The sequence below is a fragment of the Ipomoea triloba genome, chromosome 6, assembly GCF_003576645.1.
Source record: "Ipomoea triloba cultivar NCNSP0323 chromosome 6, ASM357664v1".
NCBI lineage: Eukaryota > Viridiplantae > Streptophyta > Magnoliopsida > Solanales > Convolvulaceae > Ipomoea > Ipomoea triloba.
In genome coordinates, this window is record NC_044921.1 from 17326895 (window position 1) to 17443517 (window position 116623).

Sequence of the window (116623 nt, forward strand, 5' to 3'; positions counted from 1 at the left end):
CCAAAAAAAAAAAAAAGTTACATCAGACAGCTTTTCTGCCATTTAGCAAGCTTGTTACAGCAGCAAGCTTGCTAATCTATGTGGCAAAATCAACAATAAACAAATATTTTTTTCTTTAGCCACCTCACCTAGCAAGTGGTTCACTTGCTGGGTTGAGGCCAGCCTTACATTGTAATAGTGAATCTTGCAGGACAAAATATCAAAATACTAGATAAAATAAATAAATAATAAAAAAAAATTGGTTGGACGAACCAATAATATAACATTCTTAGTATTTTGAATTATGGCATTGTGCCATGCAACAATTATATTATTTTTGAAAAAGATTGCCATAATTAATTGTTTAAAAAAAAAAAGCGGCCAGCTCCAAAATTACCTTTGGTAAAAGGAAGAGCTCCGGGGGCGCCACCACTAATGCCAAAGTTGAATTCAGAAGTTGGGTCCCCGACACACAACCATATTTCCAGAGGGGATACCGCCGCCTGGCCTGCATATGTGTTAAATGGCGTGGCATTTCCGTGCACTGCCATAAGCTGATGATGAGCTTTCTGCTGAATTTCTTTCATCAGATTTTCTATCCCACTTTTCAGAGTTACAAGCTAAGCTGCTTAAAGCTGAGATCATCGTAAGAACCTCTCATCCATCCATGACCTTCACGATTCGCCTCCACAACTTCATCAATATAATGGCCTTGCCCCTCTTCTTCTCAAGCTCAAATATGGCCTCCATGCGCGTCAGCTCCATGTTGAGCTCCTGGACCCTTGCATTCCGGTGAGCCTCAATAATCTGCTCCGTCGCCAACGCCCTGCCGCCAGTCTCATTTACCGGTGCTGGGTTGTTTTCCGTTGAGAAGCTTGTGCCATGCCCATACTATCACATTTTGATGATAAATACGTCTTTGGGCCAATTGTGAAAGTTATATGTGGCCTGTGCATATTTTTCACCTCGGTTCAATCTTGAAAAATCCTTTGAATTAATTGTTTGTGTGAGTCAATTAAGAAGTTGGGTCCCTTGGAAACCATATTTAATTTCCAATGGGGAAAACGCCACCTGCATATGTAGTGTTAAGTGGCGTGCCATTTCCGTGCACCGCCATAAACTGATTATGAGCTTTCTGCTCAATTTCATTCATCAAATTTTCCATGTCAGTTTTCAGAGTTATAAGCTGTTGAAAGCTACTTTATATTATGGTCTCCTAGGCTTATAACATAAACATATTTATAGGATTATTAAGCTGGTTTTGAGAATTACTATTTACTCTATTTCTTAACATATAAAATGGCTTGGAACAATCAACCTATATATTCCATAATGGTTTTGGACTATCCTTAATAATTTACTTTATTTGTTTTCTATATTGCTAGCTTTATGCGACGGTCAAAGATAAGACCACATTAAAAACTGTCACGTGGATGGTAAATAATATATATTAAAAAATAAAAATGAATTGAAGTATAACTGCACAAGGTTTAAACCCTGTCACCCGATCCTCGATCCCTAATACGTGATTCAACCTTATTGATTATATAATTAACTTAATTAATAAATATAAAAAGATAATGCTTGATATGGATTTAAACACTTAATTTGTATATAATTTTTAAGACTTATTTACGACTTATCATTTGGTCTTTCCAACCTACATAAAAAAGTAATAACATCATTCGGTGACTACACTATTTGTACAATGCATATGCTAAGTATCATCCTAAACTTGAACATGTTTTCTATTAGAAAAAATAATATTAACAACGGTATTTGTACTCGAGTTGAAGCATTAATGTTTTTTTTTTTTTTTTTTTTTGAGGTACATACATATATAACGTAAAATGTGCTATACGTACATACATACATAAGTAATCCAACCATTTTTAAAAGGGTCACACTTGTGTGAGACGGGTCGTGTCGGATTGAATCAACATGCAAATGTCATATTTATATGCGCAAATGTTATACTTATATGGTCAAATATAATACTAATTAGGAATAAAAAAAATTTCACTTATAAGAAAAAATGTAATACTTTTGAAGAAAAATGTATAATAATAATTTTGCATTTTGATGTAAAAGTATTATATTTTGCATGAAAAGTATTACATTTTCCATAATAAGTAATGTTCCTCTTACTTATAAGGAAAAATATAATACTTTTGAGGAAAAAATGTAATACTTTTAAATCGAAATGTAAAAGTATAACATTTTCCCTTAAAAGTATTACATTTACAGTAACAAAAGTTTTATTTCTGATTAGTATTACATTTGAACATATAAGTATGACATTTGTGCATATAAGTATCACATTTTCACATTAACCCGACTTGACTCGACCCGTCTCATGGTGAGACCGTCTCACACATGTTTTTGCCTTTGTAAAGGGTATGTATAATATGCTTATGGTTGAAGTGGAGGAGAATATATATGATAACAACTTAAATGCCCATTGCACTTAGAAGATTTGTATGATAATGAGTATGAGGTGAATGAAAGAAGAGTATTTTACATTAATTTTGACAAACTTATGGATTCAACTATGAGCAGAGGTATAAAGAGTTGCAATTGCAATTAGTTGATCAAATTAGGAATAGATTGTGAACAAAAAATTAGATTTTAAAGTTTTTAATTTTTTATGATGGTAAAAATGTAAATATAGAGGATGATAAAAAAATTTACATTAATTTTGGCAAACTTATGGATTCAACTATAAGGTGACGTATAAAGGTTTAATTGACGGTATCAGAGTGATCAAAATGATGATTAAAAAAAAAACTAAGGACTACATTAACAGTTGAGAAATAAGGGTTTAATTGACGGTTAAAATTTCGTCAAAGTTATCAAAATGATGATTTTTGGTTAATTAAACCCTTTAAAGTGATCAAAATGATGATTTAGCTCAAATCCACAACCTCTTAGGGCAACTTATGTCACTAAACCACAAAGTCCCTGCAAAATTCTTTCTTAGGGTGTGTTTGGTTCGCACATGGGAATCGGAATCGGAATGGGTATCAAATAATTGGTAATGGTAATGGGTTTTGGTGCATGTTTGGTAGTTGGGTGGAATGAGAATGATTATTAATAGTTGAGGAAGAAAGGAGGAAGGAGATGAAACCCTTATATAATAAGGGTATGAGTTTTCTCATTAATGGGGTATTCCAAACTCATAGTAGCATTCACAAAACCTATCAACCAAACACAAGCAATCGCTTTCATACCCATTCCTTATGCCTAAACCCACCAACCAAACACACCCTTATTTAATATGCTATCTTGAAGAAAGTATATATTCATAATTACTTAATTAAAAATTAAATATCAAACATATTGACAATAATATAAACTTTTGAACATAAATAAACAATCTAATTTAGATTGTACGTAATAAGATGAACTTCATTTAAAATTTTTATAATACCTTACATTGTAATAGTGAATCGAAGTAGGACAAAATATCAAAATACTAGATAAAATAAGTAAATAATATAAAAAGATATTGGTTGGAGGAACCAATAATATAACATTCTTAGTATTTTGAATTATGGCATTGTAACATGCAACAATTATTTTTGAAAAAGATTGCCATAATTAAATGCATGTTTAAAAAAATGGGCGCCCAGCTCCAAATTAAAATTACCACATGCATCACTAGTGGTGCCTGCAGCCCATGGAGAGACTGCATTATTGCCACCTGCCATTGAACTAGAACCAGGGAAAGCTGAAGTGGTGGCGCTTCCACCACTAGTAGAGGGATGAGCTCCAGGGACACCACTAGTAAAAGGAAAAGCTCCGGGGGCGCCACCACTAGTGCCAAAGTTGAATTCAGAAGTTGGGTCCCCCGAAACTATATTTCCACCTGCATATGGGTTAAATTGCGTGCCATTTCCGTGCACCGTACCGCCATAAGCTGATGATAAGCTTTCTGCTGAATTTCTTTCAACAGATTTTCCATCCCACTTTTCAGAGTTACAAGCTGCTCAAAGCTGAGATCATCGTAAGAACCTCTCATCCATCCATGAGCTTCACGATTCGCCTCCACAAATCCATCAATGGCCTCACCCCTCTTCTTCTCAAGCTCAAATATGGCCTCCAGGCGCGTCAGCTCCATGTTCAGCTCCTGGACCCTGGAAAATCAACATAGTCGGATGACCATTGCTGGAATTAACTCTATAAACAATAATGATATTTATACTTACGTTGAATTAGTAATGTTTTTTTTGGGTACATACATATATGAACGTAAAATGTCAATCTTGTGAAGAATGTAATAGTGTAAATGTATTTTGTTTACAAATAAATATCACAATGCATTTTACAAATAAAGATCTCACTATCGTAATATTCTACACGTATTACATATTAAAGTACACGTATTAGGAGAGTAGGTAGCTAGTGATACATATCATAATAAACATGAACGAATGTAAAATTTTGATTCGTCAACTTGACTATAAGGTTATATATGTTAGTTATAATTGATTATTCTCTCAGCGATTTCAAAATTATTTAAATTTAATTCAATTATTATGCTAGTATTAATTTTAGTTACCCTATTGTGCTACATTTTCTATCACACGACTTTATAAAAGTTCAATTTTAATATCTCAATTGTGATTTAATAGTATTTTTTTAAAAAAAATTATTTATTGTCTTTAAAATTATATTGTAATAAAGAGATGGTACGGTTGGTACTAAATTATCTTCTTACCATATTTTGTCATGTTTATTATGCCCATATGAAGTGAGTGGATAAAATGGTTTGTAGCAAATTTTCCACATTAGTATTACCTAATGCATACCAAAGAAATTGATTGTTTTACATGACTACGATTTCTATGAAATATAATTGTTGAATTTTGATATGTCTAACAAATAAAGAAAAAACTCAAATTATGATATTTGGTAATTGTCCATATTTTCAGCGACTTTCAATGGGGTGATCGAAAATAATGATTTTTTTTTAAGTTTTCAAAGTTATCGGTACAATCATTTCTATCCAAAAGCTCTAGCTTTCCAATCACCTCCAAAAAATATAATGCAAGAATTTGAGTTGTGACTTTATATTACAATGCAAAAGCCTTTACATTATTTTGTTCAGACTTACAATACGAGAGAGAAAGACGAAGAAGTTAATTGAAAGTAGAAGTTGATAAAAATGAATCTAGAAATGAGAAATATTTATACTAATAATAAGAATAACCATGTCTACATATTGTTGGGAATAGCATCCACCATGCAGAAGACATTAATTTAACACTAACAAAAATGTTAATAAGAAATTAGACATCATACCAAAATAGGATAATCGAACAACTACAAATTTGTATAAATTATTTTTGTGGTAAGAAATGATAGATACCATCCAAAAAGTATTTTTCTAATAATAAAAACTAATTTGGTATGTTACAAAAAATATTTTCACAGCACGCACGCGTGCAAACCAAACGATCGACATTAATTAGCATGCACAAGATTTTTGTTTTTCTCCATCTTCCTCTCTATAAAGCTTCACAACCGACCACTTGAAAATGCTTTCATGTAAAACTTAAAAAAAAAAAAAAAAAAAAAAAAAAAAAAAAAAAGATAACGATCCAATATAGGAGAAAGCGTGAAAGAAAAGCTTTTGATGTATAGATTTTGCATTATTGAAATTGCAAATTGATTCGACGAACTAGCTAGTGACATAATATTCTTTTATCGTATTTTCCATATCGTTTTTCACAACAAAAAAAAAAAAAAAAAAACAATTTTATCAATCGCTTCGCTCCTCTTTTTCTTCGACTCATCAATTATTGCCTCCATGTGTGTCACACCAATGGACTTGTAATTAAAACTATCAAACATTACTACGCTCTTATAACTCATGAACTTACACTACAAAAAAACAAATATTTTGTATCTGGTTCATAACTACTTTCTGAATGAAGCACAAGAGTCAATTTGCCCCCAACCTATTGCAGCACCCCATATTACCCCCACTGAGACTCGAACCCACCACCTCCCATATAAAGGGAAGGGTTTGATGCCACTGGACTACAAGGTCCTTGGCACCGTCACCAAATATAAGTGGCTAACATCCTTTTTGTAAAATTTTCCATATATGATGTATATATCACCCGTTCTCCTATACTAAATCAGTAAAAATTTATTAATTTAGTAATAAAAAATTTCTAACCCTAGTTCATAGCCGATCGTCTCCGGAATCTCTGCCTCTGCCGGTCTCTCCAGCCTCTCCGTCGTCTTCGACCTTCCGGTCTCCGCTTCTCCACTCATCTCTCGGCTCTCATAGTCACCGCCTCACGCCCTCCGCCCTCCGCCCGGTAATATAGTTGAAAGGAGCACAGTACTGGAAGAGGTTGATTTTTCAGTAATTTCTCCCTTTTCTTTTTCTTTTCCACTTTCAGCTTTTCCTTTTTCTGTGCGAATCAAATTTGCTATCTAAGTTCATCATGGCTTGCTATTTCTCTTCCTCCTTGGACCGCCGCTTCCTAGTTGAACGCCAAAATGTGTGTTTTTAAAGGTTCTTTTCATTTTCAATTTGGATCTTTGCCCTACTTTTAGGTATTCCTTGCTTGAATTTTGTTAATTAATTTGGAATTTTAGTTCTCTATTCATTTACCGCTGATAATTCTGTAATGTTCTACTGCCTTTACATTTAACGCTCATTTTTAAAAGAATATATATTTTTGGATTAATTTTTGAACAATGTGGTTTAAAAATTTGTGTTTTCATAATAGATACTGTAGATTTCTATGTGATTAGGTATACTTGTTCAATTATTGAATTTTCCAGGGTAGAAGAAATGCATAATCTTTAACCAGCAAATTGTCATCATATTTCTATACAGGAGTGTGCAACTAAGAGAACTGTTAAAGCATGTGTATTGAAGATCACATTGTTACATGCCTTCAGACTAGTCTTTACCTGATGACACTGTTAAAGAACTGTTAATTTCTTTCTTTTAATGTTGTTAACAAGCCCAAATTGTATAATACTTTTTGCTGTAAATTTGTTATTCTTACCTGTTTTGTTAGTCCTTTCATATTCTTATGCAGAGTTTGTGACACTACGATACTTATCTTTGTTGTTTATTCAGCCAAATAGGATTACCTTTAACTTGACACCGAAGATCATTCTTCAGGTATATTGTTTCCTTTTTTACTTTTCTAAACATGACATTGTACACATTTAATTATCAGAAAAAGCTTAAAATAAGAATTATCAGGTATTGTCATAAATTTGGTCCAATAAGATATTTTTAGCATTTTTGTTATGATTTGATCTAGAATTGTTAATCCATTCATGTGGCAGGGGATGCAACAAGATTCTTAGATAAACAAATTGAACATTGATTTGCAGGGGTGAGTATGGCTTTTGGACAGCATTCTTGGCACTGCTTATTCGCATTTTCTTCTTCTTTTCTGGTAAGTTTAATGGCAGTTTCTATGCTTTGTTATATTGGTCACTCTTTTTAAGTGTATGCCCAATCGACCTTATTTGAAACATGGAGTTAACTATTTTAGCAATCTTAGAAATGTAAGATAGAAATTCTAGGTTTTTTTTTCCTGCTTGTTAACTTAAGACGATGAAATGAACACGAGGGACGTCACCCATACTGAGCCTAATATTGAATCTCTTGTTTTCTGCTTTGGCATTCTACTTGGTACATTTCCTTTTCATTGCTTTAAGATAATCTCATTTTCCCTTTTTGTAATTCTTTTTCAAGCTGCCGCTACTCATTCGCCATAGTGAGGAACCAATTTTGATAAAATAATCGCAATGTTGAACCAAGAAGAATTGCTCTCACTCTCACTTTGTTTGGAAAACGGGTTTAACTAATGCAGAATGATCTAGTAATCAATGAAATCTCAGAAGATGATGCTAATGATTTCAGTGATCAGATTCGGTATGCTGAGGTATTTCATTTGTCTTACGAAAGCTTGTTTTCTATAACCATTTGAAAAAACTGAGTTTATGATATTGTTTGTTGGTTATCCAGGCTGAAGGTTGCGAAACATAATGTTATATGAGCTATTCAGAGGAAAGCAAAAATGAAGAAATTAGCTCTGGCGGTACATGGTAGCATTTCAATCAATACATACCACTAGTGTCATGCTCTCCAAGCTCTTGAGTTGTTTGGTCATCGAAGATTCAAAATACCACAAGGAAAAGTCATGACTATCAATTCTCATTGAGAGTGAAAATGATATTCTATCGTCTAGTGATGATGTAAATAGGCAATTTCCTTTTGCATGAAACCTTCATATTGAATAAACTACTATGTTGCTTTATTTTTCATGTAAAAATACTTTTCAATTCTGTATGCAGTTCAATTAATATGTAGATGGTTGTACATGGATATTTTTTGATATTATTTGGCAAATAATATTTGTTACAATTGATTTTCTTTTCAGTCGAATGTATATATAAAGTTTGTTTATGGTTGCAATGCAAACTTGAATGTAGAGATTTACGATATAAAAACATAATTTAATGGGATCATAAAAATAAAAAGTAAAATACAATGAAAATTTTTAATGGCAATTCAAAAATGTCACTGCAATTAAATAAGAAATAATTGTTTTCAAAAAAAAGAAGAAATAATTTAAAAATTATAGCATAATTTAGAGGCGGTTTTATAACCGCCGCTAATATTTAAAGTAAAAATAGATATCATATTTAGTGGCGGTTAGGTAAGTGTAGCTAAACGCTAAACAAAAATAATTAATTATTAGAGGCGGTTGCAAAACCGCCGCTAAATACATTAAAAACCGCCGCGGAATAAGTTTTTCATTAATTCCCACACTTGTCTAAAACCGCCTCTAAATCCTTCGCGACACACTATTTAGACACGGTTGGGGAACCGCCTCTAAACAATTTAGTGGCGGTTTTGAACCGCCTCTAAATAAAAAATTAACCGCCACTAAATAACCTTTTTGGTGTAGTGTTATGCAATATAATAGCTTCCATGATAATTGACAATAATGAAAATTTTGGAGTTTTCTTTGAACATTATTTTAAGATTGTATTTTGAAAAGACAACATCACATTTAAAAAAAAAAAAACCTTATCGGCCATTAAATACTGTCAGAAAAATAAAACAAATAAAATATATATTATTTTCTAAGTCGATTTTGTCAAGAAACCGACGTAGCATATATTAATTAAAAAATATTTTATATAAACGTCGTTGGCTAATCTAATAACAAATATATATATATATATATATATATATATATATAGTCTTTATTAAATAATAATAATAAAATAATATATCGATTTATGTAGAACCGACGTATATATAGTATATAATTTTAAAAATAAATAAATAAATACTATATTTATCAGTTTATATAGAACCGATGTATATAATATTTATTAAAAATACTACTATACATCAATTTTATTTAAAAACACTAGTACAAAAATGAACAAAGGAGACTCACTTTTGACAATCTTTCTAAAAAAGAAGGGTGGTGTATCCAAAAAAAAAAAAAAAAAAAAAAAAAAAAAAAAACTCGCACGTGGCAAAATTGTAAATATTTGAATAAGAATCCGCGACTGTGGCTAACTAAATAAGAATCCATAATTACTTAATTAAAAATTAAATATCAAACTTATGGACAATAATATAAACTTCACATAAATAAACAATCTAAATTAGATTGTAGGTAATAAATTGAACTTCATTTAAAATTTTTAGAATACCTTACATTGTATACTAGATAAAATAAGTAAATAATATCAAAAAAAAAAATATTGGTTGGACGAACCAATAATATAACATTCTTAGTATTTTGAATTATGGCATTTGCCATGAACAGTACAATTATTTTTGAAAAAGAATGGCATAATTAAATGTTTAGAAAAATGCATGGCTAGCTCCAAGATTACCACCTGCAGAGTTAGATACATCACTGGTGCTTGCAACCCATGGAGAATCTGCATTATACCCACTTGCCGCCATGGAAGTAGAACCAGGGGAAAGCTGAAGTGGTGGCGGCGGCGCCACCACTAGTGAAGGGATGAGCTCCAGGGACACCACTAGTAAAAGGAAGAGCTCTGGGGGCGCCACCACTAGTGCCAAAGTTGAATTCAGAAGTTGGGTCCCCGGAAACCATATTTCCACTTGCATATGTGTTAAATAGCGTGCCATTTCCGTGCACCGCCATAAGCTGATGATGAGCTTTCTGCTGAATTTCTTTCATCAGATTTTCCATTCCACTTTTCAGAGTTAAGAGCTGCTGGAAGCTAAGATCATCGTAAGAGCCTCTCATCCATCCGTGAGCTTCACGATTCGCCTCCACAAATCCATCAATGGCCTCACCCCTCTTCTTCTCAAGCTCAAATATGGCCTCCAGGCGCGTCAGCTCCATGTTCAGCTCCTGGACCCTTGCATTCCGGTGAGCCTCAATAATCTGCTCCGTCGCCAATGCCCCGCCGCCGGTCTCATTAACCGGCGATGGGTTGTTCTCGCCGAGAAACCTCTCCAGCACCGCCTCCACAGTGGGGTGGCCGAAGGAGAAAACCTTGTTCCCCGCCGGCGAGAAAACAATAATAGCAACATCTGCGCCGCACAGGGTGGAAAGCACACTTGCCTTCTTGAAAAGTCCGGAGCGCCGCTTCGAGAACGTGACTTCAAGACTGCTCTTCTTCTGTATCTTCACCATCTCAATCCTTTGCCTGCCCCTACTTGTTCTTGCCGCCATACCTAACCTTCTCAACTTTCAAAAAAAAAAAAAAAAACCTTCTCAAGGATATGAAATGAAAACTTAAATTTTGCTACTTTATGTTTTCCTAAGGGCAGCTTATAACATAAGCATATTTATAGGATTATTAAGCTGGCTTTCAGAATTACTATTTACTTTTTTTATTTTGAAAAAGAATTACTATTTACTTTATTTCTTAATATATAAAATGACTTGGGACAATCAACCTATACTTTATTTTGGTTTTAGTCCATCCTTAATGATTTACTTTATTTGTTTTGTATACTGACAGCTTTATATGATTGTTAAAAATAAAATCGTATTAAAAAATTTTACGTGGACCATAAATAATATACTTTAATAAAAATAAATTGGAGTACAAGGTTTAAAGTCTTTGACCCAATCCCGCTAATATATGATGCAACATTATTTAATTAATTTATAATGTGATTAATTACTCAATATTTACAACTAATTTAATTAATGAGTATAAAATGATAACGTTTGATACGAATTTAAACACTTAATTTGTATACGTTACAGCGTACTTGTCATTTAGTATGTCCGATGTTCATAAGAAAGTAATAATAACATTAGGTCCATCCTTAATAATTTACTTTATTTCTTAATATATATAATGGCTTGGGACAATCAACCTATACTCCATTATGGTTTTGGTCAATCCTTAATATAATTTACTTTATTTGTTTTGTATACTGCCAGCTTTATGGTAGGGTCAAAAGATAAGATCGTATTTAAAACTATTACGTGGACCATAAATAATACGGAGTATTTATTAAGAAATAAAAATGAATTGAAGTACAACTGTACAAAGATTAAACCTTGTGACCCGATCCCTGATCCCGTTAATATGTGATTCAACGTGGATAAGAAACTTGAACACTATTCGTACAATGCATATGCTAAATATCATCCTAATAAACTTGAACATGTTTTCTATTAGAAAATATAATATTAACAATGGTATTTGTACTTGAGTTGAAGCATTAATGCTTTTTTTTTGGGGGGCGGGTACATACATATATAACGTAAAATGTCCAATCTTGTGAAGAATGTAACAACGTAAATGTATTTTTGTTTACAAATAATTATCACATTGCACTTTACAAATAAAAATCTTACTATCGTAATATAATTAATGTCCTACAATCTTATATTACATATTAAATTACATGTATTTAGAGAGTAGGTGATACATACAATAATAAACATAATTTGGATCCCTCAACTTGATTATAAGGTGATGCTAGCTATTTATAATTGATCATTCCCTCAGCCATTTCAAAATTATTCAATTTAATTCAACTATTATGTTAATATTAATTATAGTTATTGTGCTACATTATATTTTCTATCACTCAACTATATAAAAGTTCAATTTTAATATCTCGATTATTGTGATTTCTTCTTCTTCTTTTTTTTTTTTTTTTTTTTTTGTGAGAGGGAGGGACCCAAAGGGTCCAGATTAATGCTGCCGACTAGAAGAAAATCCCAGCGCAACGGGCAAGAAGACCACTCAAACCATCAGGAGGGTGGTTCAACACTGTCGTACCCTATGCCGAGTTTTGTCCCATATTTGCAAGGAAGTCGGCACATTGATTACCTTCGCGGAACACATGCATGATCTTGATCTCTTAGAAATGTCTTATCAGCGATTTACCGTCCGAGATTAAGGTGGAGTCGTAGGAGCTAACATTCTAGTCTTTAACCAGCACTTGAACCATGGCTTCAGAATCGGTTTCAGCAATGACGTGGTTGAATCCACGATTTTTTGCAATGACAAGCCCTTCACGAAAACCCCATAATTCCGCCAAGAAGCTATTTGTGTTACCAATATTAGCGTGAACCCAACAATCCATCTCCCTCTATGGTCACGAATAAGGCCTCCTGCACTTGCCAACCCCGAACTAGCTTAGCTTTCTTCGCACCATCCAAGTTAATTTTGACAAATCCAGCTGTGGAGACCATGAGACCCAAAGTTGTCTCGCAACCAAAGGACCATTTCGCCAAAGGAGAAGCCGTTAGGCCTCTATTGCCTCTAGTTCTGCTCTTTTCACGATATCGTTAGCCGGGAGGAAGGTGTTATTAAAGACTAAATTGTTCCGGGCTTTCCAGGCCAAATGTTCCATAGTTATATAAGGGAATATAATCTTCCAGTTGATCCCTAGCCCACACCTCTGATTATTCGAGCAAGCCTTCTCTGTCCAGATAGAAATAGGGAGATGATAAGTTGATTCGAACCCTGCCGGAGGGGAAGCAACAGCCCAGCAGTCTGTTGCAATGTTACATTCTCTGAAAAGGTGATCCAAGGATTCTTTACAGCATTTGTCGGCAGAATGTTGTTCAGAGCTGGAATATCCCAGTTCCTTTGGCCGTTGATGAAAGTACTCACTTTGGTAGCCTCATTGTCAATCATAGTCCTATCATTGAAAGTGGAAGAAAGAGGGCCCTCACCGGTCCACCAATCGTGTCAAAAATTGATGGATTTTTCATTACCAACTTTTCACTTGAGCCCTTTTGCTAAAATATTTCTACCTTTCAGGATACTTTTCCAGCCCCATGATCCGTTCGCACAAGCCGGAATTTGGAGAAAATCGGACTCCTTGACATATTTGTCCCAGAGAACTTTGACCCAGAGCTTATTTTGGTTAGTGAAGAGTTGCCATGCCATCTTTGTAAGAAACTCCAGGTTGAAATCGCGGGCTTTTCTAAGCCCCAAGCCACCCATATCACGGGGCTTGACCGTGTGGACTTTTCTTGAATTATCAGCGTAACCACACAGAAAGTTCTTACAAACTCTTGTCAATATCGTTACAAATACTTACAGGGATTGACAAGGACTGCATGGTATAGGTTGGGACCGAAGTATGAGAGGATTGACATAATTAAATGTTTAGAAAAATGCATGGCTAGCTCCAAGATTACCACCTGACTTTTTTTTTCGGAGTACTATTGACCCTATTACATATAATATCTGTCCATATATACTTTCTCAATCTACAGAAGCCCAATGACCGCAACGAGTCAATATCGCTCTCACTGAAGGCTCGAACCCATGATCTCCCATTTGGGATATGCATCACTGGTGCTTGCAAGTTGCAACCCATGGAGAAACTGCATTATAGCCACTTGCCATGGAACTAGAACCAGGGAAAGCTGAAGTGGCGGCGGCGATGCCACCAGTGGAGGGATGAGCTCCAGGGACACCACTAGTGAAAGGAAGAGTACCGGCGGCGCCACCACTAGTGCCAAAGTTAAATGCAGAAGTTGGGTCCCCAGTAACCATATTACCAGAGGGAAAACGCCACCTGCTTATGTGTTAATAATTAAATGGCGTGCCATTTCCGTGCACCGCCATAAGCTGATGATGAGCTTTCTGCAAAATTTCTTTCAACAAATTTTCCATGCCAATTATCAGAGTTACAAGCTGCTGGAAGCTAAGATCATCGTAAGAACCTCTCATCCTCTCATCTATCCATGACCTTCACGATTATAACATAAGCATATTCATAGGATTATTAAGCTGGCTTTCAGAATTACTATTTACTTTATTTCTTAATGTATAAAATGGCTTGGGACAATCAACCTATACTCTATTATGGTTTTAGTCCATAATTTACTTTATTTGTTTTGTATACGTACCGTCAGCTTTATACCATGGTTAAAGATAAAACCTTATTAAAGAATTTTATGTGGACCATAAATAATATATATTAGAAAATAAAAATGAATTGAAGTACAGACTTTAAATCCTTTGACCCCATCCCGCTAATATGTGATGCAACTTTATTTGATTAATTTATAATACAATGTGATTGCTCATCAATATTAAGAAATTTAACTAGCTGTTGGAGTTACAAGTTGCTGGAGTTAACCACTCATGCTTCTTTAACTTTCAAAATTTAACCAGCTGTAATCCTCCTGGAATGACCATGAATGGTTAAAATTTAATAGTTGAAGGACCATTGATGGCCGGTTAACTTGGACCACAGATGGTAACAATTTGAAAGTCTAAGGTGATTGATTTAAAAGTTTAGAACTAAACGTGGAAAAATCAATATACTCAAAAGACCCTGGTTGGTATTAACTCAATAAATATCACATTGCATTTTACAAATAAAAAACAAACTATCGTAATATCTACACGTATTACATATTAAAGTGTATGCATGTATTAGGAGAGTAGGCGATACATATAATAATAAACATCAACGAATGTAGAATTTTGATCCCTCAACTTGACTATAAGATTTTGTTAGTTATATATAATTAATCATTCTAATTTCAAAATTTTTCAATTTTAATTCAACTATTATGATAATATTAATTTCAATTACGTAATTGTGCTACATTTTCTATCACTCGACTTTATAATAGTTCAATAATTTTAATATCTCAATCGTGATTTAATAGTATTTTTAAAAAAATAAATTAGTTCATGTCTTTAATTAAAAATTAATTATATAGTAATAAATCGAACAATTATATAAAACAATCAATTTCTTTGGTATGTGTTAGGTGATACTAACGTGGAAAATTTGCTACAAATCATTTTATCCACTCACTTCATATAGGCATAATAAACCGGACAAAATATAGTAAGAAGATAATTTAATACCAACCGTCTAACAAATAAAGAAAAAAACTAAAATTATGATATTTGGGGATTCTCGATGTTTTCAACGATTTTCAATGGGTTGATTAGAAATAATAGAAAATAATTTTTTAAAATTCTCAAAGTTGTCGTTACGATCATTTATGCTCAAAAACTCTAATTTTCCAATCACATTCAAAAAATGCGAGAATTTCTGTTGTGATTCTAACACAACTAATTGCAATTTTAATTTGTGTATCGTACCCAAAAAATACAATGCAAAAGCCTTTACATTATTTAGACTTAGAATATGAGAGAGAAAGAGACAAAGAAGTTGAAAGTTGAAGTTGCTAAAAATAAGAGATAATAATTAAAATGGTCCCTTGACTATAGCGAAAGTACCAATTTGGTCTCCGACTATCATTTTTACTCAATTAAGTCCTCAACTATGAAAATCTTACTCAATTTAATCTTCCATTAAATCTCCATCCATAGGTTGTTAAATTCAAGGGCAAAAAAGTAATTTCACTTGCTTCTTTTCTTCTTCACCCCTCTCCAAACTCCTTGGTACTGATATCTCCATGTTCAAAGGAATTGAAAGAGAAATAATATAAATGAAGCTTAGGGAATAGAAACAGAAAATGCATCACTACTTGAAATCTGCAGCAGTTCTGGGCATTTCTTCCACGGCCAATCGCTAATAACACAAATTATCTGACTAAAAATAAAGTTTGATGATTGGTTTGTATGTGATGATGCCCTTCTTGTTGTTCAAAAAATTAATAAATTCTACTTTGGGTCAGTAAATTAACTCTCACCAGAAGGTTTTTCTTAACGCCGGAAAACCCCCCAGCTTCATTACTTTGCCCAAATTCCTTTCGAGTGAGACGAGAGCCCCTCTCTCCATCCATATTTCCAAAGAAAAATTACTGGAGCATCGCACGAACCTCACAGACCCAGAAAATTAACGGATGAGCTCTACTCCAACATCACCGGAAAACTCTTTGACTCCATGACATCATTTAGAGACCAAAAACACCCATTAAAGGTATGCCCATTTGAAGCAACACTAACCAGTACACTATACTTACCTGGGTTATAGTCGTGCTAATACCATGCAAGGAAGAGTAGTCGCCGGAAAACCACCAACAGCCGCCGATTTAATTCACAAGGATATATTCACCATGAATCATATAACATCGCCAGAATTTAGAAAGCAAAAGAAGGGCGAGAATTTGAATTCCAGTCCATACGACGTAGTTTGGTGCTGCTAAATGTGAAGGAGGTAAAAAGTTTATAAAATTACAGTTTTGCCCTTAATTTTGACGGTCAACAGAGAAATTAACGGAGGACTAAATTGAATAAGATTTTCATAGTTGAGGACTTAATTGAGTAAGAATGATAGTCGGGGACCAAATTGATAATTTCGTTATAGTTAAGGGACCATTTTGGTTATTAACTCTAATGAATCTAGAAATGGGAAATATTTATACTAATTATGAGAATAATTATGTCAACTTCAAGTTTTACACCACTGGACTTGTAATTAAAACTATATATCGAACACTACTACTGAGGTCTTATAACTCATGAATTTATTCAACATGTCTTCGAAGCCTAAAAGAGACCGAAAATAAACCTCATCAACCATACCCATCAAAATGTTTTGATAGATATTTCAAAATATGATTCATTAACCATACGTCCATACTTAAGGAAATTGAGAAAATAAATAAATAATCAAGAGTCTAAAAACAAACTTTAAAAGAAAAGTGTGTTAAGATTATGTTAAAAGAAAATGGAATTAACTCTTTTTTTATGTCTAAGTATCAAAAAATTAAAATATTTCTTTTTAAAAAAATTATTTTTTTAAAATCAATTTTAAAAAAACATTTTCTAATGTTTTTCATGTATGTGTCTAAACAGAAACTAAAGTTAAATTAACTTTAATTTGAAGTTAAAAGACAAATGGGACAACATGCATGACCAAATTAAGCATTTCCAGAACTGTCATATATCCTCCGTCCAGAGCTTGAAGAATTAGTGTGTCCAATGCAAGATCAAGAAACCTACCTATATCCAATTTGCAACTTTATTTCGTAGAGTATAATTGTTCTCTCTGTTCTACTCTTTTATAATTATTACCAAATGCGATTAAAGATACTAAAAAAAATTTAAAAAAAAAAGTAGAAGATCAGAAATTTAAAATTTTAATATTATAATTATTACGAGCTGAAAAACCAAAATTAGGAACCCCATCCACTTATTTGCAACAGAGACATAAAAGAACAAACTAGCTAGCTAAGCAGAGCATTTTGTAATTAATACATACTTATCAAGAAACTAGGCTAGGCTGCTAGCTAACATAATTAATTAAAATAACTCTTTCCAGAACACAATATGCATATATGCCATCCTTAACCGTTAACAATCGTTCCACCTGCAAACCCAAAAACCACCAAAACATCAAATTTCTTTAATTTGAAATGGAAACACAATAAATTTTGGGCTAAAACACACAAAATTGTTATTATTCTCACCATTGGGGTGGAGGATTTGGCCGGTGATGTAGGAGGATTCGGGGCAAGATGCGAGGAAGACATACGACGGAGCCACCTCAATGGTCTGACCAGCCCTCTGCATTGGCACTTCTTTCCCAAACTTGGCACACTCGTCTTCGCTAAAGGAGGCGGGGATCAATGGCGTCCAGATGGGGCCGGGCGCCACCTGAAAGGTTTTGTCTAATAAGGAGATGAAAGGTTTTGTCCAATAAAAGTCCAAACCTGTCATTTTCATTTGGGAGACAAACCATTTGTGGTACAAACAACTGTAGGAAGACATTTGTGATTTCTGCTGCATTGATGGTCTGCAGCTATTTAAGGACCTCAACCTCTCACTGCTCAAACATTCAGTCTCATACACCATCCAGAGAGTATAGAGTAAAAGTGAGGGAAAAATACAGTTCACTCAAGCAAAGGCAGCACTCAACACAGTTCATTCAGGCAACAACAAACACCAACTATGGCTGGAGGTTAGATCCTATATTATTCAGTTTTAATCTTACACCACCCCGTTAACGCGTATCCCTCTGTCCACAAGCTGCAGAGCAAGTCCTCGGGTGAACGCCACAATCGCACCTTTGGTGGCTGAATAATCAAGCAGCTTTGGACTTCCTTTGTACGCAGTCACTGAGGTTGTGTTGATTATTGAACTCCCTTCCTTCATATGCTTCAAAGCATACCTGCAAAAACCAACATTTTCAATGCTTTAGGGCTGTTAGGTAAAATAGTTAATTTTTCAGCCAATTTTACTGTCTGTTTGGATTGGTTAAGATATACTCCGTACTAAAATTATATTAAAAAACTGTTACTTTAAAAAAAAAGTAAACAAATTATACAAAACAGCTATCAGCTAATTTACCAAACACCTTTCTACAATCCTATTATTTTCAAACAAATCATATCCATTAACCCAATCAGTTACCAGCTATCCTAACTGCAAATATGACATGTAAAATAGGATAGAAGTAGTAAATGATTTGATTACTTGACGAGGAAGAATTGGGAGAAGATATTAGTCCTGAACACCCTCTCAAGCCTAGCTTCATCAATGTCATCAATGGACCAAGTCTTATGCTGCTCTGCAGCGTTGTTCACCAGAATATCAATCCTCCCGTAAGAATTCACCACTGATTCCACAACTTTCCTGCAATTCTCTTCGAACCCCAAGTCCGCAGGTATCGCCATCGGCTCTTTTGCACCCTCCACTTTGGCTTTTTTCAAGATTTCAAGGGTGTCCCGTGCATCCTTGTCCTCATGGGATTTCACGTAGGTGAACGCCACCGTTGCACCCTCCAGCGCGAAGCAGTGGCAAACAGCTCGCCCAATGCCCGAATCCCCTCCCGTCACCAGAGCTACCTTACCCTGCAAAATTCACCATCACCTTCTTTAACAATATATGTGTGTGTGCATTGCAATTATTACACGAATGCACAGCAATTAATCATTACACGAATGCACCGCAATCAGGCATGGGTGAAGGACCTTGTTATGCATTCATCTAGTAATTGCATACTATTCCTTCAGTAATTTGCAGGTTCACACATTAAAATCGATTCATAAGATCACATTCAGGTGCAAACCGAGCTTAATTACAAACCCATGAACTACTAAATTTTTCATGAAGAATTGCACTCTACATGAATGCACTGCACCGGACGTAAATGCACCACAAAATCCTTCAAAAAGGTCTAAGAACAGTTGTGGTGCATTAATATAGTAATTACGGTGCAATCATTCGGTAATTTGAAAGTTGGCAGGTTAAAGCTGGTTCATATTTGAACATGTATATATATATATATGAAGAAAGGAAAGAGAGAGAAATTAAAAGAATTAATACTTGAAGCTTGTTGGAGGGCTTATAATGTTGAGAAGAATACTGAGGAGTGGGATCCATGGCATGTTCTTTTCCAGGTTGGGAATCCTGCTTTTGTGGAGGGAATTGATTGCCGTCGGAAGCCATTGATCTCACAAACACCAACGATGGCCTTACACTCTTTGTTTTGACCGGAAATGTTGAGAACGGCGAGTGGGCGGTGGTGGGCGGCGGAGGAGGGAGGTGGCGTAGAGTGGCAACTAAAGCTCTTGAGGAATTGTAAGTAAAACAACGAGAGAACATGTAGTAGAAGAAGAGGTAATGGCAATGGAGAAATTGAAGGGGATATATATATATACACACATATAGGTGGGGCCGGGTTGAAGCTAGCGGCGGAGCGGTGGTGGGGGCGGTGGGAAGTACACGTGGCAGGAGGAGGGAGCGTAGGTGTGTTGTGAGGCCGCATGCAGCGTCCACGTCACTATAATATGGCGTCATTAGCCTCTAAACCTTCATGATAATTGATAAAAGGATATGTATAGTAGCATATATATTACGTACAATTTATCTAAAAATAGTTAGTCGTAGTCGTCTATCTTCTTGCTAACTAAATATATACATGAATTCATTGTTGTTTAACAAATGTAAATAAATTTTGTGCACTATATAATGAAATACCATATTTAATTGTCCCAGCATGAAATTTAATTTATTGAGCATAATTAACTCTGCCATCAACATCACTATATTATTGGCCTTCTCCAATACTTAGAAATTTGGTGTAGTTTTTGAGGAGATTTTGTAAGTGTGATTAGAAAAAAGAAAATGAAGTGAAAAAAAAAAAAACAAAAAAGAAATATTTTAAAAAATAGTGTTACGCACCCAGGCGGGCGCATGGACGCGATCTGCGCCCCACACACATGGGGCGCAGATATGCTCTCCAAAGGTGGGCCCCATTTTGAGCTGACAAAATCCTTTCCTTGCAGGAGAAAGAACTTGCCTTGTTTATCCCATCTCATTTGTTAATAAAATTATTTGCAAGATTTTATTTCTTAAATTTTGTGCCAAGACCCACTATTGGGGAGGGTCTTAGGAATTTCGAGTGGGTCTAGCCAAGCTCCTAGCTTTGCCAACTGTCCTCTTTAACTTGTATTTGTCCATGATGCTTTTGTCAAGCTCTTGCTAAGTCAACAGATGTCAGTGGTAATTATCCGATACTTATATTATCATGTCAAATAATGATTAAAGATTATGGTGAAATTTTTTTTATGCTTATAGCATAATTCATATTAAAATTTATCTAGCTAGTTGTTTATACTTTATACTCAGGCTTGGTTTTTGTTGGGATAACAAGTTTTAATTTAGAGCCAAATTAAAAATTTATTACATCTTTCTTGTTTTTATTGTCAAAATTAAAGTTACAAATGTCACCAATAACTTCAATTCGTCCCTATCCTTGAAAGCATGAAATGAATTCAGCCTTGCTAATGCTAATTAAACTAGTGAAGGTTGCCTAATTACTTCTCTGATGCCAATGATCCTCGCAAGAAAGCAAGGTTCAGAGCAGGAATAAGATTCATCTGGACTTACTTTTCTCGCATCTCTTCCGGTCGGGCATAAAGCACCCTTATGCAATCCCCAAAGTCGAAAAGTATAAGACTCCCATGCTGGGTTCCTGCTTTATTTAATTTTCTTGGATTTGAGAGACCCGTATACATAGCACGCAAGGGATCCTCTTATAAGTACACTAGTATTATACCCGTGCGTTGCACGGATGAGATTAATGCTATTATGTAATAGAATTTTTTGGAATCAGTTGTAATGCAATAAATGATACAAAAACTTTATTAATAAATTTATTATTTAAGTTTAGAAATTTACAAATTATTAAAAACTTCATGGTACACCACATTGGTAGTATAATTACTACTCTCTCCACCATCGTTCGGTATTAAAATTCTTAACCCTTTAGGATTGCTAATCCTTGAAGCAACAACATATAGTTGACCATGAACAAAGACTGGTTTCCTTAGTAGTAACCCAACATGCTTTAACGGTTGGCCCTGACTTTTATTGATGGTCATTGCGTATGACAGCACTAAAAGAAATTGTCTTCTTTGAAATTTAAACGGCAACCTTGTATTAGTGGGGGCCATTGACAACTTTAATTCGTCCTTTTAAGTACATAACAAATCTAACGAATTTTAATTTGTTACAACTTTTACCCTCAACGTTAAAATCAAAGAAAATTATGTGAAGTTCTCTTCTTCTATATTATAATTTCATGTTTAATCATGCATCATTCATTTATACCAGTTTTACTCTCGATCTCATCCTTACTTTCTTCCATGTGAGACTACAAGTGTCATTTCCAATTAAATTGGAGACACAAAACCCAATTGGTTTCTTAATTCTACTAACCATTATACTCCACTTTGATTTTTCAAATTTAATTTTTAGTGCAATTAGGGATTTAATTGGGATGTGTCTGATCTTAGGTAAAATAATGCCTTCTGTCTTAATAAGCCATGCATAATGTATAAATTTTACAAAATGGTTTTTCGTTTTAGTGCCCTAGTTACACTACCTATGTGTACGTATGTAATTATCTAAGGTACCAAGATTGCAACAATTTTATAAAATTGAGGTCGACAATTATGAGTTTTAACAATAGATGTCTGAAACAATCTAACGCAAATAATTAGAGCGAAATCGCATTATTTCTTTTTCGTAATTCACCCTTGACTGTACATAAATTTATCTAATAGCTAGGTATATCAATGCCAACTCACCCCTGTTAAAATATATAATTTAATTGTGTGGATATTAATTAGCAGTGTTGAATTAAAAGTGCATATACAAACTAATTATTAAAAAAGGGAAAGGAAGGAAGGCTAAGGAAAGGATCGACAAAGAAATAGAAAAAAGGTGCATTGATCTGATGCGTCACCTGCATTGCATTGCATGGGTGCAACGTGTTGTATACATAGAGTAGCACCTCCCTATGCCTATTCCTATACCTATTATCCCCCATTTTTCTCATTTCTTTTCTCCTTAATTACTTCATAATTCCATCAGTTCCCATTTCTCTCCATTATCTATCCATGGCGCCCTCCTCGTCTCTTCGAGTTTCTGCAGCAATTTGTGTTTTTCTCCTCGCATCGCTCTCCGTGCGCTGTGATGGTTAGTATCTATTTAAAATACGCTAGCTAAGCTACGTTACTTCATTTCATTTCTTTACTGCATGTATATATAGATTCTCTTTTAAGATTACTGTATGTTTCATATAATTTAATTTGCGGGCAGACGATGAAGATCATCTTCTTCAAGGTATCAACAGTTACAGGCAATCCAAAAGCTTGCCGGCCCTGGCGAAGCACGACAAGGCAAACTGCTTGGCGGGCGAGATAGCCGACGAGATAGAGGACGAGCCGTGTCCGAGGCCGGGCGCTCCGAGCAGCCCACCGAGAGTGGCCAACTTGCAGAAGCACCTGGACAAGTGCGGCATAGATGGCAACAGCACCAAGGACGGTATGGTGCTGCCGGTGTGCGTTCGGAAACGAGTCCCCACGCTCGTGCTCACCAATTACACTCAGTCCCAGAACGCAAAGTACCTGAACGATTCCAAGTACACCGGGGCCGGAATCGGGACGGAGGACGACTGGACGGTGTTGGTGCTCACCACCAACACTCAAACGGGGATGTTCGCCGCCGCGGCAGCGACAAGTGTAACGAATCCTTTGTTTTGTTTGTTGCTGGGGGTGTCCCTTTTCCTACTGCGCCAGAATTGAAGTATTATATTCCCTTGTCGTGTGGTGTGGTGTTTATGTTAATTAGTATGAGATGTTTGTAGTGGTGTTTTCCGTATGTACCTAGTACTAGTAAAAGGAGCAATATCTAATTATCTATCTCCAATCTTTGTGTGTGCTTGTGGGGGGAAATCAGACTTTCATTATCAACTCACTAATTAATCCACTGGCTTAAATTCTGAATCTGGTAAAATAGCAAATCCAGTATGCATGTTTTTTTGTAACAGTCTGAGATTCAGCCTATTACAAAACCCCAAATAATATTAATGCAATCTTAAGACCAAATAGAAAGGACATGGCAAACAAACAAATTTGGAAAATAAAAAATAAAAATTCTTCATAAGTTCTTGATATTAATCCACATGAAACATATTATTAGATTTGGTGGTTTCAAATAGAAGAATTAAATATTTGGGGGTGAAAAACACAAGGGTAGGAGTTTAGCACAAACAGGAGCTACTGTCAAGATAGCATGGAGAAGAAGCTATAGTAACACCATATATAATATTCTAGACTGGATGTGGCGTACCAAGTCTTGAGATCAGATGTAAGGTAAATTGAAGCGTCGATCAGCATATGTATCATGAGGAAGATCCAGTGGAGGTTTATGAGGAAGATCCAGTGAAAGAAACCTCCACGCCATTTCCACCAATTCCAGCAATTAGACACTGGAACCCACATGTCTCTAACTCAGCTATCACCTTATCAACAACTGTTCCTGATAGCACTGAATATTGTCAAGGAAACACAATAGATTATCTAATCAAATCTGGCCTTCCTTTATAAGGAGTGTGTTACTATAATCACAAGATGATGCATTTTCACGATTTCATTCACATATTATTACAATGGGATAAAATGATACAAGTGTGATCCCTAGTTACCACCATTATTCAAATTTAATTATTAACAGCACTTTCCTTGTTGCTGTTTTCTACCCTTTTTGAGTCCTAAAAGAAAGGGTGCACACACACACAAAACCAACAACAACAAATCGAAAGGAATATTTTAAAAGAACATAACCATTAAAACAGTGAAATAAAGCTTTAATTTTGTTGAGATGGAGGCAAATATTTAATAGAAGTTAAACTAAAATTTTGTTTAAAAATGCCAATAGTTGTGACCATCTCTACTAGACTAGTAATTCAATCAACTTTTAATTCCAGATCATAATATGGTTTTGTGATCTTAGCTTTTAGGTTCATATGATTTACACTAACAGAATACAAGCTTAAGCAATCTAAGAAAGATACATCATTCATCAACTAGATAAGCTGAAGCTTAACTTCCAGTGATCTAATAAAGATATACACTGTAACACTGATCATTAGATAAGCTACACTATCTTTTCCTAATTACTAAGTTCCTTTCATTGGTGCAATTATCTATCTTTCCCAATAATATTTCATGTGTGTGCATCTATCTTTTCCAATAATATTTCATGTGTGCCTGTGCAACTACACTATCTTTTCCTAATTACTGGCTTGCCTAAAAATTGATAGGGGTATTAGTACACTGCTGAACTTCTAATAGGCCCCAGATCAATCACGGTAAATAATACGGAGTTAAAGTTTGGTTGGAATTGCAAATAAACCGATAATGAATTTAGAGTGAAAAGGAAAGGCATGCATAACATGAATGAGCAGATAACAGAAAGGATACAAGTTGGTAGCAGTGTCAAAACGCAACCTCCACCACCAGCTCCAATTAATTTGGAGCATAATTTGTACTTCTCTGTTGTTCGAAGCACAGTTTCTATTGAGGAATGACTTACACCCATGCACTGTAGCAACCCTTGGTTCATCTCCATCAACTCTCCCAATTTTTCTTCCTTCTCAGTTATTGCAAGATCATCACCAACAGGTGACTGGATAATAGTAGCTACTTCATTGCTTATGGAATCTACAGCATCAAAGACAGAAGCCATGGCACTAGGATGCCTCAGTGCCCTCTCTGAGACACTAGCAACTAATGCCTTTGTATTTCTGCCAACTCTTGTATTAGTGATTAGCATTTTCATTGGCATGTTAGTCTTGAGGCGTGTCAAATCACCAGACTTAAATTTGATCAAGTTCCCTGTCACATGAAGTCCATTAGTTGCATAGGTATGATGATTCTAGAGTTGAAGCATTTGGTACTCATTAGGGAAAAACAATATATCAATGAGCAAAAGAGTAACTAATTTCTTCACCAGAAGAGTTGCAATCACATACCATATGTGCTTACAGTATTGTCAACCCCAGATGGCTTCCCATGGATTATCTTTTCGCCCTCAAAAGCCCACTTGTTTATCAATTGCAGTTCAGTGTCTCTAAATACTTGCCAAGCTTGGTGGCTGAAATCCATACTAACAGAATCTGACAAAGAGAGCATGGCAGCTGAGAATGCAACACAGAGGGCAGCAGATGATCCCAGACCTGCTCCCATTGGGAGCTCAGAATGGACAACTGCTTTTGCTGGTTTGCATCTGATATTGCAAATAAGGAAGAACAAGATTCAGATATCATAAATGAATTTGCTAAACAATGAGAAGAACAAGGTTTCACAAGGCAAGAAAAGTTACACACCCATGAATAGAGGTATACAACCAGAGGAAAGCTGAGACACCAGACACAAGTCCGATATTGGCCTCAGGAATTTTCTGTTCTTCCACCAAAGAAGCAATTGATTTAAGTGTCTCCAATGAGCATGATGAAGGAGAGGTAGCAACACTACTATCAAGATTTGGAAAAGCATCTCTAATTCTTGCAACTGGCCAAGAAAATTCTAAGGACACATCCTTAAGTTGGAGTTTCAGTGTTTCATCATTTTCTGGTCCCAAAGCATCCAATGCAATAAGTAGAACAAAAAGACTCAGTTTCTTCAGTTAAGTATCATGAAATTGAATTTAAAATTTTAAAAATAATAATAATAATAATAAATAGCCATAAAAGCTATCTGGGAGTATTGCAATTCCATAACCTTCAATTTATGAAATTCATTCCCATCTTAATCAAAGCAATTGGGTTTATGTTTCCATTTTCAAAAGAAAAATTCTATTTGCACCAAAAGTTTGCATTATTTTGCATGACTTGTGAGAAGTCTTTTAGCCCTTCATATTTATTAGTCACATGTAGATTGGTCAACCCTAACACAAACTAATCACATGAAGCAATTTCAGATGGGCCAATTTTGGAATAAGTGGTTTATCCTTTTCAAAAGTTAGAAAAGGACGATTTTTTCATCAACAAGAAATGAAGGTCAAATTCAAACCTTCCAAAGTTATGCTTAATAATGAAATTACTTCAGTTAAATGACCTAATTACCAGTAATTAAGTTTCAATTTAGGGTAACATAATAATGAAGTAGCAATAGTGAAGAAGCGGAGAATTAATCAATTCAGAAATCAGTGATTAAAAAATCAGTTTCTCTAAGAATTGAATTCAATTGTAAACACTACAGAGTTCGAAGTTACACATCTATGACATACGTTATGATGGTTTAGTGATTACCAGAGGGAATAGGGAAGCTTAAAGAGACATAGGTATACAGATCGATGGCGGCTGCCACAGCAGTGGATCCATGCACCACCGCATGTTCTCCGGCCAGTATGATTTTTGCTGGCGCTCTTGCTCTTACCTCCATCCTCTATCTCTCTCGCCTGCTTTGTAGAACTACTCAGCTATTCGATTATGGTATTTTGAGATGCGTGTATCTATATGTGTCTGCGAATAAATATGTACATATATAGATACCAATTATAACTACACGCGTTGCATGATTATGTCAATGCGGCAATGCTCAATGAAATATATATATATATAAACTATATAAACCTTATATAAATTTTATCCATGTTATATCATGCAAAAATTTTCTTAAAGCAATACTATTTCTAGGGAAATTAAACCATCTTAATGAGGGCATACTCTTCTTTTGGTACTATTCAATTCATTATGATAACAAGAGGTTTGCATAACAAATTAGCTGAGAGTATATCTTTAGACCTTTTATTTATCTATTTCATTATTAATTTAACTATAATATATACCAGTAAATTGGTAAAAGGAAATAACCCCTAAAATATACTCCGTATTTGGTTTTCCAGCTCTCCAATTACCAGAAGATCTATATAGATATTTTCTCAGTTGCTTTGCTTTGATTTACCACTTATATAGATTTGTCTGAGATAATGTAATGATAATGATAAACACAAGTGTATGTATACACACATGTGCTCGCGCAATATACTTAAGATTCTAAACACCCTACCACAAAAATAATTATGCAGATACTCTTCAAAATCTAAAACAATCCCATTATTGACCTTTCATCAAAGGTTTTATTAGCTGCAAAGTTTATTATGATGTCAAGATCCTCTGCAATCAATTCAGTTGTACGTTCATCTATTTCAAAGATTCACAAACATTTTCCACATAAACAAGAGAACATGAAAGAAAACAAAATGTATTTGAAAAAACGAGTGATATTTTAAGCCAAATCCTTAACAAAACGAAGGCAGTTTCTACAACTTGGGAAAAAAAATAGTTGGCTTAGCAAATTGTTAGAGGAATGTTAACAATTTGGGCATGTAACCACCAGGAAAGCATAAAGGGAAAGTGATGCACAGCTAAGGGTCAAAAATGAAAAATAAGTTGTTTTTTTCCATGGGTTGATGCAAGAAAGAAATTTGTAGTCATCACCACAAGGTAATTGACCATACTAGAACTCCACTATTAATGTCTTCATTGTGCACCTAAAATATCTTGCACAGAATCTTAAACTGAAGGATTAATAACAACACCCCGCATTTTCACCTTGTATAACAAAAAGCTTAATACTTTTCCTCCCAATGAACATAAATACTGACATAAATATAGCCTGAAAACTAGTCTTGAAACAATTGAAAAATTCCAAGGCATTCAAAGTCAGTGAGCAGTAAACTTTCAACATTTCATCTGATTAATTATATTGGCCTTCCTTGGTGAAACATAATAACCAAGACAAAGAATTCAACTTTACCAGAATCTAAGGTTTTTAAAGTGAAAAGTGCAGCAGAGCGACCAGGCACTTCCTCGCTTTAAAGCGCAAGGCGAAGCGCCTCTTTTGTTCAAAAAGGGACACAAAGAGGCAAACATCACATGTAATGTTTCTAAAGGATATATAAATGCTTTGTATGAAAATTGAAGCTAAAGTTGTTTTACTTTAGCTGAAATTATAATAAAACAAACACATATCTCCGATCCAATACTCAAGAAGTGAAGAAACATCAATTCCAGTTAACACCACTACAAGCAATGCGATCCTAATACAATATAGTTTACTGCCTAATTTAAATTCATTGCATTGATTAGAGCTAATTTAAAATTAAAACTACACATTTCATAAACTACTTCCTAAATTAAGCAAACAATACTATCGTTTTTAAATTGGATAGTTAATAAATTTACTGCCTAATTTAGCGAATACTCGTCTACTCCTGAGTTCCTAACTGCAAAAGCTTAAAAAAAAAAAAAAAAAAAAAAAAAAGGGAAGTTATATACCGCTGCTCTTCGCCGGAAGCTATGGATACTCTTGCGTAGCTCAGAGGAGATTGTTACATAGCATATTACAGAAGAAGCAAGGATTTAGCGATCTATAAAGAGCGAGTGAGGAGGCGATGGATCCCAGACAATCGGCGTGCGGGAAGGTGAGCGAGAAGCCAGAGTAGTGTCCTTGGCGGCCATGAGGGTCAAGTCAGAGTGATAAAGAAATCCAACGAGTCAAATATTTTAAAGCAGAATTGTACAGTCCGCCCTCCAATTCAACTTTCAACAGCTTACAATAAATTTTTTTTTTGAAAGCGGATAACCAATTTGATTAAACCAAAAGAGCAGAAACGGAATCAGGAGGGACAGAATCCCAATAGTAGTGAGATTTTGAGGAGATTTTGCAAGTGTGATTAGCAAGAAAATGAGAGTAAAAAAAAAAAAAAAAAAAAAAAAAAAAAAAAAAAAAAAAAAAAAAAAAAAAAAAAAAACAAAACAAAAAACTGAAAAAAAAAAAAAAAATTGCAGTGGGCTGAAGTGTTGCGCCTCACGCAACTCTTTTGTAAAATGGGCCCCACATTTTTCTGAAAATATCTTGCATTTTCTCTCTCTATACTATCTCTCTTCCACCTCATCTTCCTTTTTCTTAAACTTTGTGTAAAACCCACTAATGGTGAGAGCCATACAATAGACCATTTTCATATTTCGTTCCTGAATATTAAAATTTCCAGAATTAATTCCACCACTTTTAAATCCCTGCTGCATATGGTCCTCTCGATCAAAATTCCAGTCACAGAAGACTATTTTTCCGAAGAGTGATTTAACTTAAGGGCAAAATTATCATTTTCTTTTTATTTATTTAAAAAAAAAAAAATCAACCTTCCCCTGTACCGCTTCCAAGCTCAAATTAATTTAAGAATTGGGGTAAAAGCTTAGAACCTAAAGTTGAATCAATCTGCTAATTTGCAGAAGAGCAGTAGAAGGACAGAGTCTGAGTCACAAAACCCCCCATAAGTGAATCAATAAGAAGTATCAAAAAATCCAAATTTCATGCCGAGAAAATAGCAATTAGAGCCACTCAAGCACACAAATTTGCTAAATTACTCCGTAATTTCCATATGTATGTCTAAATACCTCGCTCATCCATACGTGTCTGTACCGACATATTCACACACATCGCAGCTAAACCTATAATACGCGAAAACAGTATACGCAAATGTACATATATATATGGCATCCTCACCGGAAATATCGAGATAGGAGTGTCTCCGTCGTCCGTGCGGAATCGAGAGAAGCTGACGTAACCAAGCAGGACGGCGTCTCCGATCGGCGGTCGACGAAAAAGAGGCAACGAGCGGAGGGCAGAGCGGGTTGGAAGCGAATGATAAATTTCAGTTACAGTATTTCTTAGCGAATGATAAATTTCATTACGAGTCAGTGGCTTTGAGATCGGAAATACATATACTATTAGTTTGAAATAAAATAGTGTTTCCGTCCAATATACGGACACACAGCGGCATCCTCGTGAGTTAAGACTACTTAAAATAATGGAAGCTGTCCAGTGATGACTCTTGACCACATAGAATTTGCAGTCAATAAAAGCATGTTGGAAGCCCACCAAGACTCAACACACTAAATTGGAATCTGCTGCCCATCAAAACAGATAAAAATAATATCTAGTATGCCACACTCATTGCTGAAAATTTGTCTAATTCAACCTATAAAATTGTTAAAAGTAACCAATTAGTGTATAAGAATATTTTCAATATTGTCCATATCTCTTGGCAAATTATGCTATGGACCCGGGTCCACCTTGCAATGTGTCAAGGTAGACCTAAGTCCATGTTCACAATTTAAAAACTCTATGTTTATAATTTTAGAATTCTATATTCACAATTTTAAATCTCTATAGACAAAATTATATTACTCAATATTTACAATTTTTGAACTCTATATTCACAATTTTGTTATATAGATTCAAAAATTGTGTTATACTATTGAATATAAAATTCTGAAATTGTGAACATAGGATTCTGAAATTGTGAACATAAAATTCTGAAATTGTGAACATAAAGTTCTGTAATTATGAATATAGAATTCAAAAATTATGAATATATAGAACTCAAAAATTGTGAACATAGAGTTCAAAAATTATGAAAGTTTTAAAATTACGAACGTAAAATACTAAAATTGTGAACATGTACCTGGGTCCACCTGGTTGCGAGGTGGACCCAGGTCCATGGCATAACAACCAAATCTCTTTTGTACATTTTTTTTTTATCAAAACAAAAGAGAAAACTTAGGAAAGAAGGAACGAATAAAATCCGGGAGAATATGTTCCCAAGTTTTAGCGTCAGACTAAGAGCCAACCACCTTGGCTAATAAGGTATGAGCAATCTGGTTCGCTGACCTACTGATAAAAGTAAACGAGATAGAGTCAAAACTCTTCGCTAGACACTTACACTCATGGATTGCGTAGCCTAGATGGGTTCTGTGTGTGGTTAAGCTTACTAGCGCATTGATCTTTTGTACATATATAGGGTGTCTTTGGTTCGCACATGGAAATCAGAATCGGTATGTGTATAAAATACTTGGTAATGGTAATGAGTTTTGGTGAAAGTGTTTTGCATGTTTGATAGTAGGGGGAATGAGATTATGAGAATGATTATTAATAGTTGGGGAAGAAATGAAGAAGGGAAATGAAACTCTTATTTCATTAGGGTATGGGTTTTCCAATTAATGGGGTATTCCGATCCAAACCCATAGTAGTATTCAAAAAACCTATCAACCAAACAATAACAATCATTTTGATACCCAAACCTTATGCCTAAACCCACCGACCAAACACACCCTTAATCATATTCTTTCTATGTTATTAGCATTCTACTTTAGATATATACTTTTTCTATTTCTTTTTACGGTTAAAATCTCTTGTTAAACCATTTAGGTTTCTTTGTTTAAACCATCAAATATCAATATATTATATTAGGCTAGCACTTTGCTCCTTAATTGAGTCGCCCAGATGCAAACGGAGAATAATCTGAGTATTGTACAGATTTAAATATGCCTCCTTTACTTAATATTGCTCAGGACACTTCGTGGTCTAACTCAAAAAATATCAACATATTATATTCTGCATTCTCAATCTCTCCATATTATTTAATGGTATAGGTATAACAGATGAGTTTTTTCCTTCTCTATTAATTTTTATTCATCTTCATGCCATCATATCTTCCTGCACAAACCTCACAGCATGAACACAGAACACTCCAGATCCTTCACAACAACCAACTAATCCTGTCACCACCATTGATAAAAATCCAATCTTGCCTTGATGGATACTTTTTGCCTCTCATTGGCCCCAACAAAAATCTTTATTCTAGTCATCCAACATAGCCACACAGTATATAATGGGAAGTGGGGGTGGGGGGTTGGAAATTATGCAAGAAATAAACTTAGCTTAAAACGAAAATGGCAAAAATTTCAATTTAATCATATTATATATATTTTTGAAATATAATCATATTATATTTTAATAATTTAACTTAATTTCTTTTTATTTAGTGAATCTCTTAACAAGTAGTATGAAAAATTTCAATCTATTTAATTTAATCATGCTCCTAAAAGTCATCATTTATTTTTTAGTCAAAATTGAAACAAATCAACTATTAACACATCATCAATATAATATTAAAAAAATTTAAAACCTTTTTTTCCTCTCCTAAATTTACATTTTGACATTATAATAAAACTATTTATAGGTTGCTCAAAAATTGACTAATCCAATCACGACTTTAAAAAAAATCACTTAATAATCAAATACAAACAAAATCAAATAAAATAATGTTACATAGTGTGTGAATAGTAGATGGTAAAAATTAGGGGAGAAGTGTAGTGCTATACTGCTATTCTAAACATTATAATACTGTAAATAACTAATGGTTTTAAAATAAAATGGGAAAATTAAATAAAAAAATGTGGCTGAGTTATTGAATTTTTTTATTAAAAATGAAAAAATTGAAAAAAAAAATGTATAAACATAGTAGTTAAGACTTTTGCCGAAGAGCAAATTCCACTTTTAGTTTTTTTCTATTGTGGTATTGTCACATTTAGTCTTATTCTTTTAATTTTGTCATATTATATCATTAACTTTTATTTGATTGTCATGATTAGTCATCCGTAGTTTAATTTTTTGTTATTTTAATGTTTAATAAAAGGGCTATAATGTAAATTTTATTATTCAAACATCTTGCTCCAACATATAATTTAGAGTTAATTCCAGCAATGGTCCTTCGACTATATTGATTTTCTAAAATTAGTTCATGACTTTTAATTTGGACAATTTAGGTCCCTTGACTTTCAAATTCTTTCCAATGTTGGTCCTTTCATCAAATTTTGGTTAAATTGAGGTCAAATGAAGTGGTAAAATTGTTCGTTCACATGTTTAGTGTATTATTATTCGTATTTCTCTTGCCCTATATGCTGTATATATGAATATAATCTCAGTGGAAGTCTTAATCGAAGCCATATAATCTCAATCAAAGTCTCTTTTTTTTGTTGGAGGGAAATTGAAATTTTGCAGAATTAAAATTCCCCCATTTTTATAGAATTAAAATCTCATATCCCACAGGTATTTCAATTCAATAGATTTTAAGAAGAAAAATAAAAACTTTGAAACAAAATTGACCTTCTTTTTTAAACCTAAAATTAATGTTTGACCACTCTCATTTGATTATAGTGTGTCTTCTTCTACTCTCAACCCAGAACGCCAATTAGTAGGCTAATCTCAATCAAATATGTTTTCTCAAAATTTCCTTATCTATTTTATTGCATTCGTTATGCAATTCTAAGATTTATTTACAACATATTACATAAATTTTCAGAAGTAAAAATTGAATTCCGCCATTTAGAATTGGGAAAATTTATAATAATAATAATAACAATAATAATAGACATTTTAAACATTATACTACTTATTTTCATTCTATTCTCATATACACCAAATACTACTTATTTGGTGTCGAATGAAAAATTGCCACAGAACGCATGTGTGAGAGAGTGAAGGTAGAAAGGGACAGAATGGTGCGAAACGCTTGTGGTTGAGACTTGAGAGGGAGAGGGAGAGACAATAAAATGATTAAAATCTGGTAGAAACAGAAAGAGAAGGTGAAAAGGAGAATGGCGATGGTGTCCAACTCTTCTTCCTCATTTCGAAAGGTTTATTAATTCCATTCCCTTCTTACAATTGGATCTGAACCCGCAAATTCATGGTTTGGTTTTGGTTGCAGACTCAGATGCCCCAATCCCAAATACTATGCCGGAAGAAAGAGAAGGACAAAGGGGGCCAAAACCACCAGCCCTATAAAGTCATCGAAATCACTCCTCCGCCCAAGAATCTTGGCATTCGCTGCTTCCCCTCTGTAAGCACCTACCATTACTTCAATTTCAGACCCAATGCTCTTCCTGAGGAGAAATTATTTGTTTTTGCTTGCTTGCCTGCCTTCAACCCAAGTTGATTTAGTGGTCTTACTTACATTAGGAGCATAATTTCTTCTACTTCTCATAGGAATTTGAAATATGACTGCACTATATACATACATACATACATACATATGTGTATGTGTGTGTATTGGTGAAAATAATGTCTGACTTGTGTTAGAGTTGTGTTTAATTTAGGAGAATTATATAGTGCCTTACCACATTAAGCTGTGGGGCTGTGAGACCGTCAATCCATGAGACGAGTCGAATCTAATAAAAATAGGTTATAACAGAATTGCAACATAATCAATACTTTTAAGTGAGTTTAAGCCTTATATATATATTACTTAATAGAATAGATGTAGTATTGTATAGGAAACTATAAAAGGCAATTTGCAGGAAATAAAGAGTATTTTATAGCAGAATTGCATATATAATCAATATTTTTAAGTGTTATATATAATACTTTATAGCAAAACTGTAATAGAGAGTTTGTAGGAAATAATATTACTACGCTAATATACCATAAGATCCAAATTCTCATGACTCGACTTGTCTCATGGATTGAGACCCGTCGTCTCAGAGGAGAATTTGCCTAAGATGTGTTCACAAAAAGGGAAGTCCATGCTTAGGTATTTGGATGGCCAAATCAAAGATGCAACAATCGAAAGCTAGGAAGTTGTCTATTTGAAAATCATAGAAGTTCCCATTTAATTTACTCTCAGAATTTTTTTGTGGCAATGTTATCAATCTTATCACACTTTGTGTATTGGTATGGTGTGTGGTGTAATCTTTACATTGCTGTTGGAAATAGGCTCATTTTGTGTTTAGGGAATGAGGCCTGGCTAGTGAACCCGCTTTAAACATTGGGGACTATATATATGTGTATGTGTGTGTGTGTTTTTTTGATAGATGTGTCATTTTAAGATCAGAATTTCACTGTTAAGGCTTTGTGATGTTTGTTAATTTAATGGTGAGTGGAAAAAACATGCTTTTGTTAGTTGTTTATTGTACTTGCAACTATCAATCACCGAAAAGGTTTTGTAAATTGATAATCCTCCTTCATAGTAGTTTTCATATTGTTTCAGCTATTTATTTCATTTTAGAAAGTACTCGGTAATATAATAAGTGTAACTGTCCACCAATCTTTCACTAGTCACTTCGAAGGATATGAATAAATGGCCTTCTTTGGTCCCTTAGAGCATCCGCAATAGGGGGATTTTGGATGGTTTTTGCAACTTTTACATCCATGTGGAAGAGAGAATGTTGAGTTCCTCCTGCAAGACTTGGTTTTTTGTGGGACCACTGTCCCACAAAAAACAATGATTTTCACATTAGTTGCGCGTAACGCGCAACTGATTCGCCATAGGCGCGTTAGTTCTATTACTTTTTCATTTTTCATTTTTTTTCCTCCTTTACCTTCTCTCTCTCATATTCTCTTTCCTAATCACCTCTGGAAAAACCAACTAAAATTCCATCTATTGAGGTTGCTCTTAGACATGTTAGGTGCTTTGTCATTATGGAATCACTTGTCTCTTTGCTAATGTATGTTTGTGTGTGACGATAAGGTTCAAAAAAGTTGCAATACAAACATTGCTGCATTGAATATTTGAATTGAGATATTTGTGGGGCATATAAAGAAAGAAAGGAGTTTTCTGAAAAATGAAGGAGAAACAAAGGCTGGATAAGAGTGGTGTGATCTAATAATGGTGTTGTGATTTGTTTGGTGTGTGGCATGCAGAACTTGCAGTGTGGAGAAAGCGTAACAATTGAAGGGCGAGCTTACACGATATCCTCTGTAACTCATCGCTACCAGCTCCGGAAAGGGAAGTATGAACCTAGTGAGAAGAGGCTTGATGTGTTATCAACTGGAAGATACATCTTAAATTTGTATTTGGAAAATTTGCTACAGCAATCTTGAGTTACATTTTATTAGAAGACTAGTTTTATACGCGCATTGCGCGTATGGGTTAATGCCCAATGTTTATATTTAAATAAATATTTGAAAGTATATCAATGCAAGATTATATATGAGAAATTTATACATGGGTAATTGAATGTCGAATTTTTTTAATTTAAATATCTAACTCAAAGTATATGAATCCAAGATAATATAGAAAATTCATTATAATTATTACTAAAATAAATGTTTGCAACCTTGTAAAATCGATAGTCTAAATATTTGGTCTAAAAATGATAGTCTAAATAAATACTACTTTTCATTTGAATTTTTCTAAGTGTTCTTAATTCTCTTTTGAATAACATTGTCATTGTCTTCATCTTTACTATTTGTTCTCTTCCTTTTTGTTGGTAGTGTGTTATTTGCAATTCGGTTATTGTTGGTAGCATAGATGACAACGTCATACAATGAGATTATGATATAGGAGCTATGGACTTTCCTTTAAGTGTTCTGCTTGGGGTTCATTTGGTTCAACCATTATTGTTGAATGAGTTATTGTGGATAAAGAAATCCCTAATTTAAGAAAAAAGATTAAATAAATTAATAAAAATTTGAAAATTTAAAATATTATATATTCCGAAGATATTATCATATTAAAATGTAGTTTCTCGCTTCAATTTGCTGGGTAATGGATTATTTAAGTACTTTCATTGTCAACAAATCCCCCAAGTAGTTAATATGATTGGTTTCAAACTATTCTTTTTTATTTTTTTCATTGTATTAAAGAAATACATATGTATCATTTTTTGGTGTAACTACTATTTTATTTTTTTATTTTTTTTGAAATAACTACTAATTTATTTAATTCAATAAGAGTAAAATAGAGCGATTCCGCTTCAATTTGTTGAGTTATTTGATGACTCTCTTTGTCAATCAATCCTCAAGTAGTTAATATAATTAGCTTCAAATTACATAGTATTAATAAAATACTTGGTAAATAAATATATAACATTATTTTGTACTATAACTTTGATATGTAATTACAAGATATTGTAAAAATAATATAATGGATAATGTAATGAATATCAATTGATAAATTTGAATGTTAAGAATCTTTGCACGAGAGAAAAATAAAGACAATATAACTAATGAAATTATTTCTCTTATTTAATTTAATTTTTTGATAATGAATAATATTTTCAAATAAAGGTATTGTAGACATATAATTCTAAATTACAAAAATACATATGTATCATTTTTTTGTTGTAGCTACTAATTTATTTAATTTAATAAGAGTAAATAGAGTGAGAAACTTAATTATGTCAAATTTGATTGAGATGAGGTTCGAACCTAAGATCTTTCTTATAGAAATTAATGGGTAAGTTAAAAGTTAACGGAATATTAACGGAGAAGAGAATATTTAACGGAAAACTTAACGGATAATTATAAAGGTAAGGTTAAATTAGGTAATCTCTATTAATAATATTAATCTAAATTATCTTAACCATCTATTTGATTAAATAATTCATCTGAACCATCCATTTGATTAAATAATTTGACCGCCATTTTTTCTACCCATTTTAGGCCTAACTCTTTTTGGCTCTTATTAGTATAGTAGATATGAATAGATCATAGATTAGATGTTTCATTGTGGTGTAAGTAATACTACTCTGCAATTGGCAAACACTATTGTATTAGTGTTGGGTCAATGTTTATTCACACTTTTTTCTTTTGAACCGAGTTAGATTAAACTTGTCCAATATTTTCTCACTTTCAAAAATAAATCTTACTTTTATATTATCAAATTTACAATTTATTCACTATTTTCTCTAGATGATTATAATTTTAACTCACTGTCAAATGTGAGTCCCACTTGTGTATAACATTAAAAAATTATTTTTCTTAACAATTATTCTTTTATATTAATATATAAATTACATTCAAATATTAAAAATAACATAAATAAAATTTTAAAATACATAAAATTATTATTTTAAAATAAAAAATAATTTGTATTACGTATATAATCAAAAAAGAAATTATATTACGTTAAAATTTGAAACGGATAGCAATATTATAAATTATAATGATTATTTAAATTATTATAAAATGATATTAAAAAATAAAAATAAAAAAGTACCAAAAAAGTTTCTCTATCCATTCAAAACATTATATTTAACAGGCATGAAAGATTGACACAACTCTAATTTGCAGAAAAATGGTTCACCAATCTGAATAAATAAACTCTCAAAATCCCTAATTATATTAAATCTAATCAAGTTGAAATTCCAAATTTTCCTACAAAATTCTCCAATCAAAATTTCATATCATTCGTTCTCCAATGTAACCCCAGAAGGTAGCTCAAATCTGTTTCTATTACTATCATCATCAGCAATGACAGTGTTGTTCTCACTTACATCCATTGCTGAGCTGCTCTTGCTTTTCACATAATCTACCTTGAAATCATAATCATCATCGCCGTCTTCCATCATCGACGATGACGGCTCCTTCTCTTTTTTCCTCCTCCTTTTCTCGGCTTTTCTCATTTTGGTATTAAGCATACCCTCCTCACTGTATAACCTCTCGTTTTGTTTGCTGCTGCCAGTTTTGGTTCTCGTGGCACCTGAATCCTCTTCTCCCAAACCCATCGATTCATCTCCATTATCGACAAGTTGATGATCTTCTTCACCGTTAGTCGGTGGTGGTTGAGGATTGTTCTGTTAGGAATCAATAATAACAATTAGCGTGAATTTTTTAAGAGGAAAGGAATTTCTATCTATTATTCCTTTGACAGAAATTTATATTATAAATTTTAAACAATTGAGGAATTGAAGCAACAAATCAAATATGCTCTCGGGAGTAAATGGTATTAGAATTTAGAAAGGCGTTGTATACATACCTCAACCATGTTCTCGTCAAAACTAAGTGGACAGTTAGATGGAACCTCAACTGGGTTGAATTCATTAACAGACTTGAGGCTGCCAATGAATGAACATTCACTGCCATAAACTTCATCCACATTGAATTCTTTCCCCAATTCTGAAACAACCTTTACCTCTGAATGCTGTACCTCGTCCCGCTTTGGAGGCATTGTATAGTAAGGAATTTTACCTGGAATACACCAAATTATTATTTAACACATACCACTATATATATATATATATATATATATATATATATAGAGGATCATATGAGAACCATGCCTTAGGTGAAAACGTGAGAACTGCATGAGTGCACACAATCTACTACATGAATGCAGACACAAATACTCCAGGGTCTCCACCGTCATCCAAGCATGCCTGGGAGTAGATTGTGTGCATTGAGTAGTAGGTTGTCTGCACTCATACAGTAGTTGGCAGGTTCTCACCCAAGGCATGGTTCTCATATGAACGCAAGCCTATATATATATATATATATATATATATATATATGCGCTCTATAGACCTTTACTTTTCCATCTACTGTTTCCTGAGGAAAAAAAATTCACACCCTAACAACACTTACCCTCATTCCAGTCATGTAGAACTATTCTAGCTGCTGCATCAATGTCAACAATGCCACCCTTTTTAAGCCTACCCCTTATAGTGGCAACCTTCTGAAGAAAATCATCTGCCGTTTCGAAGTTAGGAACCTTGTACAGAGTCACCAGTGTTGCAGCAGGACAGAGTTTGAGAATCTCCTTCACTGCACAATCCATTAAAGGGACGTACATGAATTTTTCGTGGAAATATAATGATAATTTTCCTTGCAGAGATGGAAAACACAATCGAATTACCTGGACCAATTGGGTCATCTAACTTCTCTATTCTCTTGCAATTACGAAGAGCAATAGATGCATCATTCTCCGCAGATCTAAGCATCACGACTCCAGGGCAGTCCAAAAGCTTAACATTCTTGTCTAATTGAACTTCTTGCATGGATCTGGTTAATCCTGGTGTAGAGCCAACATTAACAACATGTGATCTCTTCAAGCTATTAATCAAACTGCTTTTGCCAACATTGGGTAGACCAATAACCCCCACAGTAATTGATTTCTTTATCTGCAACCAGAACATATCATAATTAACTAGGGCAGTTCACTCACACAACTGAAGCAACAATATGGACTGGAAATGAAAAGAAAATCCAACAGTTCTATAATACAGACTAGAATAAGTTCATGCAAAACCTTTCAACATCCTAGCAAAGAAAACCAAAATTCTCAGTACAGTAACCATTCAAATCATAGATAGAGATTGGAATTGCATTGGAAGAGTTTTACAACTAAACTGGAAAATGTGGAGAACTCAATCAAATATAAAAATCTTTAAATACCTCATGGCTTCTGGAGTAATTTTTAAGCAACTTTATAAGAGTTTCAGCACCAAGACAATCGCTTGTCTGCAAAAGATTGGTGGTCTTTCCAGCCTTTGAAGATTTCCAACTCAAGTTTGACTTCTGCTCTTGAGTGTTGCATTTGAAAGCAACTGTTGGTAATTCCTCTCGAAGATACTTGAGCCACTTTTCAACAGCTTCCCTTGGGACTAGATCTGAAATAGAAATAAGATAACTTTAGCCATAAAAAGTAAGGAAAATACAATCCTCCAACAAAATAAAACACCAAGTCTCTATATACTATACATTCAATTGATGTTTCGAATATTTACATAGTCAAGCATGGAAACGGGAACACCATTCTATTCAAAGCCTACCATAAATCTGAGACTTTAAATAGAATGGTGCTTCCCAGACAGATATATGTCAACTCTAAATATGTAGTAGACTACATGATATTATATAGAAATAAAAGAAATTTAAACTATTAAACCCTTATATCAAATTTTATTAATGGCTTGAGATTATTGGTCAGCTAAAGATGACATAATTAACAATTAACAATATAAATATAACTTGAACCACCTGTCTGAGATCACAACCTCAAATGAACAAATTATGAGTCTGAAGAAAATATACAGAAGAAAAAGCATACCAATTTTATTAAGGAGCAAGACAAGATGTTTGTCATGTCCTGATCTCATAACCATCTTTTCCATGTCAATGCAACGAGTACCAAGTGGATCTCTGGCATCAAGGACTTCCAAAATGACATCAGAAGCTTCAATAACTTTGACTAATTCCTTGTAGAAAGCCCGATCTGAGTTATCTGCATTATTCCAATGAACAGGCAAAAGCAGAACCAACTAAATGAGAGGTGGCAAGACAAACACATAAGCAACCACAAAAGAGACAAAGTGTAGAAAACTTTCTAACATACCATGCTTTTTACCAATTGCTGCAAAACCGTCATCAATAGTTTCACCAACAAACTTTTGCTCTTTCATAGAAGCCATGTCTGCTAGTTTTGACAAATCATCATCTTCAAGGAGCCCCAACTTTCTCTTCTTAGCCTGGAAAAGCAATTAAGGACATATCTATTAGCTGACAGCAGAATAGGAGAACAAAAATATACTATAGATGAGAAAGGGAAACTAAGAAAATAAAATAACAAGCACTCTAGTCAGGAGAAGAATTCAAAATGCTAATCTCAAACAAGAAAGAAACTAGGGAAAATGCGCCGTGTCCAAACTTGTTCCTATTTTCTCTGGCATCATTTACAGTCCGGTACTTAGCCAAGCCTAAAGAAAATGCATCAAATCCAGTTCTACAACTGTTGCAAGACTATCAGAAACCAGCTAGTAGAATAGTAGATATTAAGGTGGTGTGTGACCTCTATGGATTTTTCTGTTATTGGTTCAAAACCCTATAAAGTCCACTTTACAGGTCCAATAACTACAAGAATCATCTAGTATACAAACAATAAAAATATGGCAAAATTTATCATTTTATTAACCCCTATATTGCATTTAAGCTTCAATTCTGTTGGAAGCATGTGTAATATAAATAGAACATAAGAGCAAGCATGTCCAATAGACATGTGATAGTATAATTAGTACCCTCTCTTTGCGGGCAGCTTTCTTCTGCTCCAGTTCCTCAAGGGCTCGATTACGTCGATCTTCGAGAGCCTTGAGCTCCTGTTCCTTGAAGGGCCATTCATTGGGGATACCAGGGTCCTTCTCAACCTTCTTGCGGTGGAGGCCCGACTTCTGCGCCTTCTTGGCCTCTTTAGCTTTCTTCTTGTGGTGTTCCTTCACCTTCCTTATGACCTTGTACTTGTTCTTCAAAGATACTCTCTTGCTCTTGCTCTCTGTATCCAAGGCAAGAATCCCAAAAAATTTCTTAAAACAAAGTCTTTCTATCAAGCCAATAGATAATTGAATCCAAATTAGAGTAATAAACGGAATTTAGATAGCTTACTCTTGCTCTTCTTAACCATCTTTGTTTGTTGAGGAAGAGCTTATTAAGTATTGAAAGTTCAAAGCACTAAGAATAAGTTCAAATTAACAACTAGAATAGTGACCCTTGTGCTTTTCAAGATATTCTCCCAAGGTGATACGTTGAAATCATAGAAAGATCTGCCCAGGTTGCAAAAGTGTGATCAATATCAGATATCACATCACCATCACCAGAAATACATTTAGATAATTAATAGCTATAGTTTGCTGCAAACTAAAAACATAAACTATTATTCAATTTTAGGTACTTCACCGGGAAAAAATAACTTAAAGTCCCAAAAGAGAATTTACAAGCCATTTAGAAAGGAGCCTATTCCATCTTGTTCCAGTAACAAGATAATCCATTTGTGACCTTTTTTTGAAATTCAAATCAATATCTAAATCCAAAAGAAACAACAAGAAAATCCAGAAGGCAAGCACTTTCTGAGGAAAATAACAATATACCCGGGACATTTCGCAAATTGGCAGTGGTCGCTAGTGGCTAGCGTCGTCAAATTATCGCTAGATCGGCTGGAGCAGACAAGCAGCTGAGGAGATGTAGTCTGTGTTTGAGGCAAGCGACGAGCAGTCCTGCACTAGGGTTAACTTTGGTGTAGAATTTTCTTTTTAGGGTTTAGGGTTTAGGACTCGTGAAACACTAAAACGGCGACGACAACAACAATTGTCTGCATTTGGACAATATTGTGAAGTTTTTACATATTTGTGGACTATTAAAAATAAAAATAATTAAGGACAATAAAAAAAAAGTTACATAATTTAATTCATTATGAAAATTTTAAAAATATCTTTTTAATATATTTTACTTTTCACATTCTCAATTTTCTTTTATATTTATTGGAAGGGGATACTCAAGTGAAATACAAGTTACTTAGCAAAGATTATAGGCAAATCTTCGGTACGAGAAACCTGCGCGATCAAATTCTAGGAGATTATGAATATTGTTAGGAGGGTTCCAGAGGATATATAGGCCCTTTGGGTAGGCTCGTGCCAAGATGGCCATGAAGTCAGCTGCGGCATTGGCCTCACGTGGTATGACATTGATCATCCAGTCTTCTAGTTGCCTTAACTCTCGATTGTAAGCTCTGATGACGTTGCTGACCGCATTTTCCGTGGATGACTCTTCATTGATAATATTCACCAATTCATTGGAATCTCCCTCAAAAGTGACTTTCTTTAGGCCTCTATTGGTGGCGAGTTGGATGCTTCTGAGCAGTGCCCATACCTCAGCTTGCAACGAGGGACAAGCTCCAATATTACATGCAAATCCTCCTAACCAACAGCCTTGAGGATCCCTTATGATACCACCGCACCTTGCTTTGCCCGATGACAGATCAACTGCACCACCAAAATTTATCTTAACAGATTCTTCTTCAGGTTTGGACCAGCACAACTTTTCCCATTTGTATGAGTGGATTGTGTGTAACTGGTTTGGTCCTTTCTCAACTTCTGCCACTTGTGTCCTGATCCACGCGATCTTGGAGAAAGTAATGCCACTTGTGTCCTGATCCACGCGATCTTGGAGAAAGTAATTATGAACAAATACTACATTGTAACAGAATCAATAGTACTAAAAAAAATCTTATCAAAGTTAATTAATGATTGAGAATTTTATTTAAAAAAAATATGAAATCAATTTTATAATTATTGAAAGTTTTTAATAGTAAAATTTATCGTATAATTATTGTGAACTTAAAATTTGAATTAATTTCACTTTTAGTATTATAACTATTAGGATGTTGTCAATTTGAGTGCACAACTTCAAAAATTAACAATTTAGTACCTTAACAAATTTTTATAATTTTAGTGCGTCCAAACAATTTGTCGGCCAATTTTCGCTGGAATCTTTTAATTCAATTAAACTGAATTTTCGCTGGAATCTTTTAATTCAATTAAACTGAATGCCATTACGCAATTCTCCATCATCCCAACATCTTCACAAACAAAAAATATGCTACATAGCAGAGCAGCTTTGAATCAAACTCCAACAGACATGTTCAACATTCTTATCTTGGAATTTCGTGACAAAAATAATCACTAGACCACATCAAGATATCGACTCAGCCTAATGGAATGATGCAACTCCTCCGTGCATTATGCTCCACTTTGCATCGTGAACTGAGGTACTCGGCCTAACGGAATTATGAGATCCTTCATAATCTCGTACTCTTCAGCACTTATTTGTGCGCCATCTAGAACCTGTTTGTGCCAAAGGGAAAGCCTGATTTAAGAAACCAACGGAAGTAGTGTTTGCTGTTCAAGTTTAAGAACAAATCGATGCACATTGGAAGCATGAATCCACAAGTAGGGTTGGGAAAATAAAGAAGCCCAATGAGCATATCTAATCTCATCAACAAGAGAATGAATATCATGAATGAACAAGTTCAATGGAACTTTGAGATGCCCTTGGATATCTATAAAGCACATAACATGCAATAAGCCTAGAAAAACCAAAATAAGAAAATAAGCCGCTTACAACTCCAAATCTTTACCTTTGGAAGTAGAATTCTCCTTCCTGTCATATATGAGGTAAGCAAAGGAATCCTACATATAGAGAGTGCGTCAAGAAAAAGAAGAACAATCAACTGCCACTGCTTCATTCTGAATGAGGGGAGCGGGTCCACAAAAGACATTGTGTCAATCAAACTAGCCTGCGCATCAGGACAACTCCAAGTTAGCATAACCAGTATAGAGTCCTTGTATGTCAGACTTAGCATTAATTATAAGAAAAACAAAAATAAATAAATGAATTCCAATGCAGTGAATGAACAAAGAATAAAGGTTCCATCATTGTTTGATTCTTTCCATACAGCCACCTTCTCAAAAAGGGGCATGATGGGGAAAATGAATTTGTAGAGTTGAAGATCAATACCATTCCCTTTTCCAAAGTTGATATTGGTACTGGCAGCCTAAGATCAGCAACCAATCCCGGCAAGGCCCGAGCTAGACAACCAGCAAGAGTTTGTTTAATCTCAGCCGAGCGACCATCTGTTAGTACAATCTGTCTTGGATATTCCCTTCCATTAATAAATGAATATTCTCCATGAGCACTTTCATCACGCCCATATATAAAGGCCAAGGATGATGATGAGATCCAAGCAAATAGTGCCATAAACATTGTTGAGAAGGGTGACAACTGAAATAAATGAAATATCATGCATAAGATATAAAACACTTAGAGAATCATTCCCAGGGTAGAGGAGCAGCTATAAAGGGGAAAATGAAAGTATACAACATAGGTATAAATAATGGTTTGAAAGACAACTTACAGATAAATTAAACTCCTCTGGTGGACTGTCATACCAAGAATCCTCAGAATCAAACAGATTATAATTTGGCAACCCTGGCTTTGTTGGCCAATTTTGAGAATTTGATTCTGCACCAAGCACCTGACCATTCTCTTGGCAATCCACTTCATCCATTTCTTGTGGAGGTGGCAATATAATAATCCCAGCTTCAGACACTAGACAATGTAATTTATCAAAAAAGGAATTAGACCTTAACACACAATAACTTACTATTATAATTTCTTTTCACAAAAGCTTACAGGTATAAATTCCAACAACCTCCCTAAAGAGCCAATCAAAACTTACCTGCACAAGAGACATCAGATCCCGATGCAACAGCCTGTGCTGCTTGGTTCAATGCTGTTGCACAAGCTTCTGCAGATGCAAATCGGTAATCATCATCCTCTTCTATATCTTTTGAGCCAATTTTTTCGGAAACATTTTCTGGATCTCCGGATTCCCTAAACTCAGTGAGACTGTTTCTGCTGTTAGGATCAGTTTTCTTGTCAGCCCAAGTAATTGAACGAGTTGCTTTCTTTGCACCTGATGGCTTCAGAGAAGATTTTAGTGCAGTAGTCTTAGGTGCAGCATCTTTTCCATCATCTGACATTTTTCCTGCTCTTATGCCATCTGTATTGAGATTGTTGTAGTAAGGATCTGTAGATGCCTCTGTAATGTGATTCTTGACACTCTCAGAAATCCTACTAATCTTTTTGTCTGACTGTTTTGATTCATCATTGTCATGGATTTGCAAAGAACCGACCTGATTTCCTAATGCAGTAACTTGATCATCTTTGTAGCTATTACTTGCTTTTTCTGTTGGTTCTTTAATGTTCTCGTCCAAAAGAGCTGTTGAAGTACCAGCTAACTTTGAAATGCTATACTCACCTCCAATAATTATGGCACTAGTGAAGTCTGTGTCGTCAAAAATCACATTTTTCTTCTTATTGAGCTGGCTATGCTTAGGCGTAGATCCTGCCAAATCCAATTAAAGCTAATCTTAATCAACCAAGACATCAACTTTGATAAGCTACAATTAAAGTCCCATTGTCCAATAATATTATGCTTCAACTATTGAAGAAAAAGTTTTGCCTTCAAGGGCAAAGGCAGATTCCAATCAGATTATATGTTATCAGTTTTAGTATCATGACATGTACCTTGTGGTGGCTTGATAGTTTTCTCCATCTGTGGAACATAGCCTTCAATTGCATTTGATGGACCAATCCACTCTTCAGGAGAAGCTTCACTCTTCACTTCCACTTTCTCCTGAATCTTTAATTCAAACGATCCTAATCCTCCCTTTCTTCCAAGATCCACTTCAGAGTCCAATCTTGGAACCTCAAAAAGCCGCAAGACTTCATTAAGTTTAGAAGGGTGAAGAGTGGAGCTTCTCTCTTCTGGAAAGCTACTAGCAAATGCTCTACTATTCACAGCACAATTTGTTGAGCAGTACATGTAGGTTTCACGAAGATCATATACTTTATGCTCCCTCACGGAAATACGATACCGACCTTTGTGAGGCCTATCCGATGGCAAAAAGTTGCTGCAAAGTGGATAACCGCACATGTTTACTATTGTTCTTTCTGTGACAACATCTTGATAATCACTACGACACATCAAAGACGCAGCAGCAAAGAGTTTATTCTCATCTTGAATGCCATCCAGAAGACAAAGTTGCAGCTTGTGGACAGCATCTTTCACAAGGGTTGCTTCTGTCTTAGTCATTCTGGAAGGCTTCCTGAAGTTTTAAATCTGAAATGTATATGGTTCTTCGATCAATAAGTGGAGGTTTAAACCAACGAACTTAAAGCACATAAATCGAGAAATTATTTCCAAGGTTAGTCTCCACTGTTTATACAGTTAATACCTAAAATCCGTGGAAGCCAGAAATTGAGTTATAGAAAAAGGCATGATTGTGTGCATTTTTTTTTTTAAATGCCTGTAATAACTACATAATATATAATCATATACAAAGTTTGAAGAGAATGAAAGTCTTAGTCTTATTTTTGTGAAACTTTGGTGCACACGTGATGCCACAGTTGGCACTAGTGGCATCACATTTCGTTGGCCATAATAAGTGCACGCATGGCAAAAACTTCGTTTATCCTTGCAGTCCAGTATTACCAAAGTAACACATATGACATAACGTTTCATCTAGCTCTATTTGGTGTTCACATGGCATCGACAATGTGTAATTATTAGAAAATTAATACAGGGTAAATTAACTGTCACCCCAAAACTTAGACATGACCCAACCTTATTAACACCACATTAGCTGTTATAATATGAAGCCTTCCAAACATTCATATTACAAGGGTCAAGGAGTAATAAACTGTGCATACACATTCATCCACACATAACCCAACAAACATCACAAATACAACAATCCTATATTAACAATCCAATTCTTAAAGTTGCAGGTCAGGGTATTATATGTTACTCAATCTGCCACTACTGATTGAGTGCAGAGTTATCTCTGATGCAGCAGATGATTAATAGCATTCTGGGGTAGGTGAGTAGGTCTATATTTTCCCCATATAGAGCATTACAGTTTGCTGTGTGTTCTTCTCAACCATAATGATCCAAAATCAACCTTATAATAAAATAAGATATCTACTACTGTGTGATCCCATCATTATCAAAAACTGACAAAAACCATTAGTTGTAATCCGGGAGGAGCCAGAATTTAATTTGAGTGGGGGCGAAGAAGCAAAAGTAAAATGAATTCAAAAATGTTCAAATACAAGGTTCAAACGAGGCCTTGTACTTCACATTTCGTGACTACCTTGACTAGATGAATCCACAAAAGTTGATTTTCTTTTAAAGAATTTTTCTATAACTGAACCAAATTTCCAACAAACAAATACGGAGTAACTAATTACTGGAACTACATTAACAAATAACTAATTACTAGAACTACATTAACAGATTAACTAATTATTAATTACTAATCAACAAATAACAAAGAACATAAGCAAATCAACATAAGCAATTAGTAATTAACTAATAACTAAATAGCAAATCAACATAAGCATAATCCATAGTTATAAAATAATATAATGAATTAATTAGATAAAATTAAGGATTGAAGACTACTTTGTAATGCCATTCAATTGAAGATTTGAAGACTAGCCGTAAGTAAACTACTACTTACATTTAGCTGTCCATTTTAATGTACTACTTTGACCTAATTAGACAGAACTAATTGGGCAAAATTCAGGAATCAGTGAATTGCATCAGTGAATCATATCAAATTTTAATTTTAAAAAAAAAAACCACAAAATTAGGGCAAAAACTACGTCATCAACTAGTATCAATTGAATTAGGCAGAAAATAGGGCAAACAAACAATTGAATACATTATTGAAATTAACATTTATAGTTCAAGGGGTGAGATTGAGAGAAGTTGATGTCCATTAGTAACGGAAGAGTCGAAGAAGACCAAACCTGGTGAGCGGTGGCTGGTGTCGAGGCTGTGGCGAGGCGACTGGCGAGGTTGTGGCGAGGGCGCGAGGCAGAGGCGGTGGCGAGGCAGTGGGAGGCGGTGGACCGGCAGCAGTGGAGGGTGCCTGGGCGGTACGCGGTGGCGTCGTGATGACTTCCAGGATCGCAGAGAGCCGGAGAGGAAGAACTCAAAAGAATTTTAGATATGAATTTATGATATAATGATATATTACTAATTTTATTTTGAGTACTATTGACACTTACATGTAATATCTACTTTCTCAACCAAATGAAGTATAAAGAATCAATATCACTTTCATGGAGGTTTGAGCCTACCCCTTTCATATGGGGTGCAATCACGAAATTTAATTACTAATTACCAAGTAATATAATTATGATATATATAAATTTATAATTGTAGCATGTAGTTTATATTATATTAGAGGGAAAATGGTCAAATATGTCTCTAAACTTTACACCAAAAGTCAATTTTTAAAAATTGCAGTTAAACTTTTTAACATGTCAAATTGAGGCAATGAAGTCCAAAAACCGATATGAGGTCGCTTTCTCGACCGAGAATGCGACCTTTGATTGCTTTCCGTTAGAGATGGCGACTGGCGATGGCTCCGTCGTCCCCGATCGTCGAAAATTAAATGATCTGTAATAACAGGTTATTTATCGAGTATTATGCAATGGACTTAAGTCCACATTGCAAGGTGGACCCATGTCCATGTTCATAAATTTAAAACTCTATGTTCACAATTTTAGAACTATATATTCACAATTTTAAATCTCAATATACAAAATTACATTACTCAATAGCGAAAAGTATCAAATCAGTCCCATAAGTCAAACAGATAATGCAATTGGATCACCTAACTATATAAAAAAGCTCCATTTAAACCCCTTAATCCGGCTAAAATGTTCAATTGAATCCAAAATTACCTGATTAGCAAGTTAGTGCAACACGGAGCTGACACGTGTCCCTCTTTAAAATTTTTATTTTTAATGATTTTTTTTTTATTTTTGTTTTGTTATAATTTTCTCTTTTTTATTTATAAGTTTTTGAATTTTTTATGTTTATTATTAATCAGCCACCGGTGTCCCCTCTCCCGGACAATCGTGGTTGTCCGGCGACAGCCACGGCTGTCCAAAAAATGACAGTTACGACCATTTGAGAGCCATGACCGTCTTCCAGATCTAGACCTTTGTCTTCCAGGTCTGGACCATCTGAAGCGAGAACGACGTTTCGTGTCGAAGATTGCATCAAAATACAACTTAGGAACTTTCTTCTGGCCATCATCGGAGTCCTCTCCTAATCTCAGCATCAATTATGTGCACCTGTCTTGCGTCTTCTACGTGCTCTATAACAGTTTGAATGCTGGTGAATTGGAAAACCTGAAAGATAGATACCTTTCGATGGCAAGCAATGCAGGGCCCTAGGGCTTCTTTCTCATAATTCTTTCTCCAACCCTTTTATGCAAACACTAGAGTGTTGGAATATGTTTGGCAAAAGATTTTTGCCCAGAGAGATTCGGAGAAATAGTGGACTAGTCTTTCCACAGAATTCCTCTGATGGGAACTTAGTTCATCGCATCTGATGAGTAGCTTTCTGTAGAATCATAGTTGGCTTTAGTATTATCCGATTTTTATGCTCTTTTACGTATGAGATTCGTTTTTTGTCCCTTTAGTTTATTTAATCTTCTTCCGAAGCGTTTGAGGAGGGCGAGGGAAGAAGGCAATATTGCGGGATTGGTTTCCTTGTTGCTGGATTCATCAGGAATTTGAAGCTGAAACGGCCATGGTCGTCATTTTTTTATAGTCGTAGCTGTGCGAGGAAGGAGACATTGTCGATGGCTATTTAATAATAAAAATAAAAATTCAAAAGCTTTTATTATAAATTTTTGAGTTAATTCCAGCAATGGTCCTCCGACTATGTTGATTTTCCAAAATTAATCCCCGACTTTTAATTTGGACAATTTAGGTCCCTTGACTTTCAAATTCTTTCCAATGTTGGTCATTTCGTCAAATTTTAGTTAAGTTGAGGTCAAATGAAGGGTAAAATTGTCCGTTCACATGTTTAGTGTATTATTACTCGTATTTCTCACGTCTCATACGTTATATATATGAATATAATCTCATTCAAAGTCTCAATCCAAGCCATTAATCTCAATCGAAGTCTCTTTGACTAAGATTATATTCATATATATAGCGTATATGACAGGAGAAATACGAGTAATAATATACTATATATGTGAACGGACAATTTTACCCTTTCATTTGACTTCAACTTAACCAAAATTTGACTAAAGGACCAATATTGGAAAAAATTTGAAAGTCAAAGGCTAAAATTGTTTAAATTAAAAGTCGGAGACTAATTTTGAAAAATCAACATAGTCGGAGGACCATTGCTGAAATTAACTCTAAATTTTTGTATCTTAAGAGTATGAATTATTAAATTGAGAGACTGTACATAGTTTTGATCCCGAGTTCACGATATAAATTGGCTAGTGAGATAAATTATGATCAACTAAACATTGCTACTCCTGTTTTCAAAAAAAAAACAAAAAAAACATTGCTACTCCAAAACCCTAGCGGCCTAGCCGGTGATATTCTTTATAAACCTTTTTTCGACTAATCTTCTGTTAGTTTCATCTTGCAAGTCCCAAATCTGAAGACTAAAATCAACTATCAGAACCAATCATGGCTGAGCGAGGGGGCTTTGGCCGTGGTTTTGGAGGACGCGGGCGTGGCGGGGACCGCGGAGGTCGCGGAAGGGGTGGCCGCCGCGGCCGCCGTGATACGGAAGAGGAGAAATGGGTTCCGGTGACCAAGCTCGGCCGTCTTGTGAAGGAAGGAAAGATTCGCTCCCTCGAACAAATCTACCTTCACTCACTTCCCATAAAGGAGTACCAGATCATCGACACTCTGGTCGGCCCGTCTCTCAAGGATGAGGTGATGAAGATCATGCCGGTCCAGAAACAGACCCGGGCCGGCCAGAGAACCCGGTTCAAGGCCTTCGTGGTCGTCGGCGACGGAAACGGGCACGTAGGTCTAGGCGTGAAGTGTTCCAAGGAAGTCGCGACCGCGATTCGCGGCGCAATTATCCTGGCCAAGCTGTCCGTGATTCCGGTGAGGAGAGGATATTGGGGGAACAAGATTGGGAAGCCCCACACGGTGCCCTGTAAGGTCACCGGAAAATGTGGCTCTGTCACTGTGCGCATGGTCCCAGCTCCTCGTGGCGCGGGAATCGTCGCCGCTAGGGTTCCTAAGAAGGTGCTTCAGTTTGCTGGTATTGAGGACGTCTTTACTTCCTCTCGCTGCTCAACCAAGACGCTCGGCAACTTTGTCAAGGTCCGATTCATTTACCTGATTTAATCTTCGTTTCCAATCTCTCTATTTGTTCTGAATGAGATGAGATTTCCTATTTGTTCGAATTCTGAATGGTTTTAATCTTTTAGCTTGAGCCTTGAGTACTATTATAATGCTCTGATTTGTAAGAATCTTTGAATTAAGAAATATGGTGACTTAAAGAAAAACATTTAGTTTCCTTGTATGTATTGGGTTATGTATGGAAACATTTTCACTTTTATATTCAATCTGTCTAGTAGGTTCTTTCTGCTTGTTTAATGTGCAAACCAACTTCTGTATATGATGATTAATAAATTTAATACTCTTTTTTCTTGCAGGCAACTTTTGACTGTCTTATGAAAACCTATGGCTTTCTAACACCCGATTTTTGGACGGAGACTCGCTTTACGAAATCTCCTTTTGAAGAGTATGTTGATATATTGTCAAAGCCTGCAACAAAGGCTATCGTGTACACTGAAGAGCCCACTGAGCGGGTGGAGGCTTGAGTGGTAATGCTTTTGTGCTGATGTGTTTTTTGCTAGAATTTTAATGTTTGAGATATCAGAGATATGGTAGTCGAGGTTGTCTTTTGTTTTCAGGGATGTTTTGATTTATACTATCCAGAGAATCATTGTTTAGTCTATCATGATAAATAGATGTCTTTTTGATCATAGTTCTTCACTGTGCAAATATTGGGTCTTGCTTTAGTGTTTCATGGTGTCATTGTTTTCTAGCAGGTGTATATATGCCATTTCATTTTGTCATATACGTGTCTTGCAACAAGCTTATAGTTTGCGAGTCTCTTTTAGCAGCTTTGTTTTGTGGGTACCTGGAAATGCCATTTCTTCAGCTCAGTTTAAAGTTGATTTCAGCTTATTTTTATTGTTATAGGGTTTTGATAAGCTGAGAAAAAAGAGATCATTGTAAATAGCTGTTTTGAGCTTATTTATGAAATAATTTTATAGCTATTTTTAAAGTTGCATTTTCTTATATTATGAATTGAGTTAAGCTATTTTGAGCCTATAGAAAAGTGTTGTCTTATTTAAGCTCTTAACACAGGAGAAAATTGCAAATTTCAACCCCTAATTATGGGGATATAGTTATTTGCATCCTTCTACTCAGACTACTCCCATGTAGTGTAATTGTAGTCTTCAGGTTTTTTCCACAGTGGCCAAATGGGTCCTTTTCCGTGACAAAACCGTTTATCCTTACATGGTGGCATGTTATAATCTAGAGGTGTTTTGGTTTTATAGCGTATGTCATTAATGACCCTGAATCATAGAGGCATGTTGCCAGTGTTTCACTTGACTACAAGATAAATGTTGTTGATTATACTTGGAGCAATGCTTTTTTTTTTTTTAGTGACAAGGGAAACCTGCAGCACTACCCAAGGGTGTGCATTGGATAAACCTCACTTTGCGACTGCAACTGGCAAAGAACCACAAGAATGTAAACCAGTTTAGGTTACCCATAACTGATCAGCTCAAACCAAGAAAGCCAATAAGTCACTCCCTCTAGGAGTTGAACTTGTAACTTTGTGATTACCAAGTTAATAGCTTGACCAACTTGGTTGGGTTGCCTCTGAACAATCCTTCTTTGAAGCTTAGAACATATATTTGCATTCAGACAAAAATATGTGCCTTATAAACTTGATTCATTCATATTTATTCAAGAAATTGATTGATTGATATGGTGAACTCAGCAGCTTTGGTATCTTTACCTTACATTCCTATTTGATTGGAGAAGCTGTATATAGCTTCACTGTTGGGCTGCCTATCTGCAATTGGAGCACTTTGTCTCTGACGGCTGACCCTTTTCCCTCCTGGATAAAGTTACCCAGACCAAAACTTGTCACCAAAATCCCGGTTGTTATGCCATGGCAAGAGGAACTAGGTCCATGTTCACAATTTTAGAACTCTATGTTCATAATTGTAGAATTCTATGTTCACAATTTTTGAATTTTGTATTCATATTTTTTGAACTCTATATTCACAATTATAGAACTTTATGTTCATAATTTTATAACTCTATGTTCACAATTTCATAATTCTATGTTCAATAGTATAACACAATTTTTAAATTTATATAACAAAATTGTGAATATATAGTTTAAAAATTGTGAATATTGAGTAATGTAATTTTGTATATTGAAATCTAAAATTATGAATATAGAATTTTAAAATTATGAACATAGAGTTTTAAGCATAATTTGCCCCAAAATCCTTCACCATTAAATGTGGCAATAAAACAATTTATTTATTTATTTATTTATTTTTGAAATAAAAAACAATTTATTTATTAATCAAATACGAATCTAATTTTATATTACGAAGAAAGATTTTGTTGAAAAATGTTGATCCCTGTAGTTTGATCCTTCCATTATTCTCAATCCTTTACAAGAACACATATTGAAAACATTAACGGGGTGTTTGGTTCAATGTAGTTTAGGGTGCACCGAATTACAATTCAACGAATTGATAAACTACTGTGTTTGGTTAGAGGGAATTGCAATTCGGCCGAATTGCAATTCCCTCCTTTTGCTGATTTCCAATTCCCAACCCTCCCCCTATGAATTAGAATTCAGCAGTTTTTGGGAGAAAAATGTGGCTGTGAAGACAATATTACCCCTCTAAACCATTGCACTTGTCTGCCAATTTTTATTTTTTCATTGCATTATGTATTATGTGTATATATGTATTATGAATTCTGTGAGGATGCAGCAGCAGCAAGAAGAATAAAAAGAAAATGATAGATGCAGTAACATGTTTATATATGTGTGGATGCAGTAATATGTTCATATGGTAAATTATTATTATTATTATTATTACTTATACTTCTACTATATAAGGGTATTTTAGTCATTCTGTCACTTATTACCTTTCAATTCCCTGTACTCTAATTCATGCCTACCAAACACTGTAATTTTAATTCCTACCTTATTCATTGAATTGCAATTCCACCGAATTACAATTCTTTTCCCTCCTAATTCATTCCTCCCAACCAAACGGGCTGTAAAGTTCAACAAAATACCAATCATTATAAACACTTGCATCTTTTGCAGGCTGTTGCGTTGAAAACATTATATAGCATTTGATTCTCAGCATTCAATATTTACATTCTGCACTTTAGTCAATGGCAGTTTGAGCGCAGGATAATAAATATTGTTGTTGATGTGACTGGTCAATTTCGAATGAGCCTATTTTAAATTATTACTTAACAGTTGCTCACCGTTTTAGTATTTGGTAAACTTGTGGTCCATTAGACATTATTAATATGGTTTAATCACGTTTTGAGAGGATTTTATGTGTAATCATATTTCCTTGGCTTATAAGTGGAAACTTTTAAATTTGAATACAGATTATCATACCATATTAACTTTGGTGGGCCCTGATAAAGGGATTTTTTTCTTTCTTTCTTCATGTGAGTCCTAATACAAATGTCTACATCAAAATTTTGTGTGAGTGAGTAAAAATTGGGAGTAGAAAAATGAGAGTATATATGGCCCTGTTTGGTTATCAGCCAATTTTGGCTTGTTTGACCACTATTAGTTGTTTGATTTGGTTAAAAAATTAATATATGTGTTTAGTTAATAAATTTTTTGTAACTCTAAAATACTAAAATTCAACTCAAAGCAACATTTTCAATTAACTTTTTGAGAAAAGAAATTATACATAACAGCTAATTTACCAAACACTTTTATACAATCAGCTAATGTTAACAACTAATCATACTTCTAACCTAATCAACTAACAACTATTAGCTAACAGCCATTTACCAAACATCGCCTTAGTATTTTCCTATTTACTCTAAAACTAATTCAATTCACTTTATTCTAGTGGATGTTTATAACGTTTTATGGTGAACGTTTTTACTATAATTGTTTGCGCAGCCCTATAAAACTTTAATTTTCATATGATCTTTATGGAATACACCTTTTGTCACAAAGCAGATGAATAAAACAATATTTATTTATTTTTAGAATAATCATAATATGACATTTCAACATGGAGTAGAAAAATAGAGTAAAAGTGAGACAACTATAGCAATGGAAAATAAACAATGAAGATAGCAAAGATTAAAGAACAATTCCAAAGTGCACAAAACACAATGAATGATTTGCAAAAGTTGAAATGAAATTGTTTTCAATTTTTGGTTTCATAACTATAGTACTTTTAATACATTCCATAATTATTAATTTTCACATATATAACTATTAAATTCTTGTCATGTTTGATGACACTGTAAACTTGGCCAAANACATTATATAGCATTTGATTCTCAGCATTCAATATTTACATTCTGCACTTTAGTCAATGGCAGTTTGAGCGCAGGATAATAAATATTGTTGTTGATGTGACTGGTCAATTTCGAATGAGCCTATTTTAAATTATTACTTAACAGTTGCTCACCGTTTTAGTATTTGGTAAACTTGTGGTCCATTAGACATTATTAATATGGTTTAATCACGTTTTGAGAGGATTTTATGTGTAATCATATTTCCTTGGCTTATAAGTGGAAACTTTTAAATTTGAATACAGATTATCATACCATATTAACTTTGGTGGGCCCTGATAAAGGGATTTTTTTCTTTCTTTCTTCATGTGAGTCCTAATACAAATGTCTACATCAAAATTTTGTGTGAGTGAGTAAAAATTGGGAGTAGAAAAATGAGAGTATATATGGCCCTGTTTGGTTATCAGCCAATTTTGGCTTGTTTGACCACTATTAGTTGTTTGATTTGGTTAAAAAATTAATATATGTGTTTAGTTAATAAATTTTTTGTAACTCTAAAATACTAAAATTCAACTCAAAGCAACATTTTCAATTAACTTTTTGAGAAAAGAAATTATACATAACAGCTAATTTACCAAACACTTTTATACAATCAGCTAATGTTAACAACTAATCATACTTCTAACCTAATCAACTAACAACTATTAGCTAACAGCCATTTACCAAACATCGCCTTAGTATTTTCCTATTTACTCTAAAACTAATTCAATTCACTTTATTCTAGTGGATGTTTATAACGTTTTATGGTGAACGTTTTTACTATAATTGTTTGCGCAGCCCTATAAAACTTTAATTTTCATATGATCTTTATGGAATACACCTTTTGTCACAAAGCAGATGAATAAAACAATATTTATTTATTTTTAGAATAATCATAATATGACATTTCAACATGGAGTAGAAAAATAGAGTAAAAGTGAGACAACTATAGCAATGGAAAATAAACAATGAAGATAGCAAAGATTAAAGAACAATTCCAAAGTGCACAAAACACAATGAATGATTTGCAAAAGTTGAAATGAAATTGTTTTCAATTTTTGGTTTCATAACTATAGTACTTTTAATACATTCCATAATTATTAATTTTCACATATATAACTATTAAATTCTTGTCATGTTTGATGACACTGTAAACTTGGCCAAATATAAATTCTTGTCATGTTTGATGACACTGTAAACTTGGCCAAATATAAATTCTTGTCATGTTTGATGACACTGTAAACTTGGCCAAATATAAAAGTTGATAATCAGGAATCAAATATAAATTGACCAAATATAAAAATTGATAATCAGGAATCAAATATAGATTGACCAAATATAAAAATTGATAATAAGGAATCAAATGTATACCAAAAAGGCTTACAAGTTACAACTACTAGATACTTTTTTTTTTTTTGAAGAACAACTACTTTTTTTTTTTTTTTGAAAAATGAAGAACAACTACTAGATACTTATGTATGTCAAAAGTGACTGAGATATTGTAAAATGAAAAATGTAAAAATTTCATTTACAGTTAATCACCTTAATTAATTTTTAATTAAATTATCTATTTACTTGTAATAAAATGAAATGGGATATGATGTAGTATCCATATTTGAGCTGGATCCTTCATCCTATACACAATCATCCAACAAATATCTTACGTTATATGATATAAAAAATAGACTATTTAAGGAATTTAATTAATGTGGGCCTAGAATTTCCTTCCTGGGAATTTCCAGCCATCTTTGTACTGTCGTCCAGTTTTGGTTTTATATATTTTCCTCCTTATTACTTCAAAAAAAAATCTCGCCTAATATTTCTACTCACTACATACACACTTGTTCAATTCTATTATATTGCCAGACAGAAGATCGATCATGTGGTGGCTATGGCGACTTTATTTGGCGGCGGCTTTTGCGGCCGCCGTCTACGGCGGAGACGTCACGTATGATGGCAGGTCCCTCATCATCAATGGCCAGAGGAAGTTACTCTTCTCCGGTTCCATTCATTATCCTCGAAGCACCCCTGATGTATGCTCTCTCTTTAACACATCAATATCTTTTTTTTTTTTGTTTGTGAAAGGGAGGGACCCGAAAGTTTCGATGATTAATGACGTTTACTAGTTGCCACGCCCTGAGATTTGCACATCAATATCTACATATACAAATGTGTGTCTATATACTATATTGTATCTTGATATTATTTGATACTAAAAGAGGAAGCTAGCCGGGTCTTCTTTGAAATTATCATGGTATAATGCTTTATTGCTAAGTTATATAACAATATTATTTGTATAAACCATAAATGATTAAGGTATTTTAGGTATATCAAGTGATTAAAAAAAGAAGCGTTTTATTTTAAAATTGTTATTTGATTTTTTTTTTGTCATAATGCCCTATATACAAGGGCGGGTCCAGAGAGGGGCAATGGCGGCCGTTGCCCCCTTCCCCCACGTCACCACATCTCACCCCACCCGATTATATGTGTGTGTAGTATATGTTTTAATTAAGAGTAGATAATATACTATTGTATAGAAAAATTATTAAAGATTAAAGTGACTTTATTGATTATAGGTATCTTATTATTCTAAGAGATTTAGAGATCAAATTTTGTTGACTACACTGAATTGTAGTTTTTTATATTAATTATGAGATTTATAATGTGTTAAATATGGTAATAATTATTTGAATTGATGATGAATTATATTAATTGATACAAAATATGTTTTGTAATTCGATTATAAAAAAAATGTTGAAAGAACTTTTTTTTTAATGGACTATATAGTCAATGTTGTCTAAAATTTTTAATTGTGCGTCATCGTATTCAAATTCATCTAGAGATACATAAAGTTGACCTAATTAAAATAAAACATATTTACGAATATCATATTAATAGAGATGATATGTATGTAATTTATTACTCCAACCATTTCATATTTTATGATAAATATTTTTTTATCGTATTTTGAAGTTTTTGAAATTTTCAACCCTACTTAACATACAGTATTTCAAGATCCGTCCCTACCTATATACACGCATATGTATATTGATATGCATGTATATACTTATGTACGTGCGTGCATACACCGTAAGTGAATTAAAATATTTATACTTTGTGATATATAAACCACTATAATCTATAGTAGTTCACCATTCTTACCAACATTCAATTTCTTCCGTACACTGCATTGCATGTAATTTTTTTTTTTTTTTTTTAAGGAACACTTCATGGTTGCGTGACACATTATTTTTATGGTATTTTAGCTCCATTTGTTGGTTATAGTCTTGTTTAATTTGCTTAGAAATTGTTATAATTTGTTGACATTTCACACCCACTCGTAAGGATCACACATTTAAATTAGGGAAAATGATCAAATAAGCACATAAACTTACCCAATAAGTCAATTAGGTTGTTCTTAAATTATTAAAAGTTACAATTGAACCCACAAACATGTTATTTTGGAGAAATGAAATCCACAAACTTGTTGGTGACCTCTAATTACAGGTCTACTAGGGTCTCGACCAGTTTTGACGAACGTCTTGGCAAAATTCTAAGAAGCCATGTCAAATACTAGTGACCGACGACTGTCAAATAATCGCTGATCGCGTTTGGAGAAGGCGACCAAATGGTATTTGATATGGCTTGTTGAAATTTTGTCGGACATTAGCCGGAGGTTTGTCGGAGGTTGCCGGAATGCTAGTTGACTTGTAATTATAGGTCACCCACATGTTTGTGGATTTTATTGTGCAAAAATATCATGTTTGTCAGTTTAACTGTAACTTTTGAAAATTTAAGGGCCTAATTAACTTCTTAGGTAAAGTTTAGGTACTTATTTATCTTTTTTTTTTAAAAAAAATTATTATATTATATTGTTGTTTTCTTGCGTGAACAGATGTGGCCGTCACTCATAAAAAGAGCTAAAAATGGTGGGTTGGATGTAATAGAAACTTATGTTTTTTGGAATGAGCATGAGCCTCAGCCTGGTCAGGTACATTTTTATTAATTTTTATAATAATAATAATAATAATAATAATAATAATAATAATAATAATTTTTTGTTTTGTAATTGTAGTTTGATTTTAGCGGGAGAAAGGATATAGTAAGTTTCATAAAGGAAATTCAGGCACAGGGTCTCTATGCATGTGTTCGTTTTGGACCCTACATTCAATCTGAAATTAGTTATGGGTATAATATTCTCTCTCTCATTTTTTAAAACAATCAAACTATGAATATAATTATTACAATATTTGATGTTACAGAGGTTTCCCGTTTTGGTTACATGATGTCCCTGGCATCATTTTCCGGTCAGATAATGAACCATTCAAGGTAAGCTAACCAATTTCTCATATTAACTAAATATTCGATTATTATTAGTACCATCACTGATTATAACGTATATAACAAAAAGTAATATATATAATTATATATGTAATTTTTACAAATCTGCGCGATATATCTAGCTAATTTTATAAGTTTGAATGTACAATATTATTGTGTGTAATAATTCACATTTTTGAGCATATATTAGTTACACATGCAAAACTTCACAACAAAGATGGTTAACATGCTCAAGTCAGAAAAACTATTTGCTTCTCAAGGAGGTCCCATCATATTGTCTCAGGTTAATTTCTCATTTCTTTCCAAGACTTTAGTTTTTTGAGTTATTTAAAATTTATTTATAATTTGAACTTATAATTAAAGAAAAGGATAATAAAACTGACAGATAGAGAACGAGTATAGCAATGTAGAGAAAGGATTGAAGGAGAAAGGGCCTCCATATGTTCGTTGGGCAGCGCAGATGGCTGTGGGACTCCAAACTGGTGTGCCATGGGTCATGTGCAAGCAAATTGATGCTCCTGATCCTGTTGTGAGTTCCATTTCATATCTTTGTTGACCATATAATATAGAAAAATTTGCATTTTCGATCCTCCAGTTATACATGTGGTACACACTTACTTCCTAAAGTATATGTGTGATTATCTTTAACCTTTAATTTATGCATGCATAGGTGATTTTAATCATAACCTTTAATTTATGCATGCATAGGTGATTTTAATCATTGAATGACCAAATCAGCCAGCCACTTTACTAAGTTTGTATCACGAGTATAACTGAAGGACCAAAAAATACAATTTTCTCTATAATATATATAAAAAAGGGGAATCACATTTTTAGCTTAGCTATTCAGTTATACTCTTGCATTTTAATGGCTCAGGAACTATTTCACTTATAAAGTGGTTGAGTAGTACTCGGTTACAATGTGTTTATTGAGGCTCGAACCCACTTCTATCATCCATGTAGGAGTGTTAACTGGGACACCGTATGCCACTAGACCACAAGGTCATTGGCATATAAAGTGGCTGATTTGGTCCTTAATGACTAAAATTGCCACTCCATGTATAACTTAAGGATTAAAGATTTTCTAAAAAAAAAAAACTTAAGAATTAAAGTTGATCACTCATATAACTTAGGAACTAAGTCTATACTATGTGCATAACTAGAGGATCAAAAGTATAATTTTCCTTAAAAATAATAAATATTTAGTACAATTATCAATTTAAAATTTTAATTAATAAGGAACACAGACATTGAATTTGATATTAGAGTTGAGCTCATAAAAAATAATATGCTTTTAGTTGAAACAGAAAACACCATTCAAAATATCCAATTCCCTCTTTATATATATATATATATATATATATATATATATATATATATATGTATGTATGTATGTATGTATATGTATTACATACAGTACACATTCTTATATATATGCACATTTAATTTGTTGCAGATTAATTCATGCAATAATATGAAATGTGGGGAGCTGGATTTCACTCCCAACTCACCAAACAAGCCTGCAATTTGGACTGAGAACTGGACAAGCTTGTAAGTCATATCAATGCTATTCACTATAAAAATAATGTAATTTTAGTATATTAAAAATATATATTGTATTATGAGATAAATACATTATTTTAAAATTATTCATATTTGATATTTCATTTTTTTTGAAAGCCTGTTATATTTAACTTTTAAAAATTTATCATTTTTTTCTTTGAAATCTATTTTTATACGAACAAAAATAGAAAAAATTAACAATTTAGAGAAGTAATTGTAATTATATTGTTTGTTTATGGGTGAAGCTATCAAGTATATGGAGGTGAGCCACGCATAAGATCAGCAGAGGACATAGCATATCATGTTGCTCTATTTATTGCACGCAAAAAAGGCTGCTTTATCAACTATTACATGGTACATATATTATTTAATTTGCATTATATTTATTTTTATTAATTAAACAATTCAAACAAAATAAACAAATAAATAAATAAAAAGAAAAAATTTGGCTTTAATTTTACTTGTTAAATGATATATTAAAATATTAACTATAGTATCTTATCCCATTCCCATGATCTCTTTTACTATTTTTTGAGTCAGTTTGATCAAATTTTAAATTAATATTTAACTAATTTAGTATTATTATTTTATTCATTCAAAATATATCACATATCAGTTAAGATTTGTTTATGGCGGTATATGTATTTATGATTTATGAAAAAAGATATTTTATTTTTTAATTACTAGCTTCGTTATGCTCCATTTATTAGATTGCAATACCATATTATACATGCATACATATAATATTATATAATAGATACTGTATATTAATATATTATGGAGTATACTATCTTATACTTTGACTCGTTTTCAACTTACCCAATTTAACTATGCTTCTTGGGTTGACTGTAGTACCATGGTGGAACCAATTTTGGTAGATCAGCTTCCGCATTTGTGATAACGGGCTATTATGATCAAGCTCCCATAGATGAATATGGTAACTCAATCTCAAAACTTTTCATGTTTTATTATTTTTTTTAAATTTAATTTTCTTATTTATTTATTTATTTATTGTGAGTATGGATTGAACATGTTCTTGCAGGTTTATTTAGAGAACCCAAAAGGGGGCATCTAAAGGACTTACATATTGCTGTTAAACTAAATTCAGCTACCATTATGCATGGCACACCTTCTAACTTTTCATTGGGCCCATTCCAAGAAGTAAACAATCAAATTTATTTTCTTTCTCTCTCATATAATTTTTAGCTTGCAAGTTCACATAATCAAAAGTATAAATAAAAGGTCAATAAACAAAGTTGAATTGATACCTAAGTTATAAACAAATTAAGTGATTATATTGTTAAAATCAGGCGTACATGTTTCGGAGAAATTCAGGAGAATGCGTAGCTTTTCTAGTGAACATCAACCGCAACCTAAGTGCAACGGTGCAGTTTCAGAATTCTTCGTATCAATTGCCTCCTAAATCCATAAGCATCTTGCCCGATTGCAAGACACAAGTCTTCAACACCGCTAAGGTATAAGCCCGCTTATTAGTCAATTTTGATTTATTTGACCTTTATTAACTGTTTGACTTAATTAAACAATTAAAATCCGTGTTTAATTAATTAGCTTTTTATAACAACTTATTACTCCAAAACACTTTTCGATAAGCTTTAAAAAAGTCATTTTGCATATATAATCAGTTATCAACTAACGACTAATTTATCATACATCTTTGTACAATAAGCTAATGTTACCAACTAGTCAAACTCACTAAATTAATCAGCTAACCGCTATTAGCTAATAGCAATTTACCAAACACCCCATAGTATAGTTTTCATTATTAATACAAAGATTATATTGTTTGTATGTACATATATAATAATACAATATGAATAATAATGATGCTATTTGCATTTGTTTTTCATGAAATAACTACATTTGGTTTCTATTTTTCATTGTGAATATATAGGTTAATGCAAAATACACTACCAGATCAACGACGCCAGTCCTCCAATTTAACTCAGCTCAAAAATGGGAAGAATTCAAAGAGGAAGTTCCCATCTTCTCTAACACTTCAACACGAGCAAATGCTTTACTTGAACATATGAATACTACAAAAGATACTTCAGACTATCTTTGGTACACAACCAGGTAAACTGGTAAACTATACTATGTCTCACGATGACGGAAATAGGCGGCCGCTTAGGCCCTAACTAGGCGCTAGGCATCCCTAGGTCGAGGCGATTTCAGCCTATGCAGCTTTTAGTTTGCCAACCAATTAATCAGTAGAATAGGCACCCTAAGTGCCGAGTTGAGCGCGCGCTTAGCTTGATCAAGTCAAGCGTCTAACTCAACCGAGTCGGTGTCCTACTCGGGCGAGTGATTTTTTTGCCTGCTCGACTACTTCTCTTCTATATTTCTCCAGCCATGTCTTCAACTAATTTTATGTAATGAAAATTCCTACAAATTACTTTTTTTTTTTGGGTAATGTTCTTTTGTATAATAATATATACTAACTGAAATACATATTACAGTTTTCAGCACAACGTATCAGACACCTCATCTACAATTAGGGTGAAGACATTGGGACATGTATTACATATATTCTTTAATGATGCATTAGCAGGTAATTTTTTTAATCAAAATAATTGTGAGTACTTTATAATATATTTTGGTATCTTTAAGGAAAAATTTGTTAAAACCATATCATTACACTGTTTCTCATATAGAAGTGGGGGTTGTTCATACATAAATAATTTCATGATGTTTATATGAACCTCGAACCAACACTGTATGAGTTATACCACAATGAAATTAAATGATAAGTTTTTTTTTTTTTTTTTAAAATAAGCTTTTTAACTTTCAAATTGACCACCCGTGTCCTTTCAAATTGTTACCAATTTACCATCCGTGGTCCAATTTAACCAGTCATCGTCCTTTGAAAAGAATCACAATTGGTTAAATTTTAAAAGTTGAAGGATCATGAGTGGTTAACTTGGATCACATATGGTAACAATTTGATAGTAGAAATTAAAGACAACGTGTGGTCAATCAGTTTAGGACTAAATGTGACAGAATCAAAATGAAAATATGACACTAAAAAAGGGTGGCTATGTGGGTGGAACATGATTTTTGTATTTAAATTCCATTAGTACGTTTAATTATTGCCAACACTCTCTTGGTTGAGCCTAGGTCATTCCTTGTACAGTTTACCTCTCCTACATAGTTTACAGAGTTTACTCGACCAATGTATAACCTTAAATAGTAGTTGCGGGTTTATTTTATCACCCAAAATAAATGAAAATGAAAACATGTGTGCATTGACAGAAGGTTTTGGAAGTGTGAGAATTTATGTTGATTTTTACAGCTTCCCATTTTAGGTTATGCGCATGGAAGGTTTAGGCACTCAAGTTTTAAAATGAAGAGAAGAGTTAGTCTAAAGGAAGGGATAAACAGCATTTCCCTATTAAGTGCCTCAGTTGGATTACCAGTAATTTCTTCTTCTTAATTTAATTTGCTGATTTAATTCCCTGTTTCATAACTTCTACAAAATTGGTTATATGTAGCATTATGTGTATCTATAAATATAATTTAATTTGATAATAATTTTTAATTAAAAATAATGTGTATCCATTTTAATATAAAATTCTTATTTGAAATATTTATTTATACCTTCTTTTTTTCATTTGTATCTTATATGATGATGTGAAGTATATGCATCATTGACTTATTATTGAAAAAATATATTTCTGTTTTATTTATTATGTATCAATGTTAAATTTTAATTATAATAGAAAAAAATTACCAGGAAAACTAATTGCATTTGCTAAAATCTAAATCTAATCTTTTTAAAACACAATACATACTAAGTTCAATACATTTAAAAAGAAAAGTAATTCTAAATAATAATATTTCTTATCATAAAAATTTAAAGTTCTATGTTCTAGTTTTTATTTATTTCAATCATTTAAATTTATTAACTTTTCGTGGTTTATTGAACATTATTCAATCGCAAATGATACATATTTACTACTAGTATTCTTTATAAAGCGTATCTTGTACTTCACGAAATTGTACCATCCCTTTTATATACCTTTAACAAATTAAAGTATAATGTACAGCTTTATATTATAAAATATATTATAATATAGCTTACAACATTGTAAAATTTTCTATTATTATTATTATTATTATTATTATTTTCTAACCTCTTAACTTATGAATTACAGAATTCAGGACCGTATCTCGAGCGCAGGGCTTTGGGACTCTGTAAAGCTGCGATTAAAACAAGTCAAGGAAGGCAAGATCTTCGGCATTCTGAATGGGGTTATCAGGTACTCTTTTATTTATTTTTATTGTTTTTGGATGACGAGATAATCCACAATCACTATATTAGAATCTACACATAACATTTTAGTATGAGTATTATGTTTTATTACCCACTCTGCTATAAGTTTGTTTTATTGTATTAGTGATTTTTATTAGTAGTATATATTGTATAATTAATGAGACAACGATATAATACTTAAATACAAGGTGTGCATTTTTAACTCTATATTGTAAAGGTTGGATTGTTGGGAGAAAAGATGCAAATTTTTGAAGAAGATGCATCAAATACGGTTCAATGGAGCAAGTTTAGCTATTCTAAGCAACCACTTATATGGTACAAGGTATGCATTATTACGTTTTGAGAAAATAAAACCACTTAATTGTTTTGAGAAAATGAAACTTATATTACATTACATATAATTTAAATTTGTTTGATTGTCGCCCAATAGACCACATTTGATGCACCAAGTGGTAATGGACCGATAGCATTAAACCTTGGCTCCATGGGAAAAGGTCATGTTTGGGTTAACGGCCAGAGCATTGGTCGTTATTGGGTCTCTTTCCATACACCATCAGGCACACCTTCTCAGGCCTGGTAAGTAATACTCTTTTTTTTTTTTTTATATTTATTTACAATAGTTCTTTTGTCCAACCATTTAAATAATAACTTAATGCCCAATATAGTTCTTGATTATAGTGATTTTACTCAATTTAGTCTTAAATGACTTTTTGTGCTTAATTTATTATCATCGACTTTGATAGTTTTACACAATTTAATCATTTGTTAAAAATTATATTAGTTTAAGAATAGGGTCCTAATCATAATTTCTTATCCTTTATCTCATTTGGAATGATTCCTTCTTCTTTCCCTTATTAAGATCCACGCAGAAATACAAATTTTCGTAACAAATCAACTTCAACCCTAAATAAATAAATACAGAGTAAATAAATATTTGGGTACAAAGATTTACATTTTTGCGTGGATCTTAATGGGGAAGAAGGAATCATCCCAAATGGGATGAAGGATGAGAAACTATCACTAGGTCTCTATTTCTATTCGTCCATTAATAGAGTTTTTAACAAAGGACTAAATTGGGTAAAACCATCAAAATCGAAGACTAAATTGAACACAAAAAGTCATTTAGAACTAAATTGAATAAAACCACTCTAGTTGACAACTATATTAGATATTAGGTGAAAGTTTCAGTTAGAGAAGTAAGGGCTCTTCTCATGGGCTGATTCAGAGGGGGCAACGAGGGCATAGTGACATTTATCCCCTCCCCCCCCTCCCCCCCCGGCCTTCAGCCCTTAATATATATGTATGTGTATATACACGAAATGAATTGAGGAATTAAGGACGTTTTCAATATTGACAGCAACTCCTGCTGAAGTAATTGTAACAGCTCGGTACCTATTGATTTCAAACCTTCTAACATCTTGAGTTTAGAATTATTCTCATGCTTTTGCATTTAATTATGTTCTAGGGAGAACGAATAGTATACCAAGACTTACATCATTCACTATCAACTCCAAAATTTTTAACCAATTTTCTCTACCCCAGTGATTAAATGTATATATACATTGGTCATTCCTTTGTCCTTTCCCCCTTCTTTTCTATTGTCTTATCAATTCCCCGTCAATTCTTCCCCTCGTTCCTTTATGTTGTGTTGATACACTTCACACCATGCCAATCTCGATGAAAATCAAAACCTCCTTATATGCATATAATAGCAACTTATATATATATATATAAAGGAAGTGTATATACAAGTTTTACTAAATGTTTAGACAGCTTAGTTGGTTGTTCTTTAAAATTTGATATCTTGCTTTATTTGCATGTTCTGTTTTACTACGATCACTTTAATTACTCCTAGCTTACCACTCTTTATCCCCCACCATTTTGTAATTTTGCAGGTACAACATTCCAAGATCATTTGTGAGAGCAAGTAAAAACAGTGTAGTTTTGTTTGAGGAAGAAGGGGGAAATCCTTTGGGCATCACAATTGATTCAATCTCAATCAGCAAAGTGTGTGGGCATGTGGGGGAGTTGCATCCGCCGCCTGTGCGTTCATGGAAGAAGCGCGGCATGAGTGGCCCCAAACTGCAGCTTCACTGTCCCCAAAAACAACACATTTCTAGAATTTTGTTCGCAAGCTTCGGAACCCCCACCGGTGATTGTGCCGCTTATGCTCTTGGGACTTGCCACTCCCCCAATTCTCAATCCATCGTGGAAAAGGTACTTTTTCTATATTCGTTCTCTTAACTACCTGTTTGGCTGGATATAATTGAATTGCAATTACAATATAATTCGTTGAGCATCTCAATTTGATGAATTAGAATTTATAGGCCTCTCCTTATGAATTCTAATTCAGTGCAATATGAAAAAGGTATGTAATGTATCCTTACAAGTTCCAACTAAACTCCCTAAGTGTTTGGCTGTTTTACTTTTAGTGTCAAATGGGCAATGTAGTGTTTTATGTCATCTAAATGAGTTCACATCATTGCTTAACAAAAGGTGTTCGAGTTTGGAACAACTTTAACTAACTTGGCCGAACTGTTGACTTAGTATTGGACTTCTAGTGAGAGCGGCCGATTAGCTTTTTGATGTGAACTTGTTAGTTATGGGCTACCTAAGTTATGGGATACACTTCGGCCCAACAAAGTATTTGGGAGGATCACGGTAACTCAGTAGCTCAGCAGACATTGGCCAATGCTGGTGCGCACAAGGGATTTGCCCACTTTGGACATAATCCTCACATTGTCGCTATCGAGTTTAAAATCTTAGTTCTTGCTCCAAATACTATCTTCTATCGAACCATTGAGTTAAGCTGATGTAGACAATGTACAATCTAAGTTGATTGACCGCTTTGTGATCTTTACAAGACTGAATTTACCGGTTGCACGCATTAAGATAGTTGATGCGGGTTTCCTTCGTCACTCAAAAGGGACTAAACCTACTCTATTACATTAAGTGATCAAAATTGTCATTTCTCTCTCCCCTTTAGATGTATAACTATTTTCCATGTCTATTCTTCATAGACAATAATGATTTAATTAATATAACTTACAGTGTTGTATGAATTGGTTGCAGAGGTGTTTAGGGAAGAGGAAATGCTCAATCTCAGTTTCAAGTCGAGCCTTTGGGGGAGACCCCTGTCCAGGGATTACTAAATCTCTGTTGGTCGATGTTCAATGCACCTAACAAAACACACACATCTCATAATTTAATTCAAGAATTTCATAAATTTGATATACATACATTTTTATATGAAAATAAATTGTACGTTTTTATCTTGTGTGGAATGCATACATGCATTAGTGATTGGTAATGTGAAAGCATTCCATTATATATATACTAGTATTTTTTATGCGTGATGCACAAAATATAGGTGTCCAATATTAGTACTTTATATTAAAATTTTAAAAAATTTAGATTTTAAATATTTAAATTATTGTAACTAATAATAATAATAATAATGTAAAATATTTTATATATATTTGTGCAATTGTGCATGGTAACAATAGTGGAAAAGATAACGGAAGTTATAACGTTAGAGGTATATTTGTCTAAAATATTATAAAGTACATATTTTATTGCATAATGTATAAAAAACTTAACGAAAGAAAAAAGACATAAATGAATGGTATAACCTTCATTTACACTTATTATGTTTTTAACTATTATTATCATTTACACTTATTATGTTTTTAACTATTACTTGATGGAGATTGAAAAAAAATCAATATAAATACACTCAAATGTGATAACACAAAAAAAATAATAATAATAATAAATCCCTACACATGGTTAGTTAAGTGGGTGAATATAATCTTCTTACTTAAATTCACGAATTTGATTGTTGTTAATACTATACTAGTATTTTCGCCCGTGCGTTGCACGGATTGGATTTGTTATAATATTTTAAGAATATTTGGATTGATATACAATTATATAAATTATAACATCGAATATTATATAGCGCCATTGATGAAATTAGTTGCACGGGTTGGATTTGTTATAATATTTTAAGAATATTTGGATCAATATACAATTATATAAATTATAACATCGAATATTATATAGCGCAATTGATGAAATTGGTTGGATCGATTATGTTTTTTTTTAATGTTTTTCTTGCTTGAATTAGAACAAATAATTGTCCAATTACCCAATGCGATGCATGGATAAATTTTTTATTATATTTAGATAAATAAAAATAAAGATGAAATTATAAAATAATACTAATATTGAACGTATACATTTATTTGATTATAAGATTAATGCAAAAGTATTACTCAATTAATTGAATAATATATGACTTGTTTGACAACAATTATCTTAAAAAGATCGATATGTAATATGACTTATGTAATTATATTATTACTAAAATAAATATGGAAAATGAGAAAATAATTTAGTTATATTTATTATAAAAATAAATTAAACGATCAATGTTTAGCTTAATTACCATAATGTCAAAACCTTGTGGTCTAATGGCACCCGGTTCCACTTCCATATGGAAAGTGAAAGGGGTGGGTTTGAGTCTCAGTGGAGGCAATGTTAAAGTGAAAGGGGTGGGTTTGAGTCTCAGTGGAGGCAATGTTGACTTTTTGTGCTTCAGTAGGTTGAGAAAGTAATTATGAACAGATATTATACTAATATATGTGCAATTATACTTTTATTGAACAGATATTATACTAATATATGTGCAATTATACTTTTATACCTTAAGTATATTCATTTTCACCATATCGCATTTAGTTTTTTCTTCCTCCTTATATGAATGAACTACTTTTAATTATTATAAAAAATCTAATAACCCATTTTTAGTTAATTTTTTAAAGTTCAAACAATTTAAAGTTTTCAAAAGAAAAGTGTAATTAATTTTTTTTAATGTTTTTTAAATAATTTTCAGTCAATTAGTAATATCCTTTCCCTTTTTCAATTTGTCTAATTTATGTTTCCTTTTCTATTAGGATCCTTTTATATTTTTAAACAATTAGTAAAATCAGTTTTCTTTTCCATTTTATCTTTACTATTACTATTGTTTGGGCGTGGATTTCACAAAGAATGATTTTATTTTTATTGATAGTAGTATAGATAATTAGTTGAATTATTATAATTGATGTAAATAATAATTAATAAATTATTTTTTTCTTATAAAGTTACGCAGATTTTGTTTTCATTATTCTCACAATTATAATGGTTTAATTATTATGAGAATTTGGTAAATAAAATTTTGTTACCAATAAAATGTTATTAATTTTTACCAATTAATTAATAATATTATTTTGTGCAGGAAATTTGAAGGAGAGGATTTTACTTTTATTTATAGTCTTGATACGTGAATATAGAAATAATATTACCAATTAATGGATATTATTAATTATTTGACCAATAAAATATTTAATTAATTGACTACAAAAATTTGAGCGGAAAAATGAAATAGGAGGATATTACTTTTATATATAATATAGATGTTTTCGAATGATCATGTACCAACATATGTTTGGTATATCACATGTCCTTTTCATTGCACTAATTATACCATCAAATAAAATAATAACACTACATTCTTTTACAAAATTATTGAGTTTATAATATAACTCTATATTTAATTATTATGTAAATTATATATTAATAATTTGTAATACCTAATACTAAAATTGTTAATAAGTATAGTTATCATTCTATGCTATTTTTTCTTTTGCAGGAATGGTATTATAAAATCAAATTGTTTGGAAACATTACCTGGGAGTCATGGAGTAGGCACTCCACTGTCTGTTGGTTGACTGCGAAATGTTGATATTCCCGGGACAAATAACAACGAATCAATCAAAGACAAAAACAGGCTCCATTAGTGAATAACATATACCTCCACATCTTCGAGCACAGATTCTAAGGTTGCTCCTCGGTTGTTCTTGACTTCATAAAGACGAATTAATCGTATGTTTATTGCCCATGCAGTATTGTAGGCGTTTATCTTATTAAGTGCAACAAAAAGATGGGCCATTATAGGTAAATTTATTTTTTCTTTGTATGATGCTAAAGTGCTAAGATATAGTGAAAGATGTGGAATTGGTTGAAGGATTGTATGATTTATATAGTGATATGAGAATTTATTAGATAAGAAATTTATTTAGAAAAGCTTAAAAATAAATGGTAAATGATTAATAATAATTATAATTATTGATTGACAGCCAATTTGAATAAAGCCAATTTCATTCAATTTCATTGATTTGTAAAATTTCATTTGTTTCAGCCAATTAATAATTAATAATATGCCAATTTCATTTCTTGCAGAGAATTTCATTCTTTTGAATTTAAAATATGGAATAAACCTTAAGATAAGTTCTTAAAATATGGAATAAATATTTACAAAATTATATTCAGATGCATTATAAATATATATATATATATATATATATATATATATATATATATATATATGTATGTATATATATATATATATATGTATGTATGTATATATATTGGATGCACAATTTTGTAAATATACTATTTATCATCTAAATATAATTTTGTAAATATTTAGATCTAATTTCTAATAATGGCCACGGGATATTAAAATTATTTAATATCCTAATTTTATTGATTATATTGGATGCATTTTATTGCCTTTTTAAAATCAACTCATTTCTAATTAACAGCTCATTTGTGCGAATAATAATAGGAAATTGTATGTTGCCAATTATATTTAAGGCAACATATTCGTAATTGGAGTGATTTTGCATCGATAAAATGGAATCAGTATTATTCAGGACTATAATGGCTCCCAATAAAAGGGTGAGTAAAAAAGGTATTAAGTGCCACTAATGTGGACTAATAACTTATGTTAATAATAATTTGTTATCTTTTCTTCTCCCAAATTATTTTAAATTGTTATCTTGTTAGGACAAAAGAATGAATTTGAGCCTACAGCCATGTGGTCCGTTGGTCCAGTTAACACTCAAATTATTGTACCACTTTGAATTAATTTTTAATTTAATTTGGTCAATCAATTATGTGAATTATTGACTATACAACCGTAATCTAATTTCGTCATTTATTTACTTTTCGTTATTTTCAAGGTTATTATTAAGTCATTTATTTACTTTCCGTTATTTTCAAGGTTATTATTAAGTCATTTATTTACTTTCCGTTATTTGCAAGGTTATTATTAAACATCTTGTTTACTTATTCAACTTAAAAAAAAAAAATTGAGACTACTATACATGTTTGACTGAGCATCCCATAAAATTAATAAGATGTGTGAATTACAATATATGCTTTATCTCAACTAAAAATTTAAATTGATAACTAAACAGCACATTTATAATTTTATATTATATGCTCAAGGAGCTCCACCTATAGATTAACATCACTTCATTGGTATTGAAATAGTGAGTCGGCCATAAACTCAATAATAAAATTCCACTACCTGTTTGACTGAACCACAACGAGCTAGGGAGTCTTAAATTGGCAAAAATTGGTTGCCCATTAAAAAGTATTTATTTTCTCCTATATGTATCACACCGCTCTCCTATATTATCTTAATTTATTTATACTTACACATACGAATATTTCAAGAAAAATGATAACTGAACTTTCATATCCATTGAGTATGCATTTGGTCACTTGTACAGATTTTATTGGGTGAAAAAATAAAAATAAAACGTGTGATATACTCTATGTAATTTATGGGGTTAATCCGAAAAAAAAAACGACACACACATTTTTACATTGGAGGGAATGGACCAATTCAACACGTACAATCCAAAGAAAGAAGAAACAAATTAAAATACAGTAATACGAAGAAACAGAGTTCATAGAAAAACCAGTTATGATGAAGATAAGGTATGCAATAAGTTTCTATGTTGTTGAAGTATCTGAACTTTGATTTGCACGGGATGATTCAGCACTGTCCGCGAGCCGACATCATTTGTCTTGGCCGGAGTCTCTTATTTTCCATCGCCGGCATCATCCTCGCCCCAGGAACTAAAGGTGAACGATTTCCTCATCACGCGCCTACATCCATGGAAATTCTTGAATCTTTCACGGTGGACTCTGTTAGCTCCGTGAATTGCTCTCAGAAATCATCACAGGGAATACGAATTATGACTATAAGCAATAGTTTATATAGAAAATAAGGAAGAGAGAGATAGATGTAAAAAAGGTAAGAAATTAAGAAGGGTGGAGATGGGGGAGTAGTTTAGGAAATTTGGCTGATTAGTAGGAGAAAAAAAAAGGAAAAACATAATTACGCTACTGTTATAATTATTACCATAAAATTAATATATTAATATGTTATAATTTCCTAGGCTACTGTTAGCCAAAATCCTCTAGGCTAAGATTATGAAATATTCAATACGGCTATAAGAAATGTAAAATAATATTAATTCTATTTATACTATTACATATATTACAAATATATCACCAAATATATGACACCAATTATATCACATCAATTATTCAATCACCAATTAATATTACCATATTATATTATCTATTTAACATTTTAATTTAACATCTAACCATAATAGTATTATAGGTGAATATATATATATATATATATATATATATATATATATATATATATATATATGGATAATTAATAAATCCAATTATTCAATCACCAACATTTAACCATAATAGGCACCCACGGGTGGATAATTAATAAATTAATAAATAAATAAAATAACTAATTTTACCAAAATGTCACTAACTTTGGGCGGGAAAGTTTGGAAGGAGGATAATGTTTTTATATATAGTATAGATATAGATTAATTGAGCCTATTGTATATGTTCCTAGTAACACCATCATATAGTGGCGGCAAGATGAGTTTCTTCAATTCCTTTAGATTAACATTGAAGTAGTGTTTTTTTGTTTTTGTTTTTTTTTTTTTTGGTTCCTAACAGTGAAGTAGTTTTTTTCATTGTATTTCTTTGGAGACCAAAAGTGGAGAAGCAAAAAACTAAGCTATTTAATGCATAATAATAATAATAGAGTCAGAATCATATATGAAAACAACGTTTTTTGTATTAAAAAAAACAAACATTACTATTGTTTGTCTTTCTGTGTTGATCAACAACTAAAAATAAGAAAGAAAATGGAGAAAAATTGACTCAATTTAGTAAATATTACAAACTAGTTTCTCTTATTTTTCCGTCATTGGATTGATGGCAAAGGCGCACTCCCGTGAGAACATGCACTCATGCACCCATGAGACCACAAGAAAATTAGAACCAATCAAAGTCATTTATTTGGGAAGATCTAATATATCTGTAGCAATAAAAAAACGAAGTGACATTTTTAATTTTTTATAAAGTCTAAAAAAATAGATATTTAGTAAATTGTAAATTGTCAAAGAATTAGATATTCTAAAAATACTTCTAAAAGTTATTTAAAAAAAATATAAAGTACAAAAGCACAAATGAAAAAATTAATGAAAATTAAAATTACATATACAAAACTATTAAAACATCATAAAGTAAACTAATGGTAAAGAAGGGAAATTAAGGCATTTGAAAAAAAAAAAAAGAGGCGAAAAGAACCCAAGAAAAGAAGGAAAAATTGAAAATAAAACAAAAACAAAAATTTATATAAAAAGGAAAAAGGTTCAAATTGGCCATTAAACAAAATGTGAAAGTGCAATTTGACCACTAAACCAAAAAAGTGTAATTAGACCATTCAACACTCCAAATGTATGCAATTTCACCTTATAGCAGGTTAACACCTCATATAGCATGTTGCATGTTGACGTGGACGATAACTTGGCATTTTTTAAACAAAATTTTCTTTACATTTCTTCTTTTTATTTTTGAAAACCCTTTTCTAGCATAAAATCTATTGCAGTACATATTCAGATTTTTTTTTTAAAGATATATATTTAGTTTATAATTTTATATAATAATTAAGATGTTAATAAATAAAATGAAACAGGATCCTCTTGGCAGTGCACTACTTTGGAACTAAATTAAGTAAAAGGTGGATCAAACATTACTTTGGTGCTAAAACCTCTTTTAACAGTGCACTTCCTATCATTATAATTTGCAAAAAATCTGCTGCAGTACCTAGTTCTTTTGTATGAATATATACACCCTTCAAATATATTCCAGCGAACCAAATGAGCTGTAAAAAATTGAAACGAAATTGATGAAGCTGCAAACTGATAAACTTCAATTTGATGAAACCCTGAAGCAACGTAACCAAATATGGATTTCAGGCGTGATTTGAGAATTTCACAGTTGATTTGGAGGTTTCTGATTGAAGCTTTTTTTTTTTTTCTTTTTTTTTTAAAGAATGATTGAAGCTTAGTTTGCCTAATTTACCTACTACATGGTGAAAGAAAGAGTGAATAAAGAGTAAAGAAAGAAAGGAAATGACAAGGTGCGTACTACAACAAATTTTATGTAAGAAAATGGTTTAAAAAGAAAAAGAAAAAAAAAAGAACATGAAGAAATGAAAAGGAAATTTAAAAAGAATGCCACGTCATTTTCTATATCAACATGCAACCTGTTAGATGAGAGGTTAACCTGCTATCAGGTGGAATTGCATACATTTGGAGTGTTGAGTGGTTTAATTGCACTTTTTCGTTCAATGGCCAATTGCGCTTTCACTTTTTGTTCAGTGGCCAATTTGAACGTTATTCCTATAAAAGAATGTTGAAAATCATTTAGAAACATAAAAGAACACTTGAAAACAGTAAATACTAGTAACACATACTTAAAATCTATGGAGTAATTATGCAAATTTGCAATTCTAGACGCATAGTATAGCTTGTCATCGAATGTAGAGAGAGGAGGATAGAGTTACATATGGAGAGATTGAAATTGACCAGTGAGGGACTGAAATGGAGAATAGTTTAGGATGAGGTTAAGTATATTACTAAGAACGCATGAAATTGAAAGCGTGTGGTATCAGACTTTAATTTGAATCGACAATTGATCTCGTGTATGTTATGCACATAAATAAATAACAGATCATTTTAGTTTATTTGCTTTCACAGTTGTCGTGGTCTCGAATTAACGACTGAGTCAAAACATGAAAAAAATGAGATAGAGATTTATTTCTAGGACTTGAACAATTACCATACTATTCTTCCTACTATTCTGTCTGTAGATTGGGTTATATAATCACGAAGTAAGAGAAGAAGCAGTAGACAAAGATGACAACAGCGACATCGATGATGAAGACTCCCCTCTTGTCATTCCGGTTGTATGCAAACCTTTTGGTGCGGGAATCAATGAAGATAGGGTGATAAGTAATATCGCTGTTTAGGGTGGATAGAGACTATCTGACGACCCTCTTTGACATAAGGTCTTGGTCCATCTAAGGCTGGTTCAAGTTATATAAGATAACTAAGGTTATATTTGCTTGGTAATATAAGATTCTCATGTTTGGTTCAAGTTATGTAAGATTCCTAACTTCCGGATGAAGTTTTTAGCTATTGGAAGGGAATGTGAGATACACCCGGATTTCTTAGGTAATCTCACATTCCCTTATCTTATTCCTAATATTGAGCTTTTGGTATTTTAATCAATTTATCGTCTTATTTACCTAGTTCAATTTTAAACCAAACACATAAATCTAACATTCCCAGCAAGTTATCTAACATTCCCAGTAAGTTATCTAACATTCCCAGCAATCTAACATTTCCTAAGGTAATCTAACATTCCGTGAACCAAACGCCCCTTTTTTACGATTTTATACATGAACCTTCCCAACATTCTGACTTTGAAGTTTTAGGGTTACTCATTGACCTTTAAAGACAACCCGGTTTTAAGGGATTAATTATAAAAGTTGTAATAGAACCTAGCCAGATGGAGAGAATCCTCACCAATGATGACCCAGGTAAAAAAGTCCTATATTTTATGTAAACATTTAGAAATAGGTTTAAATTTCATAAAATTTTACATATTTTTATCTATACGTAGTTGAGCCACCCGACTTTTGGGATGGAATGGAACCTCCATCATACCATTTTACTTTCTATCATATATTACGTTTGAAGCTAACACCCGGAAATTTGTATGAAAATTTTGTAAGCATCAATCTAAATGCTATTAAGTCTCAATGCCTTATTATAAGTGAATGATTATATTTTGAGACGTTATTAGACTTGACAGTTACACGACCTGTTAAAGACCCATTAAACTTATATATTAAGAACTTGTTTAACCTGGTGTTAATTGTTTACACAAACCCACTTATAATATGCTAAGAATCCATTGTTATATAATATAGAAGAAAAAAATATTTCTATTTAAAATATCCAATGAATGGATAAGATTAAAACAAATATATTATATGAAACAATATATTAAAATATTTAATCTTTAAAATATTTTAAAATACACAAAAATTAAATACAAACTATGATAAAATATTTGTTATTTGTATGTGCTTGCACAATTTATATACTAATAAAATAAAATTACTTAATAGAACATTAATTTATAATTTAGGAAAAAGTGTCAAATTAGCCTCATAAGTATAATGGATAGTGCAATTGAGCCCCTTAAGTAAAAAAAAAAAAAAAAAAAAAAAAAAAAAAAAAAAAAAAACCTCCACTACAAACTAGTTTCTCTTATTTTTCAGTCATTAGATTGATGCATGAAAAGGACGCACTCTCGTGAGAACATGCACTCATGCACCCATGAGGCCACGAGAAAATTAGAACCAATCAAAGTCATTTATTTGGGAAGATCTAATATATTTGAAGCAATAAAAAATTGAAGTGACATTTTTAATTTTTTATTTTTTATAAAGTCTAAAAGAAATATATATTTTGTAAATTGTAAATTGTAAAAGAATTAGATATTTTAAAAATACTTTTAAAAGTTATTTTAAAAAATATAAGTATAAAAATCACAAATGAAAAAAATTAATGAAAATTAAAATTACATATAAAAAACTATTAAAATATCATAAAGTAAACTAATGGTAAAGAAGGGAAATTAAGGCATTTGAAAAAGAAAAAAAAAAAGAAAAAAAGAGGCGAAAAGAACCAAAGAAAAGAAGGTAAATTGAAAATAAAACGAAAACAAAAATTTATATAAAAGAGGAATAAGGTTTAAATTGGTCATTGAACAAAACGTGAAAGTGTAATTTGGCTACTGAATGAAAAAAATGTGCAATTAGACCGCTCAACACTCTAAATGTATGCAATTTCACCTAATAGCATGTTAACACCTCATCTAGCAGGTTGCATGTTGACATAACCCTTTTCTAGCATAAAATCTGATGCAGTATATATTCATGTTTTTTTTTTGATATATTATATATATATATATATATATATATATATATATATATATATATATATATATATATATTCAGTTTATAATTTTATATAATAATTAAGATGTTAATAAATAAAATGAAACCTGATTCTCTTTGCAGTGCACTACTTTGGAGCTAAATTAAGCAAAACGTGGATCAAACACTCATTTGGTGTTAAAATCTCTGTGCACTTCCTATTATTACAATTTGTAAAAAATCTGATGCAATACCTAGTTCTTTTGTATGACCATATACACCCTTCAAATATTTTTCAGCGAACCAAACGGGCTGTAAAAACTTGAAACTGCAAATTGATGAATCTACAAACTGATAAACTTCAAATTGATGAAACCCTGAAGCAACAATGAACAAAATAGAGATTTCAGGCGTGATTTGAGAAATTCAGGTGTCCCTCTTCACTGCTTGGCTTTCGAAACTCCAACTAGTTTCACGAAACCAATTGCCGATTGGAAACCAGTCGGACTGGTTTCGCAAACCAGTCGCCGATTGGTTTTTTTTTTTTTTTTGAAAACTTCTCTTTGTTAATTTGTTGTGTTTTCTTTTTGTTAATTTGTCTTTTTATGTTTTTAAAATCATTTTCTTGTTCATTTTCTGGAAAATGAACCAAACATACAAAGACAGTTTTACAGAATACATCCAAACACTGAAAATGAAACTATTTTCTGAAAAATGACTCGTTTTCCAAAAAATATTTTTCAGAAATCATTTTCCTGCTTTTCAAATGCACCCTAAATAAATCATGTTTCTATGTAATACCCTACTAATTACATAAAAAAAAAAAAGATGTTGATAGTATATAATTAAATTCGTAATTTTTAAATGTGAGAATCATGTTCTTCAATTTAACTAGTTTAAAGGAGCAATTTACACAAGTGTAAAAATTTACTCACTTAATCATATTTTATCTATTCTACTTACTATTCATGAGTCAAACCAACTATTTTTTTATTTGTTTATTTTTTTTAATAGAATAATGGTCAAATAGGCCACCAGACTGCATGGGATAATGCAATTAGGCCGTTGAACCCAAAAAAAATTACAATTGAGTCCTGAAATTAGCCCATTTTATACAATTAGTCTAATTTGTCAGTTTTCCTAGTTTTTAACAGGTTACCCAAATATTTTTTTAAAAAATAATTATAAATAAAACAATTATTTGAAAATTAAAAAAAAAAAACAATTTGTCTCCGTCGAAGACGAAGATACCTTCTTTGTCTCCTGGTCGGAGACGGAGTTTTTTTTTTTTTTTTTTAATTATTTTTTAAAAACATTTTTAAATTTGGTAACCACTTAGAAACTGTGAAAACTAGTAAATTGGACTAATTGCATGAAATTGGTTATTTTAGGGACTCAATTGCATGTTTTTAAAGTTTAGTGACCTAATTGCATTATGATATGCAGTTCGGTGACTTATTTAACCCTTATCCTTTTCTATAATATTTTTGTTACTTATTTTTATATTTAACTTTTTATATTTAATAGTATTTTTAGTGTAAATTTTAAATATATAAATTTTGCATACCAATACTAACTTAATATTATGAAAAATTGTATAAAAATGAGCCCAGTAACGTTTATGACAAGTAGGGAGTAATATATTTAAAGTTCAAAAAGTAGAAGAATGGTAAATTGGTTGTATATTAGGGAATAAAAAAATTATTGTGCAGGGTAATGAAGCACCAATGATTATAGATTTATAGACATATTGGAAGTTTATTCAGTTGACATGTGTTGCAGCCTTAAATTTAAATTGCATTGCCCTCTACCCTATAGGCTCCAATGTGTTCGTTGGACAATGTGTGCTTTTTCTGCACTAAAGTCAAGACAGATCCCTGGGCCTTCAAATTTCGAATTCAAAATCGTGTCATTAACGTCACCTGGCGGTGACTCTCCCCATTCGTCCTTCACCATTCCTGCGTCACCGCACATCTTCCGCAATTCAAATACGTGTTGGGGCCCACCCCTCGTCCGCTCCTAACGTATACCCAGGCCCATCGACGCTCCGGATCGTCTCTCCATTCAAATCTCCCAATCCACCCTCTTTTGCGCGCCTCAAAAGCCTCATCTAATATTTTTTTAAAAATAAATTATTATATATATTCATTTCACACAAAATTAGGATAATATTCCATAACAATTTCTTGAATTTTCGCTATAATCATTCAATTCATTAATTCACCAATCACCCAACTTTTACTTTGCTTCCTATATTAACATTAACATTAACATTAACATTAACATTATTAACATTATTATTAAAATGTTACTTTTGATCTGTAAATGAATAATTTATATGTCACACAATACTAAATTAATGGACCGTTAAGTCACTATAATTTACATTTTTACTGTTTTGTTGGGTTGGGATGTGAAGATATTGGGCGAGAGAATTTCACTTTTTGTAAGCAAAGAAAGTCTAAATTATAAAAATTTGACTGTATTTTCATACTTGAAAAATTAGAAAAAATAATTTACATTGTCCATCAATTAGTAAAAAAAAAAATACAAGCATGTACGAGTTTAACTCACTAGTTCAGTATGCTGCATTTGAGAGAAGAGATTAATGTTTGAAAATTGTCAGCTATAGTGTGAGGATTATATCCAAAGTAAACATATCCCTTTGTGCATATTGGCATTTGGCATTTGGCAGAGACAGTGCGAAGATTAATTTGTTGAGATAATGGGTGTTGGGCGTCAGCCAAGTTAGTCGAGTTCAACTCTGCTCGATTCAAGACATATCATTGTAGTTGACTATGGAGGGATGTTAAATGGTTGAATTTAAATATGATATGACAACCAAATAGTCAAAAAATTCTATAGGTGAAAACATAGTGTAACGTTAAAATCTATAAATTCGGGTAGGTTGAATTTGAATTAGTATCATAGTAACATTCAAAATAAAAAAATCATAATCACATTTTAAATTTTAAATTAATAATTCGTAAGCTTAGTAAATGCTGCGGTCCTTTCCATTTGAAATGCATGATAGTGGAATAAATATAGACATAAAGACGCGAGAGACATATCTCATTCCAAATATAAATTCGTAGAGATTTTATGTCTTCTCACGCCTACGCGTTCCTCATTCTCTTCTTCTCTCTCAATTAAGGGGGGCCCTAACAGAACAGAGTGCAGTTCAGAGCAGAGCCCTAGTCTTGTGTTCAGAGGAATTCAAGGTTTCTGAGGCACAAATGGCGACCACAGCACAAACGCGGCGATCTTCCTCGGCTTCCAATGCGGCTGCCAAGAGGCAAGCGGCCGCGGCGGCGGAAAATCGCCACGGAAAGGTCGCGGCGGCCGTCGAGCAACGCCTGGCCCATAAACGCCCCGCGCTCACCAATATCACCAACCAGAGGACCGGCTCTCTGCTTTCCTCGCGAAGCACGTTCTCTGAATCCTCAGGCATTGTATGTTCCTTGTCTCCCTCTTTCTTTCTAGTTATCGCGTTTTCATCTTCTTGTAGGTTTCGATTTTTGATGTATCGGGGAATGTAAAATCTGATTTTGAATGCGTTTTGAGTGTTTTTTTTAATACTTTCTTTCTTCTTTGTGTTTTTTATGTTATTGTTGTAATGCTGTTCTTGGGTGATTTCTTGACGAGTTCCGTACTCACTGTGAAATGTATGTCAAACCGATTTTAAAGCAAATGTAGTTCTTGAAATTGTACTGATTCTAAGAAGAACACCAAAATTAAGGTGTTTTTTCTTAGGGGGTGAAGAAAATCAGAAAATACCCTTTGGTTTTGAGACTGCAAGTACTGTTACTTTACGGTCTGTAATTGGATCCTTTGCTACTGATTTCTGGCTCATCAAACAAAGTTCGAAATTATTCTGAACAGACCGTTGTTTCTCTCTCTATCTTTCTTTATCTTTCTTTTTTACTTTGGAATTTTACCTTCATGATTTCTTCTTGGGTGAACTTGGAATCTTGGAGATACTATGTTTGCTAAATGCTGCAGGCACTAAACACTAGTACAAAAGAAAAAAGAATGGCTGTTTCTTTTTCTGTAAAAGTTATTAACTTCAGTTCATTTTTGAAATTCAAAGGTGCCCTGCACATCGAAGAATGTTGGTATCAAGAAGAGTTCTTCTAGTTCTACGGGTAATGCTGGATTCTTAGGGACTTCGGTCGTTCCAACATCCACCCTTGTGAAACCTATCACAGTACCCTGTAAGGGTCCATCTGCTATTGGAAGTGATGCAATTCTCCAGAAGGCCACCCTCCCTCCTGTCACATTCAGCATCGATAATTCTCCAGCTCAGTCGGATGGGATGACGGCTTCTATGGATGAATCCATGTCTCCTTGTGATTCACTAAGAAGTCCAGAAGTTGAATATATTGACAACAATGAAACTGCTGGAGTTCATTCCATTGAGAAGAAGGCATCTAGTGCGCTCTATATTTCGGAGCACCAAGGAACAACAGGTGTTGTACCTCTGGAATTGCTGTCTATGCTTGCTTTGTATTTGATATTCATGACATTTTTCTTTTGGAGTGTGAAATATGGATCTCTTAAAACTTGATGGATGCCTACAGGCAATATATGCAAGAGAGACATAATTGTGGACATTGAGTCAAGGGATCACATTCCTAACATTGATGATAATCTTGAGGACCCTCAATTCTGTGCAACCATGGCCTGTGATATCTACAAGCACTTGCGAGCATCTGAGGTTTGAAATCAACCCTCTTTACGTGCGCTAACTTATATGGTTGTCATTATGCTTGCTAGAACTACTAACTTTGAAATTGCTTTTAGTGCTATTTTATTTTTATTTTTTATAATAAATGTTCTAACATATATTTGTCATTTGGTATTATGTGATTGCTTCCTTGATTTATCAAGTTCTGGCCATACAAGTGCTCATTTTATTTTCTTTGTTCATACAGGCAAAGAAAAGGCCATCCACTGATTTCATGGATAAGGTTCAGAAAGACATAAATGCCAGCATGCGTGCAATTCTGATTGATTGGCTGGTTGAGGTAAATTGCCCAAATTGAATTCCATTTGTCCAAAACCTCAAGTTCTTATATAGGCATTGCAACTTGTCAGCAATTTCTCCCAGTTTCATCAGAGAAATTAAACCATGAACTTTTTAACTACAGGTTGCTGAAGAGTACCGACTTGTCCCAGATACCTTATATCTGACTGTTAATTACATTGATCGCTATCTTTCTGGCAATTTAATGGATAGGCAACGGTTACAACTGTTGGGCGTGGCTTGCATGATGATTGCATCGTAAGATTTTGCACTATTCTCTAACTTGTCCAGCTTTTGTCATCATAATCAACTATAGTTTTGCTTTATTTGTCTTCATATGTTACCTGTGTTGTTTAATGCACTGTCACACCTTTCTTTGAATAAATTTAACAATATGCAAAATTGATTTTGCCAGCAAATATGAAGAGATTTGTGCACCTCAGGTAGAGGAGTTCTGCTACATCACTGACAACACATATTTCAAGGAGGAGGTTTGTATTCATTGTCATTCTCCTAAATGCGGGACTGTTTCTTGCAATGGTACTAAGAACTTCGTTCTCTATAGGTATTGCAAATGGAGTCTGCTGTTTTAAATTACTTGAAGTTTGAAATGACAGCCCCAACAGCTAAATGCTTTTTGAGGTAAAATGTCTAATATTTCTCCATTTCTGAAGATTTTTCTAATTGAGATGAACCGGGCAGTAACCTTTTTATACTTTAAACTACAACAAATTACAGGAGGTTTGTCCGTGCTACTCAAGGATTCAATGAGGTAATTCTCCAAATTCTTACCTATGATACTTGATTTTTGATGAATAGAGTTGATGAATCCCATCATTACATATATATTTTAAGAAAATGCTATTGCAGTGTGAGAATGAGCGAGTAACCCTCTATTTCTTCTTCAGGCTTCATCACTGCAATTGGAGCACTTGGCCAGCTACCTTGCAGAGCTATCTCTTCTAGCATATGACATGCTTTGTTATTCTCCTTCACTTGTTGCTGCTTCAGCAATTTTTCTGGCGAGATACATACTTACTCCTTCTAAGAAACCTTGGGTATGTGTATTAAGTATGAATCATATTTCATTTTTTTTTAAATTATGTTTTCACTGCAATTTGTTATAGCTGGGACTTATTTGAAAATTTAAAATTCAGAACTCTACATTGCGGCATTACACTCTCTACCAGCCAGCTGATTTGCGTGACTGTGTTATGGCACTCCACAACCTTTGCTGCAACAGCCACCATTCTAGTTTACCGGCAATCAGAGAAAAATACAGCCAGCATAAGGTATGAATAACTTCTGATAACATTTGCATATAACTTATAGGCATCTGTTATCACATGTACTAAATTTGTATCTCTGAACAGTATAAATTTGTCGCGAAGAAGTTTTGCCCTACAACAATACCATCTGAGTTCTTCCAAGACGTAAGTAGCTGATGACTGTTGAACGCCATACTGGAAGTGCACTCTCCTTAAGCACACCCCGCAAGGCGCCCACACCATTGGAAGAGCAAAGTTAATCAATTTTTCTATTTGTAAAATGCGCTAAATGTCAGTAATAATGGATGGCTGAACTCACTGGGGCTCAGTGGCTGTCTGTTGTGCTTCGCTGACTTGCACTTTGCAATTGTGTAACGTTACTGCTTTTTTGCTAGTTCAGATTGTCTGTACTTGCAACTTGTGTACAGATGAGCTCTAAAGCTTGTATGGGCTGAACCTGATTTGAGAAAACTAGTTTAGTGTTTTGTTTCTGTACTAGAGATGAGGGTATATGTATAGCCAGTGGCAACCCTGAAATGACATCAACTTCATTTTCCAGAGATAATGCTTCATTTGCAGCTCTCATCATCTTCTAACGTTTGATGCATTGATGAAGATATATTGATGTGTTGAGTGAATAAATCTTGAAAGAGAACTTGCAGAAATAATAGCATTCTTTAGGCTTGTCTTGTCATGCCAGCCTGCTTTTATAGTATTATTTAAGACAGGTTTTCAGAGCATCTCCATTTAGGGTATTTTGTTGGTTTTTGTCGGAAATAAAAAATCTTGCATTTTGGTTTTTTGACAAATGGAGAGCATGGTTTTTCATTAATTTTTTCTCCTGCAAATCAAGGATCTTTGTGGGTCCCAATCAAAAGCCAAATGAAGCATTCTCTAGCAGTGTTGACGGCCCGCCTTTTCTTCTTCTTTTTCCTTTTTCTCCTCCTTGAAGATAATCATACTACCAAGGACAATATCAATTTTTTTGTGAATTAAACACTCCTTAAAGAAATATCATTTGAATGGGAAGTAGTTTCCAAATTCCAAGTGTCCTGTGTGTGTTGTTTGAAATGTCATTTGAATCTGTCACTTTATCAATCTGTTATTAGTGAGTGTAGTAGTATTTTCAAGTTCAAAATTGGAGAAATAGAGTTTGGTCAGGATTTTGTACCCAATTTTCAAATATGGGAGGATTATGTGTGTCCTTATTGGAGACCACAACTGTTTAAAATGGACAAAAGTGAGCAGTGTGTCCATATTCCAATAGACTTCACATGGAAAGTTATTTTGAAATTTGAAGTGTTACGTTGAGTAGAGTAGGCGTCATCAATACGGCATCGTCTATTCATTATACCACTGCTGCTTTTATAATAATGCCATAAAGATTAAAGAGCGCTGTACAGTCTATCTGGCAGCCTTCGATCATCTTGAAAACCTTACCTTGCTTTATCAACTATTTTGAGCTTCTATTCTTCTAAGCCATTATTATCTCCTAAGGCCTTCACAATAGTAGAAATTTTGTGTTTAAGGTGCTTACAATTAGGTGAATCAATTGTACACTTAAGATGCGCAATTTTGTAATCACTGCACTTCCGCACAAAAAGTTACCTTAGCTGCTCCACATATATATATATATATATATATATATATATATATATATATATAGAATATTAATCAAATGTGACCTTGCTATTAGGTGTGGTCGTGTGGCCTAGCGTGCATCATTGGATTGTGCTGATCTGACGGTGGAGGTTATATATTAGGATTCAGGAAGTTTAATTCGCGTAACTTAAGTGGGGGCTTTATGGTAATTGTAAGTGGGAAGGTAATGTTAGAATACAGAATGCACCAACAAACGTATTATTAAAACACACCATTCTACAGAATGCACCAACAAACGTATTATTAAAACACACCATTCAACAGAATGCACCAACAAACGTATTATTAAAACACACCATTCAACGTACTAAAATGCACCACGTATTATTAAAACACACCATTCAACGTACTAAAATGCACCAGTTCTTAGATTAAAACACACCACTTAACAACCACACACCAAATGCAACTACTCTCATAAAAAATCACCACCATGTGTATTAAAACACACCATTCTACGTTATAAAATGCACCACTGGACAAATTAAAACACACCATTCCCACCATATCGAAATACACCACTCAATTCAAATGCACCAACAAAATTAAAACACACCATTCAACGTATGAAAATGCACCAGTTCTCAAATTAAAACACACCACTTAACCACCACACACCAAATGCAACTACTCTCGTAAATGCAACACCATGTGTATTAAAACACACCATTCTACGTTATAAAATACACCATTGGACAAATTAAAACATACCATTCCCCACCATACAGAAATACACCACTCAAATTCAAATGCACCAACAAAATTAAAACACACCATTATACGTTATAAAATGCACCAGTTCTCAGATTAAAACACACCACTTAACCACCACACACCAAATACACATACTATTGCGAATTTCACCAATATTATCTCAAATATGAACCAGATTAATGTTGATAATGCACCGACTATTGCGAATTACTCCATTCTCGTTCCTCTATTGGAGTCGACCTATGCGTTTTGTTCGGAACGGAGCGCTCGTTGCTGGGTGATGGAGTCCCTTCTACACTCGTCAGGTGTTTGTTGCTCAGTGCTCGTCGACTTCAAGTCTGATCTCCGTCGTCGTCTGATCTGGTTTTGAAATTGTAGTGAATTGTCAACATTATCCTTCTCGTTCGCATTGCTAAAGATGAAGCGCCTGTATTGTTTGGATTAATATGAAGCCTTAGATCATGGGATCTAATAGTGTAGATCAGGCCACACAGCCGCACGGGGAGCCACGTTTTTTCAACTTTCATTAAAGGGAAAAAAAATTCTTGTCGACCCTTATGTTATTTGCGATTTATTGTTTTGGTGTTATTGCTAAAGTTCATATGTTTTCGTGGACATTTTAATGCTTTGATGTTTGGTTGAGTAAAATGACTAAATATGAAGATTATTTTTTTATAGCAAAATTAATGATATGTTTTGTAACTCTTTGACAATGAGTCAACATGAGAGTAAAAACCATCTTACTATCTTGCTGGGATTAAAGTAAGTATGACATCAAGGAGTAACATCAACTAAAAGAAGAAAAAAGGGTAGCAAAATTTTCAGCAAGTAATACTATATTTACCATCTTGTATGGATTCTGCCTCAACCCGGCACCGAATCCGAGATTATATTGATCTTCATATCCTTCCATTCAATGGGTATCTACACATTCTCAAGGGTTTTATGTTCAGACCATTCTTCAGAGGAGGATAGGTTGAGCTCTGGTGAATATGAACACACCGCCACCTCCAACAGCACGGCCTAGAAGCATGTTGTTATCCAGATATGAAAGGTAGTATAAGCCACCAACAGATCGCCTGCATAATATAATGTAAACCATCCATGAATTAATATATCATAATAAAAACCAACTTGAAAACCATTCTAGTTGCTGTATTTATTATGCATTCTATACCTATTAGAACTTCTCAGAGGAACTTGAGCTTTGAAAGTTCGAAGGAATTGCAAGATCTGTAGCCAAGAATTACAAAGAAACATGTATGTAAGAGCGACTGATAGTTGATAGAACTTNACCAACAAACGTATTATTAAAACACACCATTCAACGTACTAAAATGCACCAGTTCTTAGATTAAAACACACCACTTAACAACCACACACCAAATGCAACTACTCTCATAAAAAATCACCACCATGTGTATTAAAACACACCATTCTACGTTATAAAATGCACCACTGGACAAATTAAAACACACCATTCCCACCATATCGAAATACACCACTCAATTCAAATGCACCAACAAAATTAAAACACACCATTCAACGTATGAAAATGCACCAGTTCTCAAATTAAAACACACCACTTAACCACCACACACCAAATGCAACTACTCTCGTAAATGCAACACCATGTGTATTAAAACACACCATTCTACGTTATAAAATACACCATTGGACAAATTAAAACATACCATTCCCCACCATACAGAAATACACCACTCAAATTCAAATGCACCAACAAAATTAAAACACACCATTATACGTTATAAAATGCACCAGTTCTCAGATTAAAACACACCACTTAACCACCACACACCAAATACACATACTATTGCGAATTTCACCAATATTATCTCAAATATGAACCAGATTAATGTTGATAATGCACCGACTATTGCGAATTACTCCATTCTCGTTCCTCTATTGGAGTCGACCTATGCGTTTTGTTCGGAACGGAGCGCTCGTTGCTGGGTGATGGAGTCCCTTCTACACTCGTCAGGTGTTTGTTGCTCAGTGCTCGTCGACTTCAAGTCTGATCTCCGTCGTCGTCTGATCTGGTTTTGAAATTGTAGTGAATTGTCAACATTATCCTTCTCGTTCGCATTGCTAAAGATGAAGCGCCTGTATTGTTTGGATTAATATGAAGCCTTAGATCATGGGATCTAATAGTGTAGATCAGGCCACACAGCCGCACGGGGAGCCACGTTTTTTCAACTTTCATTAAAGGGAAAAAAAATTCTTGTCGACCCTTATGTTATTTGCGATTTATTGTTTTGGTGTTATTGCTAAAGTTCATATGTTTTCGTGGACATTTTAATGCTTTGATGTTTGGTTGAGTAAAATGACTAAATATGAAGATTATTTTTTTATAGCAAAATTAATGATATGTTTTGTAACTCTTTGACAATGAGTCAACATGAGAGTAAAAACCATCTTACTATCTTGCTGGGATTAAAGTAAGTATGACATCAAGGAGTAACATCAACTAAAAGAAGAAAAAAGGGTAGCAAAATTTTCAGCAAGTAATACTATATTTACCATCTTGTATGGATTCTGCCTCAACCCGGCACCGAATCCGAGATTATATTGATCTTCATATCCTTCCATTCAATGGGTATCTACACATTCTCAAGGGTTTTATGTTCAGACCATTCTTCAGAGGAGGATAGGTTGAGCTCTGGTGAATATGAACACACCGCCACCTCCAACAGCACGGCCTAGAAGCATGTTGTTATCCAGATATGAAAGGTAGTATAAGCCACCAACAGATCGCCTGCATAATATAATGTAAACCATCCATGAATTAATATATCATAATAAAAACCAACTTGAAAACCATTCTAGTTGCTGTATTTATTATGCATTCTATACCTATTAGAACTTCTCAGAGGAACTTGAGCTTTGAAAGTTCGAAGGAATTGCAAGATCTGTAGCCAAGAATTACAAAGAAACATGTATGTAAGAGCGACTGATAGTTGATAGAACTTTCCGATTGTTGCTCAACTTATTATGGAACTAAATGAGATATTTTGAAGTTAACAAACACTTCTGGCAGGTAATGCACGACTGTAAAGGTACCTACTTTCAACTATTGTAGTAATTTTTGACATCACATTCATTTCTAGCAATTCAGACAATCATGATCCATTGCACAAATGATATGATTCTACTTAGTAACTTTAACTAGATTACATATTATTCCATGTAATTCCATAATATTGGGGTCTTCTTTTTTCAAGGAGTGAAGGAAGCGGGAGCTCATCAATAACAACAATAATAATATCAACAGCAGCTCTATGAGTACGCCTACTTACCTCAAAATTTAACATTGACCTTGGTAATATAGCTGGGGCAATTAGTGCTTGCAGCTCTTCACTGATATTTACATCTTGAAAGGATATCTGCACATAACCATACCATTTTTAAAAGGCAAAACAGTGAGAGTCTAAGGTGTCTGACAATGAGAACATGCAATGCTGTGAAAGCTGTTAATTGCATACTGCAAGCGAGACAATGCAGTCCCCAAACTCCTAGGAGTTTGACTTAATAATAATAATAATAATAATAATAATAATAATAATAATAATATATTTTGGTGGAAATAAATGGCAGTAAGGAGATGGTTTCTCCAAACCTACCAAACAAGGTGCCAATGGTGTGTTGTGCTGCTAGAATAAACACACTCAAAGGTTATTGCAGGTCGAGAATGACCTTTCATGCCACTAAGCTCAATAGCCTATATGCACCGCTTGGCCAATGGCCAATCATGGACTGGGGTCATGACCTATTCCATCTTTGCTCACACATGGCTTCTTAGTAAATGCATGCCATTATTATTGAGAGATCAAAAGTGGTATTAATTCACTGTAAAAATAGTATGGCAAATTACATGCTCTCTTCTCCACTGTGCAGCATTTAGAATTAAAAGAATCTTTATTACCTATTTTTTTAATCCTTATTATATTGTTAGCATTAACATGTATTTCACCGTTGTTGCATTAACTAAAATTTCTTTCTTTTATTCCTTGTTTTTTTATTGCTCTGTTTTTCTATTTCATCATATTTTCTTTCATCCTACTTCAGCTATACCATAGATATGATATGCTCATTTTCTCCTTGTTTTCCTGAGAAATTAAAAAATTCACTAACTATAATTTGACAACAACTGAAAGGGTGACACAATGTGAAAAGGTAATTGCAGAACAACTTCCAAGTACGGATAATAATTATTAGGAAATAGATGATATTCTTAGTTAATTATTGAAATGACATTTATCCATGAAAGATACAAACCTCCTCAAACTGAAGGAAGATATTGCGTGAAGAAACACAGGAAAATTTTGCAGTGACTACCAAAGTGACACCTTCCTGCTCCTGTAGAAGATCATCAATATTATAAGGTATACGTTTTATTTTCTGCCTCCATTCTAACAAGATTTTATAATGTATACGGTTCAATCATTCGCTTGTGAAGACAAAAAACATTATAATTATAGCAAGGATCAAATAGGGGAGATTGAATAGCTTTATAATAATGAGAAGGATGGTGAGGGAAAGTAATTACACATTTCACAATTTAAAAAATTTTGAAGACCCAGAATAAAACACATAAAGCATTTAGTAAGTATTCGATGTGAGGGTGAATTCCGATGAGAAGGTAATCGAGATTTAAATCCAAGTACAACAAAGTAAGACACTATTATGTAATCACAAAGTTTTAATAAAGTAATTAACTTGCAGCATACAAATAACAGCACCAAACAGTTTATAGCTGAATGCCAGTACTTTTCCAAACAGGCTAATTGAGAAAAGACCTCTAGGAAAGGCAACAAAATGACCAATTTCAAATCACTAAGGATTTATCACCAAAAAAAGTGTATTCATGTTCTTTGATCAATTTGGTCTAAACCAGTATACAGGCTTAGATCAGGAGCCTGACTTTGCTACATTTCAGACATATTGACCTTGGCATCAACAGAGCTACAATCTAGGAAGCAAACCTTTTATTCAGACTTCAAAGTGTTTTTTTTTTTTTTCAATATCCATTAGATAGAAAGACTATTGGAAGAAGAATACTTACTAAAAGGTCTAGAGAGATTATAACTTGCAGAAACTTTTACCATACTGATCAATCTGAGAGTTTGCTGGACGTGAATGAAAAATTCCCTTGGAAACTCAAAAACCTCTTCCCACAAGTAATATAAGAAAATGAGAGGGCACCACTTGCTTTATAGAAAATGTTCATATAAAACTTTTAGGGTGTGTTTGGTTTAAGGATTTTTTTTAGGTAATGTAATATTCCTGGAAATCTCACATAACCTTAAGAAGTTGGGGAGGAATGTTATTCCCATGAATGTCACAAAAAATGAACTAAAAACTAAGTTTCGGAATCTTTCATTCCCTAAAGAGGTCTAATATTCCCTTGAGCCAAACAAGGGAAAATATTATTACAATGTTCACATTACAGGGGTTATGTGATATATAATCTTCACCAAATGCCCCCTTAATAGAGTAAGGGCTTTTCAATTTTCTCTATTGTCAAAACTGGAGAGCAGAACAAATTTAAGAGTGCCAACATACAGAAAACTTCCAAAAAGAGATCCTTCATCCTCACCAATGGAGGAAGATATATGGTTGAAGATCTCAGAATTCTTGATCTTTCCTCTCCATTCTCCTCACTGAATTTTCAAGACACCAATCAAGGAGGTCCCAAGAGGACGTAATTATGTGACTCTGACAGCCGCACAAAACTCAATCCAAGTCTGCATATGGGTTCTAAATACCATCAAAGGAATGGCTTTTTGTTTCTCTCTGCATTGTTAATACTGAATAGTTAAAAAAAAAAAAAAAAGAAAAAAAAAAAGAACTGCCTTCCACAATATTTTCATATTCTTGTCTTTTGTTTCTATCTTAAATTTCAGCACACTAATCAACCATGACTTGAATGCCCTTATTGATGCTAAAACAAATATGGAGCTTCATGCAAACTCTCCAATCCCCTATAATCCAAAAGCAGACTACAAACAAGTTTTCCCATGTGCACATAATTATTTTCAACCATCATGAAAATCAATTGCTTGTATTCAATTTTGAGCTTATAGCCAATTGACCATTGCCATCATAAAAAAGAAAGTGGAAGGCAATAATAACTAGGTTAGGTGATTTAGGTCTTACCCAGTGCAGAGAGCTTTTGCATAGTAAAAGGAAAATGTATGCAACTTTGTTTCTTTTTCTGGAGAGGTTATTTCTAGGGCTTGAACCACGACTGACCAATAAACAATCTATCATTAATTGCATGAAATCCAAAAATTATACTCTGCATTTGTTATTATAATCATAACTATAATGATTAAAATCCAAATTAAATTTAAGTAGAAGAGCAGTCCAGGAACCCCTTGCTGCACTCATCATGTAGCAATTATTCTACAATCCGCCATGATCAATTGGTGGTTAACTGAACACTTAAGACTATGCATGAAATGCTAAAACTTACAATCCAAATTAAGATATACTAAGAATCACTTTAAGCACATCCTTACTGAGCTCAAGTAGTAGAAGTTATTTCTAGGACTTGAAGCAGCACCAAAATGTCAATAAATGAACACTTAGTCATTGCACAAACCAAATTTATGACTAGAAGAAAGATGAACCAAAAAGCAGACCAAGCACATCCTTATTGCACTCAAATAGTAAGCTGCTAAATCAAGCATGATGAGTGAGAGAGAGAGAGAGAGCGAGAGAGTTACTTCAAACAAGCCGGGTATACTCCACTTGACAACATTGCGCACAAATCCTCCACTTGATTTATCTTGGCATTCAAACTTTTGGAAAACTTGGCCAACCTGTATAGACACAGCAAGACAAAGGTTATAGAAACAGATATAGTTGGTTAGGTCACTACTTCAACCTTTGAGATTCCATGATTTGGTCGTAGAATCTGCCTAGGATTTAATTGAGCACAAGTAGTTGAAGAAAAAGATTGAATAAGATCCGATTACCAAACGGGGCAAGGTTTTCGTCTACTGAAGTCACATAGTTTTTTGCAGTAGCAGAGTCGAGAAAATAATCCGGAAGTAAAAATTCAGCAAAAACAAACCTGGAAGACGGGAAGCCTAGCAGCAGACTCAAAAAGAACGAGGACATCTGGCGCAGATGTATACTGCAAACGCCACGTCCCATCCAATTTACCTAAATCCAAACCCTGGCCAGCATCGAACGCTTCCACGCTCACAAGAGCCTCCTCAATAGAAGAGCGCTGATCGGCAGTGGTGGCGAGGCCGCGCTGCGTGTCCTGAATGATCCTAAGCAGCTCGTATTTCCTGTTCTCTAATTCGATTTCAGTCCCCTGAAGGAATTGAAGCAACAAGGTCAGAAATCGGCAGGGCGAAGCAGAGGTGAGAGAAGGAGAAGGAACGTACCCTTGACGCAGCAATTACAGGGGAAGAAGCGGTGGACGCTGCGCAAAGCCGGAATCCTCCACTGTTGTTGGCTTGTATTGGTGGCTTGGGAAGTGAGACGACGGCGGGTTTACGGCGGAGAGAGAGAGCGGAGGGAATGGGAGTGTAGGAGTGGAAGCGAATTGCAGTTGGCTCCATGACGCCACTACGAAACGCATAGACCGCACAGCCATTTTTTTTATCTCAGCTTAAGACAGCGTTTGAGGTTAGGATTTAGGCACTTTTGGGGAGGGATAACACTGAAATGGGAATAATTAGAGCAATATTTTGGTGGAAATTGGAATTGTGGTCGAGTGGAAAGAGACTCATCCATTCATAATTGAATATCGAAATTTGATTTTAGCTTGGTATAACATCGCCTTAAAATTTCCAGACCAGTTATTCCACGCTTCCACCTATAGAGTAATATTTTGGTTGCAGACTATTTTATTTTATTTTATTTTTTTTAAAATTTTGATTTCTGTTTGGAGAAGCTATATTAGGCGCCAAAGTTGGTTGCATTTTACCATTCTTCTGTCCGCATATACAATCATACAAAGCTATATAGAGCTTATATATTAGACTGATGTAGAATTATATTATTATAACACATAAAATATATTATCTTATTATTCTTATCCATAAATTTCATTATTCTAACACATATAAAGTACATTATTCTAAACACATATAGTACATTATTTTAACATATAAAGTACATTATTCTAACTCAAAATACATTATCTTATCCCATAATGTTCATTATTTTAACACACGTGCGAATTAAGAAATTTTATTTTTTAATATCAAAATGACGTAGTATATAAAGTACATTATTTTAACACATAAAGTATATTATTTTAACTCATAAAATACATTATCTTATCTTAGAATGTTCATTATTCTAACACACACGTGAAGTAAGGAATTTTATTTTTTAATATTAAAATAATATCATTTTGAACCACGAACTGCATACGTTACGGTCCACACAATAATTTGCCGATAAAATAAGCCTCAATAAAAATAGAAAAAAGCTGAAGGGTGGGAATGAAGCCCAAAAGTATGGAAATTTGAAACAATTTGAAATCTAAGAACAGACAGCCTCGGCCCAAAATGCTTTTGATTCAAGAACCCAGCCACCGGCCCACCGCTAATAGGCAGGCAAATTATACCGTGCACCACGGTGTACATAGCAATGTGCACCACGTATCTAAACGACGTCGTTTTGAACATTGTAAATTAATTGTCCTTTTTTTAGAAATCACGTTTCCCGTTTCAACCGGTCTCTATATTTATGTTAATATTCTGTGTATTCCAGGCAATCATTCTGTGTATTCTAGGCAACCGTTCTGTGTATTCTAGGCAACCGTTATGTGTATTCATGTTAGTAACACATGTTGTGATGTGTTTGTGCATTCGAATGTTTAGGAGGATGAGTTCTGTGTATTTTGTGTCAATATTCTGTGTATTCATGTTATTAACACAAGTTGTGATGTGTTTGTGCATTCGAATGTTAGGAGGATGAGTTCTGTGTATTTTGTGTCAATATTCTGTGTATTCTGGGCAAACATTCTGTGTATTCTAGGCAAACGTTCTGTGTATTCTATATAATGATTATGTGTATTATAGATAATGAATTCCCTGGAGTCATTCGCGTCCGCGTCCACTAACATCTGTGTATTTTGTATCAATATTCTGTGTACTCTGGGTAAACATTCTGTGTATTCTAGGCAAACGTTCTGTGTATTCTAGATAATGATTATGCATATTATAGATAATGAATTCCCTGGAGTCATTCGAGTCCGCGTCCATTAACACCGAAACGACGTCGTTTTATGTACGTGGTGCACATTGCTATGTGCACCGTGGTGCAGGGTATAATGATTGTAATAGGCAAATAATATCTGGCCCCAAGATCCGTCTTCTAAGATGAACTCATGAACTCTAATACATGTCAATTGTTATAAGGTGAACTTTAGTCTACAGACTACAATATAATTTGTAAATATAATATAGGTTTATTTTTAGACCCGAAAGATATAATTTGCGGATTCATTTTCATTTTTAGACTCATAGCTACACTTTGACCCTCTTATAACTTTAGTTGACAGATAGTCACGATGAGGTAAATCAAGTTAATATTGTCCATAACTGACAAGCTAAAATTAAGAGAGTCAATAGATAACTATCACGAGGAGTAAAAATTAGAACTTTATACTTACTAAACCAATTATTCAACCAACTTGATTGAAATTGTCCCAAACTAACGATATGACAAATTAATAAATAAATATGAAGAATTAAAAAGCTAAACATGTAGTACACTAAGGAGTAAACATGAAGCATACTACAAAAAAAGGGACCTATATCAAAACCTATGTTCTGGGTCTAGAATAAGACAACCGTTGCTAATATAGCTTAATGGGTAGCATATAAATTAATGCTGAGTAGCCCATGGAATAATGATTGTGATACAACTGATCACCTTAAAATATTGTTTCAGTGGTAATGTGAGGTTTGAATCCCGCTAGAAACCTGGAAGGTCATTGGGAAACCTTAACTTATCAAAAGTAATGATGGTTCTCTATGTGCAAAGTGTACATACAAATCAGAGCGGTAATGTGAGGTTTAAATATCACTAGAAACCTGAAAAGTTATTGGGAGACCTTAACTTATCAAAGGTAATGATAGTTCTCTATGTGCAAAGTGTACATACGAATCAGACATTGATAATAACCTAGGAACTGACGACGATTCACGATTTATCTTCTCTAATCACTCTTGGGTACAACTTTGAGTAACATTTATACGCCAAATCCAGGTGTGCACAGCATGCGAACGACACTTGTGGACGGCATGCATGCAAATTTGGTGCAATATTCCACTGCTAATTTGATAATGACACCATTAACATATGGTGCTTCAATTCAATTCCTCTCAAATAATGAACGCCACATTCTGCCATATTCCGATCCTCTCTCGTCTTCAAACTTCAGCAAAAACACGGAAATGTATTCCCTCCATCGCTACTTCAACATCATATATTGTGAATAGGTATGTGGTAATTAATTTGAAAAAAATTGCACCCCACATAACGAGACTAGTCCTGTTCATATTGTGAAAGATCTTTAAAGAGGTAAAAGATCCTCTCGTAGATTTTAAGATAACGGGTATAGTTAGAATATTTAAATACAAGTATAGAAAATTGAATAATTAAAAAGTTCGATCTAGTCAATTTTGATCTACACTAAAAATGATTACAATTGACAGAATTAAATCAAATTTTAGTGTAATTTATACATTTAAAAATACTAGCACATAATATATAATCAGTCATAAAGAAAATATAGAACAGACTTTTATTACTATAAACTAGTTTTCTATGCGCATTGCACGAATGAGATAATGTTCAATGTTTATTTTTAAATAAGTACTTCAAGATTATATAGGAGTCGTTCATGCATATGTAATTGAATGTTGACTTCCAACCATAGAATTATATCTCGTTTTTAATTTGTATATAACTAATGAAATTATATCTCTTTTTTATTTTTTTGATAATGAATAAATTATTTTGAATAAAGGCATTGTAGACATTGAATTCTAAATTAAAAAAAAAATATATATGTATTATTTTTTTTGTGACTACTAATTTAATTAATTTAATAAGAGTAATAGAGTGAGTACTTACTTTTTAATAATATACTCTAACACATTCATAGTATATGTTCAATAATTATGTCAACTTTGATTGGGATGCGGTTCGAACCTAAGACCTTTCTTATAGAAATTAATGAGTAATTAAAAGTTAACAGAATATTTCATTATTAAAGTTTATATTAACATAATGTGGGGTTATTTATGGGAAGAAAATAATATAATAGAGGGTAAAGAATGAAAATCATAAAAATTATTAAAATCAAAATAGCATGAACCATTCATTTGATTAAATAATTTGACGGACATTTTTTTAATTCTCGTTATAAGCATAACTTTATTGGCTCTTATTAGTGTGTTTATATTGACACACACAAGGATATAACATATAAACACACAAATATATATATATATATATATATATATATATATAATGAGCAGGGCCGGTCCTGAGCACGGGCGGGATAGGCGACCGCCCAGGGCCCCATGATAGAAGGGGCCCATCCATATATATGTATATGTATACATATATCTATTATAGTGCTATAATTATATTAGAAAATAAAAAATTAGTGTTATAATTATATTAGAAAACAAAAAATTAAGAATAGATGGGACTGGAGGAAGCTGAGAATCGACCCTTAATTAAATAATTTAGAAATGGAATCGACACGGGGAGTCGAGGACACCTAATTATCTTTTATATATTAGAATCGACACCCTAATCGGCTAACTCATTCGTCTAATCCATTATATTTACAAGGATAGAAAGTGAAAGAAGAAATGAACAAAAAATCGTAGTTGTGGAGTTGTTTGTGATATTGATACAACTGATGAAGATTGAGGGGAACTTTTTAAAAATATTCAGGTGCACTTGTTCTTTTCTTATACACAATTTTTAAAATTCTTTTATATAAAGTTACCTAGAAAGCATTTTTGTGATGGTGAAAAAAAAAAGAAAAAGAAAAAGAAAAGACAAAGAAGAGCTATAAATAAATTTTTCAAAAAATCAGAATCATTTAATGAAAAATTGAAACAATCTAAAGAAAATTTAAATGATCAAGGCCATGTTAATGCCGATTTTGTGTATTGAGAACAATATGCTAGAGAATGTCAATCTTGATGCAATTATCGATGATTTTGCATAGTACGTAGAATTTTTTTGTCATGATTACTTTTGTATTTAAAAAATGTTGAAATTTTTCTAATAGTATTTCATGTTATTTGATATTATTATTTTTTAGTATTATTACATTTAAATTTTAGTTTTTCATATAAGGAGTCTATTTTTTAAATTTCGTCCAGGACCTCTAAAATGTTTGGACAGGTCCTGATAATGGGTGAGGGAGTGGGGTGGGGAACTACCCCATTGCCCCCCTCTAGATCCGCCCATGTATATGGTGTATTTGGTTGTATTAATATCAAATGTTATAATATTTAATAAAATTATACATGTTATACATGATTGTACAAGATATCAGTCAGTATCATAATAAAAATCAAATAAAATATATAGTTATATACAGTAGATTTTTGTTAAAAGAAAAGCAAATTGTCGGCAGTATAGAAAGCTAGAAACATATGCATCTACTTTTTCCATTTGATTTGGGTTCTTACTTTCTAGCTTGTCTTTGTGTACCTACCATACCGGTCAATTTCATCATAAATTGAATTAACATAAGAAAAAACATAAGATATTTACTCCAATGCAACGAACACTTTTCCACAAGCTACGCTGATAGCGGATAGCGGTTAGATGATTGAGTTAGTGAGTTTGACTAGTTGATAACATTAACTGATTGTAGAAAAATGTTTAGTAAATTAGCTGTTAGCTAATAGCTTATTACATGCAAAATGTCTTTCTCAAAAAGTTGATCGAAAAAGATGCATGCTTTAAGCAGTTTTTTGAATTTTAGCATTTTGGAACAATAAACTGTTACAAAAAGCTACTTAATCAAACACTCATATTGATTGTTTAACCAAGTCAAACAACTAATAGCGATTAAATAAGCCAAAATTGATTGATAACTATGTTACCAAACATGACATATAATAATGTACTATCAACAAATATCAATTTAAATATTTTGTAAGAAGAAGTTATATGTACTAAATGTACACATAAAAACTTTGTTTAATGTGTAGTTAGACTTTGTTTGGTACGTACGCTCATATGAAATGTTACTTGAAAATTGAAAATTATTTGGGCATAAAATTTTTTAATGATATTTTAAATTTATTGCGCTATTTTTTATATTTAACTATTGCATAAATAATTTTTAAGATATCTTAACTAATTTACAAGTACCTCAGTAAATATTAGATTTTTAAGGTCTTATAAATTATACTGACTAGTATGAAGGTCTAAAGGACTTTTTTTCCCCTTAGGTAATAGTTTACAAATTTCTCAAAATAAAAAGCTCCCCTTGTAAATTGTATAGAGATAATAATAGTTTATAGAACTATTTTGTATCAATTCATCAAAAGTATGTAGAAGGTTGGCAAAAGTACTAATTTAACCTTTATGTTATGTACATTTTGTCAAATTTAACATATGGCTTTTGGTTTTTTATTTTTCAAAATCTCAATAACTTGGATTAAGTTTTATTTAATTTAACCCTCCATTTTAAAAAAGTTATATATAATTTTGTTTACCATATTTGAATAAATGAGCTATAGACTTGGGGGCAGAGAAGATTTACCATATTTCACAAACACACTAACTTTAGTAGAGAAGATTTGAACCCCTGACCTCTCATAATAAATTGAGATACTGACTTATGAAATTAACAAACTTATCTTTCATTTATTTTTATCTATATTTTTTTACTTATACTCTAAACATGTACTATATATATGTGTGTGTGTGTGTTATATATATATAATTTTTTTACTAATACTCTAAACATGTACTATATATATATGGGGGCAGCTGCCGTCAATGTATAGACTTATAACCTATACAATATTATTATGATTTTTTAAAACAAACTTTGACCGTATATAATATCACTATAAAAAGAGTTTTTAAATTTTTTTAATACAATACAAGTGGTGAATAAGAAGTTGGGGTGTTTTGGTTCGCACATGGGAATGTACGTGAATCAAGAATTTGGTAATGGTAATGTATTTTGGTGAAAGTATTTTGCATGTTTGGTAGTATGGTGAAATTGGAATGATTGCCTATATTGATATTTAGTTATGTATGACTCTATAATGGGAATAAATGTTTTAAAAATACAAAAATAAAAACTCATGACAATTGATCATAATATAATGACATCCAAAGCACTAATATAAACAAAAAATCAAAACAAAAATTTAAAAGCACTAATTCAAACTTAAAAAAAAAAATCAAATTACTAATATAAGATGGAATGATACTCATTTTTAACTAAGGAATGTGGTTCTTAATTGAAGAGGTAATCAAATCTTATAGTGGTATTTTAAGGGTCACACTTGTGTGTGACCGTCTCACGGATCCTTATTCGTGAGACGGATCGGGTCGGGTCAAAGCAACATGCAAATGTCATACTTATATGTGCAAATTTCATACTTATATGCTCAAATATAATACTAATCAAAAATACAATTTTTGTTACTTATAAGAGAAAAAGTAATACATTTTTCATAATAAGTAATGTTGACAAGTGCCCCTTACTTATATGGGAAAATATAATGCTTTTGAGGGAATACTTTTAAATCGAAATGTAAAAGTATTGTATTTTCCCTTAAAAGTATTACATTTACCCTTATAAGTAACAAAATTTTTATTCCTGATTAGTATTACATTTGAGCATATAAGTATGATATTTGTGCATATAAGTACCGCATTTGCATCTTGATCCGACCCGACCCAACATGACTCACGGTGAGACGGTCTCACACAAGTTTTTGCCGTATTTTAAAAAATTATCAACCAAACAATAATTATGATTTTGATCCTCATTCCTAGTGTGTAAATCCATGAGCCAAACACACCCTTAGTTGTTCGAGTCAAATAAAAATAATATGTAACAAATGACTTTTAACAGACGAACTAAATTTAATTTAAAAATATATATAGTACAGGTGACAATTCTTTAGTAGATTTGTCTAAATTAGGTAACAATAAATTTAATATATATAAATAAATTGACAATTTATAACAAATTCATTAATTTAGATGAAATTGAGGGGCCAAACTATTAAAATCTTGACAAAAAATATAAAATAAACAAGGAAAAAAAAACTTTTTTTTTAATGTGCTACCTTTCCGCGGTGGTTAGTACTCCGTATTAAATTATTGAAGTGCGAGTAAGATTTCAACTTCGGTTAATGACGGATACACAACGGAGTTTTAAAGTCACAATATCCATACTTAACTAATTCTAAAAAAGGAAATGATAAAAGGCAAAAATTGATGTGAAACTGTTTTATATATTTTGTCTGTTAAATTGATCGGGTCAAGAAGAAATATAATATTTATACTGAAAAATGTAATATTAAATTAGGAATAAAATATTTATTACGAGAAAATATAATAGTTTTTAAAGAAAAAATGTAATACCTTTACATGTTTCTTGAAAAGTATTACATTTGTCTTTATAAATAACAAACACTTGCTAATATTACTTTTTTTTTTGAAGGTAAATGTAACTATTTCATTAATTCATAACATAAAAAGTTTACATCAATGATCAATGAAATGGTAAACCATTCCTTACAGTCAGACATAGAAACAACTTTTCTAACTATGCTATAGAAAACTTGGATCGGAGACTGTTTCATAACTATGAAGCTATGTTCCTTCATGGAGCTTAAAGCTTCATCAAAGATCTGGGTCTTCGTCATCATTCTGTTTTGCTCGCCCAGGATAAGATCAACACTTGTCGAAACCAATTAAACTAAACGATTTATGCTAATGAAAATGAAAAGCTCGTGAAAGTAACAAGAGGAAAAATGCTCGTGAAACTAACGAGAGGAAAACACAATAATAGAGAAAATAAAAAGTGGGTAAAGTCAAAGTAGGGTTGGGAGTTCAAGACTACCAACACAAACCCCAATACCTACCTACTATTATTTTATTCAAAGGGAGAGAAACCGGAAGAAGATATGTGGCGGTGGTCGGAGGTGGACGGAGCTGCGATGGTGGTCGGGGCGGAAGAAGAGTGAGAGCAAACATAGAAGGTGACCAAAACCGCCGGCTCAAAGCTCCATTAGAGCTCCGGCCGGAGGCCGGCGGTGGAAGCCGAAGTTGAGCAGCAGAGAAAGACGTTTGGTTTTAGAGAGAAAAATGAGGCAGCATTAGGGTTTATTTATTTATTTATTTATTTTTATTTTTATATCTCTCCCTAAATTATTTAACCCTAGTCACTAGTCATAGAAAAGTAATAGGCTAATATTACTTATAATAAAGGAAAGTGTAATACATTTTTATAATAAAAAAAAAGTACTTTTACATAGAAATGTAAAAGTATTATATTTGCCATAAAAGACATTACGTTTTTCCTTATAAGTAACAAACACTTTATTTTAATTAGTATTATATTTTTCAATTTAAGTATTACAGTTTATATTGACCCAACCCGTCTCACGGATCTCACAGAAAATGTGCCCCAATAATAAAGTGTATTATATGGCCTGTGGGGTAAAACTTATCTCACATGTTCTGATTTTATTAGAAAAAAAAAAAAAGAAAAAATTCACTTTTTCTATATTTTGGTTTGTTGTGTTCTTCCTTCTTCTTCTTTTTTTTTTTTTTTTTTTTTTTTTTTTNTTTTTTTTTTTTTTTTTTTTTTTTTTTTTTTTTTTTTATAGTAAACCTTGAGAAAAAAAAAAGTTGTGATTATCGTATCGATCTATTCGTTTTAATTGCTAGAATTTTTAATTAAAAACGTTAATAAGAATTTAATAAAAGTAGTAGGCTACTACTCAATATAACTATTTTAGTCTCACCGTTTTTCTTAAATATGGCGTAGAATCGTGTCAAGTTTTGGTGGTGTTGGGTGAGTTGCTTTATGGTTGTGAATTATTGATGTGTAGTCAAATATTTAAGGCGTGCAAATATGCAAACTTTTTGACTTGGGATTGCGTTAGGTATATAGATATAAGATATAAACCTAATGCAGTCACAGGTAGAATACATAAAATAATGTAAAAAACTGACTCAAAGGGGTACCAGAATTACCTTTCTAGTCCCACACAGATGATTTCAGGTTTTCATTTCATGAATCCAGTTTTGTTTGGTGGTTCTTGGGGAAAATAACATAAATTAACATGAAAAATGACTATTTTGTGGTACAAATATATGTGAGGTCAATTTTTAATATGGGTCGAGTCAAAGTGATTCGGGTTCTGGAAGTAGGTTTGCACCACTATATATACAAGAACCCTTTTAAAGCATATTGAATTGTATAGCATAGAGACTCTTTCTTGTACCTAGGAAAGGTGCAAATTAAATCCCAAAATTAGGGGTGTGCAATCGGTGAATTGAATCAACCATTATTCGAAATTTTTAAAAACATTTAACCATTAACCGAACTGAAAAAGTTTGGTTAAAAAACGGTTAACCGAACTTTGTCGGTTCGGCCGGTTAATCGAAAATTTATTGAAATTTGCACACCCCTACCAAAAATGAGCTTAAAAAGACTTGACTCGTGTACATCGGCACCTACAGGCACGAATGTCGGGCGGACTGACTTTACGGGCCAAGTTATGCCAAATTTTCGTATAATTTTTTCCAACACAGAGCCACTGTCCGAGTAGAAAAATCGAATGGTAAGCTCAGCATTCCGATGACTCAACTCTGTTGTGGTAGTGGGATGCTACCATTTGATTAACTCTTGTTTGACCACTCGTAACCTCTCGGTACCACTCGTAAGTACCATTCTAGTAGCGACCATTCTGGCAGTGTTAATTCCTTTCAGTTACTTTCGTAATTAATTTCATATTAATTCCAATTTTAATTTGAATAGCAGAATTAATTCTCATGTTACTAGTCAGCTGTTACAAATGTTACAATGATTGATTTTACTATCAGTTTTAATGCAATGGTTAAATGTTATTTAATCCATCAACTCCTATATAAGTTGTGGTTGAGCAGAACATTTTATACATTGAAATTATTAGTTTTTCTATCTTGAAACTCTCCTCTCACTTCTTCTCAAACCACTTGTATTGTGTTCATCCCATGTTCTAGTTCGCTGAGTTTAATTGTTTGAGTGCTCAAACATTAAGTCGTAGTAGGTTTTATCTTAGGAAACCTAGGCTACAATACTCCTAGCACCTTTGGGAGGTAGCAAATAATGTTTTAAGGAGAGAGTGTTTCATTCGACTCGTACTAACAACCTACCCTTTTACCTTGTTGCTTGTGGTTGTTAATTTTATCAAAAATAATTCTTTTTCGTCGGATTATTTCGCTACAAGTTAAAAAAAAAAAAAACTAAAAACTTGTAGTGGGTTTTTAATTGATGGAAGGTAGATCTTTTTTTTTTTTTCAAGTTTTTTTATGGTGATGACCACTCTAAATGTTTATGTTGCTAAAATGAAACTAGTATGTATGTGAAAAAAGAAATTAAAAAACATAGTTCATGCAATCACGTATAATGTCATATGAAATTGTACTGTAGTAGAATTAAAATGATACTTTAACATCGCTATAATAAAACTAGTGTGTGTGAAAAATGAAACTAAAAACAAAATTCATACAATAATATATATTGAGAAATGAACATGAAATGTAATTAAATTAAAATTGTATAGTACTTCAACGTTACTATAATTAAATTAATGTGTCTGGAAAATAAAATAAAAAATAGATTTCATGCAATAACGTATATTGTCTAATTAATAAAACTATAATGGAATTAAAATAATACTTTAGTGTTACATTGCTATAATAAAACTAGTGTGTGTGAAAAATGAAACTAAAAAATAGAACAATATTATAAAATGAAACTGAAATGTAATTGTAATGATATGATGTTGTTTTGCTTTATGGTTCAGCATCCAAAGTAAAATTTGCCCCATGCGAATTCGAATTTGTGGGCCCAATAGGCCATCCTGCAGACTTATTTTAAAAATTTAAAAATATTTTTTGAAAGTCATTGAAATTATGAATATAAGAATTTGCATACAATTTTCTTTTTTATCTTTAAAAATATTAAAGTTAACTCACGACTTGCCAGATTTCCTTCTTAACGGTCTATAATTTTTTGTTCCTAATCTACCCTAGAATTGTATTAGAATGCTCTTGGTCAAGTCAAGAGTAAAACACTAGAAAATGAAGGAGAAAAAACATAGTTGTGCTTCAAGCAATAGTCAAACTTCAAAAAAGTAATAAGAGAAACAAGGGGCAAAAAGCCCATAGAGAAACTTAACACATTCTTTATTGCCTTCTTCATTTTCATAGTAGCTATATATACAAATCCAATGGGGTAGCTCAAGTGGCAAGTAAGCTCTTTTTGTGGGGAGGAATTTTGGGAGAACTCGGGTTCAATTCTCACAAATGACGATTCCCCCTGGACCAGCTCCCGTGCCTCTCGGAGACCAATTATCAGCTTAGCCCGAGCACGAGCACATGCTTCAATTGTTCTCCCACTATACAAAAACAATAATAGCACCACATTGTTGCCTTGTGGGTGTACCGCTTCCACATAAGAGAGCAGGAAGTCCAAAAAGAAATTTGATATATTAATTATTCACTGCCTTCTCCACTTTCTTAGGTAATTATATATACATGATCATAGAAATTACCCATACCGCATTGCTAAACTATTCTATCTACTCATGAAATGGCCAAAATAGTGTTACAAAGATGATGATGATGATGATGCACTTCTTGGTATTGTACACGAATAATGAATGTAGGAAATTGATTCCTAAAGTGTATTCATTGAATTGAAAAATGGAGTACGTTTTGGAAGACTTTCAAGTGACTTCTCACATTGAAAAAAGTATGTAAATTTACACAAATATAATACAATTCAACTTTTTTAAAAATTTGTATTATGCGTTACGTTCGAACTCTTTTAATTCTGCTTTTGGTTTTATTTTAGATGATGTAAAAGAAGTTGCTTCCATGATTAATGGTGTTTGACTTCTGTTTTGCTAAGCGATCTGCGAATCGCGCCGCCCATACGGTTGCTGGGGAGGCCGCTTCTATGTCAGGTTGCGGGGAGTGGTTCGACACCCCTCCTCCGTTCCTTGTGGACTATCTTTCTGATGATTTAATGAATTAATTATCTTATTTCAAAAAAAAAAAATTTGTATTATATAGTAGTATAATGAAGACTTTCTCTCGTGAGTACTTACTATAGAATACAAAAATATGCCTACTAGAGAACCGAACTTTTTTTTTTTTTTTTTTGAAAGAATTCATATATATAACATGTAAGCTTATTGTGGTTGGATTCATCATATCGGAGAATATGTGGCTTTACGTTCTTGGGTAATTGGCTACATCAATAAGTGGAAGATACATGTGAAAAGATATATAACTAATACCATATATATAATGATGATCAAAAGATGAGATGATGACATGAAATACTACTACCACCTTTTTGTGACCTTTGAGCATTCATAATCCATGCATGCTAGCTTCATCATATAACTATTGAACAGAATGTCATATTCACTTAAAAGTATTATGATTAATTACATAAAAGAGAACTGAAGTGACTACAAAAGGAAAAAAAAAAAAAAAAAAAAATCTCTAAGAAAGGATAAAAAGAAAGAAATTTATGAATGAATAATACGACTAACAAACAATTGTTGTGAAACCAGACATATCCGTGAACAGATATTATAATATACAATAAAGTAGAGAAAGCAGACAAAAGATACATAAAACCATCAATCTTTTATTATTAATTGTTAGACACTTATCTGATATTATTTTAATTAGTGCTTAAATATGTTATATTATAAGTGTCTTGATAAATTAATTTGGTGATTGATTTATGGGAAAATTGTAATTTTTGCCCTTCATAATATGCCAATTATCAATGTCACCCCTGAATTATTAGTGGTGTAAATGTTGTCCCTCAATTTTCAAAAACAGTATATATATTGCCCATCCCGTACCAAAGAAGGGGCAATATTTACACCACGAGAGGGACAATATATGTACCGTTTTTTAAAATTGAGGGGCAACATTTACACCATTAATAATTCAAGGGTGACATTAATAATTGGCATATTATGGAGGGACAACATTTATTTTATTTCTTCTTGCGAGTTAATAAGATGTCAATGTTATATTTTTATTAAATATGAGCTTTAACATTTCTTAAATGTCATTAGGAGTTTTAATTATACGATGTCATATGTTTAGTGCCAAAGTTTATAATTATAACATTCTGGATTTAATTTGTTGCTCTCAACCCACGTGGAAGTTCAATGTGCTTATGTGCCTAGACTAATTACCTTGTTCTTTATAATTATTAGCTACAGGGGCACACGACTAACAAAGAAAATAGAAGAAAGATGTGGCATATGGCAAGAGGTGAAAGAAATAAAGAAGAAAATGACCTGCTTGGAGTTCTCTTACGGGACGATTTTCTTCTTTAAAAGTCTTGATTATTTATTTGCCGTATTCTGTATTTTTGTGGTTTAATTTCTATTGAATCTATATGAGTATAATTAATTTAAAGGCATATTCTTTAATTATTCTTATGGTTCATTGTTAAATGATTTCTTACTTGTTTGACTGAGATTTCATTTAAGTAATAACTAGGTACTTACGAACCATTTAAGAAATATAGATACAAATTGAATGTTTGTCTGTTCGAGGATTGTTATTTGTGTTGGCTAAGAATTCATAGAATCTAATACAATTGAACCTTGAATTCTAGGTATTTGTCATAGGGTTAGGTTGCCTAGCTAGGATATCAATTAAACTTAATTGGCAGCGTTTGTCACTTTTAAGTAATTTAGGTGAGTTAGGGGTTAATGCGCATTTATCGTCTTCTACTTTTTTTTTTTTTTTTCTTATTTTAGTTAAAAAATTATCCATTAGTTTAGTGAAAATTTTACCTATGTCATAGTAGTTAACTCAAAATTGCTGTGGGATCGACCTGATCGAACTTGCCCTGTTAAATGACATGCATCTATCATTAATCCTTCAAACCAATATATACAGAGTTACCGTATAACTATAAGTCTATAAATTAAAGGATTAAGATGTACTGATGAGAACTGAATATTGTATTGATTCAATTGAACAATTACAATGATGAGGAATAGGAGATATATATACTAGGGGAGTCTCAGGTAGAGTAGGATAGCTAGTCCTAACGTGACTCAAACTCAGAGAGTCCTAATACTCCCCCTCAAGCGCAGGGTAAACTACTAACCTGAAGCTTGTCCCTAAGAAAAGAAAATCTAGGACTAGGCAAAGCTTTTGTAAAGATATCAGCTAATTGATCTTTTGTGGAAATAAAGTTAACCTGAATATCTCCATTGGCAACCCTATCTCTAACAAAGTGGTAGTCAATCTCCACGTGCTTAGTTCTTGCATGAAAAATTGGATTCGCACACATATAAGTAGCACCAAGATTGTCACACCATAATTTGGGAGTAAGGATGCCATCAATTTTGATCTCACGCAGCAAGGACATGATCCATATGACCTCAGCACAAACATCAGCCAAGGCTTTATACTCAGCTTCCGTGGATGATCTTGCAACTGTCTTCTGTTTCTTGCAAACCCAAGAGATAAGATTGGTGCCAAGAAACACTGCATATCCACTAGTAGATTTACGGTCCTCAGGACAACCAGCCCAGTCAGAATCAGAGAAAGCATGAATCTCTCTAGAATTTGACTGAGTTACACGCAAGCCGAATGAGAGGGTGCCTTTTACATACCTGAGCACTCGTTTTAGCTGCTCCCAGTGAGACAATGTTGGAGCATGCATATGTTGACACAATTGATTGACCGCAAAGGATAAGTCTGGCCGTGTAATTGTGAGATAATGGAGAGCACCAGCCAAACTCCTGTATTTCGTTGGATCTTCATATGAATCTGAATTAATCAATGGAGTTTTCGATGTAGAAATAAGAGTGGCGAGAGGTTTACAATCAGTCATTCCAGCCCGTTTCAAGATGTTTGACATGTACCGCTGCTGAGAAAGAATAACACCATTGCTAGTTTTGACTAGCTCAATTCCAAGAAAGAAACCAGGTTCACCAAGATCTCTAATTTTGAAAGCATTAGACAGTTTAGAGAGTAAATCAGACACTAGTAGCTCATCAGTCCCCATTACCAAAATGTCATCAACATATACTAAAAGATACACACATGTAGAACCACGAGAGTAATAGAATAATGACACATCAGTCTTTGAAGCTATAAACCCAACAGAGAGTAAAAAAGTATGCAGCCGATTAAACCAAGCTCGTGGAGCTTGCTTTAAGCCATATAAGGAACGCCTCAACAGACAAACGTGATCAGGTAATTGAGCATCAGCATACCCGGGTAGTTGACGCATATAAACAGTCTCAGCCAAATCACCATTCAAAAATGCATTGTGTATGTCAAGCTGCCTAACCACCCAACCTGAGGAAATAGCCAAACTCAAAAGCAATCTGACTGTAGTGGGTTTCACAACCGGACTAAAGGTGTCAAAAAAGTCCTGACCAGGAACTTGATTAAACCCTTTCGCCACAAGTCTCGCCTTATGCCTCTCTATTGAACCATCAGCTTTACGTTTAATACGAAAAACCCACTTACACCCAATCACATTCATACCTGGGCGAGGAGGAACTAGAACCCAAGTCTGATTGTGCAAAAGTGCATTGAACTCCAGAACCATTGCCTCTCGCCATTCAGAAAATTTAACTGCCTGAGTGTAGCAAGTGGGCTCGGTAGGACAGGCCTGAGCAGAGAGAGACAAAAGTGGAGCCACAGACCGACTCCTCGTAGCCATTGCATGGGAGCGAACAGTCGGACGTGTGGACTTGCCACGGGGTCGTCCTCTTTGACGAGTAGGAGCAGCAGTGGTGGTGACAGGAGAATCAGCCTGAGCAGAATCAGCAAGAGAAGATGGCAATACCTGTAAAACCGATTCAGCCCACGGCTTCTGCACAGAGGGAGGAGATGGCACAGCAACCCTACTAACAAAGGGAAACACATTCTCGTCAAAGTGTACATGTCTGCAGATATAAATCTTATTAATCATTAAGTCCATGTATCTGTACTCCCTAAAAGACTCAGGATAACCTAAGAAGACACAAGGAGATGACCGATACGACATTTTGTGACGATTATAAGGACGCAAGTGAGGATAACAAAGACAACCAAACACACGAAGAAAAGAGTATGAGGGAGAAGATTTATGTAACAATAAATGAGGACTGGAATTCTGCAAAACACTAGATGACATTCTATTAATCAAGTAAATAGCAGTTTCAAAAGCAAAGTCCCAAAAACGAGATGGAACAGACGCACGAGCCATAAGAGTAAGACCAGTTTCGACAATATGCCTGTGCTTCCTCTCAACACGACCATTCTGTTCATGAGTGTAGGCACAGGATTGTCTATGATTAATCCCTAACTAAACAAGAACAGTATGTAGCTTTTTGTATTCAGCTCCTAAGTCCGACTGAATAACCTTAATTTTGCGATTAAATGACCGTTCAACTAAGGCACGAAACTTGTCAAAAATGGCATACAAGTCAGACTTCAATTTCATAGGATAATACCACGTGTAACGAGAATGGTCATCAACAAAAAGAACAAAATAACGATAACCAGAAGAAGACAAAACAGGAGCTGGTCCCCAAATATCAGTATAAATCAAATCAAGAATATTCGAACTAACAGAGTCTACACGTGGCAAAGGGAAACGAGTAGACTTGCCCAATTGACACGCAGAACACAAAGAAGAAGTAGAACGATTTTTGCGACTAGAACCACTAACAGAACAAAAAGGAAGAATACGATCTAAGACTCGTTGATGAGGATGTCCCAAACGATCATGTCATACGGAAGAGGAAGCACGGGACGAGATAAACGCACGGGGACTGTTTTTCGGAATGGGCAACGTGTAGAGACCACCGCAACTATTGCCGCGAAGAAGAATTGCCTTGGTTGCTATATCCTTCACAATAAAAAAGGATGGATGAAACTCAAAAAAGACTTTATTATCTTTTGCAAAGCGTTGCACAGATAAAAGAGAGGAAGACAAACCAGGAACATGTAAAATATCAGACATCCTAAATACTTTAGACGGGGTAGAAAAAGAAGCATGACCAGTATGACTAATAAGCAAACCTGTACCATCACCAACTCGAAGAGCATCACCACCAGTGTACTCTTCAGATGTAGAGAGCGCAGCAATATCAGGGGTCGCGTGATTTGTTGCCCCAGTGTCTGGAATCCAAAGATGCGAGTCAAACACAAGATTCGGCGCATCCTCAGCATATGTTAAATGAGCTTGGAGTCCACGACCAATTAAAGAAAAACAGGCTGGTGCAAGATGACCATAATTGCCATATAATTGGCATTGAGGCTGCCAATTACCACCACGTCGCCCACGTGACCTGCCACCGCCATGCGAGCCACGTCCACGCTGCACACCACCGCCCTGCTGCTGTTGGTCGGCGAAAACAGCACCGCCACGTGACTGATTCCCACCGCGGCGATTCGATCCGCAACGCCAAGACCGCGACCGACCTCCACTACCACGCTGGCCAACAAAAGCCGCAGCTGCAGGGGCTGGAACACTGCCATAGCTATCACCGGTAGCGAACTCATGCGAGCCAAGGAGATCGGCGAGTTCGGGAAGACGCACCGGCTGACCTCGAACATTCAAAGAGGCTACGATAGAGTGATATTCTGGACGTAAACCTCTGAAAATATACATATTTCTGATCCTCCAAAGGAACCGCACGGCCAGTAAGAGCTAGATCTTCCACCATAACTTGCGCACGAGTAATGTAGTCGACGGCGGAGGCATCACCTTGGCGTATTGTTTGCAGCTGTCCAAGAATATGCATAATCCGAGCTTGACTGGAAGAAGCGAGAGCCTGCTCAAGCGCCAACCAGAGATCACGCGACGTAGTGCAACCAATTGCGAGGTACATAACTTCCGACGAAAGTGAAGAGATTAACATGCTAAGGACCGCCTGATCTTGGCGCACCCATGGAGCATGCAGCGGGTTGGGTAGAGCAGCAGCAGCGGAGGAGCCTTCAGAAACGGGAAGAAAACGATTAGGGCAAGAGTTCGTGCCATCAACGAAACCCATGAGGTCGTGCCCACGAAGAAACGGAATAACCTGCGTCCTCCAAAACAAGAAATTCTTGTTCGTTAGCTTAATGCTAACATAGTGATGCGCAGCAGACAGAGAAGCGGCTGCTGAAGAAACCGCAGAAGAAATAGCTGCATCAGAAACGGTCCGTTCGGAAGAATTAACAGAGCCGTCATCCATTGGAAAATAAACCTAGGCTAGCTGATACCAGATGAGAACTGAATATTGTATTGATTCAATTGAACAATTACAATGATGAGGAATAGGAGATATATATACTAGGGTAGTCTCAGGTAGAGTAGGATAGCTAGTCCTAACGTGACTCAAACTCAGAGAGTCCTAATAGTACTATCATAATATTTTACCTCTAGTAATTTTCACATATACTTATTTACAACGCTCCCCATGAGACATTAGAAAAATTCAATGAGCTCCCCTTACCAGGTGGATTATGATCTATGATATAATGATCCATTGTATCAATTTATAAGGAATTGGCCCAAATTTTTTGTTGGTGTGACGGTTAAATGTTAAAGCTACATCAGATCCTAAGCGCGCACACACACATCAATATCTTGTGTGGTTACTGCATCCCATGCAGTTGTGCGACTTTGCACCACTATGTATACACAAATGCATCACCACATGTTCAGGAATGCACCATAGTGTCGTACATTTCTTAGCACCACTTAGTTTGTAAAATGCACTGCACACTGATACATTTCTGAACACATAATGATGCATTTATGTATATATAGTGGTAAAAAATCACACGACCGCATGAGAAGCAGTAGCCGTATGTGAACTAATTTATATATATTCCTTGTTTTTGGTCCTTACTAGAAGTTGGCTGCATGCATTGTAAGGTAGCAGTTCCTTTCGGAACTCTTTTTATTGTGATATGTGTTTTTGGTCTCCTCCAATTGTCATGTTCCATATTCCTAACATAATAATTTGTCCAACTTGAGGCTTGGTGTATATGTAGTGGTAGTACCTCTCTTGGCTTTTGCCTTTAGGCTTTTCGAATTTTGTTATGTTCTCTTAATAGCTTATCTTCTCATCCATCTTTTTATTCTTTTTTCTATCTCTATCTTCTTTCTTCTTTTTTTTTTTTTTTTTT

General features: G+C 33.4%; 11 protein-coding genes and 2 long non-coding RNA genes across 20 annotated transcripts; 6 read left to right on the forward strand and 7 right to left on the reverse strand.

Annotated features, from left to right (window-relative positions):
- Window positions 1-6128: 6128 nt before the first annotated feature.
- On the forward strand, window positions 6129-8404 carry LOC116022616. 2 transcript variants are annotated; one of them, XR_004099241.1, is made up of 5 exons: window positions 6129-6346; window positions 7088-7132; window positions 7303-7415; window positions 7718-7907; window positions 7991-8404. It is a non-coding gene; the product is annotated as an uncharacterized LOC116022616 (long non-coding RNA). The 2 variants fall into 2 exon arrangements; XR_004099240.1 differs by having other exon boundaries at window positions 7351-7415.
- A 1534-nt stretch (window positions 8405-9938) lies between these two features.
- Window positions 9939-10700, reverse strand: LOC116023583 (agamous-like MADS-box protein AGL62). Its single transcript, XM_031264584.1, has one exon. It carries the CDS (start codon window positions 10698-10700, stop codon window positions 9939-9941), a length of 762 nt encoding a protein of 253 aa, XP_031120444.1.
- Window positions 10701-17590: 6890 nt separating this feature from the next.
- LOC116022610 (glucose and ribitol dehydrogenase-like) lies at window positions 17591-19987 on the reverse strand. Its single transcript, XM_031263380.1, has 5 exons — window positions 19714-19987; window positions 18862-19238; window positions 18385-18556; window positions 17856-18042; window positions 17591-17755 (listed from the first exon to the last, which is right to left on the reverse strand). The coding sequence occupies exons 1-5, from the start codon at window positions 19834-19836 to the stop codon at window positions 17733-17735; spliced, it is 882 nt and encodes a 293-aa protein (XP_031119240.1). The 5' UTR covers window positions 19837-19987; the 3' UTR covers window positions 17591-17732.
- Window positions 19988-22543: 2556 nt separating this feature from the next.
- On the forward strand, window positions 22544-23597 carry LOC116022605 (uncharacterized GPI-anchored protein At3g06035-like). Its single transcript, XM_031263374.1, has 2 exons — window positions 22544-22872; window positions 22996-23597. Exons 1-2 carry the CDS (start codon window positions 22794-22796, stop codon window positions 23478-23480), a joined length of 564 nt encoding a protein of 187 aa, XP_031119234.1. The 5' UTR covers window positions 22544-22793; the 3' UTR covers window positions 23481-23597.
- Window positions 23598-23809: 212 nt separating this feature from the next.
- Window positions 23810-30534, reverse strand: LOC116022590 (mevalonate kinase-like). Of its 4 annotated transcripts, none has more exons than XM_031263351.1 (7): window positions 30249-30534; window positions 29021-29191; window positions 26990-27138; window positions 26066-26309; window positions 25712-25965; window positions 25161-25574; window positions 23810-24225 (listed from the first exon to the last, which is right to left on the reverse strand). In XM_031263351.1, the coding sequence occupies exons 3-7, from the start codon at window positions 27120-27122 to the stop codon at window positions 24104-24106; spliced, it is 1167 nt and encodes a 388-aa protein (XP_031119211.1). In that variant the 5' UTR covers window positions 27123-27138; window positions 29021-29191; window positions 30249-30534; the 3' UTR covers window positions 23810-24103. The 4 variants fall into 4 exon arrangements, with proteins under 4 accessions (XP_031119211.1, XP_031119209.1, XP_031119212.1 ...); XM_031263349.1 differs by having other exon boundaries at window positions 26990-27202; window positions 30249-30533; XM_031263352.1 differs by lacking the exon at window positions 29021-29191.
- Window positions 30535-34068: 3534 nt separating this feature from the next.
- On the forward strand, window positions 34069-36529 carry LOC116022614. Its single transcript, XM_031263385.1, has 3 exons — window positions 34069-34222; window positions 34294-34425; window positions 36225-36529. Exons 1-3 carry the CDS (start codon window positions 34184-34186, stop codon window positions 36402-36404), a joined length of 351 nt encoding a protein of 116 aa, XP_031119245.1. The 5' UTR covers window positions 34069-34183; the 3' UTR covers window positions 36405-36529.
- Window positions 36530-38531: 2002 nt separating this feature from the next.
- On the reverse strand, window positions 38532-43372 carry LOC116022569 (guanine nucleotide-binding protein-like NSN1). The gene is made up of 10 exons (XM_031263324.1): window positions 43160-43372; window positions 42678-42835; window positions 42317-42567; window positions 41638-41770; window positions 41353-41526; window positions 40698-40912; window positions 40159-40423; window positions 39888-40067; window positions 39283-39494; window positions 38532-39100 (listed from the first exon to the last, which is right to left on the reverse strand). The coding sequence occupies exons 2-10, from the start codon at window positions 42694-42696 to the stop codon at window positions 38711-38713; spliced, it is 1839 nt and encodes a 612-aa protein (XP_031119184.1). The 5' UTR covers window positions 42697-42835; window positions 43160-43372; the 3' UTR covers window positions 38532-38710.
- A 1207-nt stretch (window positions 43373-44579) lies between these two features.
- LOC116022566 (putative RNA polymerase II subunit B1 CTD phosphatase RPAP2 homolog) lies at window positions 44580-49646 on the reverse strand. The gene is made up of 7 exons (XM_031263320.1): window positions 49446-49646; window positions 47157-47751; window positions 46306-46974; window positions 45982-46175; window positions 45585-45848; window positions 45205-45363; window positions 44580-44911 (listed from the first exon to the last, which is right to left on the reverse strand). The coding sequence occupies exons 2-7, from the start codon at window positions 47722-47724 to the stop codon at window positions 44807-44809; spliced, it is 1959 nt and encodes a 652-aa protein (XP_031119180.1). The 5' UTR covers window positions 47725-47751; window positions 49446-49646; the 3' UTR covers window positions 44580-44806.
- A 2347-nt stretch (window positions 49647-51993) lies between these two features.
- Window positions 51994-54653, forward strand: LOC116022598 (40S ribosomal protein S2-3-like). Of its 4 annotated transcripts, none has more exons than XM_031263366.1 (3): window positions 51994-52796; window positions 53132-53302; window positions 54496-54653. In XM_031263366.1, exons 1-2 carry the CDS (start codon window positions 52146-52148, stop codon window positions 53297-53299), a joined length of 819 nt encoding a protein of 272 aa, XP_031119226.1. In that variant the 5' UTR covers window positions 51994-52145; the 3' UTR covers window positions 53300-53302; window positions 54496-54653. The 4 variants fall into 4 exon arrangements, with proteins under 4 accessions (XP_031119226.1, XP_031119224.1, XP_031119225.1 ...); XM_031263364.1 differs by having other exon boundaries at window positions 54499-54653; XM_031263365.1 differs by lacking the exon at window positions 54496-54653 and adding an exon at window positions 54156-54443.
- A 4292-nt stretch (window positions 54654-58945) lies between these two features.
- On the forward strand, window positions 58946-70570 carry LOC116023584 (beta-galactosidase 16-like). The gene is made up of 19 exons (XM_031264585.1): window positions 58946-59098; window positions 60961-61056; window positions 61141-61253; window positions 61328-61394; window positions 61597-61689; window positions 61792-61935; window positions 62863-62957; window positions 63215-63323; window positions 63822-63906; window positions 64012-64130; window positions 64280-64444; window positions 64882-65063; window positions 65447-65538; window positions 66293-66402; window positions 67142-67246; window positions 67478-67582; window positions 67691-67836; window positions 69156-69477; window positions 70333-70570. Exons 1-19 carry the CDS (start codon window positions 58946-58948, stop codon window positions 70441-70443), a joined length of 2412 nt encoding a protein of 803 aa, XP_031120445.1. The 3' UTR covers window positions 70444-70570.
- A 13023-nt stretch (window positions 70571-83593) lies between these two features.
- LOC116022577 (cyclin-A1-1-like) lies at window positions 83594-87376 on the forward strand. Its single transcript, XM_031263332.1, has 11 exons — window positions 83594-83952; window positions 84591-84969; window positions 85081-85217; window positions 85435-85527; window positions 85651-85784; window positions 85942-86017; window positions 86092-86168; window positions 86265-86298; window positions 86435-86584; window positions 86684-86818; window positions 86900-87376. Exons 1-11 carry the CDS (start codon window positions 83737-83739, stop codon window positions 86969-86971), a joined length of 1503 nt encoding a protein of 500 aa, XP_031119192.1. The 5' UTR covers window positions 83594-83736; the 3' UTR covers window positions 86972-87376.
- A 2446-nt stretch (window positions 87377-89822) lies between these two features.
- On the reverse strand, window positions 89823-90452 carry LOC116022620. Its single transcript, XR_004099245.1, has 2 exons — window positions 90348-90452; window positions 89823-90249 (listed from the first exon to the last, which is right to left on the reverse strand). It is a non-coding gene; the product is annotated as an uncharacterized LOC116022620 (long non-coding RNA).
- A 1138-nt stretch (window positions 90453-91590) lies between these two features.
- Window positions 91591-96809, reverse strand: LOC116022597 (probable plastid-lipid-associated protein 10, chloroplastic). Its single transcript, XM_031263362.1, has 7 exons — window positions 96592-96809; window positions 96270-96518; window positions 95920-96015; window positions 93467-93547; window positions 92488-92574; window positions 92045-92100; window positions 91591-91946 (listed from the first exon to the last, which is right to left on the reverse strand). Exons 1-7 carry the CDS (start codon window positions 96766-96768, stop codon window positions 91829-91831), a joined length of 864 nt encoding a protein of 287 aa, XP_031119222.1. The 5' UTR covers window positions 96769-96809; the 3' UTR covers window positions 91591-91828.
- Between the last annotated feature and the right edge of the window lie 19814 nt (window positions 96810-116623).

Excerpts from the sequence above, each read along its gene's own strand:
- LOC116023583 (XM_031264584.1), bottom strand. The coding sequence starts at position 10,700 with ATGGCGGCAAGAACAAGTAGGGGCAGGCAAAGGATTGAGATGGTGAAG.
- LOC116022610 (XM_031263380.1), bottom strand. The coding sequence starts at position 19,836 with ATGGCTTCCGACGGCAATCAATTCCCTCCACAAAAGCAGGATTCCCAA. Across the intron at positions 18,043-18,384 it reads GAGGGATACGCGTTAACGGG|GTGGCGCCCGGCCCCATCTG; the intron begins GTGGTGTAAGAT and ends AAAACCTTTCAG. Across the intron at positions 17,756-17,855 it reads CCAAATCCTCCACCCCAATG|GTGGAACGATTGTTAACGGT; the intron begins GTGAGAATAATA and ends TTGGGTTTGCAG.
- LOC116022605 (XM_031263374.1), top strand. The coding sequence starts at position 22,794 with ATGGCGCCCTCCTCGTCTCTTCGAGTTTCTGCAGCAATTTGTGTTTTT. Across the intron at positions 22,873-22,995 it reads GCTCTCCGTGCGCTGTGATG|ACGATGAAGATCATCTTCTT; the intron begins GTTAGTATCTAT and ends ATTTGCGGGCAG.
- LOC116022590 (XM_031263352.1), bottom strand. The coding sequence starts at position 27,122 with ATGGAGGTAAGAGCAAGAGCGCCAGCAAAAATCATACTGGCCGGAGAA. Across the intron at positions 26,310-26,989 it reads AAGCTTCCCTATTCCCTCTG|AAAATGATGAAACACTGAAA; the intron begins GTAATCACTAAA and ends CTTTGGGACCAG. Across the intron at positions 25,575-25,711 it reads CAATACTGTAAGCACATATG|GGAACTTGATCAAATTTAAG; the intron begins GTATGTGATTGC and ends TTCATGTGACAG.
- LOC116022614 (XM_031263385.1), top strand. The coding sequence starts at position 34,184 with ATGGCGATGGTGTCCAACTCTTCTTCCTCATTTCGAAAG. Across the intron at positions 34,223-34,293 it reads CTTCTTCCTCATTTCGAAAG|ACTCAGATGCCCCAATCCCA; the intron begins GTTTATTAATTC and ends TTTTGGTTGCAG. Across the intron at positions 34,426-36,224 it reads GCATTCGCTGCTTCCCCTCT|AACTTGCAGTGTGGAGAAAG; the intron begins GTAAGCACCTAC and ends TGTGGCATGCAG.
- LOC116022569 (XM_031263324.1), bottom strand. Across the intron at positions 41,527-41,637 it reads AGCAATTGGTAAAAAGCATG|ATAACTCAGATCGGGCTTTC; the intron begins GTATGTTAGAAA and ends GGAATAATGCAG. Across the intron at positions 40,913-41,352 it reads CTTGCTCCTTAATAAAATTG|ATCTAGTCCCAAGGGAAGCT; the intron begins GTATGCTTTTTC and ends TTTCTATTTCAG.
- LOC116022566 (XM_031263320.1), bottom strand. The coding sequence starts at position 47,724 with ATGACTAAGACAGAAGCAACCCTTGTGAAAGATGCTGTCCACAAGCTG. Across the intron at positions 46,975-47,156 it reads AACTATCAAGCCACCACAAG|GATCTACGCCTAAGCATAGC; the intron begins GTACATGTCATG and ends TGGATTTGGCAG. Across the intron at positions 45,849-45,981 it reads CAGAGGAGTTTAATTTATCT|TTGTCACCCTTCTCAACAAT; the intron begins GTAAGTTGTCTT and ends CATTTATTTCAG.
- LOC116022598 (XM_031263366.1), top strand. The coding sequence starts at position 52,146 with ATGGCTGAGCGAGGGGGCTTTGGCCGTGGTTTTGGAGGACGCGGGCGT. Across the intron at positions 52,797-53,131 it reads CGCTCGGCAACTTTGTCAAG|GCAACTTTTGACTGTCTTAT; the intron begins GTCCGATTCATT and ends TTTTTCTTGCAG.
- LOC116023584 (XM_031264585.1), top strand. The coding sequence starts at position 58,946 with ATGTGGTGGCTATGGCGACTTTATTTGGCGGCGGCTTTTGCGGCCGCC. Across the intron at positions 61,395-61,596 it reads CAGATAATGAACCATTCAAG|TTACACATGCAAAACTTCAC; the intron begins GTAAGCTAACCA and ends AGCATATATTAG. Across the intron at positions 61,936-62,862 it reads TTGATGCTCCTGATCCTGTT|ATTAATTCATGCAATAATAT; the intron begins GTGAGTTCCATT and ends AATTTGTTGCAG.
- LOC116022577 (XM_031263332.1), top strand. The coding sequence starts at position 83,737 with ATGGCGACCACAGCACAAACGCGGCGATCTTCCTCGGCTTCCAATGCG. Across the intron at positions 85,785-85,941 it reads GCTTGCATGATGATTGCATC|CAAATATGAAGAGATTTGTG; the intron begins GTAAGATTTTGC and ends TGATTTTGCCAG. Across the intron at positions 86,299-86,434 it reads CTACTCAAGGATTCAATGAG|GCTTCATCACTGCAATTGGA; the intron begins GTAATTCTCCAA and ends TTTCTTCTTCAG.
- LOC116022597 (XM_031263362.1), bottom strand. The coding sequence starts at position 96,768 with ATGGAGCCAACTGCAATTCGCTTCCACTCCTACACTCCCATTCCCTCC. Across the intron at positions 96,519-96,591 it reads CTGTAATTGCTGCGTCAAGG|GGGACTGAAATCGAATTAGA; the intron begins GTACGTTCCTTC and ends CAATTCCTTCAG. Across the intron at positions 96,016-96,269 it reads CTAGGCTTCCCGTCTTCCAG|GTTGGCCAAGTTTTCCAAAA; the intron begins GTTTGTTTTTGC and ends GTGTCTATACAG.